Source organism: Embiotoca jacksoni, unplaced genomic scaffold, assembly GCF_022577435.1.
Source record: "Embiotoca jacksoni isolate LCO1_2020_lvr unplaced genomic scaffold, fEmbJac1.0.p SCAF_2, whole genome shotgun sequence".
Taxonomy (NCBI): Eukaryota; Metazoa; Chordata; class Actinopteri; family Embiotocidae; genus Embiotoca; species Embiotoca jacksoni.
In genome coordinates, this window is record NW_027185340.1 from 14,048,333 (window position 1) to 14,170,228 (window position 121,896).

The window sequence follows — 121,896 nt, forward strand, 5'->3', positions numbered from 1 at the left end:
CATTTAAATGTCCTTAATTCTAAAATAGGTTGTGGAGGCCATGCATGTTTTTTATTTTCTTGATGTCACAAAACAAGATCACAATTTAAATTGTTCACATTGCAACTGACAGTAATTATTTGCTTTGTTGTGCTGGAGGTAATCTATTTTTGGAAAATACAAATATTTTGTAAATTTGGACCTGGATGTTTAAACTAAACTGTGCACTCACTCTACAACCAATATAAACTATTCTTTCGTAAATATGCAGAAACTAATTTTTGGCAACTTGGGGGGGGGGGGGGGGGGCGCTAACATGTGAACACACTATTGACATAAAGTATGATTACCTTTTGTTTATAGTGTGAAGTAGTTTCTCATTTACACCTCCAGGAGCGACAATATTATTGAGCCATTTATGTGTCCACCAGGCTTGAAAGTTATTGCTTCCCTCTGCCCTGTAGTTACAGTATTTATTTTTAGCGCTTTTTCAGCTATGTTCATTAGACAGCATGTAGAGTACAGTAGGTTTCAGAGAGGATGTTTGCAGTTAAAAAAAAAAAAAAACCTGCAGTGGTAGAAAATAGTGTTATGAAAAGAATGAGCGTGAATTCAAAATGCAAAATTATAAGTTGAAACTCACTATACAGCTGCAAATATATGATCATAAAATAAATGTAATTCAGTTTGAATATAATCTGCATAGATTTCAGTGAAAACGCAATTTAATATAATACAATGACCTAAAGCAGCTGGTAACGTAAAGACTGTAAAACTATGTGAAAAATTAAATATAATGATCATTTCACAAGGTGCTTTGACACTTTTTCTTGAGTGGTCGTTATTGCTCAACTGATAAGCTTTACAAGAGGCAATCAAAAAGTTCTTCAACATAGTAATGTGCATGGGGGCAGAGGGAAGCAATAACTTTCAGGTGTAAGTAATACTAGCTATGTCTGCGCCCACTCAGTGGATTGAAAACACTTTTCTGACCTACAGCAACACCGTTGTTGCTTCCAACCACCGCTGCCTGCTGGATTGGACTCCCTGTGACTTCTTTCCGTTCTCCAAAAATTTCACACAAACTTTGATGTGCGCTGTCCGCTCAAGCATCAGGTCCACGTTGACATCAGAAGTGCCCACATACCAGCAGTCCCAAAAATGTGTCTGACGCAGGTGATGATGTTGATCGAGTGATGGAACTCGGAATAATTACTCCAAAAAAAAGTTAGTGCTTCCGCCTTCTCCAGGCTCAGTGCAACGGCCTCTGAACTTTTGTATCTTTTGTCAAAAGTCAAGTCACATTTATTGATATGGCTCATTTATAACCAACAACAGTTGAAAGAAGTGCTCCACGACATCAGACGGGATTAGAACAGACTTTGCTTTTTAAGAATGCACCATAATGTATCAATCCCCATCCTGCTCTTATAAGCATCCAATAAATGAAGGAACTTTCACATGCTTGAAAGTAAGTGTGCCATTAATTTTACGCTTGTGTTTTTGATGATCAGTTTTTATATTGAAAGAGTGCTTTACGTGACATTGAAAATAAACTGAACATTAGGAGTCTGCCTCATACAATTTAGGGCACAGTGGAGTAGCTTTTCTTCCTGCTTTTGCAGGCACTTTGTTCTTTCGTTTAGAGATCTGCCCTTTGTGGACTTGAGCATCAAAAACATCTGCTGATCATCAAACAGCTTTGCAGTTCAAAAATGAAGCTACTTCTCTAGAGCTCGCCCTTAAAATACTGCAATCTCAAATGTGTGCCAATCAATCAGCACCTAATTACCAAGAGAATGTTTAACACATTTAGCCTAAAGTATTACATGTATGTGAATTCCTTTTTTAAAATTACTTTTAGAAAGGACCATGCTAAAAAAAAAAAACAGGTGACCACAAAAGTAATAAAGCTCTTCTCCGAGTGGTCCTGCTCTCTGAGTCCAACTGGGCTCATCAGTTTCAGTGGTTCCTCAAAAAGAACAACATTAAAGGGCTGGCTTATTGGATTTTCAAAAAAACTGGACTGGAGAAATATGTTTTAGAATGAAAACAGGGCACAGATAAGCTTACTGCTTTACAATTATGTGGCAGGTAATAATGAGGACAGAGCAATTTAAGCATCAGTTTTGAAGAGTTATTACTTTCTTTGATGATTAGTGATTTAAGAAATGTTTGTGGCACAACCATTTGTCCAGTCTTGTTTTCAAATGAGACACAAAACCTCTGGAAGATAGTTCAACACATTTGGTATGGCTGATAATTGTTTTTGCTAAATTTGTTTCATTAATGACTGGACTGCTGATTAGCAATTACTTCACTGACAGCATTTATAAACTCTTCCATCACTGCGGCTCAAGACAACATGGTGAGACTTTGTGAATATTAAATCCTTTTAGACTCTGTGGGTTTAGCTAAATATGTCGAAATTATTCCCACTGATTTTTTTTTTTTATAAGAAAAAGTATATGCACACTGTTTGGCAGCACCCAGTAAATTATTTATCCAACAATTTGCTCAGATTTTAAGTAATACCATATTTTTTGGTCATCAGTAATCTAAATATCATAAACATGAAATGTTATCCAAGTCAAGTAACTCAAAGAAAGCTAAACTGACCGTCTATTACTGCTCTATGTTGTTGAGGTGGGTTTTTTAAAGGGCTTTGGGAGGTAAGTTGAGAGGAGGTTGGTCCGCATGGAGAAAAAGGATCGTAAGTTGTTTTTATATTGACTTTTACTGTGAGCGCTTCTTGCATTTGTTTGCAAATGCAGAAAAAGCCCAATCAAGAGATGAAAAAGAGTATTTCATCATATTACAGTGCTACAAACAGCCACTCTGACAACACTTAACTGATCTACGTGATGTTCATAAAATGTGACTGTCCCTGAGCAGTATTTTTGTGAAATCCTTCACAGACATTCAGAATTTTTGTGGCTCAGTATATTTTTTTCTTTGGGACGCTCGTCTTTGCTGTGATTGCTGCATTCCCTTGCAGCTGGGGAATTTTCATGTGTTTATTTTGTGAAGACCAGAGAGTGTGGCAACAGTCGCCAACAACCTGCTCTTTGCAAAAAAACAAAACAAAAAAAAAGTCGCTAATTGCAATGAACCAGATATGATGTATCTTTTCTCAGTAACTAAAACAAAAAAAGCAGTTGTAGGACTGTAATTCAGGCAAGCTGTCTGGTCAACAATTGAGCTAAAAGCACGAGCAGTGCAAATATTTTCTGCACAGTCAATTTCTAGTAAAATTGTTCATACAAATATGAGTCTGATTCAGCTTTTTATCCATCAACATGTTTCCTTATGTTGTCCTTTAAGTGCTGTCTATTTTAAAGCTTGCTCACTTTTTTTTTAATGGTAAAAGCCCATTACTGTGCTATTCACATGGTGATAGATGAAGGGTGTAGAAGTACATTCTGATGCCATTAAATTCCACTGAAATACACTGATCGTAAAAACCATGCTGTATGTATTTAGTCTTTGCTCTGCCAAACAGTTCCCTCAAATCCCCGAAAAAGTATTGCATTGTTCAAGAAAAGCATAAAAGATTTATATATTTTGCATTGTGGATTATTTTTCAGTGACATATAGAAATAGCCAAGCTGTTAAAATATTCCAAGGAGACAAAACCGAAGCAAATCAGATTCTGGATGCACAACAAAACAATGAAAAACTAACTATTCACTAGATTTAAAATAACAAAAACACATAATCCAGAAATAATGCGTAGGTAAAAAAAACTCACTTCTTCTGATTTTAAATTAAAGTTTGCATCTGGGATCACACCTGCATCACTGATTGGTGAGGTGAGACATTTTCTCTGATGCACTTGTAATCACACCCTGCAGTGATGTCAGATGTGTCCTTGAACCATTGGCGGTCGGGAAAAACTTAAGTTCTCAGCTTACATAAAGTTACTTTTTAGAAATAAAAGGTTTAATGCTTTCCTTCTTCCTAACTCTCCATTTTGGTTACTAGGCAGGAACAATGGAATCACAGTGGATTATAAATTATGTAATGAACCCCAAGAAGCACTTGGTTCGCAAGATCTTTAAGTACGAGGGGTAATCAACAAATGAAGAGACGGCTCCTGTTGCTCCAATGGGGAGCAGCAGCATGACGTGCACGGAGCAGGTGGAAGATATTAGCTTTGAGAATAAGTATGTAAAGGTATATCGCTTGACTCTACGACCTGAACTACATGCATTTTTGTGACCACTGGCATGTGCGCCATTGCAAATTCCCCATGGATCTCAAACTTGAGCAGAGGAGTCTGACCCTGGGGGCAAATTCACGGTGCACAACCAGCAGAAGCCAAATAAAACCCCCACAGTTGCAATCCTGACCTGATGTTTCCTTACAACTTGTAAGTTATCCAAAGAATTAGGATATAAAAACCACAAGTAACGCTACAGCTTATATTTAACTTCACTGTTGATTAATTTATGGGTTAATTGTTTTAGCAGGAAATAACTAATAAAATCCTTCCAATGTGTCCCAAACATGCATGAAATTGCAGAGAAGCAAGGAACCAACCACATACACAGGAAAAGTCCATGTCGGAGCCTCTTTCCATGCTCGGAGCTAATAGGTTTCAAAATTATTCAATATTAATGAGCTTTTCAACAACAATAAATTTACGTCTCATCAGTGCAACATTTTAAAGTACTTTAAATGTACATCGTCAAAAAAAAAAAGAGCACGTGATCTAATTAGAACAGAATTTACCCTTATTGTAGTGTCAGTAGTGTAGCAGCACATATGACATTCGGCTGCATGAAGGTGATTCAACGTCGATGATAGACTGTCTGCACCATTAAAACGCACGTGTAAGAAGAATGTCATCAGGCCGGGCTGCCAGCACCATTGGAGTTTGGTGAATCTGTGGTAAAGTGCCAGTGCAGTTGTATTGCTTTTTTATTGATTCACTTATCTTTAATTACAGATAATAAGATAGATTTAGGCAAATTGTTGTTGGCTCCAGTGTAGGATTTAAATTACTGTTCAGTGAATCCAGGGCAGGGTACAGCCAGGTTCATGTAGCAATAGTTCCGTACAATTTACACACGCAGCACAGCTTGGCTTTTAAAAGGTCCCATTATTTCCACTTTTCTGGTGTTTCATTCAAAGCTTTGATATCCATAAGAAAATATGCTTGGTTTTAAGTAACAAAAGCCATCTCAACATACAGTGGTGTGAAAAAGTGTTTGCCCCCTTCCTGATTTCTTTTTTTTTTTGCATGTTTTTGTCACACTTAAATGTTTCAGATCATCAAACAAATTTAAATATTAGTCAAAGATAACACAAGTAAACACAAAATGCAGTTTTTAAATGAAGGTTTTTATTATTAAGGGACAAAAAAAAAAATCCAAACCCACATGGCCCTGTGTGAAAAAGTGTTTATAGAGCACCAAGAGTGGCTTTATAAAAAAAAAGAAAAATCGTAAGCAATTACTCAGGTAATATAAAGGTGACTGAGCCTGTGGCCGACCAATGAAAGCCCTCGCATTTGCAATATTAGGAACTAAACAAGCTTGGTGTTAGTGGTGACATTCCCTGGGGAGATCACATGTGCGCTGTTAGTGACACGTGTTGCATCACATTTGGGAAGGTGAGAAGAAAGGATGGTGGAGCTAACGCAACAAGCTGAAGTGCCAAACAAACTGATTTGTTCCAGACAACGCTGTTTGAATCTGTGAAGGGTAATGTCTAAAAACACAGCGGCAATTACCGCTTATTCAAATTCAACAGGTGCCAAAAAAGATTGAAAATAAATTCTTGATTTTAAATTAGAACCAAGCCGTTATCACAGTAATGATTCCAACGGATCGATATAATGCATCACAAAGACTGAAATCGCTTTGGTTTCAGATGACAATGTTTTATGGGCAAAAATGTACTGCAATACAAAAGAATGCCAAGTACAGGAGCTGTGAATGGATCAGAAGTAGGAAGTGGCCAATCTTGCCAAGTGACCGAGAGGAACACACAAGTGTTGACACTTCACGGGATGTGCACATCCAACACAGAAATGAGAACATACTGCAAGAAAATGGTGCACTTTAAGCTAGCCTCCTCCAGCTAACACTAAAAGCATCTTACATGTTAGTACATCTGCGGGATAATACAAAGTACTTGCATGCAATTATTTCTACAGCAAAGCAATTATTCTGGTTTCAGCTGAACCATAATTGCTTAAGGTGGTTATACACATATTTATCTTTGGAGTTATCTTTTTAAACCAGGGTTGCCAGAAGCGTGAGACACCTGCTCCAGATGAAGAGACTTTCTCTGCAGCCAGGACTCAACGTCTGGACATTCAGTTCATAAACACAACAGTCTGTGTAATTTTAATTTACAGTGGCGTGCGCACACACACAAACCTCTTCAAAGTCAAAAAACATCTTTCAAAAAACGCTGAGCTTTGCCTCATTCACTTTGTTCAACAACTTCACATACAATGCAAATACAACGTTCACTGCAATGTGGAAGAGTTCAGCAGTTGTTGTTATGAGGACAACATTAGAATCACTGAGCCATGTACGCATTATTAAAGTCATCAGACCACACTTACAGAGATAAATCCCATATGGTTAAACCCTGAATGCGAAAACAGTTGCCAACGTTAATACTACTGTCATGTTAATGCAAATTGCAGGTCAGAAAGAAATTCAAAAGAAGGAAGGAGTGAAGTCCAAGCCATAATCAGTGAGCATATGTCTGTACATGCATCGGTGCTCATGAGGCGATCAGTGAAATTAAACTTGGAGTCAATAGACATGATCAAATTGTCTCTAATCTGACAGGCTCATTCATCTCCCATTGGCAGATTCCTTCCCATCAGTGCCAGCCCCTCAATCTGTTCTGCTGAGCTGCACTGACTCGAATACCAGAGCAGTGTTTAGTGCAGTTATGGAGACTTTTCAACTGCACCAGAATAAAACAATTGAAAAAGATTCTTAATATTAAAGTTTTCAGCCTAGCCTGAATGTTAACACTTTACGTGAGCTGCTTCTGTCATCGGCTGTGTGTGTAGAAGCTCTGACAAACGCCCAATACAGAATTTATGAACAATTATTACAAACTGTATTTAATTGACATATTATTGGTTATTGGATTATATTTACTTGTGACAATGGTGCATTGGCCGGTCTGGCAGTCTGGCAACTTGTAACAATTACATGGAACAAAATATGTATTAGTAAGCTCAATTGTAAAAGGGCCATCAATTATTGAACAGCCTTAATGGTAATTTCTTCCACTTACTGAAAATTACATTGTCTGCCATCGTGCATCCAGTTTGTGCCGTGGAGATTAATTCCAAACCCAAACCAGGTGATGCACAGCTCCAAATAAACAATAGTTATCAAATAATTTACTTACACCCCTTATATCCTAATTAGGGTTGTTTACTTTCGCAATAATCATTTTCAATTTCACGCCATTTTAACTTGAAGTTAATTAAAACAAGGTTGTTCATTAGCATGGTTCCAGACCCTTCCCCAGCCGCTGCACCTGCACCATAATGCCATGCAAATAGGCAGCAGGGGAAACTTAAGAGCTGTCATATTTCCTTCAAGAAAGTCTCCAATGAAACAGCAAGAACAGAAAAGGGAAAAACAATTCATGTCCTCACAGATGCAAAAATATATTATTCAAATTATGCTTGCTGTTTGTATTTAGAGAAAAACTTGCATGGTAATGTGGTCCTTTCTCTGCTAAAGAAACATGTTGATTTGAACTTTATTAGAGCATAAAAATGTTTTAAAAAATACAAATTCTGATGCTCTAATGCTGCATGTTTCCAGACCCATTGCTCATCACTGCCCTCATGTTATAAGATCATGCAGATGACAGGCACAGAAACAATCAGGTGCTTATCAACATTTTAAATGAAATACTCACCAGAGGGCTGTGTTTGTCCCATGAAAAATAACCTAATTAAAAGAGGCTTGACAAATGACCTTTCTAAAGGTAAAAAAGAAAATGAGTAGAATAGCGGCTCAGTAAATGGTTCCACTGAGAAACACAAAACATGAAGGTTCCATGACTCGAGGCGGGACTTGTGTTAGTTCAGCTCTCGAATAACAAACCATGATTTGAGCTCATTGGAGTTCGTGATGCCTGGAACTTTAAGTGTTTAGAAAGAGACAGCAGCTTCAAAAGTAAAATAATATTTGACGTGCAGTTTACATCTAGTAAAGAAAATCCTTGCGTTTCAGTTAAATGACCAGAGATGACTGACATGATCCTTAAAGTACGGTAAAGTACTTGTGCAAATTAGATTTGTCAGTAATGGTATGAAACCTTATATAACGGTAACTGTGACGCAAAAAAAGTTATTACTTTTTTCCATCAAAATTCAAAAAGGTAAAAACGCTTCTCACAACTCACCAAAGAAAGCCATAATCTCTCCTTTCTATTCAAGCAAAGCCACTTCTAGACAACGAGATTTTTTTTTTTGTTGCTGAGGTGTTGACAACTTCAGAGCCCTAATCATGCCCTCACAGTTTATATTATGCAGTGAGGCATCTTTGAAAAGTAATTAGCTTGTCGCCCTGCCTCTTGTATAGAAGCTAAATGTATTTTCAATGAAGAAAATCTCATTTCAGTACTGCAATGAATTCCAAGTTCACTGCGGGTTTGTTTACTGTAATCTGGACCTATTTGAAATAGTCCTAATGACTCCCGCGTCTGAGATCATGTGTATTGTGGTGAAGCCGAAGAGAACTCCGCAATGATCGCTTCATTGTGACGGCAGCCCGACTCGCACTGGGTTTTCAGGAGCGATAACATAGCACGCGAGTTACACGCACCACGTGAGCGGTGGTCCGGGCGTGTTGGTCAATGTTTTACGCACCTGAAACCTGTGCAGAGAGCACACATCCAAAACTGTGACACATTATTGGAACAGAAAGAAGTATCAGGGAGCCAAATCTGGCGAACAGGGATGGCGGGGATCGACGTTTGTGTTACTGTGGGTGTTTTCACAGTGTCACGCTGGAGAGCCTCAGTGTCACTGCACCACAATTCAGGTCATTTGCACTGAATGTTTTCCCTCTGAATGTTCGGATGGCGACAATCCGCTCATCGGAAACATGAATGTCACTCAAACCGACTCGCCTGGCTCATTGATTCCTTGCAATAGGCTCCACACAAAATGTGGACGTGCGCCCTCATGGCTCTCATGTTCGTGGAGAAATGGCCGTGCACGGACCAGCACTTACAAAAATGGGTGTAATTCAGGTGTTGATTTAGATCAAGCGGCGAAATTAGTAGCAATTACTCATTAGGGTTCTGTGACATCTGTGATAGGCCAACATCTTTTGATATAATCAGCCGGTTGATTGATCTTGTCAGCCTCCAATTCGTTAATTATTAACTTCTGGTCGCACATGTCTGGTTACGTGGTAGCATTAATGTTCCGTTTAAGACACGTTGACGGTGGCTGTGATGAGGCTGACTTCATGGTGTGGTGCAGGTTTGTTTGCAGTTTTTCTGAACAGTCAAGGAGAAGCTCCTGTTTCTACAATGGCACCAGGTTATGCATGTCTTTTGTATGTGGCATCAGTGTGTTCATTAACTGAGCAATATAATCCTACTTCCCTTTGAGGCAAGTCTTGTTCACAGTGTGAAGAGTGGGGGTGGGAGATCTCTGGTGTTTCACAACCTATGGCTTCGCAGACCATGCTCCTTGATTGATGTTTTTATAAGTAAGACCTTGCACTGCTTTCCCCCCCGGGCCGAGCCTATGCTTCCTGGCATCAATCACATATCATTTCCATTCTTGCACCGTCGCCTGACAGAAATACTGTAAAGGTGATCTATGCTTGTGTGTGTTAAGTAATTATTAAGTGTCCGGCTACGCTAATAAATCATTCACATCATACCAACACCTTCCTTTTAACCTCTCTCCCATGCCCCATTCACCACTTGCCGCTTTACATTTTCTGCCCTTCTTTCTGAAACCATATCAAAGCTGCAAAGCAGTAGATGTAGCGTAGTGCATTTCTCTGTCTCTGGAGTACAGCTGGTTTCCAGGGGACTTCTAATTGCAGTGCAACAGCCAGAGTCAGGGAGGATGTGTCTATTGGATGGTAGGAGGCCTTGGACCGCTGTGGCGTTAATGAGATGGCTGCCATCAATCAAGGGCTGCGGGAGATGACTGTAAATAAGGCTGTGATCAAGGGAGGTGTGCGGTGATAGGCGGATTCTTGGCCCACTTTACTCCTTTCCATTTGACTTATGTAAACATGTGTCAAAGAGATAGAGGTCAAGGTTCGGGGAAAAGCTGGAGCTGATAATGTCCACACAACACAACCTGCCCCATCAGCACAGCAGCTCGGGAAGGAGCGCAGAGACATGTTGACCAGCAAGGGTAAGAAAAGAGAGGAAATGCAGGCAGTGGTCATGTTCAAATATGTTCAGCGTATTATATAATTTACTACTTTGTCGTCCTAGTGTGGTAGTTACACATCTTTCGAATACAAGACACTGCCTGTATAGGGGAGGCTTTAGAAGCATTTGTTGCTCGTTTCTTCGGGAAAGGCTAAAGCTGTGGTTGATTTGCTTGACCCAGTTTTAAAGAAAGACAAAAAATTGTATGTCAGTAAAAAAATCTTCAAACTACTCCTGCAGCATAATCAACTTTCATGACCAACTACATGTTCCAGCAGTCACATTTGTGCCAAAATATGGATAAACATAATGTTTCATTTTCAAATCCCACACTTCTTAAACTCAGGAGCAGCCATGAGTGGGTTTGAGCAAACTGATGCTCCCATTTACTGCTCTCCTATTGGTCTGAGGTGGTGAGTGTTTTGTTATTGAAATATTATGGGAGCATCACCAGTTCATCCTGGCTTGTCTTATTCCTCTCTGTAGCCTTCAAAATTTGACAAGCTTTATATTTCCCCAAGATCTAAATCCAGCTGTGGTTCGGTGAGACGATGTCTCGCTCTGTTGGGGTTGTTGAGTCTACAGAGTCACTCAGTCTACTTGGGCTGTAAGTGCAGTGTTATGCAAGTTGCTATCGTCATTAGTGTTCAGTTCAGTTATTTGGATATATGATAGATTTTTTTTTGTTGTTGTTATAAACATACATATGCGGACATATCTTAACATGTTTTTGAAATACTGATTTCAGATCAGTTAATATTGAACTGGTAATGTTTTTTGTTAAAAAGTTGAAGAGACCAGGACATTGCAATCTCCACTAAATAATAGCCTCTTTATTTATTCAAGTCAACCAGTGGCATTTCTGATACTCACTGTCATATGACATTTTACTGACATTATTGTTTAATGGTCTCATTTTTAACACTATTTCAGTGTTCTAATTACAGTTTTGATATCCAGTTTTGATATATGAGAAGATATTTTTTGTGGTTTTAAGTTTCAAAAACTATATGAACGTAGATTTACATCTCCTCTCTTAAGCTTCTGTCTGGAGCTCTACCAAATACATGAAATACATACTGTGTGTCTGTCAATGACCCCTCTCTTCAAATTGGCCAACTCTTCTCTGAATGACACGCGTCCAGGCCAACCACAGGTTTTTCATCAGTCTTGTAACTTGTTATTTCTGCAACAGAATGACTGCTGGGTGTTTTATTCGGTATAAAAGGCTGGACGACTGTGGGCCTTACAGAGACCACACATACGACACAAGTGCAAGCTTGTGACATCAAATATTTAATGCAGTCCAAACAACACATTTAATGAATACAGGCCGTGTGCATTTGAGGATTTTAACGCTTTCAATGTTTCAATAGCACCTGGACCGGCTTTATAATCCAAAAAGAAACAGAAATCAGATTCTGTACAACATGGGGCCTTTAAACAGGAAGCCTTGCAAAGAGAGTGTAAACTGTGTTGGTAAGAGAGGAGTCGTCCTCATTCATATCACCTTTATATACAATTGCTGAATTTTTGGGGCAGAAGCATGTGTCAGAGCCCTCCAACCGCAAATGGGCATTTATATTCATTGTAAATCAGGCTGGAAGTGGTTGAATAGATCCAAAGACACAAAAAAGGCTGTAGCCACTTCTGATGTTTTGCTGACATGCTACATTTTACTATGCAGTTGCTGTAGACAACATTTTATGTTTGTACCACATTTGACAGACAAAGAACAGTTTGTTTGTTTTTTTAAAAAATCTTGAAAGTAGTATCAGAAATAAGGCAGCCTGTGAAGAAAAATTAACTACATGAAAGCTACTCACCAGTCTGACATCGGGCTTCAGAACATGATGCGACTTTTCAGCTTGTGCTGCCAGATTCACAGTGTACACAAAAGTCAGCCAGCCCGCAGAGGAAATCCCACTTCCCCAGATGGCCAGTCCACCCTGCTGTCAGATCATCAGACACTAATTATTTTCTAACAATGGCGCATGTAAAGGTCCAGGTAGAATATATTGGATGTTACATGAAGAGTCGATTCTTATAGGTTTCATTGGGTGCAGTAGAAATGAGCAATAGAAAAAAAATCAGAGCAAATGTAACAAGGGCCGAATCATTATGGACTAAATGTTGGGTCGATGCTTCTCCAAAATGCCGAGGCCCGGTGGGCCACGTGCTCCCAGTCACTAGTGGAAGTCAAGTATTACTGACTGTAATGCTGATAATGTCTTGATGCCAGTTACCAAAGGGCACCTTCAGAGGTCTCATAGAGTACGCCCCTCTGTGGGCAACATTTATTTGGGGCGCTCAAAGGACCCACAGCATATTAAGCAGGGGTGGCTGGCCATAATGTTTTGGCTCATCTGTGTATTATCTTTATTGAGGAACAAACGATGCACAAGTCCAAGGCTGACTGTTCAATTTGTGACAAAATAATACATTTAGTTGTAAAGTTTATGGAATGGCTGATATTGAAATGCTATAAGATAGTTGTGAGTTTGTGTAGATATCTTCGTACATTTTAAGAGCTTCTGCCCCCCCTGACACTTTGCCTGCCCCGCACACCAGGTGGCCTTTTCTTGTTATAAACTGGCTCAGAGAAAGTAAAAAGTAGGAAGTCCATGTAAGAGATTGACAAGTTAAAGTTATGAAAAATAAATTAACACAAACCAAGAAAGGAGCATGAAAATCAGCTATCTGCAATGCGAGCAAGGAATGGATGTGTGTTGTATGTGCTGTGGAGTAATGTAAAGTGCAAACACAAACTAACGTTGATGCTGAAAGGTGGTGAGTAGAGAGACAGTCTGAACACATGGGCCAGCTGTCACATGCTGGAAGGCCCTGGTGAACATCAGCTGACGACTCTCCCATGTCAGCCAATTGCCCTCCAAATTAGGATAGGACTGCCTTCAAGACAGGTGGAGATGTTTTTTTGTTTTTGTTTTGTTTTTTTAAACACAAGCCATATTTGTAAAGCTGCAAACCCACAAAAAGAAAAAATACATAAAACAAAATGGTAACAGGGCTGAAATGAAAGCCACAGAGGCCAAGCTCCCTATCTATTTAACTCCATTCACTAACTAGTATCAACCCTGGTCTTCGGACAGATACTGGTGGTGGGAACTTATGCACAGATTCCACCAGGACCAAAAAAAGGCAACCAATAATTGGCAACCGTCTGGAATCCATGGAAATGCTTCCAAGACACTGTCTTCGCCCACGTTCTCCGCCACACTGAAGTGAAAATAACGTGGTGGGTCTTCTAATGAGATCAGCCACTTCAGCCTAGAAAAGGGATGCATGGCTCATACAAAATGATCCGGTCGAAACAACCTCTTGCATGGTCCGCCCACAAAGCTTGGCCACAACACTAAACACCAAAACCAATTTGAGCTGTTCTCCTTGAAAAGAAGTACAATTCAATTTGCAAATCAAGAAACCTAATTGGTCTTAACAATGACTCCATATGTCACTCCAAAGCCAGCTTTAACTTTAAGAAATGGGTTTGACATCCCGGACGAGCCCCCATTTGTCACAAACAAGTACAAACAAGTATGGACTCCATGCCAGAACGGATGTCGTATGTGCTTTGAAGTTGTAGAAGGTGTAAACACTAAATTAAGTTGGTGCCGAAGGGATGAGGAGAGAGACTGAACATGTGGGTCAGTTGTTCCAGCCTGGGAGGCCCAGGTGAACAGCAGCAGCTGACAACCCTCCCATGTCAGTCATTTGCCCTCAAAACTAGGATAGGACTGCCTTCAAGACAATGGGAAGAGGCATCCAACCACACACACACCAACAGAAGCCTTTGAGAATTGTTTCAGCGAGGTCGTCACCCGCAGCACTGTCTGCACTACTAAACGTTAACAGCTCATTAATCGCTTATTTCTTTATGTGAAACTTAAAGATAAGTGCATTTGTTAGTCCTTCGTTTCAACATGTGAATTATCTCCAAGTCAATTTACTGCTAAATGTTGAAAAACCTGACAACTGGACTTGTTAAGATAATTACACACGTGTAGAAATTGGCTGCTTTCAGAAAAGCCGACTGAGGAGATGAAGTCACCAGAGAAGAGCTATGTAACCTGACTACTAAAAAGCAGCCCTGGACTTCTAAACTCCGTATGCATGCAGTCCGTTTTAAATAAATGTTATGACTTCTTATTACAAATCAACTATCAGCACTTTTCCAGGTAATTCAAAAGTCAATGCAAATAATGCATTTAACCAATTAATCATTATCAATAATTAACATACGGTTGAGGCGTTAATATGAAAACTTATTTAGATTCCATTTAATACATAAGGAGGCGCAGCGTTCAGAGTGAAAAAGTGATTGCGTTAGTTTTAATATTCAGACATTTTTTAAATGTTACTTCATCCAGTATTTGCTAAAACAAAACAAAAACTAAGAAAAAGGAAACAGTGTTGGACAAAGGGAAGTTGTCACTGCCCCCATGGGAGACCGACGGCACAGTAGCAGTCTGTTTAATTCCATATTTACTGGAACGTAGTATTCTGCAGTCATCTGACCATCTCTTGAAAAAAGCTGCTGCATAGATCTCTTCTCGATAAAATCAAAATGTGGGTATTATATCAAAGAAACATGCACACAGGCACTCTTGTGGATCACATGCAATATTTAGAATGATAGCTTTGTTGTTTTGGTCCACAACTTTTCTAAGATTTCAACTTAAAAACAAAAACTGCGAGTATGAAAGCCACTGTAGAGGCCTGTCTCCCCAGTGAGTAAGTGCCATCACTCATGATCTGATGCAGAAAACTATTTCCAGACCATTATTTCTCTTGCTTACTGCCTCTAGTACTAAGACTAGAGTCTCTACTTTCACTCACATAGGAGGCCAGAGCACCAGACCAAGGATATAAATCTAGCTCTGAGCTGGGGCAGACGAGGTGAGCGATGTGATACTAATAACACAAAGGACTGAGAGAACAGTCACGTTGGAAATGTTGTGGGGTTTCAGTTGGGCTCCATCTGTCTCATCTCCTATTTTTGTTCGGAAAATGTCCACTGTTTACAAATGGATGATAAACTTTATCACATACATTAGGGAACCAAGTATCAATGGTGTTGGAGAACCCTGTTGTTTTAGTACTAGTAATAACAGTACTGCTATTACTACTAATAGAACTACTGGTACTATTATTATAACAACAGGGTTCCAACACCATTGGTACTTGGTTCCCTAGTGTATGTTAAAATGTGTCATCCATTGCACCATAAACAGTAGTATTACCAGCCTTAGTACTACTAGTACTGCTAGTACTACCATCAACAAAACCCATGTTGAGGCCTAAACCATCAACAGTGCAAAAGTGAAAATTCAATGGAAGATAATAGGGCCTGAAAAGAAAAGAGGAATGTCAACCATTAGGAGGCGCTACAATTAAGGTTAACACGATATGTTGAATGACATGAACCGCAAGTCAGGCATTTAACTGTATATCCACATATTCCTTCGATGGGACTGCATAGGCTGATTTATGCCATGCCTATTCCCGTCTATAATTGCACAACAAAAATGATAATCTAAGAAAAATTAAGAGAGTTCTACACTTATTTGCTACTATTTAGACAGTTTGTCATAAAGTTTGACGGAAACAAAACAAATAGTGATTTGCTTAATATTAGAAAACATTACAGTACAAAAACAACTTCAGAGCAAGTCACAGAAACAGTATGAACTTTATCTGACATGTGTGGTATTAATGGGGTGTTCTCTCTTTCTTACAGTTCACTGTCCTTTGACACTTGAAGCTGCGCAACCACAAGTCCAGCCAGTCTCACTGATTATAAATCCAATGCGCTCATCCATTTCAGTTGTTTGGGAACTGCCTGTCCCCTCCCATGGCGCCTCCATCCCTGACAGATGTTTTATGGCTTTTTGTTTCAAATTAAGCTATCTCTTTTAAACTTCCACACATGCAGTTCTGACCTGACATCACACTGGAGACCGCTCTTGTGTGCAGTTGTTGCTATTGAAGAACTTTTATTGTTTGTTTGTCTTCATCTGCTTGGTCTTATGATCTGATGTTACGTTAACACTTTGCATGCCACTCTCACAATAGGAATATTTAGCAATTGATAGATATACTGACCAGAATAAGAATAAACATTTTATCTAAAATAGAAAGTCTTTCAGCAACGGGTATAACAAATCTCTGTGCTTGCGCAGTTTGAAACATGGGTTCATTTTTATGCTGTTTTATTTTCTAGACAAATCAGAGGCAGAAAATATTAAACCTTTTATGAAGTAGTCTCCATTTCCTACTTTGGGCTGGTTAGTAGATGTGGACAGGAGGGTGATTTAAACCCACCAACAGGCTCGGTTACTTTTTCCTTTGCCTCGAAGGTCGTAGTTCGGGCTTGGCTCAGCGTGACCCCACTCATGTAACTGTGACGGCACTGGGTAATCTTTATGAGGCATGTGGCTCAATGTGATGGCCGCCCTGTGTGATCATAGTGTATACCATCTCTACATGGTAGACCGTGCTGCTGAAGCCTCGGCTACCTGTAATTGGCTTCTGCTTACTCCCGCTGCCTCCATGACCCCTTCATCTTCATTAGCATGAAGATGATATCCACCCTTTACACACAGACACTATTCCTTCTCCACTCTGCACCCTCCTTGCCTCACCCAATGCACTTCTGTCTGCAGGAGAAAAAAAAACAGAAAAAAAAAAACAAAAAACAGACCAGCATTGATTTTCCAAAGCTGCCATTTGATGTAGAATGATTTAGCGCGCCCCCACGCCCCTCCCTCGGTATGAACTCTACGCTTGAGCCTGTCCAGAGCAGGGCAGGGCTGAATAACTCAGACTTGCTGATGGATTTGGATGAGACCTTGTCCGCCCTCCTGTCTCCATAGCAGCGGTAATGATGGCAGCAGCGCCAGTTATAGTGCACACCATGCAGACGGCCATCCATATAGATAAGAGGAACAAATCACAGCTCGTGTCTATCAGTGTAAATTAATGTCCATCCCCTTGAATTACCGAGCCATCCTGTGCCTTATCTACAATTATCAACACACCGTGACTGCAGAGTCTGGTTCAACTAAAACAAGAGAACACAACAAGCCTATCATCAAGCCAGGAGTGTAATCTGACACCATGTTAGCAGCCATCGGGGGAGGTTTACGCCCCTAATAGAACAGTGGTGTTGCAATTATCCCATCCACACTACAGTTCAACAGTATTTACATAACAGTGCAGATAGCGCGTCCTATTGTAGACTTTGGCTTTGTTGGGAATCTTTTATACTGACCACAAATAATGTGCTTGCTCACAATAGCAACATATTAAATCTCAAGAGGTTATGGAACAAAACATCAACAACAAACACTGCAATAAACAATGTCTTTATACTCAAATCTCATAAATTATTTTTGGACAACGGTGTCGCAAAAAGAAGAAAGGCCTGGAAAATGTCACAATGGGTCTGGATGTTAAAGCTGTTCGGACTTTATCCTTTTAGCTGCTCAACACACAGTTACACATCAACCAAAAGGTGTGTGTGTATGGTGATTTTCCAGTTTAAACACAACGGATGAGAGAGGAAGCCTTAGAAATGGGCTCTATTCTTTAGCACTTTAACATTCTGGGCATGCAGCAGCACAGAGATGAGAGAGAGGAGCTCAAAAGGTTTAGTTTGGGTTGCAGAATGAGACAGCTTCACTGTGTGTGTATATTTATATCGTAATATAAATGTTGAGGTTGCTCTGTAATAATTAGAGAGAAGATGGCTCAGTAGCTTTAATAATATTTTCCAAATCAATTTAGCATGGCTATAAATGAAGCTGACTGCAAGACAGACAATAAGTCATGCAAACCTCATTAGGCTTTCCTTTTGTGAGTGTGCGTCTGTAGTAGTTATTCTATTTAACTATAATGCAGATTATGTGATAGTAGCTTATTAAAATTCTAAGTTCGCTGTGGTCGTGGAAATGATTTTTAAGTGGGGAACATACCTTTGTGTAACATTTAGGTATGTCAGATTCCCTTAATTGACAATGAATGAACTCAGCAGATAAGCTAACATAAAACAAACACACACATTATTCCTTTTTTTTTTTTTTTTTTTTTGCCATCATTTCCAGGGTGGATGCTGAGTGTTGGACAATTAGTTATGTCCACACCACCTCAAGGTCAATAGGTGAACATTGGTTGCAAATGTAACATTCATTCATATTCTGAGCATAACCACTTATTGTAACCAATTTCCTCTTTTACAGAGCTGAAAGTCAAATTAGCTTGAAATGACTGACTCACTTGTTCATGTGGAATAAGGCGCCCGTGTAGTGAATCAGCACGGCATCACAGACTGCAGGCAAATCCGATTTGTTTGTCAAACCAGATCTTTAAGACAGACTGTCGCACTCTTACTCGCAAGTGAGCGGATCGGATTTGGTGTGTCCAAATATCCCCTACCTATCTGCACGGGTTGTCTTGGTAACGACATATGCACTACTACTCTGGTGACCAGGCTTTCCAACATGGAAGCAACCGTGCCAGAAGACAATGTATTTGGGCTTTTGTTCATGGACTGTTGTTCCTGTCGTCTTCCGTGGTGCCAAATTCACTCTTTGATAGCGCTGTGCTAGTGATAGCATCAAATCTGCTCACTCTGTCACTTTGAAAATGACATCACTTTGTCAGTGACACACTAAATCCAATCTGAGCCACCAGAGCATCCACACGGAGATATATCTGCAGAATCCAATTAGAATCGCATTACAAACCACCTCCAAATGTGGTTTTACATTCGGTTTTCAAAAATCACATTTAAGGTGTTTCTTTGCTGTCCAGACTTAAAAAAAAAAAAAAAAATCAACCTGGATATGACACAAACCAGATCTGGGCTGGCAGTCTAAACAAGGTCTATCACACTCATCAGTCCACTGGAGGATACGGTGTCAATGTCACATTTTGTTTCTCCTATGAATGAAAGGTACATGCATGTATCATCAGGGTTGAAAAAGGAAGGCATGTGGCAAAGTGCAAAGAAAGAAAGTCTGTGTAGGGAAGAGGGCGGGGGTGGTGGGAAAGAGCAAATGCAGGACTTCTGGACGACTTTTGGTATTCGAGTCCGTAAGAAACGTAGTGCAAAAGTTCAGAGTCCATGGGGCGAGAGGGAGAGAGGGGAGAGAGAGCCCAGCATCCCGACAGCCAGAAGGTACTTGCATAACGTTTACGTATTTAACTTGCATAACGTACGTTGAGTAACTTGCATGAAATGACTTTTTCTAACCAAAGACCTTTTTTCAAAACCGTGTGTTTTTGAGTGCCTAACCCTAAGCCCTTACTTTCCATGCCGAGGAGAAGCAAAACGTGACACAGACTTGGGATCCTCTAGTGGACTGACAGGTGTATTACACACTAAACTGAAGAAGCCTTCCGGATGAGAGGCAAAACGTCTTCAAGAAATTAAGAAGTCCAGTTGGCTTGGGTAAATATTAGATCGACCATGACCATGACTCAGGAACATTCACAGACACACCCTGGCTTGAACATATTTGAACACATTTCCGGTATATACTTAAAAGATCATCAAATTGTTAGTGAATTGGTCTGGCGAAGGCTGAAACTCTAAACATTGTGTGGCCACTCCTGCTCTATTTACTTTTGCTCACCATCCCTCTATTTACTATTTACCCGGGGGGGTTTTTGTTTGTTTTTTTTTACTTCGCAGAATCTGGCTGAAAACATTAGAAACACTTCAAGGACAGATGATGAGTCACAGTCTTCGCCCTTGGACTTAATGTTCCTCAAAAACAAGGTCAAATTTTGGGGGTAAAATCTATAATCAGCAAGCATTACACATTGCTTTAGGTAAGTGTTGCATGTACCATGAAAGCTGAATCGGGAAAGGACAGAGCAAGCAAGCCTGTTATCATAACTCTTGAAATTGCAGGTTTTATTTTAAAACATGTGTTTGCTGTTGTTTGCAGAAACAAACAACAGCAAACAAGCAGCCTTTGCAGACACCGGCTGCCACACTTGAAAAAAAAAGATGTTTACAGAAGTAAAGATATTGCTGAGCCTTGTTTAGTATGTTAACTTAAGCCCGGACACGGACAGCTGCTGACGGCAAGAAGAGGAGCTCTTTTGTTGATTGAGTTTGCTTCATAAATATGGGAAGAGTAAGATTTAAAAAAAAACAACAAGTAAACTGTGTTTGCAAATGTGAAAGAATAAGGCCAAGGATGTAGAATATCCTAAATAGAGCATGGCATGCATCAAATGCATGAAATAGTGCAGTGTGCAGTGTGCTTCTTCTGACAACAGTCCACACAGTCTCAACTCAGGCTGCATGTAGATGTCCACAGGGGGCGTACAGACTTGGACAGATGACAACATTTATACCACACTCACAATTCTAAACGGGTCAATATCTCAGCAGTTAATAACCATCTCACTCAAATCATGTCGTCCCTCTTGGAGACACATTTAAAGCTCTTATCCTATCTTTAAGTTGCGATCTTTCTCAGACCAGCACTCTTCCTGAGTTTCTGAGTCAGGCCCTAAGAAGCTGAAAGCCTCTTGTGCACTGCCAGGTCTTGCAACTGTACATCTCTCTCCATTAGTTGTGTCAGCCTGTCCCTGTCTGATCACAGCCACACACATGCACAAACACAGAGACACACACACACACACACACACACTGTTGGGAGGTTGCAGATGAGCAATGTCACCTAGCCCTGCTTTGCAAACAAGCTCGGCAGGGCGACATCATGCCAAAACAGCTCATTAAACGCTATTAGCCTGTCATTTCATCTCAGCGAATCCTTTCTCAAATTCCTCTGCTTGGGGTCACAGCTAAAGAATAAAAAAATAAATAAAAAAAAAAAGACAAGCAAATGAACCAGGGCCGCTCACCCTAATGGTGCTTGTGGAACTGACATGGAGGATAACGTGTTGTCAACGATCAAAGAACAGGATTTCAATCTAGTTATAGAAAGAGAAGAGCCATGGATGTTGAAGGGTCTGTTTTGTGCCTTTGAAAACATGCATCTCCAGAGTAAAACAACAAACAAAAAAACTTTACAAATGACTAAATTAGAACATCCAATGAGCTGTGTAACGCAAAACAGTTATTCAAGTTACGCAAATTAACGATGTAGTTACAGGCCAATTGAAAAGTTAATGTTGTGTTGGATGAATATAACAGTTTGAAGAGCATACGAACTCGATGAATACACAGATGAGATGGAAAAAGCACATCACAGACAGAGCGGGAGAACTTATGCATACAGAGCCCACGGCACCAAGATAAGGTCCTTTGAAGCCAAGAGAACTCATTAAGGTCACTACGCTCCAGAGAAACAAAAACAAGTCAATCTAAATATATTAAGTTCAATATTACCAGGCGGGCACCTTGAATGGAAAAATATCTACAGACACACCAATGAACTGGTCAGAAGTACATATTTGCAGCAAAATTGTTTTTCTTTAATGGTACTTTTAGGTTCCAATATTCAAAAGGTCAAGGATTCAAGCAAATCAGTATTAATGTGCATGTCAGCCATAATAAAGGTGGCTCAGTTCATTGTGTTTGTAATGTTCCTCCAAAATCCCAGATGACTGAATCTTTTTCTGAGCTGACAACGTTTTTAAGTGAAGCAATATAAATTTGAACTCCACCAATCTTGTACAACTTAAGAGTGACAAAGCAAAGTCTTCATGGTTAAGTCTATTAAGATGTCACCACTTTGTGGAATCCTAATTTTTCACCCTGCTTTACAGGAAGAAATGACGGCATTCAACTTTATTGAGTTGTTGTCTGGTGCCTCCCTGCAGACAGGTATATACTGTACATAAACATTCACAAAGACACAGCCTAAGTGACGACTAAACAGGTGATTAATATGGCTCAAGGTTTTTATAAAAGGTCAATTTGGTAAAAGTATGCATCGGTTCGAAGCAATTACCACCAGTGATCTGTCCCCACCTGCAGAATTAGAGTTGCCATGGATACTTGCTGAGCAGGAAATGGGGATGCTTACCCTGCATGACAACATTTTAAATGTATTCATTACATCTGTTTACCTGTGGATGAAGTTGGACACATAAATTTCTCCTGAATATGCAACAACAGAAATTTGTTGAATTGCAGAATAATATACCAAACAATATAGTAAATAATAAAAGTCTAATGTGCAGCTGCACATTAGACTTTTATTACATTTTTATCCAGGTAGGGCGAGAATATAGTAAATGCCTTATGTGCATCCATTTACAGCTGCAAGACATTTACTATATTCTAATCCAGGTAGGATAACAATGTATTTTAAAAGTAAAACTAAAGTATATGTAAATCTAGTTTAAATTAGATTTAAATGACAAGTTTCCTAATTATTATCTAATTGTAGGAAGCTAAATTAGCTTAAAGGTCCAGTATTGTATAAATTCTGATTTCCATTGCTTTTTACAAATGAAGCATAAGTACTGTGTGAATGTCCAAACACTCACATAGCCCATATTTAGCAGTTGTGTCATTTGGACTTCTGTAAATTAGCTTTATTGTAGTTCATCTTTCCCCCCCAGCTACTTTATTTCAGAACTTGTTTGTAAGTTGCAACTGTGTCAAATGTGGTACAAACATAAAATGTTTTCTCCAGCAACGGAATAGTGAAACGCAGCAAGTCGTCAGAACACCACCAGTGGCTGCAGCCTTTTCTTAGTGCCTCCTCGATCCTTTCAACCACTCCCAGCCTGATATACAGTGAATGCACATACACATTTGGAGCTGGACGGGTCTGACACATGCTCCTACAAAAAAAAAGAAAAAAAAAATCCACCAAGTGAATCTAGGGATGATGGAAATGAGGACCACTTCTTTCTTACCAACTGAGTTTACTCTCTCCATCTAAGGTTTCCAGTTTATAGGCCCCATGTTGTACAAAATACTTTATAAATACTGTGGACAAGTTCAAATGCACACAGAAAAAGTGCCGTTTGGACTTCCTTAAGTTTTTGGTGTCACAAACTAATGCTCATGTCATATTTTACGACTTTTATTTTTATTCTAACCATGCTGCTGTGAAACAATTTCCCAGAAAACCCAGAACGATCATGTTCAAGCTACAAGACCAAAGAAAACCTTTGATTGGGCTTGGCGTGTGCCACTCAGAAAAGACTCAACCAATCAGAAGAGATGGTCATTGATCTCAATCTCTCTGTATTGCCATCAAGATGTACTTAAAACCACAAAAATATATTCTTTTGGATATTTAGACCAAAAATAAAGCAACAGAATTGTGTTAAATATGAGACAAAGTGTGAGATTAGCAAGACAATATAACATTAAGGAGTTCAAAATCCTGTCCTCTACATTTGGTCTCCCCGGGTGACAAAAATCAACTATCAACAAAGACACAACCATTGATTGCAAAAAGTAAAAGCAAAAAAAGCCAAATGTCTCAAATGGTCTTTAAGGTCACATCTGAAATATAGCTTTTGTTTTCGTGTCAGCCCTAAAATTACTTTTTTTGTGGGCTGTTGTTGATGAGCGATGGTGTTGTCGGTTGGAGTGGGTCATTTTCAGAACGCTTCACCTTCTCTTAGACTTGTTACTACATTTCTTATACTTTCATTATATTTTTTAGTGTACGAAAGAATGTATTTACCATCACATACCACGACCATGTTTGGTCTTCCAATAGCAACACTTCCTGTCTTCAATTTTTACAATGAAACTAGATTTTCTTACAGTAGAAAAACTTTGTACATTGACCTCAAGTAACTTAATACAAAGTAAATCACATTTTCTAGTGTTGCATTTCCTCTGCACACAACCTGAAACTGTGTACCAGGTAATCAGTGACTCATCAGTGACCCGATGTTCACTGGATCTGTGACCCAAACAGTATTTGAAATTAAAGGCTGCAGTGATTCACCGCCCAAGTCAACTCGGGACCAGCGTGACAGATATCATGAAACATGACATCAGCAGATTGCAGACAACAACTTAATGTTAACAAACCTAACCAGTCTCTGATGATGCCCAAAGAGAAAAGGAAGCAAATGTTTGGATGATGCCGAGTTCAGATTTCTCTGAAAAGGCCATTTTGAGTTTTAGGGGAGAAAGTTAGCAGGGAGCCTGTTAGACATAACACAGCAGTTGAAGCAACAATATACGTAAACACACATTAAAGTATCAGGAAATGTTGGTACATGTTAACATGTTATGTCACCAGTCTACAACACCCCACTTTTTCCCAATTCCCAAAACAGCTCCCTGGTATCCACACCTGCTCTCCAGTTCCACTCCTTGCCAGATTGTTTAAAGCACTTTCCTTGCTCAAAGCTGACAACCTGACCACTGTTGCCCACTTGACCGTGATCTCTGCTTTGCCCTTCAGTTTTCTATGCTCGCTAACTAGCCAGGCTGCCGGGATAATTCTGTTTTTTGCATTTGTCAACAAACCACTTAAAATGTTTCTGGCTCCGGAGTTTGTCTGGATTTGGCTCCACCTTCCTGCTTGTCCGACACATTACAGGACATTGGTGTTTACGTGATGGTGTTATTGACATCATATGTTCTCGAGAACTGTTGCTGTTAACCATCAATTAAAAAAAAAAAATGACAACATCATTCAACAAATGATTAGCAGTTACGGGAGGTTAATCCAACGAGGATGACGAGGATGAGCATGATGATGAGTATTATTTGTCTGAGGGATTGATGGACAGACGGCAACTCGCATTAAGAACCTTAAGGTCAATCACACACCAATGGACCACAAGGTCAGAGAAGCAACCTCCCATATATACTTATACATTTGAGCATATGTGTCGAGCAACATGCTCCTTCTTGCCTCAGGGCCACAGAGAAATGTGAATTTTAGAGTAAACCAATCACTTCAAGTTTTCCATCTTGTACTGCCTAAAGGGAGATACATGAGGGCATCAGTGCAAATGTTAGTCTTGGCCATCTGCTACTGTGTTTTGCATCCACATTGTTATCTCAGAGCAGTTCAGTAAGCAAGGAACGCATACAGGTTTTAATAGGACTTCAGTGCGTCTCACTGGCAGAGTATAGTATGTGACTGTCTTTTTTGTTTTTGCTGCAATATTTCTAAGATATGGCTGTCATCAATATGATTTGCCAACACTGTAATTGTCAGTTGAACAGATACCAACATTAGGTTGTGACAAACATGATGATAAAACCTGATCTTTTTGTTTTTTGTGTGGAAGATATCTAGGTGCAGTGACACGTCCTTCTGAGCGAGCAGGGTTTTAATTAAACCTCCAAACGAAGGAGCTATCGACAAAGTTTTCACAATTTAATGCCTTGTGAGTTGCTGCCATGGGTGTGAAGAGTTTGGTGGGGTTATTTACACCATAGGGGCAGAGTTAATCTGCCTTGATGCTCTTAGATCTCTAATCAAATAGAAAGAGATTGTAAATACCGCAGTATAATCCACCCAACGTTTGAGGCGAGGAGTCAGATGATTCCCAGAGTCCCAGAGTTACATACAGAAATAGAACAAAACTATGGTACAATTCCCAATTTTCAAACTGTGTCCACTTGTATCAACAGGTTAAATCATTTTGCTGTACCAAAGTGTAACATTTAAAATTATTACAGCTTTTCCTCTTCGAATTGGGGTACACCGAGTATTCCTACCGAGTGTGAGTTTACAGTGAGTTACCACCCATGCAAGTAGTCTAGTTGTGAGAACTGTTGGCTCAGAGAAAAAGTCAAACCCCACAACAGCTGACAGACTTTTACAGCTTCTCAAGCAATAACTTATAGCTCGTAGCAATATAATGCCTTTTTTTTTTTTTTTTTTTTTTTTAACTAAATCGGCACAACTCCCTTGCACAGTTTCTTGGAGTGGACTATTACTTTTTCTGAGGTTGAGAATTCTCCACCCTACAACAGCCTCCCTTTAATAAACTTACAAATATACAAATCTGCAACTATTTTAAGACACGGGGAACTTTCCAGGCTAAACTGATTCTTAGAGAGTGCATGAACGTACAGAAATCCAGCAGAATGTAAAACGAGCCACATTTAGTATACCTCCCCATCCACATGCACAGCGATCACGAAAATGCAAATGCGTTCAGAAGAAAGGGGCATTTCAGTGATCGCACGCAAGATGTGCCGCAGATGAGAGGCAAACTGCACTCCCAGACTGTTTGATAACCATCATGCATATTTCTCTGCACAGAATGAGAGAAAATCAAAGCACAAAGACCGTCATGAATCGGAACTTTTGTCTTTTACAGTACTTTCAATCACAGTTTTAACACAAGAAATGATGATGCTCTAGAATAAACCACAAGCACATATAAAATGCAGTTTATATGTAGCACGTAGTCAGGTGTGAGAACACTAGCCGAGAATACAATGAATTCAAGCAGAAATTCTACAGTAGATGGACATCAAACAGAAAAAGCTTTTTGCTTTGATGTCTAGTTACTGTCTTCACTGATAAAATAGTTCCCAGTGAGCGTGTCAAAAATTAGGCGATGTGCACATCTTCTATACGGTAAGACAAGTTATATACTGTAGAGGTATATATGCATATATATATATAACTTCACTGTCCATGTCTTATGAAACCAATCACCCTCTGAAACCAGGTAAAAAAATTAGGGGAGAGTCTCTTTGATTCTTCAATACACTCTGGTTTGTATGCATATTTCTTGGTTTATTCATATCTCCCATACAACTGTGAGAGCCTTAAGGCCAAAACCTCTACTGAAAGGATTAAGTTCAAAGGCAAGCGAGAAAATTACTCACAGACTCAAAGTCTTCAGCGGTGCAGTGGGCCTTCTTAAAGCGACAAGACTTCACCATGTCCCACAGGCGGTGAGCTGAACGCTTGTACAGCTTTTTCCAGTCAAACTGGCCACAGAATGGAACCTCTGCTTTGGTCCCATTGAGGTATTTGAAACTTTCCCTATTCATCTCATACATAGGACTTGTGATGTTCTCTGTATGCTCTGCAGGTATATGCCAGATCTCCCTCAGATGTTGTATGTCACAGGCAGTGAGTGTAGACTTTCTAAGAGGATTAATATTACAGAACGTAAAGGCAGGGAAGGTTTTCACAGACGCCACCTTTTCTTCAAGTTTGGTGATATGATGGAATTCAAAGTAGTACACAATCCCACTAATGCTGTGGTACACAAAGAAGCTGAGGCACCCAATGAAAGCAAACATCCAGAGGCACTGGCGTACTCGAGATGATCCCTTGTCGACGACATGAACCAGACCATGCAGAGAGGTCTTTCTGCCAAACTGCTGCAAACATCCTTCCTCTGGACCAGTGTGGGAATAGTCGGTGCAGGGGGTTGACACCGGTTCAGTTTCACCCCGGGCCCCAAACAGCAAATGTGTTGTTGTGCAGCTCATAATCGCCGAACAACACTAAAGTGGAATCTAGTGCTTTTATAGGACAGGGTGGGCGTGGCTCAAAACAAAGAAGAAGGCCATTTCCATCAAATACATTATCTGTATCTATAACAAAACCTTTTTCATCAACTATCCATCACACAAACAGGAAGCCAAGTTCAATTCTAAAGAGCCCATTATGAAACAAATAAAAGCAAAGTTCATGCAAAGTGGACATCAATGGAAACTCCTATTAAAAGCTTTTTTTTTTTTCTCAGAGTGTGAGAAATTTCTAATGCAACTTGCTCTCACTGGTCTTGATAAAGAGGCAAGATAAAGGTTCACTGGACTGACAATCAAGTTTATACTTCCCTGCGACAGTGTCAATAAATTTGAGAGGATACAAAATGTGATTTTAGCTTGAAAGCACTGACGCAAATCAAATTTGTGTTGTAATTGTTTTCTCTAAAAACAATGACAGTAGAACCCCGGCTTAATAGCGCAGAGTACTAAAATGCCTCTGACTGTTTGTGCTTTCTGCATGTTTGTGCTTTAATAATAACTTCCAGGGAAACAGGGCTATAACATTCCTTCCTCAGTGCCTGTACTACTGCACTTAACACAACGAGGTGCATCAAAAAGCTCAGAGACTGTTCCTGTTGCACACAAATGGAACACAAGGCACTAATGTGCGTGCACAATACAAAGATGATGAAACTAAAGCAGGTAAATGGAATTCAGCTATCATCAGTATTTTTTTTTTAATTTGTGTTTTTCCAATGTGACATGTCTTAAGTAAATAAGAAGAAAACTCAACTTTGCAAGTAAAGTGTCTTTTTATCAATGTTTTGGAGCTGCAATAGTGAAGAAGTGTCATATAATGCAGAGTACTCCATGTCAGCAGTTGTAAAAGTGATAGTCTCCCCCAGTATGGTTCATACTATGGCCACATTAAGCATCAGGTAAGGAAAGTTAAATTGTCACAAATGGGAGCAGTAACAGTAACAACAGCCCTGCATCAGACACAAATAACATGATAGGACTGGAACAACAGATGTATAGCAAACGCTATGTATTTTAAATTACAGTAAGTTTCCTCCAAAAATCAGCAGCTAGTAGAGAATAAACCGCTCACTGAGGCAACACGCCAATTTCTGTCCCTTTTCTGCAGACAGAGATCCCTCATTAGCCTGCTGTCAGTTTATCTGGCAAATTGCTTTACTGAAGGGAACATATCTGACCTTGCTGACGAGTTCCTGGATTGTTGGACTACTTCATGATGATGGCTTCTTATTTTGTTGAGAAGCAGGTGGGATGCTACCCAGCCAACTGCCAAACATAAAGAGTATATAGAATATAAAGGATATTTTTCTGACCCTTTGATCCTCGCACAAGTACCAGTGTTCGTACATTGTGAACTGGAGGACGCATTTTCCTCGGGCTAAAAGGCACTGCAGGTCAAACATATACAAAATAATTATGAGAATGAATTTTACTCAAACACAGCAAACGGTATTAAATTTGTCTGTAGGTTACAGCGTAGCAAATTAGGAAATGATTAAAATTAAAACAAAAAAACTTTAAATACTTAGGTTACTGTACCATGCTAGAAGCACAAAAATCATGGAAAAATGAATAAATCAGCAAGTCAAACAGTAGCTGTCCCTTAAATAATCATAATCATTAGGTCATACTGTATTTCTTCTGTACAAAACTCTGCAGTTTTGATCAGCTGACCGTGTGTAACTGACATACGGATCCAGGCCTTCAGGGCGGTCAAATAGTCTGTTGTAAAGCAATCTCTAAAGTCTACCGAATTTATGTGGTTTCACATTATTCAGCACTACTGTAATGAATTTAAGGTTCTGCACAAAAGAAACATTTTACCTTGAAAAAACTTCCAAGTTTAGTCAAGTTCAAATGAACAATTGCAACAGTGAATGATGTTAATATAGTAAAAACATAATATAAACTGATAAAATAACTTCTTTTTTTTAAAATCTATTATTATAATCCCAAAAGTCTTCTATAATAACCTTTTACAGTTTCCTTAAAAAAAAAAAGTCAATACTGCAAAATTCCTCCTTAAATAATTCACATTCAGTCGGAGCAACTTATCTTGGGACGTTGCACTTTCTGCTACACTCATTTCAGCGTTGTTAATTGAGTTTAAAAATGCAGTCTCCATCTAATTGTTCCTGATAAAGCCGCAGGCTATCTTTCAGTGTCATCACTGATTAGGGTTTTAACTCTCTAGCCAAAAACACTAAGAGTCCACTAACATCTAGATGGCATGACTAATCTGTTTTAAGATAAGACTCTCTCTCTCGGACCAAACCAGAGTTTTTAAAATGGTCAAAGTGGCGGTGACCAATAATTCCCTTTAAAACTTTCAATTATCAACATTTTGTTCTTTATTTGTAATTTGGCTGCTGCATTATATCCATGTCATTACTGCTATCAGTTCCTTCACCAACATGATTATCAGTTTTTATCTGAAGCAAGTCGATCACATACACAGCGTGTCTTTGCCACAACAGGACGTGCAGCTTCATTTTTACTTTCCACTGTCATATTTTTTCAATACCGCATCATCAGCATTCCCTGTAGCACAGTCTGTTAGACAAGGAAGCAAAATTGAGAAAAATAATCATCTGTAATCTTCTTAGTCTTTGTTTATTACTTCTACATTGTACACATATTCAATCACAGGACAACAATGGATGTTCATTAAACAGTGATAATGATTTTTTAATCTCACTCAATTTGAGTTTATCCATAATGCTCCAAAATTACCGTGAACTAGCTGCCAAAGCAGCCAGTTTTACCTCTTATAATCCCAAATAGAGTGTGTGTGGGTGGGTGGGGGGGGACATGCTTTTTCAATATAATTAGCTTCACAAAATTACAACACCCAGCTAATTAATATTTTAATGTCCACAGTAATAAAATGATGGATTAGATGAATTACATTGCCCTCCTGCAAGACTCATCTTAAATCACTATAAATATATGCAAAGAGAGGCATATTTTAAGGCCATTTTGGTAGAATACTTTTTTTGGGAAAATGTATATCCATGAATTTGCTTTCTATGTAGTCTCCTGGGAAAGACACTACAGAAACTTAAAAAAAAATTACTGGAAGCACTTGAAATGTGAGGTTACAAGTGCAACGATATCTTTTCGTCCAATGACAGCGCAGAAAGTGCGTTCAAAGATTATGTCGAGTTGCTGTGTTATATGTGGAACTTCAAAAATATTATAGAGGATGGTAAAGGTTTATGTCTCATTACTGAGTGAATCTTTTGTTAATTAGGGGACTGCTAAACACAGTATGTCCTACACCCCACATCTGTATCTTATTTCAGATTACTACACCGTGTGGTGCATGTTGCACTGATGTACTTCATGTGCACCAAATTGCCTCATTTTTTGTTAATGTCTTTTTCAAGCTGGTGCCCAATTTACACACATTTTAACCCTTGCGTTGTCTTTGGGTCAAAATGACCCGCAGCTGTATTCAACCAAGTTCTATTTTATTTCTATATTTTTATATTTTTTTGGGATCATTGGTCATCATTCTTTAAAGAAACCCTCACAGCCTCCTTGTCACCAATGATCCCAAAAAATATGAAAATAAAATAGAACTTGGTTGAACACAGCTGCGGGTCATTTTGACCCAAGGACAACACGAGGGTTAAAACACCAACTTTGGCAGATAAATGCAAGACATTACAAAACAAAGACAACCCATTGAAAAGTGGCATTAAAGCAGTGCAGCGCAAGTGTCTCTATGTAGAATAAATGCTATGACTACTGTCAGAAAGAGATTAACATCACCACCAAGTCAGTATGGGAGTACAGTGTTTTAGCATGGATTCAAGTGGAAGGTCGAACAACTGCAGCACAGGTCATAATGGCATTCTTATATGCTGCGGTATTACCCTCCTGAATTACATCCATTTTCAAGTAAAGCAAATTCTGCACTCAGTTCAATGATCTGAGGGGCTCAAAATGATAAGAACTGCAGTTTGACTGTGGACGTTCGGCACAGTAGTAATACTAATGGTTCAAGATGCCCACAAGGCTGGCAGTGTATTTTTCATTTGGTTATTTAAGAAATTAACTGAAAAACAACATTTCTTATATTACTTGTAAATGCACCAACAGACAAAATACTCTATTTCAGACAGACATTTAGTGAACTTTTGTCCTTTTAGCCACCTGGAAATCTTCCATTATCTGTAAATTAAGTGGGAGGAAAGAATTTCCACTTCTCTGTCAGGATTATAATTGATATAGTCTACTGCAAGTGGTTAATGCAATTTTCCTTAACAGACAGCTTACAGTTTTGAAAGTTCAGTGTATTTGGAGAGGTGCTAGAAGGGTGCAAGACTCGCGCTGTAGTGTTGTATCTGGAACCAAACCATACATTTATGCCATAAGAAAGAAAGAAAAACATATTACTCTACAATATAAACGCTGAACAAATACATTTGTGTGGAGGGGTTTTATTTGTATAGACACCTTAGAGACTGATGTATTTTACACAATTACTATCAGCAGCACCTTAAAGTCCATCTTCTGGGATTAATTAAACCCCGAAAAACAAATCTCTGTTCATCAGAAGTCACGAATTTAGGAGCTTTTTCAAAAAATTGTGTCCGTTTGATTGACGGGCCTGTGCTGCAGCCAGGTTTAGGGTATAGGCAGGCGAGCATAGTGTTCTTGGGTTCTCATTTAGATTGAGCCAGATCCACCGCTCTGCTCGACTTTGTTTAAATATGGTCACTTCTGGCTCCAAAGAACAAAAAAGTCAAAATGCCAGACAAAGACAACAAAACGATCATGCCCAAACCAATGGATGACGTTACAACAGGCTGTTGCTGGGAGTGGATCTATGAATATGCAAATAGACACCTCCTCTATCTCCACCCACCCGTCCGCCGCTCCCCTGAAACTCAAGCTGGCAGCTGGATTATATGAAAAGTCCCATTGGTTCCTTGGGTATGTAATATATTAAACCCTCACTGTCTGAATCACAAAGTGGAAAATCTCATTCATGGCATTGACTGCTTATTTTGCTCATTATCAGTCTTCTATCATATAAAAAAAAAACACCACGGACCTATTAACAAGGTTAAAAACTTGATTTCACTGAAGAGAGTCTTTAACAGCTTGTGAGTAGATGTGTCTCCCCAAAGGGATCTGTCAAAGTGACTATTCTCATAAGTCATTAATATACGTACCAGCACTTACTCACTATTTAACATTCAACAAAAACATCTTGCAAAGACTGTTTGTCAAGCTGTTGGTTAGAAAAGAATCACTCTTCAGACTATTTACTTTCCTCATTCATTCATTCATTCACCAACCCCGCTGGACTCTACTATCCACGATCACTGGGACCTGCAAAGATTGCAATTTTAAAGGAATAACGGTTATACTCAAGAGAAACATCTCTGATGAACAGAGTGTAAGTAATAAAACACCAACATCTCCAAAGGAGACCGACTGATTCTGCTCGACCTTGAAAGCCAGTGGCAGTCTGACATTTCTCAGTGTTGTACCAGAGTGATAATAATGTCGAGATTCATTTTGGGTATCTGGGAAAAATATACATTAAACTCGATAGGTTCACAGTAATGTGTTGATTTAGCCAGTCATTTCCAAGGCTTTATAAAATGCTGAATGTAGAATGTTTTCCTCACTTATTAACAGAACTGGAGCCTCTTGACTCTCCTCAGTTACATTTGTATTCAGGTCGAATGTATATTTTATGATAGGACAGCTTTACTGACTAGTTGCAGCGTGTGGGATTTTTTTTCTTTTTAAAAATTGTCTTTTATGGTCTTGCATGTTTCAGACTATATTACTATCAACCATGCAATACATTTCTGGGTTGAGTTATTTTTCTTATGCAACTGGGACCAAAAAAATAGGTTTAAAAATGTTCACTTGACTTCTTCACAGCTCACTAATTCCATAACTCAAGCAAAAATACTTAAAGTAATAAAAAAAATAATAATAAAAAAAAACAAAAACAATGGCTGGTTGTTAGGGCTGCAGGATTCTGGATAAGATTAGAATCCCAAAATGTTTTCCAATATAAATGTTTATGTTATCTTTATCCAGATATTTTATATAGATGAATCAAAACAATTCTGTCACTAATAACCAAGTTGAGGCGATGAAATAATAATTATGACAGGCCTGTTATGCATCGGGAGACTGAATCTTTTCTGTTTTTAGAAACACTAACGTGCACATTATTTTTTAGAAACTTTTTTTTAACCAATGTTGAACCACCTTAATTACACAACTTAAACCTTAACTTTGCTAAACCTATAAATGAATCTACCAAAATGTTTATTTTTGTAAATGAGTATAGGCTTTATTGTGAAATCAATATATTAGGAACAAGAATTATAGACTTTAAACACATAGCATGAAGTTTAACTACATACCCATTGCTTATTATTGATAATCTTTAAGTTTCAAAAGCGTATAACAGCATTCTTGGAATTTTACCTGCTCCCCTTTGTGCAGTCAGTGTGTTTGCTGTTGACTTAAAACTGATCTAATTAATTATTCAAGGATATTATTTTCTACACTGAATCTATTTCCTGCATCAGCGATGCCAGTAATGGCTCCCCAAGGATTCTGGAGAGCTATACTTTCACCTCCTCTGCTTATAACACGGTGCCTTCATAATAGCTCTGAAAACAAATTCAACACACATGCACACACACACACAAATCGATGTTTCAAGGACTTTGCAGAATTTAGCAAAGTACTACTCAGTGAATTTGTGTTCTTGGCAAAGTGCACTGTTTTTTATCAGTCGCCTCTGTTCAGCTGAAGTCGTTTCAAAGATGTGATTCACATCGTCCAAAAAATGGTTTAACTGTAGATTTGAATTCAAAAAGCCTTTGACTTTAAATTGAGTTTTGTATGACTCTAGAATATTCTTCTAAATCAAGTACGAAGTTAACAACTGTATTTCAATACCGAAGTTCTGCATGGATTTTATCTCATCACACCTGGTTTTTCACACAATGACAAACTTGGGCACAGATGACCTCCACTATACAGACATTAAAACCTGTGGTGAATAGGCTGGAATCACTGATTTAAATGAAATGCGTAGATTTCTATTGAAATAAAGTGTTTTCAGCTGCAAATGCCATTACAATTGAAGAAGGTGGCAAAATGTTAAAAACATGTCTCATTTTTTGGGGTTTTTTCATCGTAATTTTACAAACTAAAATGTTTTGTACCTTTGAGCAATAAAGTTAAAAACATTGTGATCAATGTGTTTGAAGTGGGATTGACTAAAGTTAGAAGCACCAGAACCAGATGTTGAACGTGGGTGCGATGGGGCTTTCTATACTGATCCAGCAGGGCACTTGGGTAACATCAAAAACTAAGAATGATCTGAGAGCACTGAAAAAATAAACTTAAAACAACAAAAACAAAAACAACAAAAAAAAACTTTGCAGCAAAGATTCTTTCTAAAACTGTCCCTCTGCACAGACCTCACTTTCAGTCAATTTTCCACTGAAAGATTTAAAAAAGGCAATGTGACGAGTCAACTAATAATAAAATGTTCCCATTACGTTTATATATTTGACATTCTTTAATGATCAAATGTAAGGGAATCTTCAAAAATGTTACGCAAACAAATTAATCAGCCAATATTATTAGTAATTTATTTTTAACTCTCGAGAATCAATATTGTTATTGACCTAAAAAATCGAGTCATGATTGGGCTCTCAAACTGACATTTCTGCTCCGAGCAAGTGCAAATACAACACTTTTTGTCGCTGCTTCTTGCTTCAGAAGGTAAACGTGTGTGTGTGTGTGTGTGTGTGTGTTTTCTTGAGATGTATGCTGAAGTCAGTATCTGAGCAGAAGTTAGTTTGATGTTAGTCAAGGCTTGAGTCAATGCATTTACAGTGTAAGTCAAGTATATGCAATGAGTCATACAAGCACTTGGAAATTACTAATAAAAGGACAGAAATGAAGAAAAGCTTTAAAGCCGAACCTCAAAATTTGTCAAGTGAAAAGTGTTTCTGCAACATTTTTCCCTCTGTGGTGGTCCACCACAGCCATTTCTTCCCCACCACAGAAATCTTTGCGTACTATAATGTGTTTTATACTGTATATCACTATTTGCAGGTCATTCTCTTGAACAGGAGTTTCACAGCAAATTAATCTGTTGTTTTATCTCCTTTATGTTCATATTTTAACAGCTATTTTACATTCCAGCTACTATTGATATATCAAAAATAAATACTGCAGCATTTCCCATACACAGATTACTTGAGTTGCCCAGTCAGGCAGACACAATCAACTAGTTGAAACATAAGTAAGGCTTACATTCGGTAATTTTATTTTACTCCATTCACACTCACAAAATTTTGAACACAGACCTGTCTGAGTTGTGCTGGCTGCAGCAACTGAGTCTCGTTGTGCAGCCACCACACTGGCACCTAAAGCCTGCACGTGATGCATTTAGGGAACATTGGGAAATTGTAGGGTCTACCAATAGCCTGTAGCTACAGAAAATAACCTAGGTTACACTCTCCTCCTCAAAATGCATGAGTCTCTGCATGCACATCAATCAAAGGCCCTGCCAACCAACACCACAGCATAAACATAAAGCTTTCTGAGCAGTTACAACATCAGCTATTTCCTCATTCCTAAGCGAAGCTACATCACAGATTTCACAGAGGTTCTTGAGAGGACAGCCAGACCAAAAGGCCTCTTTTATTTTGTGAAATTATGTCAAATACAAGTATAGGCTACCATTAACTGTCACCTGCAGCAATGAGTTGGTTGGGAAATTATTGAAAATGCTTTCAGGTGAGTCATCTAATGCCTGGTCAGGCAGGCTGAGCAGCACTTTATCACAATCTGCCACACAGCAGTTGTAATCTGTTCGCCATGACGACTAACAATGCTGAATGTTGCTGAATGCAGAGTCCTGACATGACTGCACCCGCTCTGTTCTCTATATTGCTTTTGATTGAAAACGACACCAAAAATCGTACAATAATGAATCTTTACCAGGTAGAAACAAAAGCTGGGAGGGAGCATGAGGTGACCGAGGGTTTATTTCCCAATTACGGTTAGATCTTACTTGGGTATGTATTGAACCTGGCAAGCCTAAGACACTGAGGCCAGGAGTTGAAAAGCTGAAGGGTAGGAATTGAAAAGACTCACCCACCTCAGTTAACACAGCGAGTGGTTGGAACCGTTTGGAGATTGTTGCTTAAGAATCTCAGGCAGAGCGACTGCTTACAACAGACCAACATATCAAAACTATGTTATTTAGTTAGACGTGAGTTCAGCCTTGATTGTACTACAGTATGGACACTAAAGATCTGCATGTCCTTTTATACAAACAACAATCAGGGGCATGTGGTCATGTTCCACGCTTGCACACTAAAAAAAATATGATGGTGACAGCAAGCAGAAGAGCTCCTTTGTTTATGTGTTTGACTGGACAACATGGCAAAGTCAAAAAAAGAGCAACCGCTTATCAAGAATAGGACCATAGATCAGGACATACACACACAATGCATGGAACAAGTGTATAATTTACTTTTCTGTCATGTGTTAGTGCGCTTGCTATATGGACACTGGCAGATGGCGAACTTTATATATGCGGACCAACCTGTACGATCGTGAACCAAGTGTAGGCGGAAACCACGACTTGGCCTTCAGCAGTGGCCATCGCAAATTCAGGGGAAAAAAAAAACTGTGCCAGCAGAGAAATTTAAAGCCAACTAACCCTGTTCCCAAGTAATGACTTTTTTTTTGCTATAAAATTAAGGCAATCACACATTTGCATACAGTCAGTGATTAAATAATATAGTATAATATAATGTTCTAAACCCACTTAATACTTTCTGTAATATGTACAATAAATAAGCTCTATTGCTACCAATTTAAGGAGCCTGCATATATGAGATAGTCCTAATAGAAAAAAAAAACATAACCTCGTAATATGATGCAAAATAGAGCCAACGTGATGGTTCCTTTTCTTACCAATTATCTGGTACCCAGTTTACAATCTTTCTCCTATAACATACAGAGTAAACAAACTTGTGAAAGCTAATATTTTTTTTCTCTCAAGCCCGACAGTAATTGCAGTAAAGAGGACGATTAATAGCAGTTATTTTGCCACAAATAATGTCTTGCATAGATAAACCCCATTCCATTTAAACAAATGTACCAAGTAAATTCTGTGTCTATTACTGCCTGCTGATAATTCTGAGTGTTTTATAAACAACGTTTTGCAAAGCCAGGAGCATAAGAGATTCCGCATGACAGTCCCCATCAGAGTGACTTTTCTTTATTAATCAACGTTACCTCGGCTAGCGCATTTAATTCAGAGAGCAAACATCAATTTCTGTAAATCACATTAGGGTTACATAAATAGGAAAAGACAGATGAAAAGACTGGAGGGGACACCAATAGTAAAAAAAAAAATAAGTATGTCTGTATTCATGTACAATAGCAGATGAGTCCGGAGTGGTAGAAAGAGAAAGAGTGGGTAAAAAGAAAGATAAAATCAGAAATTACACTACACAAAGGATCCAGAGCATCCATTAATATACCTCTTTCCATTTCTCATTCAAACAGACTGCATTGTAGAGACTGGGTGATGAAAGTGGCAGGGGAGTAGACTCTCACCTGCAAGATTTCAAATCATTCTTCTTCTCTGATGTATCAATTCTCATTTGCATCACAATGGATAGTTATATTATTCATTCAAAATCTTATAAAAATGTTCAAACGGACTTTTACACATCTCGTGTGTGTGTGCGTGTGTGTGTGTGCTCGCATGACAAAACACTGTATGGCCTCCGAAATATGCGGTGGCATGAGTTATGAGATTTAAGGTTTGCATGTCTAAATCAAGATCCCGGTAATATGACTATCGCCATGTGTTCTACCCATGAATATTTTAAAGACTAAAAGATCTACTTTTAAGCTTATGCATGTGTCTGCATCCAGTGGTGGGATTCCAACTTTTTCATCTACGGTAACAGTTTAACAGATCAATAACAAATGCTGTGCAATTTCATTTTGTGTTTTTTGCCGTCCTTACAGATGTAGAGGGAACACTAAAGGTGAAACATATCCTCAAATTCTTACCTGTAGCTTATTTACTGAGTGCCACAAACTCAACCAAATACTAAACAGCTTTGCTCAAACTCTGTAATCACTGGGTGGTCAAACAGCGACAAACAAGACATGCCCGGCCTCAATGAACACCCACAGTGCCCTCTACTGGGGACAGAGAAACTCACCCTTCAACTTCATCTCTGACAAGAGTCATTTTGAACAGGAGTCTCAGTTTAGGAAACAGTTGTTCATATCAATAAATAAAAAAAAGTTGTTCCTACCTGTAATTGTAATGCCCTTTGCCTCAGCAACACTCGGTGTACCTGGGTGTGTAACTCAACTGGAAGGTGAACCTCCGGAGATCTGTGAAGACACAAAACACAGTAAAAATAGATAATCTGAACAGAGTTTAGTTTGCATCTGCAGAAAATATTCTGGTAATATTGTTTTAGTACCAGCAAAGCTCCATTTATGCATGCTTAAGGTTTAAGAGCTTAACACACAACTACCACGAGACCTGTGTTACGAACTGGACTACATGGATTATTATTTTTTTTTTTTTTTGTATTAGTAATAGCATACAAACTCAGCTCAGAAATTAACTAAATATGGGCACATTTGGCTTGTGTGGGTAGCTTGGAGCGAACCAACCTTCAGCTAGAGGTTTCTTTCTTTTACAAATGTGATTCACTGGAAAGACAGTTAAAATGTTTATTTTTGATTATTTAAAAATACTGGTATTTATAGGTTTCCGTGTTTGTTGTAAATGTACTTTAAACATGGCAGATCCAACACCAACAACAACAAACAAAAAAAACGCAGTTGTATCACAAACTGCTATTTGCAGGCAACTGCACTGAGCATTTTATCCCGACTGCACAATGTGTGGTCCATTCTAGATGAGGAACCAGCTCGCTCAGAGGAAGGGAAGCTGATGTGTTAGTGAACATAACTATACTTTGACAAGACATCAATATACATAAGTCTATTTTAATGCAGGAGCTGTCTGACAGCCGCTGCCAGCACAGCAGAAGCAAATACCCCCCACCCCACACACCCCCTCCTCCTCCCCCTCTCTCCCCCCAGGACAGGGTGTTTCTCAGATGCTTTAATCTTAGATGTACAGAATGTGCAAAAATTATGATCTTATGGAAATGATGCAAATAATCACACTGCCATCCTCCATTAGTATGTGACAGCCTTCCATAATGCAATGTTATGCATAGTGTTCTGTCCACCGTTCTGCATTGGGAATGTGGAGTGATGGTGTGCATGTCTAATAAATATTGCAGGAGGATACATTTGGACCATCTACCCAACTGCATAAATCAAGAAGCTTTCCAGCCCCACATTATAAAGGCTTCACTTGGCTGCATGGCTGCTTGGCCCTGCTGCTCTCCAGCAACTGTCAGCGGTTACTCATAAGCATCTTCTCTACCTCCACGTTTGTCTGCTCTTTCCATGGATTGGGTACTACGCCACACTATATAAAGTTTAATGTTTAGTCTGGTGATTTTCTGATTCACCTAAACCTAGTACAAAACACTTAACTCTTCCTTGATCGAGGAAAATCGGTTGAGTTTTTCAAAATAACAAAAAGATGAGAACAAGTCTGCGAACTGGTGATCTCCCAGTCATGAAGTGATATGCCAGACAACAATAATCGGAAACCAAATAGACTAGACTTAGAAAATAATGATAAATCATTTACCTTGAAATTGTCCTGCTTTTTATGCCTTTCTCTTTACAGCTTGTTAAACACAGGTGTGACAAATAACGTTACAACAAAACAATGGTTGCTCTCCAGTTTTGCAGCATGCGCAATATCATTAGGGGTGGAAGAAGCATTCAGGTCCTCCCACCACACTGTGAAAATACTCCACTACAAGTAAAAGTCCTGCATTCAAAACCTTAATTAAGTACAAGTATGCAAGTATTATCAGCAAAGTATCAAAAGTACACACTATGCAGCAAATCCTCCCTGTCTGAGCTTTATTAATATTTGTGATGTTTTTGGATTAATATTACTGTTGAATTAAAGTGCATTTTAGAGCTGTAGTTAGTTAAGGTTGTGCTTATGTTATGTACTATTGGTTAGTTTGATCTACAGTAATGCATCATATTCCATGAGATCATCACATTTGTATCGTTTCGGTTCAGTAAGAATCACGCATCTTTATAAAGTGAACAAGCTCAGAAAAACAAAGCCGTTTCCAACTAATCATTACTGATATTATTTACACCATTTTTTTTTTTTTTTACACCACACAAATTGACACCGAATCGTAGGAGTCTGATTAAACTAGTTAAAAATAACTCCAAATGCAAATATGAAATCAAAACAAAATTTACTGCAGAACAGCTAATTACCTTCAGTGTAGAAAACACCTGTTTACAATAATATTACAGAGGTGAATCAACACCTCACATAGAAAGAGAAGAGATTGTGTGTCGTGATTGAGTCAATGCACCTGTGTTTTATCAGCAGCCTGTTTGTGTGTGTGTGTGTGTGTGTGTGTGTGTGTGTGTGTGTGTGTGTGTGTGTGTGTGTGTGCGTGTGTGTGTGTGTGTGTGGTAGCTTGTTGCCGAGTTACCAGCTGGAATTAGTGCGAGGCTAACGCGACGTCACGGTGCCTATTTAAACTTCAATAAGCGTGTTTGATGTTCAAAATACTTAAATAGTGCAGGACTTTTACATGCAAATAAACGTCCATTTCACAGGATAGAGTTGTCATTTCCGTAGATAACTCCTGTCGACGTTAACATTCCCGCCCTACCAAGACGACGTAACACGCCGCCAACCTGGCCGTCAGGGCCACAACTGCACCGCCGGCCTTCCTCTGGGCAGAGCATGCGCACCAGGGACTTCTGCCAGCCGAGCCAGCTAACTTCCGGTTTACCTCTCTGCTAACTATGTCTTTCTAGACTTCCAAATGACGTGGAACCTAATAAATCAAATTCTGATTGCGATTCAGTCATTTTTAAAGGAGTTGTGACGCCTTTTATTTTATTGATCCAAAATCTATCGATCTACCTGTCTTCGTTTTCTTACTTTGTCACGTCGTCTAGTTTTGCGTGAATGCAATGCACTGAACTCCCTCCAATTTATCAATAAGACAAATGAATCCTTTCATTTTTGTTCACAGAAAGTACATTTTGCCAGCATTACAACATGAGTATTCCACAGATATTAATGACATGTGCCATAGCAGTTCACAAGGAGTTATACCTACCAAGATGAAAGTTGTTTTTTTTTCAAGGGGTGGACAAAATCACAATTGTTTGAATTTTGGTATCTTGCAGAATACCGTCCAACAAAGTCAAAAACAGCACCACTGTGGTAAAACACGTGTCTTCCTTTTTTCTTTTATTAGAAATACAACATCTAAGATAAACTTTTGACTGACCCTTGCAGAGCTGAAATTGAAACGCTGCCACAACCAGGTGGATGTGGACAAAGAAGTTCTTCCAAATTGAGGCAACCAGCCAATCGTGGTGAGGCTGTCAGATAGCAAAGCTGGAAATATGTGCTTTTCACTCATACTCTATGGCCTTAAATCACACAAGAGTAGGATATTACATTTATTATTAATTAAAAGGATTGAAGAATAAGAAAAAAAAATATCAAAGAACTGGAAACATTTACGTCGTGTTTTTCTTTTGGGGAAGATGTCAGCTGAAGCACAACACAAAGCTGTGGTTGCAGACCAGAATTCAGCTGTCATCTACCAGTGTGTGTAGTGTCATTTAATCATGTTTGCCCTGCATCACAGCTTGATTTCATTCTACTTTATAGTCGTAGACTTCAAGTACAAGTGGGTGATTTGAGTGTTTTAAACCTGAGGGCAGGCTCAGACTTTGGTACTCTGTTGGTTTCCCAGAAATTGTACATGCAGCTGTTTCTGTGTGGATTCTGGTTTATTACTGAGATACCTTTCAGAAGTTTCCACTGGCTGATTTGGACCACAAGGGAGCCAATATTAATCTGCACAGGATTTGACCTTTTTATTTTATTTGACCTTTATTTAACCAGGTAATATCAATTGAGAACCAATTCTCATTTACAATGATGACCTGTCAGCACAGTCCTGAGGTGCATGTTTTTTTGATGATGGGAGGAAGCCGGAGAACCCGGAGAGAACCCACGCAAGCACAGGGAGAACATGCAAACTCCTCACAGAAAGGCCCAGGACCGGATTCGAACCCAGAACCTTTTTGCTGTGAGGCGACAGTGCTAACCACTGCACCACTGTGCCGCCCCAGGATCAGTAAACCGTAGATGCAATGCCCTCTTACAAATTAAATTAAATGTTAGGGTTTTTTTTACTTGCTGTCAGTCTTTAATGAGTAATTTTTTTTTTAGCATTTTGTGATTTAAACTACGACGCAATAGATTTAAATACAACATGATTATATTCCTGACAAAAACATGTTTAAATTGTAGCATATACAGCGAGACATAATATAGAAGACAGCAAGATGGCGCGGCACCAGATGAAACTACTCTTTGTGGAAGGTCTCACCCTTGACTGGAGTTTAAATTGAATCTGGACACAGCTGTGATTAAATTTCTCAGATCTGTAACCTGCTAATAAAGGAAAAGCCGTAAGTGAAGTTAACATATGTAGCTACAATACTGCCATGACTGACACTAATAAAGAGTAAAATGAATTTACATGATCAATTTCTACTAATTAAACATGTATACTGACAGAACACACATTGATAAAACAAAAATATCTTCTCAGAGCTGCATGAAATGCCTTTTGACCAGAACAGTGCCCGTAAAATCAACTTCTTAAGTTTTTTGTGCCAAGTATCATTGCTGTTCTGGCATTGATCATTAACCTCCTGTTATAAATATCCCCGAGTAGTTGTTTTCTTTATAATTCTCGATACCAGACTTTTTTGGATCCTCAACAAAAGGATAAGAGATGAAGTAATACGATGTTCGGTGCCTCGCGATCCAAGTTTATCACAGCTTTGTGGATTGCAAGTGAAAAGAAAAGCAATTTGTGTTCACGTAATAGCTCTCCCCTTTTACTGATTTCTTTTCATTTCAGACATTGTTTGTTAAATCCTTTGCTAAGAGGTATTTGACCAGAGAGAGAGAGAGAGAGACAGTCAGCTGAGTTTATGAGAGTTCAGTCTGCTGAGAAGTGGAACTAAGACTGTTTTCATTGTCGGCACTCTGACTTGGCTCAGCTTCTCTGTATTAAAGTTGCCAAAGCATAAAGAGGAAAAAAAGAAATGAAGGCGCAAAATATAAAATAAAAAAAAAATTTGGACAACTTCATGACATTTATGTTTCCAGAGCTGTAACCAAAGTCCAATGAAAATGGTCCCCTCCTGGAGTGTAATAACCACCCCGCCACAGATTTATTTAAATGCTGGTTTTTAATGGTATGAAGGTCTGAATCACTGCAGTCTTAGTCAGACTCTGCATTTGAGCAAAAATATATGAGCTCTGTATTAATCTTGCTAAACCTTGAGTCATTATGCCCTACAGAGGCTGAAATGAACAGATTATGTTTATTTTTTGATGCAGACTAGTTCAAGAACAGTTTTTCCTGCGATATATCATCCTGAAAATAAAGAAATATGAGATGACTTGCGAATTTGTCATTATTGAAGTTACATCTAGTGTTGTTCTTCGTTAACACATATTAAGTGCATTTTTGATACAATAATAAATTGTTTGAGCTGAACACATTCCTCTTTTTTTTTTGCCAACATATTGTGTCGTATTAAAAAATAAAAACAAGTTGTCCCTTTGAAATACTGTCTTTCTCAGTCCAAAGTCTTTCAAGGGAAAAAAAACAACAACAAACTCTTAAAAGAAGCAATGTCACATCAGTGACCTGATGTCAGGTCATTCAGCTGGTCTTTGAAACATATCTTTCTGTACATTGTTCCACAACATGCTGCTATGTTTGTGACATAAACGCAACTTAAAATCCTCCAGGTTGAGAGGAGTTTAGGGTCCGGTTTTGCATTACTTTGCATTTATCAAAGTGAAAATCTCCAAACATTTTACACCTTTTTGGAGAACTGGTAGGCTTTGACGTCTCCCAGTACAGTTTAGCCAAACATTTGGATTCACTGGTGATGCATGACAGCCAAATGCTCTTTCCTTTACCGTATGAATTTGAGCGGCGCGAGATGTCAGTTTCAATTTGACAGCTCATTTGTCAGTCCTTCGGGCTTTTGTTAGGCATCACCCTTTTCAGTGTGTACAGACATGCAAACCCTCCACCTGTCCTCTCAAGCGGAAACATCCCTGGCCCTTCGCCCATAGTCAGTCCGGCCTCCGCTGCTAAACCTTCCACACACACTCACACGGTAGCTGGGAGCAAATGGTGATCACTGGAGCTGATTTTATTTTTGTTTGTTCTTTAATATGAGCAGACATGGGGTGTGTCCACTGAGGTTACAGCCAATCCTCTCAGTTGGTTGCTTTACGTTTTCAAAGCCAAACATTAAAAAGTGTGCGTTCACGGTCTCATGAAGGAACACGTGAGAACGTTGGGAATGCATCCCTGTTGGTGTCTTTCTCAAGGTCGGAAAAACATGAATGTCTGTGGAGATTTGTCTTGCTGTTCATAACACCAGAAACCTAAGGAGGACTCCACACGTTCAGCATTGCAAAGTTCACGTCGTTGGACTGACAAAGAACAGTTAAAAAAAAGAAAAGAATCAAGCATTTTAGATGCAGCAGAACCAGTGCAAGAACTATATATGTATATTTTTTTTGTTTTCTTGTTGGAACCTGAGGCTTACATTACTCATAGTGCAGGTGTTGCACTGCATCTGACACTTAGGTGTTATGTTGGCAGTGGATAATGTGGCCTCAAACTGCTGACCAGCAGAATCTTATTTCCATTTAACCCTGCCAGATTATTTTAAGATAAAACACCGAAAGGTTTTCTAACACTTTTCCATAAAAACTACAAACAGATTTTAATGTGTCAAATTGGCATAATTCCCCTTTAATTGTAGATGATTAACCCACTAATACTACTAGTGCTGCTAGTTGTTTTTTTCATTTTTGAAAGCTTGCAGTTTAGTAACAGCACTGTTTTACTCTTGATACAACATCCACATTAGTTGGTTATTATTCATCATTATTATTCATCATTATCATCATCATTAGTTCAGTTTCCGATCATGAACTTGAGTGTGATGAGGAACAGGGATGTTTGAGCCCTTTTCTCTTACAAGAAAATAGAAAATTTAATTTCCAGATCAGCATCACAACCAAATATAATAATCTCACCATCACCAAATGTTCATTTTAAGAAATCTTTATATTGGAAGAGTTTAGAAGGTTTTGCAAAAGATGCCTCTTGATGGGTAAATGATGGATGGAAAGAAAGACGTGACTAACACAATGTGTATCCCTCCCTTGTATGAAAACTATAACAGCGTTTGATCTCCTGTTCTTGCTGTTTGTCTCCTTTCCCTCATATTTGAGAAAAGACTTCACAGAGCACCTCGGGGAAAGTAGCTGGAGCGAGAGATGTGTGTTGTTTATGCTCAGCAAAGTGGGCTTTTGTTTTTTGTGGCCTTGACAAGAATTTGTTCAGAGAAACTAAAGGAGGCTCCCATCACACTCAAACTCCACAGCCATTTAACGGTGGTAGAGGCATCAGGTGTTAGCTTAATATAGATTTGCACATCTTAAGATGTCAAAGTAAACAGAAAAAGAATACAAACTGCTTCGCACCTCATTTCATACAAACACCAAAACCAATCAACGACATAGTGTGTGGTGTCACGAATCCCCTTTTGAACCCTGGAATTTATGTTTGTGATTGGAGCCAAAAGGGGGAATACATCCCAGTATGCGGTGTGGACAGACAGGTCCTTTAAGGAACTGCAACCCTGAAAAAAAATCGGCTTCAATTCTTACTTTTTTCAGGGGTCACTGGAAATCACACATGGTTGAGCAAAGCTAGGACAGAAAGCCAGAAACTTTCAGCATCTGAAGCCCGAGCTGGACCCGCGTGATCATGGCCTCAAAGCGCCTGGAAGTGAGGCTGCAGAACTAGATGTCAGCAGACAGCAGATCAATGGCTGCTCTCTGGATCTTGACCAGGAGACGAGGACTTCACTGACCTGGCCTCTGACGGAAACAATCCGAGAAAACTTTGTTTGAAACGCTTCATGACTTTATGAAATGCATTTAGCCGCAAAAATAGATTTTTTTTTTTTTTTTTTTAAAGAGTTAATCAAGAAGTTTGCCTTGAAATTTGTCAATAAGTGTGCAGTTGATGGTAACCGATTTATTTAATGTCATCCTTTTAGAGCCTCACAATACTTTGATGGATGCAACTCTGTGAATCATCAATCAAACTTAAAATGATTTCCAGCCGACAGCCATTTCTATATTGCACATCGGGGCAGGATTTGATCTAGCATAGATGCGTATACACTGTCTACAGAGGTCTTAAAATACGAGCATTTCACCTGCATGTTTGGACTTACCTTAAGAGACATGATATGAACACTACATCCGACATCGCCGACAGCTTTAACTCGGCACTGATGCAAAACGTGCACCTTCGCGAGTTTTGTGCCCTCATTTCCCTTTCTAGTTACGGCATGCCTGCAGTGCCGCAGCTTAATGCCCTCTGATCAACTCATAACTACTAACAGCTGTTCTCAGCAGAGATCCCTATTAAAAAGAGAATGCATCCAGCCGCTAGACGCTTTCCACAGGCTAATAGAGACACTTAGGCTTTCGTCATGCTTCGGTTACAGAAGACCTGTTGTAACTGTACTGACGGCTTGCTGTTAAGAATAACCTGTGGCACGATGGTGACTTTGTCAGCTCGTGGGAGCTGTTAGCATGAAGGGTTGCAATGGAAATACGTCTGGAGAATAAAGGGGATAAGCACCTACAACATAATGCAGTCTGATACAGCAGCTACTCAACTGTTTTCAGACGGTCAACGAGGTGTTGATTCAGCTCTGTAACATTATTGTAAAACCCCTGGAGCTTGTACGAGCATTAGAGATCCAGTGTTGTACCTCTCTGGATTGACGGGGCCTCTTTTGTGTTTTATATGGTCACGAGAAATGGACCAGACTAATTTATCATTTGTTTGCCTGTTATTTGAGCATGGAAGTCTTCTCAGATTTTCCTTCTCAAGAGACACAAACAGTTCAACTTTGAACGAGAAGATATTCAATCCAACATTTGGTTGCTGTGTGGAGAAAAAAAATCCACAGGAAGGGATTGAGCTGTATGAAGTATGGATCTTTTACTTGCGTTTGTACCCGCGGTGCGGTGGCTGCTGTGTTGTGTCTCAATAATATCATTTAAAGTACAGTCAGCAAATATCCCCAGTTTACAAATTATAACCAAATTAGAGGCAAGAAATTAGTGAATCTGTTGTATTGTATCGGCAGCACAGGAGGGCTTTGGAATTTGCTTGCTTTGTTTTTTGAATTTTGTTGCATTGCAACACCTCTTGAGCATTTTACTGAATTAATTGTGTCTCATTTTGACATGTTGTCCTCCACTGAAAGGCTACTGGCAGTGTTTCTAATGCAGAGGTGTACCAATCAGTACCGAAGACATTACACAAAAATACAGAAGATATAAAGATATATCAAGACAATTACAGCAAAATTGCGGATTTGAACTGTTGTTACAAGATCCTCTTTGGATTCAGATGTCTTTTTGACATCCTGGACGCGAGAATGATGTTTTTTGTGTTTTAAAAAATGATTGCTTGACTTAAAATTATGCCCAAACTTGAAAAAACAAAAATGCAGGTATTTTATATTGATACTCACTATAATACAGTTGCTGTGTGTATTTTATCTTTTGAACTATTTGCTTTCCTGTTGAGTCCCATCTCTTTTAGATACATTTCACTTACAAGTATACAGTGTTAAACCACCATATGTTATAGTAATAAGATGAATAACAAATACCCATATTTTTCATATCATTGATTTCAAATTAGAATATTAATAATAATATCAGTGCATCTCAGGGTCAAGAGACAACAACGAATGTAACACATGGGCAACCTTTCCATTTGTAAAATGATGAAACTAAGAAATAAATGACAGAAAAGCTGTCATGTAAAATATAGGAGCCAAAATATCTGCTTTCAAAAATCCATGTTGACTGAGACAGGTGAGGACACATACTTTCTGGCAGCTGACATGTCCTCTGACTCACCAAGCTCAAATGCCTTTCATGTAGACGGGACAGGGAGGATTTGAATCCAGCTCTTTTCACATGTCATCTTTGCTGTGTTTCCCTCCTGACGGTTTATGTCACTCTGTATATTTTTGGACTTGCTGTCACCCCCCCCGCCCCCCTTTTTTTCTTTCCCGAGCCTCCTCTGCTGACCGGCTCACAGATGAAGACTGACTCGAAGAAAATAAATCTGTACAAGATTTCAACAACATTTTGTTCTTAGGCCTATAGTAAATAACATTGGAATATATATTTACAAGCTTTTCCCCTGCAGTGAGCAGCGCTCTGCATAAATAAATTGCAAGTTTTACTGTTATGTGAGTGGATTTGATCTAATGAATTTTAGGAATGCCTTTCATGTGAGGAGCATTGAGGTTTTTTTTTTTGCCCAGTTGATGAGGATCCCACCAAGAGGATAAAAACACTGTAATGAGAGCCAGTAGACAGCGATGAGGCAGCTTTTTGAACCTGAAAGGCACCTGCAACAAACTCATCATGAATAAAAATGTACATTAACTTGTTGAGAAGAGTCTTCACTTTTTGCAGCAGTACCAGCGCAACAATTTACATCAGTCCTTAATAGACACTCGCTGCAATGATTGGAACAGAAGTACTGAAGCGATCATGAGTGCTCGAGGGCTTAATAAGTAAATGTTAATGTGCTGTATACATAATTTTGAATAGTTTCTCCAGTGATTGCATATACAAAAATCAAGTATCTCGTGTTGCAGCTTCTATGGTGGAGTCTAGGGGGGCTCCCTGCTAAGTCCACATTTTAAAAGGCAACATTACTTGATTGCAATTTAAATCTCAAGCCTGCTGATTTGTTTTGGTGGAAGTAAATTTTTGAGACTAACAACGAAGCAGCTAAAAGGTTTTACTCAGAGCTCCACACAAACCACCACCTCCAAAAATGAACCACAATTGGTAGCCAGTATTCTTTTTTTTAATTTTCTAATAATTCCTCTTCTCATTGTAACAAGTCAAGTTTGTCAAGGATGTCCTTGAGAAACAGAACATGGTTATCTATAAACATTTTTTTTTACATAATATTACACCCAACTAAATATATTACACTCGTGTCTGCAGTAATTTTACAGTTCGCTAAAGTTGATAAAAAACCAATAAAAAAATCTGTGACGTGACAGCACTTTTCAAGGTGAATCAACATGCATGATTAACCTCTCTCTAATGCTGCTGACAGCCAATGTTGCATAAAGGCTTGAGGACAAATATATAAAAATCTATCTTTCAAAATGATTTAATGAACCCACCCATATATTCATGTTTGACATCTTATATACAGTAACTCAAAGGCAGTGGCAGCCGTCGACCAGCAGCATCCTTCATCGGTGACAGTAAGTGGACAGAAGCGTGAGGAAGATTAACTAGAGGATGATTTGGTTTTTGAAACTGCGGTTCAGGTCTTTATGTGGGAGGACAATCGAGTTCAGTATAATCACCTCGGAGGGGATGGTCACGTTACAACCTGAGGAGACAAAACAGGGCGGTTTTACGCCCGTGTGGAGGAGTACAGTGCAAAGGGCAGACACATGACAGTTTAAACTCTCACTGACACTGCTGACATACAGGTTTGTTTTGAATAAAGAAAAGAAAAAAAAAAAAGAAAAAAAAAAAGAAGTTATCTTTGAAATGCAGTGCGAAATCATCAAAACAAATCAGGAGAAAAATAACAGATCCCTAAAACAAAGTTTCAGTAATGCTTCTTGTAGATTTGTATTTTTTTGCCATGATGGATGCATCCTGCTCAAAAATCTAAAAGATAAATTCCTTAATTAATCAATCAGTCTTTATAAGTATAGCACCTGTTCCACAGTTTGGTGCAATTCAAAATGCTTTACAGCTGACAGACGATCTGATTTATAAACATGTTAAGTGACTATGCTGTACATAATTTCTGTAGCTGATCCCAGCAGGGGCCTGGGAGAAAAGGTCTTGTCGAAACAACCAGCACTTAAAAAGCAAAAGCATTTCCTTCAAACATCCGTTAACTTTTTCATTTCTGAGAACAATCCAAAAAAAAAAAAGAGTTATATCTCTTCATGTCAGAACAGGCTTACCGAGGATAGTAATTGATGGTGTGAGTTTTCCATCTCTGAAGAGTGTCTCGCTGTCGATCTTTGCATACGGGTCATTTGGATTTGGGTCACTTGGGGTTCCTTCTACTCTCGCCCACTTGCCAATGGTGCTATCCCATCCCACAATGCTGTTCAAAACACAGCAGTGATCCTTCAGGAAAAAAACAAACAGTAGGACAAAGATATAAATAGATAATCAGTGCAATGACTGAAACATCGTAGTGTTTCAGGTATCCAGATACGCTCTGATAGTTATTGTTCCGACATGTGAAAAAACAGCGAGCATTACAACAGGGAGTGTTTATTTGGAAGTATGGCTCAACTAACAAATTGCTCTTGCTGGCAATATGCAACCAAAACCAATAAGTCACCAGCAGCATAAAGTCATTTTAAAAGGCCCAGAGTCGTCACTGGAGACGCGGGATTAAATTCTGCCAGCCTCAAAATCGTTAAAAATGACATCTTTGTGAGACGCACTGCCAACAATATTTCTGCTGTGACAGACGAGCATAAATATAAATTTGGGAGGAGCCATTGCTGAAGTGTGGATAATGTTCCTAATAAAATGTAAAGATGTCACAGATAGTGAACGGGCAGATAAATATACCTTCAACTCAGTTAATGTGCGGTCCAGTTTAATTCCAAACTTGGTGTTTTATATCGTGTGGGAGGTTCAGGTTGTTCTTTTGTGACCAGGACCAAAATCGAACCTTCGATTTTAGAGTTGGCAAGACACCGAAGTACCAAACAAGAATGGAAAAGCCCCCATGCAGGTCCAGACGATGTCACTTCATGGGTGCTGCACAAAGACGCATGCAGAGATTTGCAGCCCAGTGTTGCATCAGGTTGTGGCTGATTCGATCTCAGTGATAGAAAACGTTCTTCTTGCACGTTGTGTAAGCTACGGCACATCCAGAGGGGCTCACCTGTAGATTTGCACCATGGAGGATGATTGATTCTCGAACTCTGACCCCGGCACCAATAGTCACTCCAGTGCCAATGGAGACGTTAGGCCCCAACTGCACATAGGGAAGATCAAAATTATATTACACGTCTTCCCCTGGCATTAATTAAAACCCCTAAAAAAAAAAAAAAATCCATCTCTGTCCATCAAAACCAAATATTTACACATTTTTTCCAAGAAAATAATTCTCTAATGCCTTAAAGTGAGAGATGTGCCTTGCCTTCATTCAGTACAAGTAGGTCTATGTATATGCAAATGATCCCTGCCTCTAACTCTACCTAAACCCCTGAGCCGTCTACAGCTCGAGGGTCTGGACAGCCACACCCTGAAAGTTGACAGGACTGGCTGCTTAGGTTTGTGATGTGACTGCTTATTTTGCTCATTATTAGGCCTGTCACAATAATTACATAATCGTCTGATCACAATTCTTTGTACGGACTGCAATCCTTTGCAGAATTGTTCGAATCTGGATGAAACTAACAGAAATGTCATATTTCCATCACCACTCCCACTGCATGAGGTTTGACCGACGTCATCTCGTCGCACTGCCTGCTTTCACTACAGTTTAATGGCACATGAGCTGAGAACTAGCGCCACCTACTGTTTATCTTGAGGCACTCATAGTATTCAACCGGCTGCATTTTAATTGCAGAGCCAAACACCACAATGGTATTATATATGAGCAGGCTTAAATCATTTTTTTTTTTTTTAAATGGCATTAAATTGACAGAAAAAAATCAATGTATGACAACTAATCGTCATCTAAAATTTCATTAACGTTGACAGCCCGACTAAAAATATGTCTCGCAACATATAAAAAAAACACCATATTGACATTTTAACAAGGTTAAGCACTTGAATTTTACTGTAGGGGGTCTTTAAGTGATAACTGCAACTACACAAGTTCAACTGGTAACACTGAATTAAATCCAGCCCTCCATTTAGGAGAGTTACCAGTAACACTATGTAATAACCTCATCTTTATCGTATCTATTAATTTACAAATGTATTTTTTTACATGCGGTGCTGTTAACAGGGCATTATGTTTGTATTAATAGTGTAGAGTGAAACACAGTATGGGGGAAGCCTTACCATAGCAGTGGGATCAATATTGGCTGTAGGATGAATGTAGACGTTTCCTGGACAAAAGGAAAAATCGGCGTGAGTGAACTTGTTTGTGTCAATATGAGGACGGAGCACAAATACAGAAGTAAAATGAATTGTACCGCTTATTTTGGGTCCTCCCTCGCTATTTGAGGCCAGTCTCTCAGGGTGCGTTGTGTGATACTGGTTGAGGTACAATCGACTCGCATAAATTGCAGACCTGTGAAAATTTGCAGAAAGAAAACACCGTCAACAAACAAGAACAACACAGAGGAAGTCATTTTCAGTTGAGGCTGTGATGTATATTTTGCATGATCATGGGCTGAAAGGGAACACAAACGCGCCTGTCCGGGGTCCGTTTACACATTAAAAAAAAAACTATCGAAAGGTCAAACTTTCTGCATCAGAGGACTTTAATGTCTCTCTCTAAACAATTTTAAACCCTACATAAACTACATTATGGATCCTGTTTGGACGCTCGTCCGTTGTCTCCCATCTCCTCCGACATACTGCGCGGTCATCTGTACCGAATTTATGTCGTGTTGAATCTGACAGCATTTATGACGTAGTCACTCACCCTGCAGATTTAATTTGGCTCCAGAAGCTGAGCGTTTTATATACGTAGAGTTTGCTCTGTCCTGCCAGGGCAGTGAAAATGTCCTGCTCCAGCCTGATGGCCTCCGCTCGGTGCCAGCCGTTGGTTGGCTCCTCTCTGCAAGAGACAGACCATCAATTTGTGGCGCGGAGTGATACAATTTCATCCAATAAATTCAAGTTTTGTGCACAAAATTAAGAGATTAGAAATAAATCCAAGACCGAGTAATATTTATACAAAAACATAAAGAAAATTGCATTTGCTTTAGTTACGTTTCCACTGGAATATCCAAACTAAACTTGTCGGGTGAAAAAGTCAAAGCGGAACAATTCAACTCGCGACAAAAATAAAAGTGCAACAAAAGCCCAAATTTTATTTACTAATAAACGTTTTTAGGGCCATATTGCCCACCCCGAGTGCCAAGTTTTCCAAAAGTCAAACCCTAAAAGTTAATGTAATACATGTACATGCGCGAATAATTAAATGGTGATGAGACACTGCAGCCAAAGGTTGTCCCTCCACAGCCATAAAAACGAACCCTACCAGAAAACCTACGCTGCAGCTGCGTCCAGATAACCATTTAGAAGGTTAACGACCAGGTAAACATTCTCTCCCACCGCCGACTCAACAACTAAAATGTACAAAACATGATGTATTATTGTTTGTTTGTTTTTTTTTAAACTAAAAATTGTACTACTAATGACAAAAGAGAATATTTTAAGAACTGAAAATTGTTTTCCACGGATTTCTCTTCACCCCCTCTTGCTCTTTTAGTAGCTTTTAAGATTGATCAAATGTGTAAAATAAAACCACCAAAAAAAAACCGTGGCTGCATAAGTCTCTTAAGAAAAACATGAATTTATTGCCCTACTGCCCTGCCCCCAGAATGAAATGAGAGCACAGAGTTAAAATGCATCACTGATACCAACTTTGATGGTGTCAGTGGTGGGTTGAAACCAAAGCTGATTACCTAGTAGCGATCAAAAACTTAAGTACAAGAGTCTACGTGTTCCATATTAATCAGGGTCTCTGGCGTGGTGTATTGTGAGAGCCCCAAGATGAAACAGACTGTCAAATATTGATGAAAAGAATATTTTAAAGGATTGCGCCCATAATCGAAGTTTTACCAAAAAGGAGGGGATGTGGTTAGAGGCAAAGTAGTCCCTGAGAGACTGCAGTAAAAGCATTCTCATTTCTATCGAGTATCTCTGATGTGTTCAACAATTTTGCTGATTCAGTGCCCGGCTCGATTTAACTGCTATTGATGTTAGCAGGTGAATTGTGCACAGCATGCTTTGACCTTTCTGTAATATATTTGGAGTGTCCTCGGTGTGCTAATTGTTAGGTCAGTGACTGTTGAGTGCATGCAAAAACACCAAAAAGTGCAAAGTGTCAAAAATAATTTAAAGACAAAATCCATATATTGATCCCATGTGGTATTTTAGCCTCTGTGAGAAATCAGAGTGCACTCTGTCCACATGCTCCTTTTTCTTATGTTCAGAACAAAAGCCCATCTGACAGTGGAGCAAAACTTATAAAGCAAGAATATGAGACATATGTGGCCATGAAATATTCCCCAGCAACCAACTCTGAGCTTTCTCATTAGTTTTTGCTCACACACTTAGAATAGGCACGAGGACTCAGTAAATGCAGACCGTTCAGAAACGCAGGCTGCAGGTGTTTGACACTCAGAAGAGCAATTTACAAGAGGCTTGATCTTTGTGGACAAAGATTAAACCTGATATCAGGCTATGAATTTTTTATTATCCACAGATATAAATATCAAAAGCATTTTGTCTTCACTTTGGAACCTGAAGCAAAGTTTGACATCTTGGGAAATGTGTATTTACCATTTTTCTTTGTATATGTGTGCAAGAGCTGAAGCGAATGAGCTCAGGCTTATCTGCACCCTCGTACCCCCCGTTGTTGGATTAGGCCATCGGACCAGCAGCTTTCAGTAGTTCCACTGCAGATCAACTGGGCTTTCTCGGTGGAAGCCTCTCTATACAGATCAGGGCGTCAGCCTTCACTAGTAGTATTCAAATTTTAATTGAAAAAAACAATTTGTTCTCACTGGTATTTCCGGATTGGGCCAAAATTCTATTCAAATTTTTTTTTCAGTAAAAGTTGATTGTGTATTGTTTTGACTAAAAATGTTGTTTTTAAATGTATTTTAATTTTGTTTTATTGTGTATTTGACTCATTTATTTAAAACGTACTAAAACTAAAAGGGTAAAATTGTGCGTGTCTGACGGTTTCTTAGTTCGGATCAGTTGCCAGGCAACAACAAAAAAAGTCCAACAAAAAAACCTACCGTCAAATAGCAAGTTGTCGCATTTACACAATTTTTTTTTTTTACAAATTAAACAAATGAGTTAAAGACCCAGTTTTGTGCTATTGTATGTAAATTAAACTGATGGTGCTAAAATTGGATCAGCCAGAGGGACACTGGCTCTAAATTCTACACTGCTGTGATTGGTTGTTTAACTGTCAATCAACTGGTCTCTCGCCATAATCTTAATCCTCCAACAACTAAACAACCAATCACAAACAGGCTTTTCCTCCCGCTGATCCAATCTCGCACCCCAAAGGGACCACTGGCTGTAGCTTTCTGTTGACCAAACAGATATGAAATATCATCTCATCTACATCACAGGAGGAAAATGTGTATGCATATTACCCAAAATGTCAAACGGTGAAATTTCCCAAAAATAAAATTTTAAAAAACTAAAAAAATAGGTAAAAGAAAAATATTTTAAAAAATAGAGGGAGGCCAGAGTTAAAGAAAATGTGCACAGAAAAGGGGCCCTGTTAAGATTCACAAAGAATCCTATTCAATCCTAGCTTCATCACGGGTTTCTATGGCTACAGCTCACACCAAACTCTAAGTGCTCTATGACCACACCATGCAGCTGAATGTACCGACTTACCCATCATACGGATATCTGATGATTGTATGAGGAAATGGAAAACATGGTAGGAAGGAGAAGGAAAGGAAAAAAAAAAAGAAAAAAGAAAAAAAAAAAGACAAATGAAGAGAAACACAGGAATGGACTAAATGGTATTCACGTGCATTCCCACGCACAGATATCCCCAACAGGGGAGCGCTCCAACTCACAGCAGCATATCCTGCTGATTCTTCTGAAAGACAGCGCCGATGTGCTGGAAGATCTCCGGGTTGAAGAGGTAGATACCGCAGTTGATGATGTCACTCACAAACGTGCTCGGCTTTTCTACGTAGTGCAAGACCTGCATATAAACAAGGGGGACGATCCATGACTTCAAGTTTCAACAGAAACGAGTGAAAATCTCAGACAACAAGACAGAAATGGCAAAATACCTCATTCGTTCCTTCGTTTTCAACAATACAGCCATAATTCATGGACTGCTTTCTGTTCGCCTGATAAGAGAAGAATGTGATTTAAGATAAATCATAATCTTTGTTTGGACATCCGAGAGCCAAGATCTCACATACACTATTTGACTCATATTCAAGAGGCCGAACAAAACCATAAAGTACAACTCTGCAAAGTTTTACTTTCGCAAAATATCACAAGTGGGCAAAAAAACATTAAACCTCACCGTTGTCCCAAGGATAACAAAGCTGTTGGGTTCGCCGTGTTCTTTCTGGAAGCTCAGCATCTCTGCGAGAGGAAACGCTGAACAAACATCAGCATTCAGTACAAAGAAAGCCTCCGGACTGCCGGAGACGATCTGATCTCTGAAGTGATAGATGCCCCCTCCAGTGCCCAGAGCAGCGTACTCCTGTAAGTACCTGCGGTGCAGAGCCAAGAAGAGCAACACAACTGCAGTCACTCAGGACTGATGGTGCACAACAGCAAGAAATGTACTTCTACTGGCAGAAGGGGGAAAAAAAAAGGAACTTAAAAAGAACCAACAATCAACATGTTAAGTATTTTTCTTAGTGATACAACCAAAATATATTTATGAATTTTGACACCTTAGTAGTGCATTCTCATCAAGAAAATGCATGTCAGTTCTACGAATATGCCACAGAAATCAAAGCAACCAGTAGTCAATTAATTGATGAGTACATTGACAGAAAATAAACTGCCAGCAATTGTGATAATCGTTTCAACGCTTTGAGTTATTCTTTGATGAAAAAAAACCAAACACTAAAACTGTCTGATTATGTAAATATTTCTTGGTTGCTTTAATCCTCACATGATAATACACTGAATGTATTTTGGAGGGGGATTGTTGGTCTGGACCTAACAGGATGTTTTAGAGTCCATCTTTGGCTTTTGGAAAACACTGGTTGACATTTCTCGCAATCTTCTGACATTTTAAAGACCAAACAAACCGATTAATCAAAGAAATAATGAATTGATCGTGAAAATAATCATTAGTGGTAGAAAAGGTTTAATGCGATAGCCAAGAGCTCTTTTGTTTACCTGTTTCTGAGCTCTGTTGTTTACCTGATGGAAATTTTGAACTCCTGCTGCGCATTAAACAGGAACCTGGTCAGTTCTTCGTTTGGCTGATAAAAGCCGATGAGCAAAATCTCCTTCATGTTCGGAACCTGTAAGAAAATTATCAACACCAACCAGTAAATGGGAGCAAATTATTTTGCTGTTGTAACTGCCGGTTAGACTATCACACACTGATTCAACCTAAGGACACATAAAACACAAGCAGAGAATCATTTGCAAACAAAGGATGATAAATTACTTGAAGAGGACTGCAAAGCAACATGGAGACAGTTGAAATTGGTATTTAAAAAAAATAAATAAATAAATAAAGATTTAGTATAATCACAGTGTGACCTTTATACAATCTACGTTGTAAAACACAAACCAGGGAGCCCTGCGAAACAGATTTGCAAAGCAAGACGGTGAGACTCACCTTGGCACATGCTTCAATGTGGTGCTGTAGCATGGGAACACCGGCTACTGGAAACAAGGGTTTGGGAACTTCAAATGACAAAGGCCTGAATCTTGTGCCTGAAAAAAAAATGGAGATCGAATTACAACGTTGGTCACATTTCTCTAGTTTCTGGCGCCTGCGTCAAATTTGAACAAACCCTTTAGCTAGATTGTATGCGATGTCCTCGACTCTTTCAAATAAGAAAGTTTGTTTCAAAAAGTCCTTAGAAAACCGGGCATCTGTACAGACATGCAAGTCTTCATCAAAGCATCAGGGGTCGGCAGTAAATTAGATACAGAAGTGATCAGATTTGTGTTAAGTCGGCACTCGGTTTCCGCGATTTTCCCTGAAGCATTCATTAAAAATAAAAAAGACAGCTGATAGTTTAGATTCGCCTTTCATTTATGAGAGTGCGGAGGACTTAATGCGTGCCGAACTATATCAGCATCATTACGCCACCGTAACACTTGTTCATTAACCGAGTCCGATTGCAATCTTTGAAAATCCTAAATAAGTAGTCTTAGATTAGATTTGCTGATAATAACCTTGGTGTCGGTAATAAGGTACAACGTCGTGATTATATTATATCATATTGCAGAACAACTGGCCGATAATGATAATATTCATAGACAATTTTATGTGATTCATGCAGAATCAAACATTCTCTCATATAAATTTGGGATGTGCGCAGAAAGAGGAAACACCTTTCTGTTTAAAGCACATTGGACATTGTTTACGCTGCACATGTAGGCAAACCACACAAAAGGGGCTTACAAAGACTTCAAGTAGCTTATAATGATGCCATAAGAGTATTACTGAAGAGACCAAGGCGGTGCGGTGTGAGTGAAATCTGTGTGGCTGCAGGAGTCAACACTTTGCTATGCTATGAAATCTCAAGTATAAATGTATCTGTCAGCTAAATGACTGATTTAATCCAACATGCGGTTTAATACCACACGCTACCGATCTAATCTGTGAAGACACTGACGCAGCCGTGTCTTACTAGGACACCAATATATCTTTTTGTTTTATGTGACGTCTCTGTCCTTCATCTGGACCTTAAATCTGTAATAAAGCTTTAAATTGAATTGAATTGGAATCTTTTTGAAAACAGGAATATGTTATGTTTGCTAATACAGGCAGTGGTGGAAGAAGCAGCCAGAACCTTTACTTGAGTAAAAGTACCGACGCAGCAAAGAAGAAAATCCACCATTACAAGTAAAAAGTCCTGCATGAAAAAAAATCTCACTTAAGTAAAAATACAGAAGTATAAGCAGACAAATATAGTTAAAGCAATTAAAAGTACTGTTTTTGCCCCGCTGACTGATATATTATTAAATATAACATCATTAGATTACTAATAGTGAAGCATAGGTGTGTAAGCAGCATGTTGCAGCTGGAGCTAATTCAAACTACTTCATACAGTTTTACATCCAGGTACACTAGAAACGTGTGAGCGGTTGAGATTATTATTGGGAGAGAAAAGTAGAAAAAAAAAAAAAAAAAAAAAAAAAAAAAAAAACAGCTTTGATTCAAAATTTGTGTTTTCAGACTTTTTCTAAAATATTTGATTTTTCGTGAGATTTTGGATAAATTTGAATATTTACTGAAATTAAACTCTGAGAACAGCTGGAATCTGACACACCGAAGATCCACCGTAAGAAGCCAAAAGAGGTTGAAAACCACTGGATTCATCTTTAACAACGTGTTGAAAAGCTCCTTATATCATTTATTGTGTTAAATCTTCATCTTAAAAAAAACAACAACAACAAAAAAAAAACAGCTAAAACTGTCAAGATAAATCTAGTTGAGTACAAAGTAAAATATCCCTCTGAAACGTGGTGGTGTGAAAGTACAAAGCAGAATTAAAAATAGAAATACAGACGTAAAGTATCTTAAACTTGTGTTTGAATAGAGTACTTGAGTAAATGTACTTCGTTACTTTACACCTCTGGATACGGAAGAGAATAACAATACATTACAAGCCAGCAGCGCTTTTAAATAGATTACAAAGTGTTCAGTACGTGGGTGCTGTTGTTCTTTCTGAGATACCAGCCGGTGTCGTGGTCGCACGACGCGACACGAGGCTGTGAAGACGTGACTGGTGTCGGGCTCCGTGCGGACTACTCGTACCGCCGTTACGCCACGTCAGTGAATCTGTTAGCATTAGCAGCCTAGCTCTGGTTCAACCACACACAGCTGACTCTGAGGAACACGACACGTGGTGGGGGGGTGCGAGGGGGTGAGCTTCATCCTCACCTTTCTGAGGGCCTCCGATTAAAATGACCGCCTTCAACATCTTGACTGAAGAAGCTGTTTTGGGACAAGACGAGACTCGCCAAAAAAACAAACAAACTGTGCAGCAGCTGAGTGGGGACCGTTTCCGCCTCCACTTCCTTGCTTGTGACGTAAGGTCGACGGGATTCCCGTGAAACCACGGAGCAGAGCGCTCGAACAGAAACGTGGAGCGGAACAGTGTAAATACCATTTGGAAAACATCCGACTGATATATTTCTGCAGACTAAAAGACGCTTGCAAATGTTACAAGGACATTCATTGAGGGATATTAAAGTGATACATATTCTACTTGTATTTAACGGTCAATAAAACAGACATATAAGGGGCCAAAATAAAATATCAAAATATGAATTAGTTTTATAAGAAAACAGAACAATGTATCCAAGTACACGTACTACTTTTTTTTTTTTTACTTAAGTTCAAATTTAAAGTAGCCTACTTGTACCTCACTCGAGTATTTCCATTTTATGCGACTCCATACTTCGACTTCACATCTCTGAGGCAAATATTTGACCTTGATCTCTGCTAGGCTTGTCTGACAGCTTTAGTTACTGTAGTTACTGTTCAGATTACAATTGTTCATACACTTCCTGTCAAGTAAAAAAACATGTACTATCTTACAAATTTGCTGATCATGAATTTACATTTTTCCGATAAAAGGAATGATTTCGTGTGTTTTATAGGTTGAGAAAATGCTCCTGCTTCTTAAGATGTGTTGTCACAAAACTGAAAACAGGTTTGTACTTGTTTCTGAACTGGTTGTCATTTTAGAGACATATGGTTCTCACAGTATCAGCAACTCTACAAACATATGACAATATTATTTAAAATGATGCGTTACTGTGGAGTACACTAACCTACTGTCAGCAGTAAAAGCACATTAATGCCACAAAAATATGAATACAAAAACATCATATACAATAATAAAACTCAGAGCTTTCACTTTTGATACTTTGAGTAACTTTTTTCTGATAATACTTTAGTAAAGTTTTGAAGGCTGGACTGTTACTTGTAGTGAAGTATTTTCACCGTGGTATTTGTATTTTTACTACTGGGTGTAGAAAAGATAAACTGTAAAGATTCTAAGTCATCCAGGTATTTTAAATATTATTATAGATATTTATTTATATATAGATATTTTTTTTAATTGTTGTCCAAATACAACTGAATTTGCTTGAGGTTCTTAAAGATGTTTCACACCTCACCAGAAAGGATGCTTCGGTACTTATTGACAAGTGAGAGGTGTTAACACCACGACAGGCGTTAAAGATACATGTGAGTTGTTGACGCATCATACAACCACGAGTCGCCCACACGAGTCGTGGTGTGAAAGTGTCATGGGTTGTTGACCTGCCCAAAACAGTAGTTTTTGCATGACATTATGCTGCAGTAAATATATAATTTTCCCAGGTTCCAGATTACACAAAGATTGTTCAACCACATGCAAAATCTACCTTTTTTTTTTTATTTGGCTAAGGAATCTAATTCAGGGAGGAGAGTCATGACAATAGTTATTGATACATATGTCTTATAAAAGTGGAGAGAAGGGGAATATTGCATTTATACATCTCGAGTTCTATAAGAAATCAATGTTTAAAGGGACAGAAGATCTTTATGTGATGAGACATCAGATTTAATGCCTTTAATGTGACCATAGAAAACAAAAAAAAACAGTATTTTAAATGATATAAATTCCCAAATCTGTCTTTATTTTGTAAATAAAATGAAAGAAGACATCAAATTTGGCCAAAATCCTACGCTTTATAAAGTAAAAATTCAGTTCACCTTTTCCCTTCTTTTCAATCTGCCTAAAGTAGGTTATGCTCTTATTTGAGTTGAGGGAGAGTTATAGCAGTGGGAAAAATAACTTAGCTGTCAGTTTTGAACACGTATCAAAACAACAAATAACACACAGAGTCCTAATGGAGGAGTTTACTTTCAGATTTCCTCATTAAAACATAACCTGAAGTAAAACTGTCTCCCATGTGGTGGAATCCATAACTCAAACATATGCAAATAAGGTGCGAGTCTGCATCAAACAAACAACATAACATTTTAGTCAACAATCACCGGGGGACGAGATGCTGTGGTGCCTGCTCCTCTGAAGGAGCTGTGGAGGAATCTGGAGGTCTTTCACACCTCCTCAAAAGTTTGAATATTTATGTCTTTTTGTATTTTGGCCCTTTGCCGCCTAAACAGAGGTTAAATTAGACTTTCTTTACAACAACAACAAAAAGACACAAAAATGTAAACGAAAGAGAGGAGGCCCTCATTTTTCTCCACTGTGTTATCACAGGTAGGGTTCAAAATCATTTTTACCATAAAACGCTATCAAATCTTCAAAAATTCACATCCCTCATCGAATCTCAAGTTGAACTTTCAACTACTGGAAGTCAAAGATTTGGTTTAGCCATGATCAGATGTTGTTGGGTGAAAAGCGAAAAAATACTACAGTGTTTAAGCTCATTCATTTCCACAACCAACCTGGAAACAAGTAGAAGAAGATAAGTGTTTATCACTGACTGACTGTTCTGACATTGAAATAACAGCCGGAACATAGTGGAGGCTCTGATTCATAAATTTGAGCTGAGTGACCTCCAAATATTGAGTCCCTACGGAGAGGAGCTGGTAAAACAAAGTTTATGGTGGTCATAGAGTGATGGGACTCTTCACTCACAAACAATGACTGTTACGAGTTAACATTAACCTGCCGGGTGAAAGATCATTTTAACTCGAGTGAGCGATGGCTATTAAAAAAAAAAAAAAAAGCAGCCTGATAATGTTTCCAGCATGTATTTAATAATTGGACCAAAGTAAAAGTGGTAGATTAAAGACTAATTAATTAATTTAATAGAGATTAAATAATTAATAAATCTGGATATTTTCCGCTAACCTGGAAGTGCATCCAAAATGCAGCTCGCTATCAGAGGCCACTCTCAGTCACACTACAATGAATCCTTTAATATATAAAAAGAAAATGTGTACAGTTTTGTTTTCCAAAGGGTTTAAATTTGTCATGAAACATTCAAAGTGAGAGCCACAGTCAAAGCCACATCGTACTCTCATATTTGAAAGAAAAAGAGAAGGCTCCATCATCTCACCGTCTTTTTAAACATCAGTCAAAAGGGACTGTAGTTCATCGTTTCAGCATCACCCCGTTAGCTAATTATCATCATTACAGTATTAATGCAGTCGTGATTCTACAGGCTGACACACACAATCTTCCCTTCAACAACAATTCAGTCCTGTTTCACACATCACAGTAGAGCACCTGTCAAATCCTTCACATCATGTTGCAGTTCACATTCATGTAGTGAAACAATACATTAAAAATACAGATTTAAATGTGGAACAGTTAGTTCAGCAAAAATCATTTGTTGTGAGGCACAAAAAGAGTCTTTACTAGAAAAATATGTGTTTTCCACATCTGGCCCACTTCCCTGTAGTGAATTATAAAATAAAAATGCTGAAAAAACAAACAAACAAAAAAAAAACAGCAAAAAGCTCAATTAAACCCAATAACGTTGGTCACATAAATTCTGTCAGCATCGATGATTGTTTCAGCATTTTATAACCTAATGAGGCCGATTGTACAGACTTTGTTTCATACTGTGCTCACTGGAACATAAAGTACCTACAGCGAAAGTGTCTTTGTGATTTCATAAATTAATGGTACCTTTAGAGTTAAAAAATAATATTGCAAATAATAAAGACAAAAAAATTACAAATCCTAAAAATGTACTTTGGCATAAACAATTTAGTACCCGACATGCCGAATTCTTTTTAATGTAGTACCCGTTATCACTATGTTTCTCAAACCAGAATCAGAAATAAGGTTGTGCCTACTAAAATAACCAAACACGTGCAAATCTACATTATCATTTATATTGCTATGTTGAAACGGCAACTAAATCCTACCTGACCAGAAACATGAAATTACCATAATTCAAAATATGCGGGGAGGTAATAGGACTGTTAGTGATAGTATGATGTCGTAATGAAGCAGTGACTATCTTCATAATGGTAAGTGATTAAGGTCGATTGAGGTCAAAAATGATGAAATGCCCCTTTACATTTATAGAACTTTTGTACAGTACCTCAGAGGTCAGTTATCATTAACCGCATATCACTGCTTTCGTTCCGCTGTCCCGTGCAGGTGAGCCCCCTCCTCTGTCCCCTGCTGCGTAGTGGACTTCACTCGCTCGTACTATCTCCGGTTGTAGAGGTCTTTGCGTTTGCGCAGCTCCTCCAGCACACGTGCCCTGAACTCGGTCCAGTCTTCGTCCTGGAACTGCTGGACTCCCAGAGCCAGATGGAGCTCAGCAGAGTGGCTGCGCAGGAAAGGATTGTACTGCTTTTCTTCCCCGATCGTGGAAGGACTCTGAAAATGACAAGCGCATGTGTAAAAAAAAAAAAAAAAAAAAAAAAAAAAGCCGCCCTGCTCAGGACTTATGCGATTCACATGCCATCCATGTATTTTGGGAAAGGTATTATGGGTAATGAGTGACTCCAGCCAACTTAAATAAACACAGCTTTGCACTTATGCATCTCTGATTTTACTGCAGCAGAACTTCTCCTCAGCGATGATAAAGTCCCCTTTAACCATTTTATGCATTTTGTTATTTAGCTGAGAATATTCCACAGTGAGTGAAAATACAGGAGATGAAACTCTGGATCGCAAAAGCTAAAACAAGGTGTTCAAGTGTAAAGGAGGATTTCTCCAAGTCCCCTTCCCTTCGCCAACACAGATAAACCACTTCAGTTTATCAGCATGTTAACAATCAGGACGAGAAGTCTTTACACAGACAAATGTCGAAGTAGAAAAATCACGTGTAGAAAACAATTCTGTATCCCATTCAGCTGCTTTAGTTTCAGGGTCCTGGTACTGGTGCGTGCTGACCTACTGGGACATTTAAATCAAAAAGAAGTGTCTCTGACATCAGCTTTAATGGGAGAGAATATCATTTTTTGCTCATGACCTGGTCACCCCGAATAATGGTGCATTAGATCAAATAGAATTACAGTATTTAAGAGGTTTTTTGTTTTTTTTTGTAATCTCACAATAATTGATCTTGCAGGTAGCTCTGCTGTTTCTATGAATATTTTCTATCTTTGCAACCGATTTGCTCTTCGCATTCATTCCCGTTCAAAAATATAAAAATCTGTCAAAAACCTTTTCTGAGAAATGACAGCAGCCGCATTTCATTTCCCAAAACATACACACTGTGCAAAGAAAACATTACGGTCATTTAAAAAGTCTTGGAAATGGAAGTTGTCAAAATTCCGGGAGGTGCAAACTTGTGAAAGTGCCTCTGGTGCCGTGCTGGTATTGATAACGGATAAAAACTCATTTAAATTCTGGACGGGCGCTGCACCGAACACAGAACCTTTGCTCTGCTGCAGACTGTATCATAGATGAGAATCGAGCCTGGGAGAGGAGGGAGTGAGAGGAACGTGTGCACTCGGAGCACAGACTGCTGTACGCAGGTGATAAGCCCTTCTTCCCCGGTGTTGGACAACATGAATCCTTTCTGCGATGGCGCACTTGAGAGGCATAACAATGGTTATATGTCATTCTCACCGTGCACAGCTTCTGGCCTCGCTGCTGCAGCACCCACTGATATTTGTTTTCCCTGGCAGCGTTGTGTGGCTCGACCTCAGCAGCAAACAGCAGGTTGTCCTCTGCATACTCATGACCTGTGGGATAGCCAGTGGAGAGACACACACACACACACACACACACACACACACACACACACACACACACACACACACACACACACAAAATCATGCCCACATGTACAACAATACTTGAAAGCATGAACTCCAGAGGTCGCTTCTTATGCAGCAAACTCTCAAGGTAAAGGAAATGTAGACAAAACACATTCAAACCACATCCGCAACACAAGAGACACAGACGCGCTGGTTTGAAAGTGAATCTCTGACAACAGAAAAGATTTTCCTACCAGGCCATAACAGAATATCATCACTTAAAGAGACGACGGTGTCCAGAGACGAGAGCATCGTTGTGGCGGTGCCTTCAAACATCCTCCCTGAAAGCAAGAGCAGGTTAAAATGTCAATACAGGGCACATGCAGGTTTTAGATGGTACTCTATCTGCACTTAGAGGAATCTTCACACTTTCTGGGATTTTTTTCATTGCTTAAAACTTGGAAAAAAATAAAAAAAGATTTTTAATCCCTAAATCTAGTCGCTGAAAATAATCTATTTCCGATTCAATGGCAGTGAGGAGAGTCATTAATCCTGTGGAAATGGGATGTGAAAGAAAGGACACATTAGCAGACACAAAGCTGTTTGTACACCACAATATAAGCTCTAATCTCTTCAACACAAAGAGCACAAAAGACACCGGCATTTCATGGTGACCAAAAAAAAAAAAAAGCGGCTACTGACTATTTTCGAGAGACTTTAAATTGAGATAATTCTGTAGTCTTTATGATTTTTAAAATCCTACGAATTTCCTGTAATTAAATTCTTAACAACAGTAACCACATCAGTAACAATGGGATTCAAATAACAACCAAGAACAAAAGAGCAAGAGTTGGCAAAGAAAAAGTAATTTCTATTCTTGGATAAAAAGCGGAAAAAGGTGAATTTGCATGTCCATGCAGTTTTCAGCAGAGATGGCATTAATAGAGGGCATCAAAGGAAACCTCTCTGCCTTTGTGTGCTTGTGAATACCTTTTCACTCTGATGTATTTTAGCTCAGCATTAGCTAACATCCAATTAATTATCTCTTTGTACTCATCAAAATGGACATGTAGAATGAGTCCACATCAAACAAAAACACTGCTGGTCTGTATTTTCCACAACTGAATAAATCATCTGGATCCACGTTCGGTATAAAACTCACCGCATCCCGAGAGGAACACCAGGTCGCCAGAGAAGAGGCTGGAGGGAGCGCCAACCGCCTGGCCGTCCAGGAGGTAGATCATGTGGCCCACTGTGTGTCCAGGAGTGAAGAGGGCTTTAAAGTGCATACGGCCTACCGTCATCGAGTCCTTGTGTGAGAGAGGGCTGCGAAAAGAGACCAAAACACGCACCACTGATTTCACTTCTGCCATTTGCAGCAACTCTTATATAAAACTGGAATAGTGCACATCAATATATATATATATTTTTTTTTTTTAAATGCCAGTTATCAAGAAAGTGGGATAAAGAAGTGGACTACTAAAACATACAGCTACTGGTTTTATTCTGTAAAGAATAATTATGAAGTGAAAATTATGTCTCTTACATAAAATAGAAAAGATACCCTCCACTTTTAAGAAAATCTTGATTTTAACATGTTTTGTTTCAATTAAACGAGGCAACAACTGGTTCTCTGACTTATGCAGTCAAGTGAGTCAACATCATTTGAAAAAAAAAAACCAAAAGCACTCCTCAGTCCGGTGGTTTGGACGTCCCACATTTTTCGGCCACAACCGCCCGAGACAGAAGGGAAACAGCTTATCGTAACCGTGATAATTCACCGTGAAGTCAGCTGCTACGAGTGCTGACGGAGGGAACAGATCAGGACTCAGTACAGTAAGAGTGATTGTGTGAGAAGCAGTCAGTGTTACACGGCGCAGGCAGGGGACTTACTGCGTGAGGCCGGGAATGTTATCGGCTGCGTGACCATAAACTCGACATGAGCCGTGCAGCCTTTTCAGCCCTTTGTTTCCCCCACTGTGGTCCCTGGAAATAGAAAGCAGAGCAGTGCCGTGGCGACTTACTCACATAACCACAGACGCATTCGAAAATGAAGTATTTGTTTTGGCCTCCGACTTACACAAAATGTTTTCAGCCTCTCGATGGTGAAACTCAAAAACACAGGGTGTAGAAAATCCATAAAACTCACCAGTGCTTGTGTGTACACAAAATTGCTTCTAACATGACTCCCTCCTGCTCCAGGACTGCCTGAAAAGATATAAAGAGGGTTGTTAAAACCTACGACGGCCTCATTAAATCAACACTTTAAAAAGGCAAAAGGCAAAACGCTTCAGGTGCGACGACGCAATATCATTACTAGTTCCTGCTGGACGATGCTACGAACGCACGCAACGCTCATTCACGATAACTGCAGCTACCGACGATACAACTCGCTGCCTGGTCAAACTGCGCAACACGCCCGTCGGTCCACGAGAAGATACCGCGCCAAGTGCCGCGTTTTGCCTCGCCTCCGCATCAAACGCATGTAATGGCCACGGGTCGAAGAGGGAGGTCACGCGACGGACGTCACGTGACAAAGATCCTTTGAAGGAGTACAGAAGGAGACCAGGGTTCGATTCCGTGAGAGGCGGGATGTGAATTCTTACCCGTAAACCTCACCAAGTAGGTTCTGTTTAACTCAAAATGGGACACAGTAAACTTTGGTGGACTTACGGGCGTATTAAACGCTTTGGCATAATACCCGGTTGAATCAACATCTGGAGTAAAACACATGTGATTGTGAGGCAACAACAAAAAAAACCAATTAAAGTGCACTGAAAGTGACGCTGAAGTACCTGACAAAGAGATAATTGCCAAGGTGGTCAAGAATTAAAATCACGCACGTGTACCTAAATACCAGGCTTCCTGCTGTATCTCTCTATTTGCACTAAGTGATAAGTTATTTTCAAAAAAGTCATGTTCTTTATTATAACTACGATGTTAAGCGTCCATTAGATCCCTCCATAGATCATCTTACACGGCCTCATTTAATCATGGCTCTCGGTTCACGTTTGGTCTCTTACAAGTTTGCTTTTTTGGATCCAACTCCTTGGCAGCACTTCAGAGGTGTCCTACATCGACAAAAAGTTACCGAAATAGATGCAATGCCAGCATTCTTTTTTTTTTTTTTAACCCAGATGATGTTGCAATGAGATCTGGTAAATAATTGCCAGGTCTCAACTTTTCACCAGCAGCACACTGTGCAGAAAACCAACCTTCTCGTGTAACTCCTAAGTCGAACAACTGCCGTGACTGAAAGTGACCTAAATCTGAAACCGGCTAAAAAGACATCAAAAGGTTGATAATTATAGGTGACATCTACAGGTCACAAACAAAACTGACAGCAAAGGCACTCACCTGAACTGTTTGCGGGTCTGCGGGGTCGACAACTACTGCAACGCTGGAGGCCGTGTCGATTACAAGGTAGCTGTAATTGTCAGAGAGCACCGAGATGGGAATTATCTTAATACCTGCGGGCAGACGAAAAAATCACAGATAAAGTATTCAGTGCAATGTCAATATTTTTATTTTTTTAGAATAAACATGTAGGCCAGTACTGGATTGCACCAGTTGAATAGTAAATACTTGTTGCATACCGTTGAACTCCATAGGATAAGAGGTGGAGTGTCCTGCAGGGTAATTTTCACGGGCTCTCCTCATCTGCCTCTTGTAGTACATGTAGCCCAGTCTGGTCCTGGTGTAGAGCGTGTACCTGGGAAGCAAATCGCGAGGCTGTGAAACACTGCGTCTCGGTAGTAAAGGTTGATAACGTTAACCACACCAAGCAGTTCACCATTTTTTTTTTATTTTTATTTTTTTTTTTTAAACGCCCGCACACGGGACATATTTGGAGCACCGCCAGAGCACCAAGTTGTACCCCCTCAGGCAAAATACCACGAAAAGATCAACAACGTCTCCTAAAATGTGGTGTGTATATATGCCGAATAAAACCGTCAACAAAACCGGTCAAGGCAACGCCATCTCCCAGGCGGTTACTTTTGTCGACTGGCATCGTAACTTTAAATTGTTAAATATTTGACTTGACTTTGGTGTGACGGCCCTCCCTCACGAAAATGGCCAAGATGCCGCTAAACTGCGTTAAACGAGAAACACCCGTGACAACAACATCTTCTGCTGAGCGGGAAGAAATAAAAAAAACATGCGACACTCACGCAATTCGGAACAGCGGCTTCTCTGTGCGGGCCATAATCCGGCTCGGCAATTTCCTTACAAACACTTGTCCTGAACGTCTGTAGCGAAAACATAAACAGAAGAGACAGAATAAAGATGCGGTGGCAGACAGCGTTACCATCCAGTCCGGAAGCGCCATAGCCTCTGAACGGGCACGTAATGTGACGTTTACAGTGACACGCCAATCCCGGAAGCTAGAAGATATTTATGACGTCAAAGAGTAATTTGTCCCCCCCCCCAAAAAAAAATAACTTCGAAATTAAAAACAAATTACAACATATTTTTTTTTTTAAGAATTCTCGTCATGACCCTTAAGGGGTTCCGTACATAATATATTAATTAATTGAAATACATGTTGAGTTGTTTTGTCCAGTATTTGCGTCCAATCTGCTTGAAGACACTCACAAAATAACATTTTCTTTCATGAATTCAATTTGATTTGTGACGTTGTGTTAAGGTGACTGCCTTTCTATAATTGTAACTCGTATTTGGTTTTCACGTTCGTTGTACTAAGCGTAAACTTTAAAGTTAACTTTGATTAATTCATATTTCAGAAATTTTTGTAACATGATCATAGCGGATCACATTTAAGGTGTTTTTGAAACATTTGTTTCATGAACGAATTATTTCCACCTTAATTAAGTCCTCAGATGTGGCGTCGTGATGGAATTGAGCCAGGTTTTGGTCCACTTTAAATAATTTGGCGACGCCTATCGTTCCTTTTGAGACATCAGTAGTTCATGGGACAAAAGTGTTTGATAGTATTTGGGGTCCACTTTAAGGCACATTTGAATAGAATTTTAGAGAAAAATATTTTCAGGATGATTGCCTCAGAAAAGCGTTTTTGGAGGAGTGTTAACATTTAATTAATTGTGGACCTGCACTCAGCAGGTTGTGTTTTTGTAATTCGATTTTTTTTTTTTTTTTTTACATTTTTTTAACCATTTTGTACAGGAGCAACCCGTCTCCATGCTTTCTCCGAAACAACAGCGACAGTGTGAGTTTCAGTGAACCTATCCAGTTACAAAGATGACATTCTCCCGTGGTGCAAGGCTGCAAACCTCCCACGAGAGAGACGACTGAAGGCACAGTGCTCCCATCTTTGGCTAAAGCCACAAGGTATGTAACCCTTTTTTCCTATTTCTGTTCGTGTTGAAAGTATTTATTCAGATTAGTTTATAATGTGCATTTAGATGTTCATTTGTGCCCTTGTTCTTGTAATAACTTGTTTGCTTTATGTGCTATTAGAAGTCCACAGACATGTTTTTTTATTTTTTTTTTATGAGATATTAAAATGCTGAACTTCATTTTTAGCAACGTAGTTTTAAATTGTGTGAAAGTTTTCCTTCTATAATGTGATAACAAAATGTTATTCTATAACTGTAACAGTAGAAAGTCCACCATAATTATAGAATGCTGACAAAATGTTTGCAGTAAACATATTCTCTTGTAAATATGTGTTATATCACCACTAGAAAATGACATGTACAGTCTGATGTCTGATGTGTTTACCACTTATCCTCTCTTCAAGGTGGTTCAGCAAAAATAATGACTTCTAAAATTGACAGTCCTCCACCCTATGAGGACGCCGTGCACCATCCCAAGTCTGGCGGTAACTACCCCTACCAGCCGCAGCATGGCTTGCCTCTTCCCCCACCTCCATCTTACAGCCCCAGCCCGGGCATGTTCCTCGGCCCGCCTGGCTACTGGAGCCGGGGGGCCGCCTACCCACAGGCCGGCATGTGTGCAGGCCCTGGCTTCTCTCCATCTGGGATGCCCACCACAATACAGACTCTGTCTGCTGGACTGCCGGCATCCAACCAAGGTTCTGAGGAAGTGACATGGATTTTAATCGATCGCACCCTGCATTGTATTTAGATCAGCGACCCAGTTGTGTAAAAGTATAACATACTACATCACTATTCCCAAATCTGCAGGAGACATGGAGGATTATCTCAGCGCCCAGTGGGAAAGCACATCTATTCGGCATGGTTTCATCAGGAAGGTGAGGATTTTTAACCATTCATCAGGCTTAAACTGTGATGTCTTGTTGCTCAGACTGCCAATTACAATCCTGTCATTAATCTACATCCACTGCAATCTTTGTGTTTTGGTGTTTGTGGACAGGTCTACTTAATTCTAACAGCCCAGCTTGCCGTCACCTTTTCAGTCGTCGCTGTCTTTACTTTTGTGTAAGTGTCCCCTGTTAGTTCCAGTACAATATTCCACCTTACTGCTTCAAGTATCTGATGAAGAGTAGGGAACAGTGTGCTCCCCACTGATCCCTTATATCTGTGCTTTCACAGTGACCCAGTGAGGCTGTTTGTCATCAGATACCCTGGAATCTACTGGGCATCTTTGTGAGTTACTTTCCGGGCACCAAACAAAAACACACTTTCACTGCTCTCAAATAATACAAAATATATTAAGAGAAGAGCTGACTATCTATCTATCTATCTATCTATCTATCTATCTATCTATCTATCTATCTATCTATCTATCTATCTATCTACCTATCTATCTATCTATCTATCTATCTATCTATCCATCTATCCATCTATCTATCTATCTATCTATCTATCCATCCATCTATCCGTTTTACATATGCAGTATAAAATAACATTCCTCGTGATTTTTCTGTCCACAGTGTCGTTTATTTTGTGGTGTACTGCATCCTCATCTGCTGCAAAGAGCCGAGGTAAGCGAGGCCTGGGCCTGAATAAGTTGGAAAATTGTTTTATTACTAACATATTATATTGTTTTATTTATTAAGTATTCATGACCACTGATACTTCTGTTTTTATGCTTTTTAAAATATTCATCCTAATTGTTTTTTAGGCGGCGTTTCCCGTTGAATCTGGTGCTCCTGGGAGTGTTCGTAAGTACTGTTTGTTAGATTATGGGTATAAGACGCTGATAATGCCGACGGCCCAGCAGATGCATGTGGCAAAACAAAGAAACATTATGAGAAATATTATGAGGAGTTGGGGGGATATTTGAGAGTTGAAGACAGAAAACAAAAGGAAGGCAGTATCAGAGAGAAATATCCCTGCAAAAGGTTAGACCATACTCTGACATTGAAGACGTTGTTTTCATGTTTCATCTTGCAGACTCTCGCCTTGTCTTACTTGTCTGGAACAATTTCAAGGTTTGTTTTTGGCTCCAATTTGAGTTATGCACCACAATACCCTAATACAGAACATCTGGTAATGATTTCGAACACCATGACATATATGTATGTGTGTGTTTTCTTTTTGTTTTAATCCCTGTATGTGTCTTTTACAGCTATTACGAAACAAAAGCGGTGCTTCTCGCCATGGGAATAACAGCGTTAGTTTGTATAGCTGTCACAATCTTCTGCTTCCAGACCAAGGTAGATGGAGATGTAAAGTGTCTCTGCAGCTCAGTAGCCTGTGGCTTGTCAGAGGATGTCTTTGTTGTCCGTGTAAAAGAACTCCTTTGTCTCGCATTACAATGGTGCACTGAGTTCCTTTAAATATTTATAACATTTTGGGATAAGATGTGAATCCAACTTCTCTGTCTGATGCAACTCAAGATACACAAGTTACATTTTTGGCTGCGACATGACACATCCAACGGCCGTCTTTCTTTTCAACCTCATTCTGATGCTCTTGCCAAATGGCTCTCGCTGCTCTTTCATGTGCTTTGAAGCATGTTAACTTCACTTTCATCCCGTTAACGGCTCGTTTCTCATCGCAGGTGGACTTCACTTCCTGCGGGGGACTCCTCTGTACTGCCGGGGTTTTGCTCATGATCATCGGGATCGTTACGGCCGTCGTGCTCTCCTTCCAATATGTGAGGGACTCCGACCGAATCCTTTAATTTATTCTCTCTACTCGTGTTTCTTGGTATGAGGAGCAGCAGCTCAGACGGGTGTATCTGTGTGACTGATTTCACATTCAGAGGCCTTTCTTATGTCACTCAACAGGTCCCCTGGCTGCATATGCTCTACGCTGCAATTGGAGCCGTCGTTTACACTCTGGTGAGTCCGACACTGACGTGAATTTAAGGAGGGCAATTTCAGCTTGGTATTACACGGCTGTGGTTGAATAACAAGAGACATAATAGTCAGAAAAAAACACCAATACTTGGCTATGTGGAGGACGTAAATAATATGCTGAGAGATGCCATTTCTAAAGCCTTCCATCCATCAGGTTCGTCTTGGATCCGTTCAATTAAATCTGCTTATCACCCAATACTTTGGTATAGTATAGAATACCTCAACAACCATTAGAGGGATTACCATATGATTTTAAATGGGCCTTTATGGTTGCTGGTCAGTGTTAACCCAGCCATGAGGTTGATATAGTCTGGATTGGGTGAAAAGTTACAGTATCTGTTTTGTGGATTTTTTTGTTTATTTTTTTTTGTGCACGTGTGCCCATTTTTATATACTTCCAAAGGTGGTTTCCAATAACTCTGGTGATCGTCTGACTTTTTCTCTTAAACCATCAGATCAAAAACAGAATTTATCCAAAGTTTTGTTTATGATTTGTCCTTCAAACTAATTCCTACCATTCTTAGCTGCACTTTGCGTTTAATCCTCTCTATGGTGTTGTAAGGACAATGTTAAGTGCCTTGATGTGACTTTATGTTGTGATTTGGCGCTATATAAGAAAACTGAATTGGTAAATATTGTTTTGGTGACAGTGCTGTGCTGCATCACAGAGCTGCTAGCACAGCGCGAGACTCACGAGTGGAAACTTTTGTTGGTATTTTTACTCGGTGAAATGTCACAAACATAACGATTTGTTAATATGGTCACAAACATGAGCATCAATATCAAATGTTATGGCAGTCTAGCCTTCTAAACCAAATTGCTTAAAGACAGAGTGAGTGACCAGCAATGTTTGGAATTTAGTACTAGAATTTCTGGACGACATCAAAATTTGCATTTTTAATAAATATGTTACTTCTGTAATTTCTTTATGTACTTTCTTGTATTGTCTTGTGTTGTACTGAAGTGCTTGCTGAAGCTTTTATTTTACATTTTTAGTCTGTAACAACCTGTCTAGGAACTATGAATGCAAATGAGCTCATTAACTAACTCTCGCACATCTACATTGATGTGGAAACTAAAATGTTGATAAATGTGTATTTTACAAAGGATAGTATTTTGGTAGCATCTCAGTTTTTCCAGAATTTGTCAAATCTTTGCTGGTTTGTACCGCCGTCCTGCACTTAACACAACCCAAGAAGTTTTTTTCTTCTTCTTCTTTCTGCGTTTTAGTTTTTAGTGTACAACACCCAGCTACTTATTGGAAATCGAGAGTTGGCCATCAGCCCGGAAGAATACATCTACGGAGCGCTCTCTCTCTACGTTGACATCGTTCACATCTTCCTCTTCATCCTACAAATCAGCGGAGCTGCGACTGAATAAGCCCGTTGGCTTATGTCAGAGGACATTTTGTCATCTAAGCAGTTTGGATTTACAGTGTATTGTGTTCGTTGATAGACATAATCCTACGCATGTACACGAGTGTGTAAATCAGGATCCGTCATTAGTATGTTGACATTTCCAACTGTTAATTTAACTATACTGTATATAATATTATTTTTATTTCAGTAATACTTGAGCACTTTGATTTATTGTCGCGCTGCATGGAGCAGGACAGTAGATTTGAGGCTTTCACTGACCTGAGTGTAAATGAAGAGAGACATTTATATGCTTTGGATTCTGTATAGTTGTAATTTAATATTGATCTTTTTTTCCTCTTACAAAAAAAACACATGATAAACAATGTAGCAGCCTGAGCTGTTACTTCTATCAAACCTAATTATTAATTAATTCAATTACATCATGATCCTTAGTAAGGAAAACGCGACATCTTTGCCGCACCAAAAATAGAAACAACAATTTATAAGACTTTTTTTTTAATTATTATTATTATTATTATCAGTGTTTATTCCTATTAATTACTTACAAAACCCCCGTAGTTACAGGCATACTGCTGGACACCACAATCATTAGTCCGACGTCTGTGCTGGTATTAGGAGGGACTCAGATCTATATTCCTGTTGTTGTTGTTTTTTTACTTTGCCATACAAAACAAAAACGGAGACAAACACTGGCTCGTTGATTAAAAGCTGAATTAAACGTGTGCAGCTTTCCAGTAACTTATAACGACCGGCCATTTCCTCTTTCCCTTTAATGTATCTGTTGTTTATTGTTGTTGAGAAACTATGCAAACCAATCAATAAAATACACCCTTCTGCTACAGCGGTTTTTATTCCTCCATCTTAATGGTTAATTATCGTGGCACGTTAAGAGTCGTAGGGTGGCACTAGCTCCTCTGCTCTCTCCCTGTCCTGATCGTGGGTTAGTATTGTTTCCCATCACCAGCCTCTTGTGTGTGTTAGTCCTGTGGTGATTGGGTCCGTCCACACGGTGGAAGGGTTCAGGGCGTCAGGCGCTTCGGGTCACGTGGGAACATGGAGGTCTGACGCACGTTGTGGAGACCCAGGTACAGCATGCAGACTCTCTCCAGGCCTTTGAAGGACGGCAGATCAGTCACTCAAAAGATCTTCTTTATATTTAGTCATTCTAATAAATACTTTTTAATAAAAGAAAATGCTTGTTATCGGTAATTCTTACCGATGCCTCCGCCACCGTGTGGGGGAGCTCCGTAGCGGAAGGAGTCAATGTAGGACTTGATCTTCTCCAGATCTACATCATCAGAAAAGTAGGTGTAAAGTTGTGAAAAACTTTGTAAGCGTGTTGTTAGCACCACAGGGCACAAATAGAGAGAGATGAATCCCTCGCAGTTCACTTGATGCCCCTTTAACTGCACCGTCTGTAAATTCCTACTTACCGATCTGATGATGGACGGCCCTGTCAGTCAGCAGCTGAGCGTCGTGGATTCTCTGAGCTCCAGACAGGATCTCCTCTCCCCTCATGAACATGTCATAAGAGTTGGAGCATTTCTGGACAAAAAACCCAAAAAGAAACAAGCTGAAGAACTCAGGTTTATCCTCACATCTGTAAAAAAAAAAAAAAAAGACTTGGAAGGACTGCGAGTTGGCAGCGCTGCAGTCTGGATCGACACAGGACCACACTGGTACGAAACTTGAGACGATAAATGAAAGAAAGAAAGAAAAGAGCAGAAAAGGCAAAAATATTCAACACTCGAGCTGAAACTCGTCTACATAAACTGGCCAAAAAACACGTGCTAGGAGCCAAAACATCAATATAACAATATATTCAACACAGATTTCACAAAGACACTGAGCATATAGTAATTAAAGAGCATGTTTGATATTGAAGTGGCACTTCTGGTACACAGCTTGCAGCTTTCTCAGGACAAATTAAATTCTTCATGACTCCACTACAGGGAATATTCTTGCCACGATCTTGCCAGGTTTTACAAAACTAATCTGTAAAAGTTTATATTACTTGTTAAATGTGTTACTAAACAGTTTTATCTAATAAGTGTATTGTGTTGTGTTGTGTTGTGTTGTGTTGTGTTGTGTTGTGTTGTGTTGTGTTGTGTTGTGTTGTGTTGTGTGTTGTGTGCAAGAGACTTACAGGGTTGTTTGGATCAGGCATGGTGTAAAAGGGCCTCACAGCCAGCGGGTATTTATCCAGCACATAGAAGTCAGTATCATACTGAGGAAAATTTTAAAAAATAAAGCAGAGGGTTAATACAGACAGTCACCAGCTGCATGAAGATGGAGGAAGAAACTGGTGTCTCTCTTCTTCTTATTTTGGGATTGAATAATAAACTACTTGAGATGATGGTTTCTCTGTTCAGCATTATGACTGCAGCTCAGGTTAAATGATGATGATGATGTTTCTGTCACTTATGAAAGACTTCAAATTTAAATCTTTGCCAACATGCACCATTTTCTACAGTCCCTGTCTGATCAAACATTGTTTATACTCTTACAGTGTGATATTAAATGACTGACACACATTCGAACTTACCTTTTCCTTAACTAGACGGCCAAGCAGCTTTTCATTGGGCGTGCTACGGGACAACAACAAACAAAATAAGGCATTTAAATACTGATAACTGAATATCAGAACGTTATTTCATTCACTGCTGCTGTTTTAGACTAACATCTTGTTCTCTGGATGTGGCGGCTGCGCTTTAAATAGTTAAACAGAAGAGCTTTGATCACATGAATTCCTTAAATGCTGAGTTATTGATGTGATATTTTCACATCTTCTCTTCAAAACTCGTGTTCAAATTTACTTCTGCTTTTATCGAGTAGAAATCATCTGACGAGACGAGCGGGATGTGGGGCGCGGGGTGTGTGAGGCAGTCTGACCTGAGGTCTTCCTCGTCACCCATCTCCACCCCAGCCTGGTGCAGCATGGCCAAGGCCTCGGTGTACTCCAGCCTCAGCGTGGGCTCCAGGAATTTGAAAGGCTCACTCGGAAACTGCTTGTTCACCGTCTGAATCTCCGTCTGGAAGCTGGCACACACACGCGCGCACACACACACACACACACACACACACACACACACACACACACACACACACACACACACAGTCGTTATTATTTTGCGAGGACATTACATTGACTTGTATTCATTTCCCTGCAGGCTTACTAAAACCATACTTACCAAATTTTTACCAAACCATAAACCAAGTGTTAACCTTAAAATTGAGTAATTTCTGTTATGAGGACTTCCCCACAACATGAGTAATACAAGTACACTAACATACGCGCACGCACGCACGCGCGCGCACACACACACACACACACACACACACTACTGCCTCCTAATCAAGGTCTCTAAATTTCTACCCATACACAGACCAGTGCCAGACAAAGTTAGTTGTTCACCTAATTGCGGTTACAGCCCAGATTGAATATTGAAGGACTTAGAATTTTGTACAATATAAAAATAATTTCTCCCTAAAAGTAGTCATTTGTTCTTTTTACTGGCTGGACTAGCCCAAAGCGTCTCTACTCTTTTCACTGGCCAAAAGCCGCTGATAATATCTGGTACTATTTTTTTGTCTTACCTTCCAATCTGGTACTAAAAGATGATGTGAAAACACTGCAGGCTCCAGGTTGGTCAGAGAGGATAGTCACAATCACTGCTCGACATGCGACACCCTGCACAAACCTGTCATTGCTGACTAGACAAGCTACCATCGAGGCAGATATGTATTTATTTTTTTTATTCACTGAACTACTCTCCTGTTTTTACAGCAATCTTTTGTTTTGCTGCCTTCAGCTTCTTCTGAAACAAACATTCTCTTCTTGCTGGGAGAGGGAGAATTAAAAACAGCTTTCCAAGTGTGTGTTGTGTTGCTTTAGTAATGATGCCTCGTCGAAGGCGTATTATCTGCAGTGAAAAATGAAATCGAGAAATGTATCCGATAACAAAAGCTTCGTAGAGCCAAGTTTGTTGTACCAGTCGTGGAAGAAGAGGAGGTTGAATCACAGTTAGAAACATTATTATAACAGAGAGTACTTACACCACTTCAAGTTTTCAAAAACACATTAGCAACATTTCTGTTGTCAAAGCAACAAGAAATGAGGAACAGAGCTTCAAAGAGGCCGAGTCATTCGTGCCTGAAGTGACGGAACATCCGTCAACAGCACAATCAAAATAATTCAATACGTCAAGAGGAACTGTCTGGAAAGTCAAGAGAACAAAAGTAACAGTTAAACCGCCCTGGGAAAGAGGAACAATGTAAAAGGGACAGTCAGCTGCACCTCGACATGACCTCATATGTTCCACTGATTCAACGGTGCTTCCCAAAGACATCAATTTAACGTTCACATGAAGAGGAAGGTACTTGTCAAATGTAAAGTCTCTTCTTGTTTACTGGAATACATTTTAAAAACACTGCCATACACAAATATGTGAAGCCAGAAAGGCTGCAGGTTTCACACATGAAAACATCTTGACCTGATACTCCTCTTTAATTCAGTCATCTGCTGCTGACGCTCTTTATGCCTGCTGCACGGATTTACACCACCAGGAGGCACTAAAGCCACGTCACTACATTTCCTTGTTGGCAGTTCACAAGAGTGAGTGGAAATTACTGACCTTCATCAGAACAGACAGCTGGCAGCTGGAGTCAACAATTTAAACTGCTTTACTTTCGACACAATCAGCTTGAGTTTTTGCAATCCACAAAATGTCTGCAGCAGAAACTGATCCTTTAAAAAAATATTCTGTCCACGCGTTGAATATGAGGACAAAAACCTGAGCCTCACAGGTGTGTAATTTCTACCAATTTAACTCAACAAAAAGTTTGAGTATAACAAACAACCCAGTGATTCTGTCATGTCTAAACAAAAAATGTCAGCCTCTTAGTTTTGAGCGTATAAACCTTGATCTTACTTGTCTCTCAGGCCCTTGAAGATCTGCACCATGGTGTCAGTGATGGAGTCGATCACTTCGTGGTAATGGTAGCTGAAGGCCATCTCAATATCCAGACCCACAAACTCAGTCAGGTGACGGTGGGTGTTGGAGTCCTCCGCCCTGAAAACTGAAGCGGTGCAGATTCAAAATCAGTCTCAAGACAAGAAACGTTTCAACACATCTCATGCTGAAACAGACATTTAATGCAGTGTCATTGAATGCTGAGTATTCTGGACTCGTACATGTGCACCGGACCATATTAGGCAGAGGTCCATGTCAAGGGTCATCAAATTTCAACTCTGGCTTCTGAATTATCCCAGAAAATCAAGTGTGTTCACCTGCAAATTAGTGTTTGTAAAGTTTTTAGAGATCAGGACGGCTAATGCTAATCGAATGCTAATGTTATTGCAAAGAGTAACTGTAGGAACTTTCCTTTTATCTTTCATTTCATTGTATCCTTGATTGTGAAGCACTTTGTATTTATATTAATCTGAAGTTTGATGATGATTAAAATACCACTTCGGAGGTGAGTTAATGACATATGAGTTTTATTGGATGTACATAAGGATGGCTGCTCTGTCTCTGTCAGGGGGAACAAACTCCATATTGTGTAACTGATCTTTTGTTTTCTGCCTGTTGTTTTGGTTTAAACCTCCACAGACTGGTGAAAGAGTCTTTACACATACACGGAAAGGAGAAATTAAATGTGCGTGTTCATACGGGGTGAACTGTATGGAAATCAGGCATGTGCACATGCACACAATTTCCCAATGATTGAGACCCAACCATGCATATAAATGGCTTTGTCCAGGTATGCCAGAGACAAAAGAGGATACATATGCAAATGTCTGCTTTGGTATGCACACAAAGTTTTATTCTGGAACCCACAAAACCTTATGACCCCTGCATACATTTCAGCAGACAGGCAAAAAAATAAATAAATCCAATGACATTTGCTCCTCATTGCAGAACACCTGCCTCGTGTTTTCATCTGTTCGTCCCCCCGCCGGACCTTTTTCGGATGATTTCATATCGTGGCCCGGTCGCCGCGGAAGCTAAATTTAAACACAGTTGTGCTTCTTGTCCACTGGGATTTTTGAGGAGAGTTGATCTCAGTTCTCCCTCCACGCTGAATCAGTGAGACTGTAACTAAGGCAACAGTGGTGAGCACATTTTTGCCTTAGAAGCAGTAATGACCCGAAACCCTTTGATTTCTCTGGTGGAGCTAAGAGGAAGCAAACAAAAAAAACCTGAGTCCAGTCGGTAGAATATTTCACACGCTTCCTTCTCACAGATGTTTTATTCCGTCTTTGGGGAGAATCCTGCGTCGACTAAAAATCATCTTGTAATCTACAAATAATAGCTGTGTATAGGACAAACACTGGATGTATACAAGCAGGGGAGGGCGGTGTTTGCTTAGCTAATCAGATGGTGGCACTGTTTGCTTATCTAAAGAGCTGCCGGCTCCCTCAAACTCGGTACTATAAAGTATTTTACGAGTCCCGTTGTGTCACTAACACACTGAGCTCTGCAGCAGCTCCGACCACAGTGAAAGCAGCCGAGGGAGGTCTGTTAAAATTTCACAATCTAACTGCATTTTGGAGCCATTTTAAAGCTGTCATTTCCGTTAATAGGGTCTGCGTTTTTCATTACACTCTCGCTGCTCATTTTGCTGTTTGCCATAAGTAGTTCGCCGGCGTAGGAGGCAGCAGATGGGACGCAGGTCTTACCTGGACCCACACAGAACACCTTGTCAAAGTCAGCACAGATGCACATCTGCTTGTAGAGCTGGGGGGACTGGGCCAAGTAGGCGCTGGTTTTGAAGTAAGACACCGTGAAGACATTTGCTCCACCTTCACTGGCAGCTGTGGACAAAGACAAGTTTTAGAAATGAGACTTTTACAGGCCCAAAGCACCAAATGACCATTAACTGAAGATGATCGAGTTTTTAAGTGAGGAAATTTCTCACTTCAAAACCTTTCCCACCTCATTTAATAATCTAATATATCACCTGTTCATTATTTATTTCAGTTGAAAGTCTGCCCTCATTTGACCAGCTTTCAGTACTTTTTCAGTTTTTAGGAGAATACTTCCATGAGAGCTTTAAGCCAATAGAAACGGTACCAGAGACCTTTTTCGACTGCAACTTGTTGGATGCTGACAAAAGTCATCAAAATCAATTGAGCTGAAATCTTCATCGAACATAAACAACTATCTGGCATGTTTTTCAAAACAACCAAAAATAGGTCTGCATTATATAAAATAGGTCAGTTGCATAACAGATGCCTATTTGCCACACACACGTCACGAGACACTATCTGATATTCTTGGGGCGTCAGAAGTAGGGTGGGGCTTCACATGCGCTGAACAAACTGTTCATTGCGGTTGCTATGGGTGGTGGTACGCAGGAAGATGCGGTTTTTGTTGATTCACAGGTGCCGCCAAAATAAAAGAGCGGCAGTTTTTGAATTTTCGAAGCGCTAGGCAGTCACGGTCATTGGCTCTTGAAGAAAAGAGGAAGTGAGAGTGCTACAGGTTTCGCCACAGTTCAATTTCAAATCTTGAGAGGCGTGTGGAAAGACACGGGACTAAAGTGGAGTTCAAGACTACGCTGCTTTGTTGCGAGAATAAAAGACCATGTGTATCTGTTTTGGCTTACAGTGGCTGTAAATTGCTCTTTGATTTAAGTGCAACCATTTATCCATCAACAATATCTACCTTTGTGAGGGGTTTTTTTCTAAGCTTTAAAAGACGATTTTAGCTGAAGATTGTTTTTTACAAGCATGTAGATTCTCCTCTTACACCTGATGTTTGGAAAATAATGCCACGATGAGAGACACAATTGAAGGGCAATTACTGTGTCTTCTGAATATTGCTGAGAAGATATCTGAATTTCGAGTTATTCTTTTTATTCCATCTTCCTTTCCTTCGGTAAAGTGATAAGAGGTCTTGTGGATGTTGTGTGGAAATGTGAAAGTAGAGGGGCTGATGTGAGAGTTGGTCGATGCATCAAACCCCCAGTGAGCTGGATTAAAATCCTTGTTGGTCTGAAACAATAAAATTCACTCTAATACCTTGTTGTCTTGTCGTTTGCTCGGGCATCGATATGCATGAGTCTGTTTTTGGTTCTAAAACTCTAAAACCGTTTGTGAGCTTCAACGGAACTTTTCCAACAACTGTCATCTAGAAGAGTAGAGGAAGTCGCCCCAACAACTGTCACACCATGACTCACAGGAGACCTGTGGGTGGTGATAGGGCAACAAGTGTGCCTCAACTGAAACAGCTTATCGAAAATGATTCAATGCCTGTTAATCTCAGTTTTCTCATGAGGGAATATGACGAGAGAAGATGTTTTCACCTGATATTATTTTAGGGGTCTGGATCTCCACAAAGCCCTTGTTGGTGAGGGTGTCTCTGAAGAGCTGGCACACTCCGGACTGCAGGCGAAAGATGGCCTGGCTCGTGGTCGTCTTTGGGAGGATACATGCACATAAAACAAAATAAGCACAAGCAGAGGGGCCATTACACACACCTGGCGTGATTCATTTGATTTATTACACAATCATAACAGCTGTACAAGGCTGCCAGTTTCTTCTCATGCACCTCCAGTCTGCATGAAGGGTGAAACATTTATTTTCTGGCAAGGGTAAGTAAGGCATGCATTCAAACCCAGCGAGAGCCTCAGGAACTTTAAACCCATCATTATGTAAATACTGAAACCAAGGCAGGGAGTATGACTGCTCAAAAAGAATCAGGAAATTACTGTAAAAGCCTAAGCCCCACAAAAAAAACCCACCAAAAGTGCAACAGTTAGGCGACAGAGCGTCGAAGATGTAAGAGAACCGTCCCTAAACTCCACTGACTCATCTGAAATGACCACAAGACTTCTCCAACTGAGCTTTACTGCCTTTCACCGACAGTTATTATACGTCATCATGAAGACAGAATAATAAGGAGCGCTCAGGTCTGCATTAATTAAAAGGTTTCATTTCCCATCTCTCCCGTCTCTACTGCCTGTCCAGTCCTGAATAGGCTTTGTCTGACTAACACTTGGCAGAATGGGAAGGTGATAATGTCTAAATACTGGGAAGCTCATTAATCTGCAGACAATGCTTCAGGGCTGTCTCGATGAAACTTTCCCTTCACTTACAATCTAGATACTTAGCCAAAAAGAAAAAAGAAAAAAAAGAAGAAGTAAAGAAAAATACAAATCTTTCCTGTTTGATAAAAAAAACTTTTTCCGACCTCTTTAAAAAGCAGTGAAGCAGATAAACTAATCTACACCTATGAGTCATTTGTGTCATGTGCTATGACACATGGGGCTTGCGCCCCCCCCCCCCCCCCCCCCAGCCCTCTCCCACACACACACACACACACATCAAACCTGGGAAAACCGACCTAAAACCAGTCCGTGCAAGACCGCACTCACAAATTAGAAAGCACTTCCTGTTTACAGCCTGCCTGCAGTGTACAGATGGGATGGTGGGTGGGTAGCTGTGAGTATCCTGAAACTGGCTGTTCTTTTGATGGTGTGGGGCCTCATGAAATATACCCGAGTTTGACATACCTCTCGGTGGCAAACAGGGCTGGTTTGAAACACTCCTGTGGTCCCAATCGACCACAGTTGGGTTTCAAAGCCCAAAACGAAGGTTTATATCGTTGCCAGGGCTAGGTCAAGGGATCACTGTCATACTTATAGGCAGATCATATACGTCCTTTTCATAAAACGCATACACGTAAAACCACTGATTAGTGAAGCATAAAGCACAATACAAAACAACCCAGAAATTAATCCTTCTTCATGAGGATCATAATGTTCAGTTGTTATTTAATTTTGATTGCGAGGTGTTGATATATTTAATTGGTCATTTTGGAAGCTGTAATTTGTGGTGCCGTTTTAACTGTGCTGAGTTTTATTGAAAGGGGTTCCTCACATTTCGTTCCCTCCAATTTTAACGAGTTGAGTTGACAAAAACATTAAGAAAACCTCTCGCTGTAACCCAACACGGTTCAACAGCACCACAAATTACAGTTTTCAATATCACAACTAAATCAACACCTCTAAATCAAGTGAAATAATGACTAAGCATCATAACACTCATGAAGGAAGGATTTATACCGGGGCTATCGTAGTGTACTTTATGCTTTACCTGTCAGTGGCTTTACTGTTACGGCTGATCGGTGTACTTTCTTGCGTACTTTGTGTGTAGCTAGAGTACTGACTAGAGGGCAGATCTGTGTTTTCACGACCTAAACAAAAAACATGGTGTTACAGTTTTGTGTATGTTGACATCAGAGATCAGAGAAGACGGCAGAAGCGACGTTGTAAACGGTTTATCAAGCACTGTAAGTTTGACTCTCTGCCCTTCAACAGTGGTATGCTGAATTGTGTTTTGCGAAGGAGCACCGTCCATTTCTGAGGAATCGCTCTGCCAGCCCTCCCTACGAATACAGGACACTGGCGTTCGCTAGGAAACCCACGCATACACAGTTATATGCACCATTGTTCAGCTGTGTACATGTCCTTTGGCTGTATACATGTCTGTTTATGTCCGTTTTTGTGACAGCAAGTTACAAACCGGAGTCAAATTTCCTTGTTTGTGTAAACCTGGCCGATAAACCCAACTCTGAAACAAGTGGGTATTTTAATCATCAGGTGGACAATGAGATCCTCTGACTCTGGAATTGTATATGGTGACATTTTCTTGTTGGTATCGAGCTTCTCTGTGTTTGTCTGATGAACTTCAAGTCATTAACACCACAGTGAGGGTCAAATTAGTTCCAGGCAAAACCTGATTAATCAATCAACAGAAAATGGATCAGCAACTTCTTTAGTAATTGATTGGTCTATGATGTCATTTTTTTCCTCATCAAAAACGTTCTCTGATAACAGCCTATCAAAGGTTTTGTTGATTTTCTTTGCCGTATGTAATCCTAAAGTGCACTGTTGAGAAGTGAGAATTGCGATTTGTTTTTTACAATTCTGACCTTTAATAGACCAATTCAATAAATAATTAATCAAAAAATGCCCATTAGTTGCAGCCTAATACACTTAGCAGCACCAATGTTAGATGAACACCAACTAAGTGGTCATTATTACGGTCAAATTGCCTGTAAGTCCAGCTGTCTTTTGTAAACTACCTAAACGGAAGTAAACTTCACTGTGTTTTTGTGGGAAACAGCTCATGTTAAAGAATGGTCAAGTTACAGAGGGAGTTTCATTGGGACTAAATTATTATTGGGGGAGTTTTATAGTTCCCTTTCGGAGTGTCTGTCTTCTGCTGTGGGAACCGCTTTATAGCTTCACCGGGCTCTTAAGTGCAAAACTGATGACAGCCCCTCGTCCAGGAGCTCAAAGTGCACCGTGTTACAGAAACAGGTGTTGTTGTGAGGCTCGTGAGCTACGTGTCTCGGAGCAGCGGGTGCTGGTGCCTTCCTGCCAGCCGCATCATCCACGTGGGAGGCACACATCAAAACAATGAGACACTTTGTGGCTTGGCTTCTTTTGCTGCTCGCACGGGTTTCGCACATCTCCCACACTGCACAAGATTCACGGCATCAGCACACTAAATGACAGACTCTCTTTTACTTCGGAGGTGTAGAGGTTTGCTCTGTAATTTCAAGTACTTCACTTTCCTCCTCCAACTGTTGCAACTTTTCCTTTGAATTTGAAGCACCTTCAAATGCCCTGCATAAAATGGGGGTGCAAACGTTTCCTACAATACTGGATAAAATGTAAGAAACTAAGTGAGCAGCTGGTTTTGTGAAGAGTACCTTAAAGAAACATTACTTCAAATATCTGAAGGCAACAGCTTTTTTTTGTATTCCAAGATTTGTTATTTCGAGGCAAATGCAGACTTTGCCTTTGTGTTCATCTTGCTTTTCCACTTGGTTTATCTCAGCTCTGGTAGCAACTTACCCTGAGATCAATCACCCTGTTGTCCAGCTTGGTGTCCTGGTTCACTGTGGCTCTGCCTTCCTGAGGGAAAACAAAAAAAAAGACATGATCACATCACCAAAGACTCTCTGACTATTAAATACTGTTCAGATCCTCCTGTTCTTTGCACAGGCGTGTTTGTAGGTGGTCAGTGGTGTGTAAATAATTTTAATGATTTTTTCCAACCTCATGAGGGAAGAGAATATAAAGGAAAATTCATTAGTTGCAATATTCGGCATTAAAAGGCAACTGGCAGCTCGAAAAACAAGGCAATTAGGCTGCAAAAGTGCACCTTATCTTCACTAATGAAACAACAAACATGGAGTACTGCACAACTGCCGTGAGTAAACACCTACAACTAAAAGAAAAAACATTTACTTTGTCTCATGCAATTACTATTACGGGGTCAACTGCAATAAAAGACATCTGCAATGTGAGAAAACAGAGCAAGAACAGAAGAAGAAAAGGAAAAGAAAAAAAAAAACAAATGAAAAAATAAATATTTCATCACAGGAGGAACCACTGCTTCCAGGGTCATGGATGTCAGGCTTCCTCACGGGGCCCGCTGGGCTTTGAGCTAATAGCCTGTGTAGCCACATCCTGCTCCTAACAGCCCCACGCAGAGGGACAAAATGTTCTACGGGCTGACAGTTGGACAGACAGGGCTGTAGAGGCCAGTGTCTCCGGGGAAGGCAGGTGCTGCTACGAGTGTGAGTGACACCCTGAATCCCCACAGAAAACACCTGGGATGCTGCTGCAGCTGCACAGATTGTCTTACTGGATAAACATGAAGGGGCTCCCAGCTGTCTTCGGTATGATCCGAAGACCCAGATTTGAATTTGCTCACAACTAATATGGGAATATGTAATTTCATATGGGACGTGATGGATATATAGCTAATGAAAAACAATGGCAAACAATGGAGCTGTATTAAAGCAACGACACGGCAACAGTTAGTCCTGTTTCCCAAGTTTTCTGCTGTAGCTTTTTAAAGATCTATCCGACCGTATGTGAGCAACACAATTTACAAAACAGAAGTCAACAGAATCTTTCTTGAATTGAATAAACAATCACATCTGCACTGAAGTGAACTGCTGTTAATGAGTGATTTAAACTCCTCAAAGTTTAACAACCATTAATAACCACCAAAAGTGCAGCTCGGAAAAAAAAGAATGGCTTTAAAAAAGCATTACGAGTCTCTCAAATGAATTAGCATCGATGCACGATTCCTTAATTGGAATTCAGACAACTCCCCAAACACGGGCTGCAGGCTCTTACAAACACTGTGATTAAAGCACCATTTGCATGGAGAGGGCTGAGTCAAACGAGGTGTTCAGGTTTAATTACCACATCCTCTACGCTGCCAAAAACACAAAACTCCATTCTTTTTCTTGAAAACAACTTCAGTCTGAAGAGCAAAGTTAGTTCGCAGCGTGGAGATATTTCCATTTTGTTTCTGATATGATGAATTCAGGACTGTTAATTATCTTGTTGCCTTTGCATAGTTGGATCAAACATATCCAAGCATGAGACTTAAGTCAATGGACTCAGTCCCTATTTCTTACACTGACAGTCTCCACAGTGTTTCATAGTGGATCGTTATACAAACCTTAATTAACTATCTACTGCAATTTACATAACTACAATCACTTCCAACCACTGTGCGCTGCTTCATTGGGGGGAAAAAAATGAATAAGCCAATACGTCACAGCAGTAGGCAGAGAAGATGGACCTGGAGTGTCCCTATGTAGTGAGGATTTAGGGTGAAAGATGCTGCTTGCCCCCCACCCCCCGATCCCTCCCCACCCCACCCACCCATCCTCACCTCCTCGCCGTCTCCATCGGGCCTGACAGCATCCTCCAGCTGCAGAGGGAGACGAGGCTCTGCCTGGCTGACGACAAAAATCTGAGAGGGGAAAGAAACAGTAAGCAGTGAGCGTGTGACAACCCAACAATGTTTCCATTAGAGGCTCACACAATGAAAAATGCATAGTTTCATCTGTTCACAGCTCATCTATATGTGACAGAGTGACCACGTGTTAAATCTGTTGACTTCCTGTGCAGCTGCATACTGTCGCGTACAGTCGTTATTGTTTATGTTGCAAGGTCATTTTTGTCAATCAAATGGACACGCCCCCCAAAACCATGGCTTTTTGAGGCCCAATATCTAATTAATGATGGGATTATTTTCCGATAGACCAACTAATAAGAGCGAGTGACTTTGGATAACCACACCATAAGAACTTCAGGAAAAAATGTATTGACTTTGTATTTCATGAGAGAAGCTGAATAGAAAACTATGGCGCAGCGGCTTTTTGGAGTATTATATGAATGTGCTTTTCTTCTGATTGGCTGACTTTTTTTGAGTGAACCCTGCCAGCACCAATCGCAGGTTTTCTTTAATCTTTTAGCTGCTGAAGGTGGACATATAAAATGAGTTGAGTTTGTGACATCACAAACTTAGAGAATGGCTTGTCGTTTTGACACTTTCAGAGCATTTATGTGTACAGTTCTTCAAACTGCTTTATGAACAAAAAAGACATTGAAATCGAAATTTATGGAAAAGCAGGACTATTATAGGGTCGGATTCAGCATAAATACATGTAAAGTTTTGGAGCACTAAATGGTCATGTACTGTGTTGAGAGTTGAGAGCATTTCTTTCAGGACGTATACATACACTTGCATTGAAAGCGATGTTTTATCAGCTCTGTGTACATATGTGTGTCTTAAGACGTGTCTGTGTGTGTGTTTGAGGACTGGGGTGAAAGAACGCTCACCCTCTCGATGTGGAGCTCCACGTCCTGCTGGGAACAGCTCTCGATCTTCTGCTCCACTTTCCTAACCGACGCCTCCACGTCGACAATGCTCTCCTTGGTGATGCTGGTGAAGACATTTGAGAGGGCGTAAACAGTATAAACAACGCATAGCACTTAAAAGAAGAAGAAAAAAAAAAAAAAAAAAAAAAAACTCAAGGACAACTGCAGGAAAAACACTTTTCTGTTAAACTATGAGCGATATTTTCTGACAAACTTTTACATTTTTCATGATGTAATATACAGACAGGGCTGACTGAGGGATCAGGGCTAGGGTCTTTTTTTTTCTTTTTTTTTTATCATCCTGAAAAACACAACTGCTACTTGGCTCAAATTAATATTAAAAAAAATGTACACACATCTTGATTTTAGACCAATAGCTGTCTGCTATGGATTGGATCCACAATTTTAACTCTTAAAACAGATTCTCAAACCTCCAAAAGGATTCCGATAACCACATTATTTCTTCAGTTTTTACTTTCAGAAAAATCTCATCTGGTGCCGTCAAACTGTCATTTTATAAGTATATAGGTCCTATTTGACCCTAACGATTGAGCAATTAAACCAGTACAAGCTAATTTCAAGGCAGGTAAGAGGATAAATTATAGTAATATGCACTCCCAAATTTCAGATTGCCTTTTTAACTTTAGATCAGACATGAAATATAAAACATGAGGCGTAAATAGAGTAAACAGAGGCAGTCGGGCTCAGGAGGGAATTGTTGCTTTTGAGAAAACTTGCATCACGCTGCAGATCTCTGAAGTACCCAACTCAACAAAAACAAAAAAAACTGTTTGATATTGAGAGGGGGGGCAAGAATTTCCTCATTAGACATTTAAGCCAAAGTAAACTACAACACATTAAGGGGAACACGTTTTTGTTTTTTTGTTTTTTTTTTGTCACCGGGTTTTCAAAACAATGCACCATCTTCCTACACAGGCTCCGCGATGAAACCCAGCATATCGTCTGAGACATGAGGAACATCTCCCACTGTCAAACAGTGCAATGCCAGATGGGAAACCTGCTGTAATCCCTCACTCCTCCTCATTAAAAAGCAGTAATGAGGGACTGAACACTGGGGTACTGCCGTCCCTTCAGCCCCACGACAGCTGCCACCACAGTCCTTCCCTGCTAGTAGGAGATTAGTTGGATAAATAAATCCCCACATTAATAACCTCCGCTGCAGGGCCCGCTGGCTGGTGACGACATATTGAGCACACACCGAGGGAAACAGACTGATTAATTCAAGACTGAGATTTGACAATATCACATGGAGATACGAGTCAGAAAGGAAAAAGGAAGATCGAAGGCTTTCGCACTGAATCAGCAACCCAGGGAAAAACAAGATGGTCGGTTAGAATTACGAGAATTACTCTTTAGGCATTACGCTTCCGATTTATTGGGAATATGTTAACGTAAAAGTGTTTTTGAGAGCCCATGTTCTACATTTTTAACATCAATAGCATTAAATAACATGTAAAGGATGTTTTGTCACCCATCCTGTCACTTTTGAGGTCTACAAACATGAATTACAAGGAACAGAACAATCCACAAAAACGAGTCTAAACCACCCTCAGAACCTGAAATCATAAACTCACACCATGCGGCAAGGCTTCTGACCGGTTGTTCCCTCAACAGAAAAAACAAAAAGGTCCCGAACGAAAGGCTAGTTTGTAGAACAAAATGGAAGAAACCTGTCTCATCCAGGACACCTGCCGCGGTTTGATGCTGTGCAAGATCAGCATGAACTGTTCTACAAGATCTGACATACCATTCATTACTTTTATTATGAAAGGGTAATATTATGAAGCAACTAAAAGGGTCCGTTCGCTCATGTAAAAGTTTGTTCAGTGGTAGAGCAGAATCTGATATCTCAGTGATGGGCGACTAAAATGTGGGCAAACTAACCCAATATGATTTGTATGGCTACATGCCACGAGAAAATAAGTAAAACAGTAGCGTTTTAAATCGGCTTTTTAAGCTACATGCTGTGATTATTTCCGAGGTACCAGAGACTCTGATTCCTCTGAGACGCGAGTTTGAAGAGGTCACAGTTCTCTTCTGCTTTACATTCAGCCCTTCTGAGGCACTTGAGCAGAGTAAAGGTTGCACAGGATCACGGAACGATCACATAATTAAAGCGTGTGAGTGAGACGGGATGACTTGGACATACAATACACGGAAAGCAGACTTCCCTTACAATCTCTGCCCATGGCATGATTACGAGAGGATTTTCTTGTAATCCAGGGTCTCACTCAGCTTGTCAATCATCGCACCAAAGTGTGTGAAACTATATGTGTTCCAGAAAGCCACAAGAACTGACAGTCCCACCTGTTTCTAAAGATAAATATTAAAAAGCACAAAATATTTTGATGGCAGTACCCTCTTGTTGAGCCGCTCGACTGCAGCGCTACTTCGCCATTTTTAGGTGTTGCTGAGACACCATTGTATTGGCAACTGTCATCACTTTCACTTGTTGTTATGAGGTTAAATGATGCAATCGATTCTAACGGCCTCAACCAAATATTGCAGAACCAGATTGAAGAACCGTTACACATTAAAGAAATCATTGGTTACAAAAATACATTTGTCATACATCTTGTGAAATATAGAAAACTTTTTCAACAGTGACCTACATCTCCAAACTGAATCTCAACGACAGCGGGGAGCAGGTCAGCTGAGCGACTACCAAGAGGAACTGTGGCCCGGTCAGGGGTTCGTGACACTCGTTGCAAAGTGGGGTCAGTGTGTTCAAGCAGCTGAGGTCAAGACTCGGCTCTGAGCAGCAGTGAACTCGCCCTCATTACAAAAAACTTTGTTGTGTTAAGTTTCCTGGAAGCACCCACATACGGCAGCAACCTGCCAACGAGGCTCCGAGGGTCTCCTTTATGAAATATGAATATAATGAGTGCGTGTAAAATGGTAATTTATGCACATGTAGGTAATGGGTAAACATTTAGCACCTCTCACTTGTTTACATATGACTCAAGCAGGCGTGTACATTAAAACCCTCGTTCATTACTTCTTACGTGAAGCATTCTGTTTCCCAATAAATCTGAACGGATAACAAGTAACAAAGGAAATCAATATTCAGTTTGCTGTTTATTGTATATTCTCTCTGATATAATGCTCGTGCTGATATTGACAGACTGTTTAGCTGCTCAGTCCAAAATGATCAGGAGAAGAGAGAAACTGTAGCGAGAGTCCACCAGACACAATGCGGCGCGTTAAGAAGGGTCCTCTCTCTGCCAAATACACTTCTAGTCAAGTTTTGAAGAAACTGCTACAAGCTACATGGAGGAGCTGGGCAGGAAGTCAGGTACATGAACATGAATTTTCACAATAAAAATAGCTTGTAGACTTCACAGCTTTAAATCCAATCAATGCATGTAAACTTTTAATATGATTCTCGAGAACAATTAAACAGCACATATGCAGCGTGTGTGAGCCTGTAAGGCCGCCACACTTCTACTAGTGTAGTAATAGTAATTGTAGTATTTAAACAGCAATCATTTCTGCAATCTCTCCATTGCTTCAGTTCAGTCTTATCCAGTGTTATAACTGCCATGTTGGTCTGGCAGATTACAGTTGTGGGTGTTCCCCTGCGCCTACTTTAGCAATATCTAAGGTGATGCCATTCAAATAATACAAGATGCAGGTGTTCCCCTGAAATTCATCTAACACTGGCCCCGTGCAATGAATGTGTGTTTAAATAGATTACATGAGTTGCATCGGAAATGTTTTTCTATGTAATTTGAAGTCCCAATATCAGAGTTATTTTACAAATGCTGCAAACAAGCCCCCTTCTTGAACCTCTAATGTCCGCGTAAAGCAGCGTTATTTTCGGGCCTACCTCCCTTATTTAGTTTGATAAAGCGTATATCCGTTAATAGTGCAACGACCAGTAATGGGCTGCAACTTGGCTGCTAACATGACTAATGGCGCTTGGCTCCTGAGTATGTCTTCCTCCTCTGATCCGAGTGGCTGTATCTGCCATCTCGACAGGAACTGCTCCATTAAAACACTGCTGTATTCCGCCCTGCTAAAAGGCAGCTTTTGCTGTCAAGTGAAAAATGATTGATTTCCCCACCTCGTTCAGAATGTGTGAAAATGGATCAGTGGACGATTAGGGCCCGGGCTTTTCCCACCATTGTTTTTTGCCCTCTCAGACAGGAAGAGCAGTCTCGGTACTCACTTTGCAGCAAACTTGACCATCTGCTTGCTGGCACGATCTCCCACTGCGACCAGTGCCTGCACATTGAACTGCTGCTGACGCAAGACCAAGAAGCATTGCTTCCCTGCAAGCAAAAACAACAACAAAAGACAGTGTCAGGATGTTAAGATGCAAAGTGAACAGGCTTGTCACAAAAAAAAAAAAAAAAAAAAAGCACTCTGTCTGAAGTACGTGTGCTCAGTCGAAGAGGGTTTGAGAGACTCGAGATGAAGAAGGTATGCCCCAGCTGTGAGAAGCAGGTAAAGTGTCAAATATTTGTAAACAAAGGCTTGAAGAGCACTGTGTGGGGAAAGGATGATTGCTACCTTCCCATCAAACATACACACACACACACACACACACCTAGGAGGAGTGTAAACAACTTAGCCAACAAAAACTCAGTGCAGTAGATAGCCAGGCCACCCAGGTACTTTGATGTGTGCTGCCTGTGAGAAGAGGGCGGGTGGTGGGGATAACTGCAACAGAAAAATCCCACCAACAGATGCACCTCATCCCACACCAAATCAGGATGTTGTTCTGCTCACAGGGACATCCTACAGCCAGCACAGAGAATGAAGACAGTGGAGTGGAGAGGAAGTGACTCTTGACTCTGGAAGTTATCTTGAGAGGAAATGGCTAAAAGACCACCACCATCATCATCATTATCATTATTATGATCGAGGCCTCGAGTATATTTGTAATCACAGTTTTAGCACAAAAATAAAAGACAGAGGTGTAATAAGCAGATAAAGCTCATTGTATTCAAATAGAGCTGCTCCATGACTGCCAGTAGCTGGAACCCAGGACAGGTTATCTGATCTTGCTGTTGGCAGTGACATGCTCTTCTGACATTGGTATTAAAAACACCCTCAGGTTGTCAAAGTGCTAAACATGGGAAGAATGAAAAAAAAAAAAAAAAAAAAAAAAAAAAAAAAAAAAAAAAAAAAAAAAAAAAAAAAAAAAAAACCTGCTATGTGCGCCACATGATGACAACTTAATTTTAAGAGTCAGACTAAGCAGATCTTATGCTACTGCTGGCAGAGCGCTATGAGAAATTATAGATTTTGACGCTGTAGTTGACAAGGAAAACAACAGAAACCTTTGTAGGTTCACTAACCTAAACAGGAAAAATATCTAAAAGAGAAGTCATATCAAAGGCCTGTTTTGTGTGAATTTTCCCAATAACAGCAGCCCGTTTCTTTGTTTTTAGTTGCGGGCCTTTAGTGACAAACCTCAGCAGAGTGATGTCAGCCATTTAGGTCATCTGCAATCTAACAACAGCAACTCCAAGCCAGCTGGTTTTGATGTTTGATGTTGAAGAGAAAGGAGTGGAGACCTGTCCCTGGGGCAGATGTTTGAGGCCTTTCTGTTGAGCGCACTGCAGATTAGCACATCCAATCTTGGCTGGTTGTATCTCTCATACAAAAGAAAGTCACTCTAAGCCAAAAAAAAAAAAAAAAAAAAAAAAATAAAAAAAGTGAACAAAGAGGGGGGCAGGGGGAGGAGTGTCTCACCTTTGGCTCGGCTGGTGTGAACTCGGGCACGCAGCCAGATCAGCTGGTCAGCTCTCTCAGGAGTAAGATCTTGGATCCGCACCAATGCCCTGTCTGGCTCACACAGACACACAGACACAGACACAGGCAAATATTTTATTACTTCAAAAGGAATTTTCCTTTATTTCCATTTCCCCATCTCCGTGCAAGGAATCTCACACCACTCCTTATCTTCCTTATCTCCTAAAGGCAGAAAGAAAGGTGAACAAGCATGCATGTGCATGTGCAGAAGTACGCACAATAAAATGCTCAGATTACAGGCATGCGTAATAAATAAGACACACTAGGAGGCCTGCTGAAAGCTGTCTCGCTCACCTATTCTCTCTGGGCTTTATGACAAATTGACTCCAGTTTCACCTCTATCACTCAGAGGCATGCTCGTGCCTTATTATCATCGGGCAGAAAAGGCAGACACTGAGGCTACACCTGAGAAAAACAGAGCCGCCCTTTTGGCTGAGAACTCTGCCTCAACCCACATGAAAAGCCCTAAATTTACCCACCCCCCTCCCCCCAATCTCTGTCCCCACAGCTGAGCTTGGCATGCAGGTGAGGGAGGCCCCACTTTGTTTGCTGCCACTGAAGCTGAAAGAGCATCCAGACAGATGGACTACGTTCGGCAGGTCCGCCTGCTGCCTCAGTCGTCTGGGAGTCATCAAACACTATTAGTTGCAGCAACAATCACAAACACTGCCGAAGGCGTGACGGCGGGTGACACCAACAGCATTTTTATGATGTTAATCACTTCTGATCGCTTTGCATCAGTACTTCTGACAGCCAGATGATGGTCATCTGAGAGGTTCTAGATTGGGCTGTGTATCGTTAAAAAAAAAAAATTCAATACAAGTAGAGACACCAATACTTTGACTTTGATACCCGTTACTGAATGATTCATTGTTCAGTGCAAGTTTTTATTAAATCCATTTTAATCAAATAAAAATTACAGTACAAATTGTTAAGTTTTCATGCAGTTTAGAGGGGGAGAGTGTAGAGCGGGTTCTTTTCTGCAGCTACAATTTGCAGACGTACCATAAATGCCTCGCATGCTATCGCGTATGCTCACAACTATGAATTAAGGTGTTCTTATTTACGATTTGCCCGAAGGTGAAACTGAGTGATTTTATCTATGTACACCTCCCAAGTAGAGCTCATGTATGCTAAACGCTGGTTTGGCTCACTAATGCCGATGAGATTTACTCCGGCGTAAAGTTATGAATATTAAAACGACAATGTTTTGGTGTGAATGCATCCTATAGCAATTGTAATTTGGTACAGAATGACAAAACATTTTTTAATACTAGATGGTATTAAAGCAACAAGTATCAAAGTGCAGTATGCAACCCTAGTTATGTACCAAAACATGCTGCACAGTCAAATATGACATTTAACTTTTGTACAAATGTATTCATGCTCAACACGTGTTTCCCAACAAGTGCATGACTGGTGTGTGGTTATTACCTGCCTGCAATGTCATGGTGCAATGCAACAAAAAGGTTGTGTGCAATTCACTCACCAGCGATGACCTTAAACAGCCTTTGTTACACCACTAATCTTTTTCTTAAAATTTCCCAAATTTTAAATGAATACCTTAACAAATCCATTTCTAAATGAACTACCACCAAGAAACAACCAGATAAAAATAAAAAAAAGACAAAGTGGTTTGTGACTCCATGTTTTTTTTGGAGGTGGGATACTTCCACTTCTTGTTAAATGATTGACAGGAGACTGAATATAATGCAGCACACAGATAAGAAAAAAACATGTCACTTGAAATATTAGAACCCTTTTGATCAAATCAAAGTATTTGTGTTGACTGCATGCACGGTATCGTCTTACTCCGTTAATCTGTTTTTCACACTTTATGACAAGGAATAAATGAATTTTTATGAAAAGCGCTTTCTTTCTATCGCCGTGTCAACATCGTGCAAAAAGAGAGCAACTAGGAGGCACATAATGAAATATACTTGTTTGATTGTCATCAGTCTATTGTGAGCAAAATGACACTTCTTACCAACCATTTTCACATTTTCTGGAAAACCCAAATAGATGAGGAAAAATGGCCAATTTCAATGTGTATATTAATATATAAAGACAGGTTTATCCCTTCACAATTTCTTTCAATTCCAATCTTTTTTTATAGGAGAAAAAAAACACATAAAATCAGTTTCCATTGCCCTTCTTTTATTTTGTCAGCTATTAGTGAGCGTTTAGGTGGTCTGATGAGTTGGAAGAAGGAAGCAGCCTCCATACTCACCCAGTTTTTGTTGGGACTGGACCATAGCCGGCACGCCATATCGGTCCTTGGCAAAGTCCTTAAAGAATAAAAGCACAACATTTTAGCAGTTGAGATCATTTCCTTGAACCGTTAAATAAAACATCACACTTCTTTTAGGATATGCACATCGACTTTATTGTTCTCAGAGACAGTTCTGCCTTTTTGATTTCATAAGCGTTGTCTGTCTGTCTGTCTGTTTGTCTGTCTCCAACATCAGAAAGATAACAGACAGCCAGAACAGATAATGGGGCTTATCATGAGAAAACTGAGGAGCAGAACACGGAAACACGTGCTTAAATGTGCAGGTATTTGCATACAAATTTTTGCAAAGGTGTGAAAGCGGAGGGAAAATCAAAGTCAGACAGGAAGTCAAAAGTGTTAAGAGGACGAGTGCTGTGTTCTCCTGGGGACACTTACATCTTCCTCCGCGCTTTGTTGTTCTGCAGTCTGCAACACAAAGAAGCGACAGAGATTTAAAGAGCGTTGCCAACAGCCAGGAAATAACAACAAGAGGGCTATCTATTACGTTCAAAAATGTTCACAAAAAACATTCCACTTCAAATGGAGCAACTTAAAACGTTTTGCAACAACAGTCATGCAAATGGTTTTTCATCTTGTGCTATCAGGGATTTGAATAAAATTAATAAATCATAGCTCAGTCCAAGAGCTTCAGATCCCGCAGCTCTTCCGCACATTGCTCTAACACATCATAGACAATGAGTAATGACAGCAGAAGACATTCCCTTGTAATAGAAACAGCATAAGTGGACAGATATTCTTTATCTCTGCGCTGACTTCGAGGGAAATGACTCCCAGAGTGCGATGAGATCGAGTCTGGGCAAAGTTACAGTTCCATTTTCTATGCAAATTGATATTGGTGTATGAAAATGGCTGGTGGCGGCGAAGTGAATTGGAATCACCCATCCCTGATATGATAATCCCGTCACATGATGGATGATATTGCAGCTTATGATCAAGTGAATATAGACCTGCTGTGGCCACGAAGCAAACCGAGCCACATCGGTCCCGTAGAAGTGACAAGTGTAAGCAGAAAAAGAGCACAGCAGAAAATAACACTGTGAACACTCGCTCAATAAACCTTCAACTCAGCTTTCAGGTCTTCCCTGAGGCAACGCTCAGGATGCCACACTGATATAAGCAGCAATAGCCGGTGGGTTAAACAGTGACAGCACCTGCTTCTTCGGGGGAAACATGCTGACTGGAGGAATTCAGCTGGATGACAAGATTCTTTGCAGCTTTCAGCCATTAAAGCCACCTGAGTCATGACACAGTGAAGCAGGGTGCCAAACTCGATGACACATTTTCTAAGGATTTCCTTTGAAGGAATGCCAAAGGAAAAGTGGAGAGACGCACCTGACAGTGTTCGGTGAGTTGGAAAAACTATCAGGCGAAATTCTACCAAACCACATTTTTAATACTTATGTTCAGACTGTCAGCCCAAATCCAATTTTTGTCATATCCAGATTAAATCCACATTGATTTTTGAAAGTCTGAACAAAAAAACAAACAAAAAAACACATTAAATGCAATTTTTGCAATCTGAATCCAAACCACATCTGGAGTTGGTTTGAAATGTGATTCTGATCAAATTTCTACAGATGCTGATTTCTTGCGCCACATGATGACAACTTAATTTTAAGAGAGTCAGACTAAGCAGATCTTATGCTACTGCTAGCAGAGCGCTACGAGAAATTATAGATTTTGACGCTGTAGTTGACAACGAAAACAACAGAAGCCGGTAGCTTCTTTGTAGGAAAGCCTTGCCACTAGGGTAGCTTCACGTACATGGTTACCACAGCAACCCATGCAGATAGGTGGTGTCTGGACACACCAAATTAGTTCACTTGCAAATAACAGTGCGGACACTCTGTCCTAAAGATCTAATTTGAGAAACAGATTTGAGTCTGAACGAACCCAAAATTACAACTGTTACTCATCACTTTCAGCATGGGCTCCAGAAAAACATGACATTTGAATGTTAAAGCAGTGGCAGACTGTTGAAACAGGATGTGTTGATGAATTGGTACCCCGAGTATGGGAATTAGTATTGATATTTGGAGAAATTGCAGCCCAAAAGTTTATAAAAGTTCATGAATGTCCAAACCAAATAGAATCTATGGCAATAAAATACCCAAATCTGCAGTGCTGTCACATAAATGAGGCTTGTGAGACACAAAGAAATGTGGTACCTTCATTAGTTACTGTGGAACTACACAACTCTGCTGGTAGTGAAGTCTGTCAGGTATGATGGGGGCCATTGGGGATTTGGGGAAGAAAATGTAACATTAAAAATAAAATAAAATGAACAAATAACAGTATGAGGACCAAAATATTGTGAATATAGTGAGTAGAAGTGATCAGGATGTCTTGGTCTTTCTCTTTATGATCTAATAGACCTCTCCACATGACTGTCCTGAGTGCAGAGCCGTTGTAATCAGTGTGTCCTTTTACTGTGTTAAAATGGCTTTAACTGGAGGTTAAGGGGGAGCTATGCAGTCGGTGTGGAAGAAAATAGCACTTTGTTTGGGTGGACATAAACACAACTAAAATGACAGGAATACTTAAACAATGGACACCCTCTCCCCCCCCGTCGGCTACCCGACCCTGCCGGACCCACAATGCCCAGCAGAACCGCACGTCACAACTTTACCAGCTGTAAAAAAAAAAAAATTTAAAAAAAAAAAAAAAAGGGGAGGGGGGCGGATGTGAAACAACACAACAGAAAGAAAAAGAAAAAAAAGCACAACACTGACCAGCTTGGCCTGTTTCTCAGCCTTCTTCGCAGCTTTCTCCGCTTCCTTCTGCTGTTTCTTCAGGCCTTTCTTTGACTGAGCCTGCTGCTCCTCCTCCGTCACCCTGAAACAGGAAGAAACACACTACATAAACATTTAAGTCGACTTCCACCTACTATTTCTCCCTGCGTCCCACGAGGAAGTAGTTGACCGCCTGGGAAAATTAATTCTGAGCCATCACCACCTCCAGCTTTTAAGTCGGTGCTCACTTTAATCCCATTGTTATTTCAAACAAACCAGCTGTAGCCCGAGTGAATGGAGGGATGGGAGTTTAGAGAGCCGCTAAAAGCAGAGATGTCAGAAACTAAGATTAGCTCGATAAACACTGGCTTTAAGAAGATGGTAGTCTCACCAACACTTTCTAGTCTGTTATAAAAAATTTGAGAAGAATACAGATTATCCGATTATGATAACATTTAGTCTTATCTCAATTTAAAGTGTCTTTATTTGCTAAATAAAAAAAAGCCTCACTACACAAAACAACACAATGTCAGGGCTGATAAGCATCTGACATTTAGGACAGCAGTCAAATACAACACGACACTCTTATCTGGATGTAACAATTAGGTCACAATACAACACAGGAGACAGCAGAGATGACCATGAGCGCACTTAAGTTCCATTTTTGTTCTTGATTTTAAAAAGAAATTATATATTACAGGATTCTGCTTTCATATTTAGTTCATTAGATGTACTGCCTTTGAAACTGAGCGACTCATGCTGACGCACATCACTTCAACACCAGTGCAGTGTGTATAAATTACCGAGATAAGAATATAGTTTTGGTCAAAGACTAAAAAGCTGCAAAAGATGAATCAGCAATAAACCAGCAGATCATGGATGTATAAACAGTCTGACCTTCGCACTTATTAACTGTTATAAAAGTGTTTTAAAGGTTGCAAGTGAATGAATGGGTGCCGTTTGATTTTCCAGGTGTCTCGACCTGTAGGAAGCCTACGAGCGATGTGGAAGCAGCTCCTGTTTGGTCACAGGAAATAACAACGACCAGAGGCCGACTATGAATAGCAATAAAGCCTAAACAAGACACAAAAATCCCAACATATTATGACTTCCAAGGAAGGACTTCAGACCAAGCTTGTACTTCCCCTCTTGCCAAATTTAATACTGACACCACTGTTCAGAAAACCTGGAGCCAAATCATTTAGGATTTAGTTTGACTTCATGAGACCAAATCTAATTCTTAACTAAAATTAAAACAATATATTTCAAGTCCAAAACAACTAAATTGAATGGTTCTGATTCACTACTGTTGAAAAAGCTCACAATCTCTGCATGTATGGAATAAACCACCTGCGACAAAAGAGTGGCCTCCTGGTACATCGTGTCACAGCTCTGTTTTGAACCTGAATTACACCAAGACAGAAGATGAGGTGGATGAAATCCAGCTCGATTATTTACATTCAAACAACCAATTGAATTAATTGAACTGGATCAAAAATCTTTTTTTTGGACCTCCAGGACAGTGAGATCAGCCAGTGGTGCAAATAAAACATCTGCAGCCTGCTGTCAAAACCACTGAACAAACCAACTCAGCGGTTCTCCTTTCTTTAAACAGCTAATTTAATATGACGCAGACAAATAATTGTACGTTATATTGTTAAACATTATCAGCTGGTCGCACCTGTCAGTTAAACAGTCGCATGACATTCGGCATGATGACACATACCCAACAGGTGCATCCCAACCCAGGCCCTGTCACGACAGCTGTTACACTTTCACAGACGTAATTGTTATACTGTTAACATTTCTGATATCACATCATAAAGGGACAATAAACCGACCAGAATAGTTAAACATAAAACTAATTGTTATCAGTTACTGTATGACGCACATCAATGCTAAGTACACAAAGTCACCAGCACAACTGTAAGTTCTCGTGTTCAATGCAACTGTACATTTTACACACGTAAAACAAACAATTCTTTTATTTATTTATTGTTAAAGCTGTTGTTTGCAGCGTTCTTGTTTTGTGCCATCTTTTGAATAGTTGCGTTCCTTCCTATTTGTAGACAAAACACTACACTTGTGTGCTCCACAGTTCACGTGCAGACAGGGCAGCAAGACACAAATTGGTAGTCACTTAATTTATTTTCCACAATAAGTTATGGTAAGTTTTTTTTTGCCACACCAAACCATCCTTCCTGTCCAACTCCACTTTAAACTACGGACGTGGCTCCTGACTGGGCCGGTCGCAGTTATTACACAATCGCCCAATTGAAATCATTTGAGCTGATCTGTACAAAAACAACTAGATTAAACCAAAAGAAACATCATATCTCCATTACTATGCCCCCCCCCCTCCCATTTGAATGATGTCATCTTGTTTGCGACCCCCTTCTTCTTCTGCTGTGGTTTAAAGGTACATAAGTTAGTCCCTCTATGGTACTTTGTTTACGTGGTTTATTGGCACCTGTCATTGTCAGTACTTTAGAAACAGGCTTTGTATATTTAAGTTGTTATTTATGTTATAGATGGTCTTCCCAATATTTGTTTACAAAGCCAACAGAAGCGTAATTTTTGTTTATACGTTTCAGTTTCCGATGCCTAGTGGATGGAGAGCCATTTAGTAATGGCTCTCCATCTTCATAAGGTGCATGTATATTACTGTTATAATTACGACTGGGCAGATACTTTTTGGAGACATAAAATGAAGCAGTAACATTTGCACATAAAGGTCGGGACGTTCAAACTCGTTCTGTAAAACAGACGGTTTAATAATATTGTTACATGTCGCAAAAAAAAATATGTGGCATGACATAACTAAAGATCAAAGAGTTCAAGTCGTCATCTGTGCAATCAGGCTGAACAACATCTGGCTTGACAAGTGTTTATTCCAGTGTCATTGTAAAGAACTTCTAATATCGACTTATCAATTGTAATTCGATGAAGCCACGTAAGTTCCAAAAAGCGTAATTTAGTTTTACAATGCTTTGTATTCATCGTTTACGTTTTTGTTTTTTTTATTCCCAGACGCAGAACTTCATGAAGTCTTTAGTTAAAGTTGTCAGATGATGCAATCCACTGCATGTTAAGGCACCGTTAGCCAGCTGCTATCCGTGTCAGCGCTGTCGCGCAGCAGTCAAACGCGCTCCGAGCTCGAAACGTTCACAGCTCTCTTACCCCTGGGCTTCTTCTTTCGTCATGTCTTGCTAATTCTTGGAAAGTTAGAAGAAAATAAGTCGCGACTGTGTGACAGGAAAGAAGCACCGCATCAGCTGTTCACAAGCATGGACGGGTACAGGAAGGAAGGACCTGTTTTGACGGAGCACAAAATACCGGATGCCGGGGTATCCGGGTAGAAACTAATTACAATGTATAGTTCCGTCTGACTTGTTAAGCGCGACCGGTTACACGGTGTGTAGACGAAATAGGTATTATTATGTAAACACGAGTTACCTTAACTCAGTAGTAATTTGCTCATAAGTATGTGTGTTGCTGTAAAATTGGGCCACACTGTGCCAATTCACAGCATTTAGAAATCTACACAAAATAAGTTCTGGAAATAATAGGCAACACTTTCTGGAGTTGAACTTTCTAAAAAAAAAAAAAAAAAAAAAACAGGACAATTGAAGTAGCTCCAGAAAGGCCAACTCGTATATGTCCATACAGCATGTAAACTGGATAAAAGTGGAAATTGTGATGTAAAAAGTGGTACTGATAAATATGAAATACTGCTGAATGGCATGCAAACCATGGAATAATGCATAAGAAGTATTTTTTTTTAAGCTTAAGGTTTTTGTTGATATTTCATCAGTTCTAAAAACAACATCTATTTGGACAAATTACAGGCTGTGGTGTCAAGACACACAAGATCAAGATCTGTATAAAGTGTGCTGTAATAACTGGTGCTGACTGGCATGCAACCTGTGGCATGGTGTAGAGGGATTTTTTTTTTCTTTTCTTTTCTGTTTTAATTTTATACATATTTTTGTGGGTCTTTCAGTGTTTCTAACAACAACATACAGATTCCACAAATTTGAAACATTTTAGGCGCTGGTGTTTTGATGTGATGGTCCTTTATTGTTAAAAAAAAAAAAAAAAAAAAAAAAAAAAAAAAAAGTTTAAAATCTGTTCTCTACTCATAACTATTACATGGCTCAGTAAATACAGCATAAAACATTTCAGTAGATTAACATAGTTCGCAGAATGCACACAGATACATGAGCGTGAATGACCACAATGTGTGGGGCTGTTTTCCACCTCCACATGAACACTAAAAGTGACGCTCCGTGAAATTACTTTCACGGCTTTGGTTGGGTGCTTCAAGCACATTGAGGTGTCCAGTGACCTTTGCAGGAATGGCCACTCACAGCGAGTGATGGTGGTTTGCATACAGTGGGGGTGTCATCAAAGCTTTTTCTCAGGTTGTCAGCCACAGCGGCTTTTGACGCAGGAAGCAGCTTTCCTGCTGCTCACTTTCCAACAAAAACAAAGTAACCTTTAACGGAGCATGTCGCTGTCCAAAAAGCTTGCCTGTGATATTTGTGTTCCTTTCATCTTTAGTTTGCAATGTTAGTTTGAAGATGATCTTTGCACTTACTGGTCCCACCACTGATGTTTTAATATATTTTTAACAGAAAGACTCCAGTGACTCCCTGAACAGACTGGACAGCGGTCTGAAGCCCCAGTTTGAAATTGAGCACTGCGATGCGCAGAGCTAATGAATCACCAGTTGAAACAATGTCCTGCTTATTTCAACAGCTTTGGCCTTTAACCCAAAAACTCCTCACCGTTGGAACAGATATGCATGAGTTTTGTTTTATCTAACATTTCAGTTGTCAGAAAGATTGGATCTTTGTACCATTACACAAGAGGATATGTATGTTTTGCAAGAGATGCTGGATCCAGTATCATAATAATGAGAGAGGCTTAGGTCTGGTAAAATAAACACTTTTAGAAACTCACAGTACAGAAGCGGCAGTACATTTTTTTATTATCACTCAGAAAGAACAACGACTTCAGTAAAAATTGAAAGGGCACCTTCTTGCACCTACAGTAAATTCTAGGAGTACTTAGAGCACTTGAAATTTATGCACTTAAAAAAGACACTTTAGTCTGTCCGGAAAAGAGCGGCATCCATGTTTTGTTTTGTTTTGTTAGTTTTTTATGCTAATGATGCTTTGTATTTTGAAAAGATCTTAAAAACATACTGACATACTGTATAATCAGTAAATTCAGAAAGTGTTGGATTCCAGATCACTTATGTGTGCTCCCTCTGCAGGAACTGTATGAAAAGAATATTCATCTCTTTGTGTACTTGTGAAGTGTGTTCTTGACTGTTGCATTCATCGGTGTTCTTCCTGAGGTCTTTAAGCTAATGGAGATCTGATATCACACCACCTTTACACCATGTGACCTTGGTATGTACACGGCAAGTACTTGTACAATCCTTTGGATGGAAGTCAATATGGTCACAGCTGATGAAGACGATTTATCCAAGCACAGTGAAGGCTTAATTCAACATCTCCCTTCTCTCTCGCAACACAAGCTGAGGCTACCAAGCTGTTATGCTAATTCTGGATCATTTGGGTACATTTCCAACTGAAAAAGCCGCTCATGTTTTGTCATTGAGAGAGCAGAGCACCAAAACACCCATTAACCTTGCAGCTTGGTGGCAGAATTTAACACCTTTCATTTTACATGTAAAGACATGGAAATGTATCTCAGTTGGAGTTTTTGAATGAATGCCAGCGCTGCTTCGCACAGGAGCCATTTGATGGCTCCATTCTCCTTTGACAACTATCATTGCCTGCTTCTTCTGGTCTCCAACTTGAACATCACTCCATCACCAGCCCACCCAGATTAAATCTCTAGTTTGTGCAGTGGATAAAGGAGCCAACAGAAAAGATTGATGAGAGTGTGTGTTTGAAACTTGTCCTCTTTATGTCTTGTCTTGTCACTATGAAATTCCCGCAGATTTATTGCCAGTGATATATCACATGAATCCTCCGTAAGACAAAGCCTGCCTATTTGCATCTTCATACTATATGACCCGGGCTCCAAATACCATTATTTTTGTTTAGTGAGTCAGGAAATGGCCATGTTGACCCATTGACCTATTCTATGAGGTGAACGAGGATTACACTTGTTTACAAGGCATGCATAGTGAAAGCAGTATATCTTGCAAACTGGAAAAGAAAGAAATTAAGTCAAAGGAGGGCATAACATGCCGTTTTATTTTGTTAAGGAGCCATATGGGAGCTAATTATAACTGAAGATTTTGCCTGTTGTGTCACGGCTGCTTAAGATATAAAAGTGCACAGATGTTCCTACAATTACAGGGCCTGTCTACTCAGTCCTCTGGCTTTTCAGCCAGTTCAGGTGGTGACATTTGTGTCAGGAGACACACACACACACACGCAAACACACACCCTGAGGGAAAGGGGTGCTGGTAAAAAGGTACACCACACAATTATTGTCAGAAGCAAGATTTTTTATTTTCACTTTAAAAGAACACATTTCAAATTGTAAAAAAAAAAGCAGCTTACAGTTTCTTTAATTTCACAAACTTCCAGTGTGAATGACAGCAATAAATAACAGCTTTCAGATAATCACACAACTTAAGTGCGAACACGCAAATGCTACAAACTATGTACAGGTTTTCAAAAGCAGCTACCAATCCTGAAAACAGAATAGGGCATTGTATGCCTGAGCTTTGATATGGCTTCACAGACTGTAAAGATGAAAACTTGAATAATGGATTGTAAAGCTGAATGAATGTAAATGAGGCACTGCCTGAGGACACAATCTGCTTTGAGGAGCCAAGAATCATTAAAAAAAACCCACACAAAAACAACTCACACGGCACACAACTGCCTTTAACAAAGCAAACAAATCCAAAAGTATAAAAATTCTTCTTTTTACATCTGTACAAAATGTAGTAAGTTCTTGGAAATTACAGCTTAACTTTTTTCTTTCCTGAGAGAATCAAGTCACGGAGGTTGGACATCAGTTAACTTGACAAAACACTTGAAGACTCGGACTCAGTTGACACGGATGAAATTGGCCCTCGCTTTTTTGTCATGAGAGTCACTTTCTGACTCGATCGGCTGCTCACTGTCAGTGCACTCCTGGCTGATTTCTTGAACTTAACTCCCAGGAAAGCATAGAGGATGGGGTTTAGGCAGCAGTGGAAATAGGCCAGTGCCTCTGTGATAGAAATCCACTTCTCCACCGCTTGCTGCAGCTCACAAGAGGGGGAGATCACATTCAGCGACATGAGGGTGTCTAAAAAGATGCCGATGCAGTAGGGCAGCCAGCAGGTGAAAAAACACAGTATGAGGATGACTGTGGTCTTCAGCGCTTTCTTCTTCAGCACCTGGCCTTTGGTGCCTTGTGACAGCTTGTTGATGATGATGCAATAGCAGATGAGGATGACCAGACCGGGCAGGATGAAGCCCACCAGGATGTGCTGGAAGCGGAACACAACTGTCCATATGAGACTGGTTTTCACTGGGTAGATGCGTTGGCAGATAGTCCTGGAGTCTGCTGTCTCCTCGCTGTCTTCATTGAGGAGGATATTTGAGGACCTCACATTCTGCACTCTGGCGAACACCAGGTCGGGTACAGTCAGGATGGCTGCAGGCAGCCACACACCCACATAGATCACTTTGTTCGCAAGCAGCTTCCTTGTGGCTTGGCTGTTCGTTGCCCGTACAACCGCCAAGTATCTGTCGAGACTAATGAAGGCCAGGATCAAAACGCTGCTGTACAGGTTGACTGTGTAGATCATGTGCACAGACACACACAGGAAACTTCCAAAGTACCAGGTTTTGGCTGCGTCTACGGCCCAGAAAGGCAGCGTGAGCACGAACCAGAGGTCAGCAACGGAGAGATGGAGCCGGTACTTGTCCGTCATGGTTTTGACCTTTTTCTGACAGCCCATGACAACAACGACTAATCCATTGCCAATTACCCCCAGAATAAATATTATTCCATAAACCACAGGCAGGAAGACCTTGTTGAAGTTGCTGCTGAGTGCTCTGCCACAGTGTTCTTGGAACTCCAGATCATCGAAGTCTCCAGACTCCTCTGAGATGTTGAAAGTACTGTTGTCTAAAAAGTCGTATGCAATATCAAACTGAAAGAAAAGAGGATTTGTGTTAGGAAAGATATAAGTAATTATTTCCAAGCACATTTCTGCAAACTTTTTTTGTTTTTAATTGGAAAAAAACCTTCTCTTTTCTCCAAGTTTTTAATTTTATATTTAAATGTCTTTCTTTTAAGGTTAACAGTAAAGTTATAAACACGAGTGTAAACATATCAAATATATTTGCATTAAACGTCCAAAAGCAAAAAGCAGACACAACTTTCCCAGGTCAGGTTAGAAAAAGAACGCGAGAGAAACTCACCTCCTCCATGTTTACAGCTCGTTGATAATGTTCGGAGCAGTGAGTGTGTGGTGTCGTGTGAGTCAGGGTGATCAGTTGGTTGTCTGTGAGGGACCAACTCATTAAATACCACCGGTGCTTCCGACCCCTCCCCCCCGCCTCCCTCAGAGAGGAGGAGCAGTAGGATGAGCACGTCGTCTCCAAAACGGGTTGACTATAAAACCAACTATGGTAAGGGCGTCAGTTTGTGAAACTGTTTGTCCAAAAAACGGCGTCTGTTACCTCATTGCCTTTAAAAAAAAAAAAAAAAAAAAGACGGAAAAAAAACGCGGACTTGAACAAAGCCTTTTGGGTATAAGGACTGGCGTTAGAGAGTGTGTCCTCTTTATGTGACCTGTGTGAAAAACACGGAGTGTTAGGAGGCTTAATTTTCATAATGGAGTTTAATTTATGTTGATTTTAATCATGAAATAAGAAGTTAAGAGCTTTCAAATCAATAACTATATAAAATCGGTGCTGCATGTTTTGACCACTGTCACATGCAAACAATATAACATGCAAACATTGAAACCTAATTCTACAAGAGGTATTATAGAGACTCTGTAGGAGACAAAAGGTCCCCTCAGATGCCTCTCCAGGAAAGCTTTTTGAAAATTAGAGTAATTTTCGGATTACACTGGTAATATATCATCAACCTGCATAGTGAGGACTGACGTTTTGATTGGTCGTTCAGGGTCTCCTCCCAGCTTTATATTTCTCCCTACAAATCACTATAACTGTGTCTGATGACATTTTTTCCAACAGCGGAGGCCTGGATCTGTCTTCACCTTTACACACACTCTGTCACTTCTCAAGTGCTGTTATGTCTGCGCTCCCAAGTGCTAAATGACCCCCAGTGGATTTGAAAAAGAGCCACACACCGTATAATGTGTGGTTTTCTATCAAACAGCTTTCGAGCCTCGGTATGTCGAACATTCACTCTCTCACGGCTTTGCCAGCCCCTCTCTCATTTCAGTTAAGGCAGTGATGACAGGGCCAGGCCACACGAAACTCCCCGCCCCTCCTTTCAGACAGAGCTGACGGTTGTTTGAAACTGAATATCCTCCATGTGGCATGCAAATACTGTTTTATGTCTGTGATATCTGAGAGCACTGATAGATTCAATGAGCTGTGCTGCACCATTGATTCCACTGATTTCTCTTTCTTGTGCTAAAGAGGGATTGTGAGTGTTTACAGGCGTCTGTTTTGCGTTAGCAGTTTTGAAAGATGGGTTTATAGCAGACAGACGAATTTGTGAACTGAAAATATTCATCCAGTGGTTATTCCTGCCATTTTAGAGGATGTGTGAAGGTATGACTAAGATTTAACAACTAAAATCAGTCTGTTAAAGGTACAGCAGCCTGAGAAACGATCCACAATTCATATTTGAGTTGCAAAACCACCAGCAGTGAACTGAAACAAATACTTAGTATGAGCTGCTCATCAAAATGGATAGGTTTTGGGAAAGATCCTAGTCACATCCGAATCATAAATTTGCCTCCTGCTATTAAAAGATGAAATAAAACTGTCGGCATTCATGTGGTGACTTTGTTATTTAACTTCCTTAGTAACAATGACGAGGATTAAGTCCCCGTCCCCCCCCACATTTTAACGGTGACCTGAATGAACTGAAAGAGAAACGCTTCGACTTCTCTTCCATGTTGAATTTCTGTTTTGTATTTCTGAAATCCCCTTGTGTGAGAGAAGCGATGTATTTTCATTTTCTTCAGAATAAAGATTCTTACCTCATGATTTATTGGTAAACAGTTGACAATGCAGTGCTGAATCTCAGCATGAGAAAGTGCTGAGTAGAAAATAACCTGCAGGCAAAACCACTTTAATATACTATCACAGCATCCATGAAATAATAATCTAATAATGAGCAACTGCAGACATACTGTATTAATCACACATGACTGTGTATAAATTAAATTGATAAGTATGTGTTGAGGCTTATCAAAGTAGCTGTAGATTAATCCTGTGTGTGTTGTCCTCAGATCGCCCTGCAGCAGGACTCCTGAGGAGTGGAAAACAGGGGGAATCTGCAGCTCAGAGAGGCCACTGTATGTATGTATGGTATGATGCTCTTATCAACGCCATTCAGACGCAGACAGTTTTCTTTGTTATCTGTCTGCCAGCAGACTCCAGGATTTCATATGTTCACTGAATTACACAAAACACTTAATTTTTTACATTCCCCCAAATCACTTTCAGGACAGAGGGGAATTCCACTGACTCACTTTTTGATGTTGCTTTTCTTCTGAAGTGTTTGTATGTTTTTAAAAACCTACAGAAATTTTTTGAAATTCTCGGTGGAGGGTTTTAAATGTAATGTTCTGTGTTGTGAGGTCTTTGAAATGATTCCACTGTGTAGCAGGTGTCCTTACTTGAAGCATAATTGACGCCCCTTTGTGAGCAAAATGTTTCACAGAGTTAAACTCATAAAATAATACAATAGCCACCAAAAAAAAAATCTTGTATTTTTTTTCAATAAGAGAATATTACTATCAATTCAGTGCTATTATTTCTTTTTTGAAGTTGTTTAAAGGAGGTCGCCTGAGGATATGAATCCAAACTCAGTCAATGTTTGGAGAGTTTAGCAAAATGTTGAAATGATGTAGTACAAATGGAAGCTGGTGCCTTATAAAATCGTCTTCACTATACTGTAACTTTGCTGCAGATCCATTTATGGATTTTTCTCCATGACATTTTGATTCATTTCCTCCTCATGCCTTTGAAAGTATGGAGTACCTACCATGTGAAAAACTCAGAACTTCATACCTGCATTTTGTCTTCTTGTACCTTTGAGAAATAAAATTAGACATAATCAGTGTGCCGCAATCAATCCACTTTTGCAATTTTGTCTTTCATCATTTGTGGAGTCTGTGTGTACATGGAGCTTATCGTTTTGTAAGATTTCAACAAAAGAGATTTCACTCCTGATGATAAATAAGACCTTTTTTGGGGGCTCTGCAGCCTCCCATGTCAGCGTCAGGATTCAGATTGCCATCGGCCCAGAATACAAAAGATCTGTGAGCTACTTAGAATACAAATTGCAAGAAGTGTGAACAGCAGTGAAGGAGGCCTTTCGGTGAAGAATGGCTATTGAAATGAGGCAGAAGAATGCCGGTGAGATAAAGAGAAGAATGAGCAGTGCTGTAGTCAACACCAGCCCTCCAGTTCCAACTCATCCCGGCTCCCCTCTGCAAGTCGGCACGGGGATCATTTTTCATAATGATAGCTCAGCTCTAATATCTCTGTCACGTTTTTTAGAATCACCGCATAGAAAATATCATCGCGGCTTGTTTACTGAGCTGATTCTGGGTGTCGCCCGTAAACGCTCAGAGGGTTTTTGGTTAACTCAAATACCTTTAATCTCTTGTCTGAGCACTGAAAAGTTGTCTATGTGTATTTTTCAGTCCATGCAAGAGTGTGTGTGCTTACAAACGCACTTTAGACTCAGATAGTTGTGGGCGTGCTGCAGTAAGAGAAGAAAATTTTATTTTTGGAGACATTTGTCGAGCTCGTTTTCAATAGCAGTTTGATATGCATCAAAAACGTGCTCTCCTCATAAGAGAGCTCTTGTTCCATCAGATATTGTTACACTCAAGTCATTATTCACACTCTCAGAGTCCTATAAATAATCTGTAGTACGTAATAAATCTATTGTGGTGCATAAATTGTGTGTTTCTGCCTCCTAATGAAGGCTGCGGCCTCTGTGATGTTAGTACAAGGACTGAAGTGTGAACTATTCTGTTTTGAAATGACTTAAGATCATCTGAATGCATCCCCACATGTTTGTGCATACTTATGTTCATTATTCACCTCGGAATGCATAACTCCTTTATCTATCTATCAGCCAATGCTCTATCAGGGTGCTCTTGTTTTTGTGCCCCTCTGTTGGAAGGAGAGGGTTTGCTGCGGGGGCTGGGGTGGTCGTCGGCCCTCAGCCAAGATGTGAGATCCATCCTTCATGCTCCCCGCACCGTTGTTTGGGTTGTGTCTCGTGTCAAGACAAGACAGATCAAGCCTCGGTGCGTAAAAACCTGACAGCAGAAAAACGATACTCTGAGTGCACAACTTATTGCAAGACTTTAATCATGAATGCAGATGCTGTGCAGAAGTGACTGTAACTCCTCAAAGAGTCCTTTCCTTTATTTGACTGACATGTGAGAGCTGTCACTACCAGGGGTTGTTTTTTTTTGTGGTTTTGGCACAAAGAAATATTAATGATTATATTTCCACATAAGAAAATATTTGTAAAAGCATCCGGCTTGCTTTCCTTCTGTATTTGTGTTGTGAAGAAAGAGCTTGAATTTGAACAATAGAGCCACTTTAAAGACAAAGCTTGCTCCTTATCTTTGGAGGGCACCCACTTAAACTTCCTACTGTGCCGTGGGTTTGCATGTGTTGTTGGCCATTTTTAAAAAGAAACTCTTTCCTTGACCTCAATCAAGGTCACAATACCTTGGTGAATTCAGTGCGACATGCAAGGGATTGCAGAAGTTCAGCCTGTGTGATTTAATGAAAATTACTTTAGTGTGATGTTATTATAGACACAATCAGCTCCTTTTTTCTAATGAGTTTCTATTTAACAAATTTGTTTCTTTATTAACAAGTTGGATAATTGAAGGAATTGTATTACCCTGCAGGGAATACGACCTTAAAGTGTCATGACCTGTCACTCTATACTGAACAAAAATGTTTTGGAGTCTCTGCACACAATTTAGGAGAGAGTTTTGGAGTATCCATCTCAGCGGATTTTAATGGAGACCATAAATATCTGTTTCAGAATAAGTTGGAAATATATTCATCTTTCTGACTCCCGTGGTAATATTTATTTGGGGTCACAGCAGGACAGCAATACACAAGGGTCCTGCCTTCAACGCGGAGGCCTGGTGATTTATTTTCATTTTTCCCTACTTGATACTAACAAGCTTACTCCTCAGCCACTAGTCTGACAACGTTGGTGGGCGACAACTGGAAGGAGGCAATTTTTAACTCCAGAACATTTTCACGCTGATTACCCTGAATCCTGCTGCTGCCTGTCCTGACATGGAGTCCCTGCAGAATTAGACGTAGGGCATGAACCAATAAAAACTGAAATGGGTGACACTGCCCTCGAGCAGTCAGGGGAGAAATGTATCCACATGTGGCACAGATCCAAAGCGAGTCACAAGGCTGCTTGAGAAATGTGGTGGGTTGTTGCATAGGAAGGGTGTTTTCTGAGTCCATGATAAATGCAACCAGGGTTCCCTTTCCTTTTTCACCAACGTCTCCACTGTGGTTTTTGCCTTGCAACAGCATTATAACACTGGCAAAACAGCCTCCAGTGCTTCGTGGAGTTTAGGTCATTAATATACAGTACATTGTATAAAAGCAATGCAAATTCTCCTGTTTGGATGGTTTGAATATTTTAATTTGCACAAGAATTTAGATGCCTAATTAAAAGCCTGATTTTAGATTTTTTTTTTTCAAAGAAACAATGTTAAACGGCTGCCACTGTGTCAGCGCATCACACAGACCTGCCGTAGTAGAAAAGATAGTTTTCTGAAAGAGTCCCTGAGTTACTGTTTACTGCAGACTGTGGGAGATCCCTCTGCTGCATTTGTATACGACAGAAGATCACAGCGAGAGTTCATTCAGGCTCTCTGCAGGTGGAAGTCCTCCATCTGGCCAGTGAGGATGGTGGAGGAGACTCAAATGTGAACAGAGGCTCAGCTGATCACCTGATCACCTCAGATAACAGGAACAATAGGCCAGATGACAATAGATAAGAGTTGAGTGACCACAGAAGGGGAAAAAGGGAATAAACCTGCTGCCGGGCCAGACTGTCTCTGTAACGAATACTACTACTAACATTGAGTGTTGAAGGAAAATCTGTTTGAATCACATGTCAGTTTATTTATGAAACAATAGCCAGCACAAAGTTGTATTTTTTTTGGCCTTGTAAACATTTAATTCATTAATAGTGTATACTTTGTTTTTAGATTAATATGACTGGTTTAACTGTCGAAGAACCGACTTGTTTATAACTTTAAACCAAATTGGTTGCCTTGATAACAAGAAAAAAGGGATTTTTTTTTTATTTTGTTTGTTTGCATAACATGTTTTCTTTCAGACTACTGTACAAAAATGTCAAAAAAAATATAAATTGGAAAGTTTGGTGGGTGTAAGTGCCACCGGAGTGGAGATTTCTCATTCAGACTATGAGAAGAAAACAATTTTTTTTAAAAGTCATTAAAGATGTATTGTAAAATTTAACGTGTTATTTAAAATTAAAGGCTGAACCTTGCTTTATTTCTGGTTTCTGTTTTAATGTATGCAAATTACTGCATATTTAATCAGGGAATGACTCACTTGTATATTTAAACTTAAAATTTCAGAAAACTTGCAAAACAAAGAAATACTTGTCTTTATATAAGTCATCAAACAGGGAAGTTTCATGGTTATATTGTATCTGTGAGTCCAGATTTCCCCCCTCTTCACCTGCAGTATCTACCTTGACTTTCAAGGCTTGATGCCAACATTATTTTGAAAAAGTGTTTCTGAAAAAGGTGAAGCAGCTGTTTTTATTCCATTAGTCATCACATTTTGCTGCACCAGACTACACATACCTCGCAGTCTCAGATTATCCAAGTAAACACATCGTTTTAACCTTTCCGGAGAGGCTATATAGGTAAAACTGTTGCCTGTGGCAGTTTGTTTTTAGTGCTGATTTATAGTACCACTCAGCACAAAAAAAAATTGGCTTCATTCATTATTCAAACACAGTGATGGAAAACTGACAACCTGGATTTGTACAGATGAGCATCCTTGCAGATGGACAGAGGTTCCTATGACGAGTGACATTAGGCTCTGGTTTGAAGCAAGTGTCCAGCACCCGACCACAACAAAGCACCCGCACAGGAACATATATCAGCCTTGGCCAGAGGGATGCTTCGTGTGGTGCCTCCTTGTCTGAAAAATGACACCGTCTGCACAGACTGCCTGGAGCTAACACAAAACAAATAGTTGTTTTATTTTCATCTTCCTACAGTCTCCAGGAAAATGGCAGCGGGTAGTAAAACACAAAATAATTTTTGTTTTTCTGTTGCCACTCTCAGTACATGAGTCACATGATTTAATCACAGTCTGCTGATTGAGCTGGAGCCTCTCGTGAAGCAATTCATATGACGTGCCAAATTTCTATTTTACCTGGAGTAAATACCGGTACACTCATTGTTTTGCTCACCAATGCTCGTGATGTCAGTGCTTTTCAGCAAACGCCAAGGATGCGGAAACAAAGGAGGCTCTTAGTCTGAAATGTGTATTATTTCAGAAAGAAGAGCAGCATAATACCACTGAAAGGAGTCACGCACTATTTCTGCTCATGTTTGTATCGAAGCAGACAGGTAGCGCCCCTCGTGAATAAAAAAAATACCAATATTTACAGCCAAACAAACCAACCCTCAGAACTCCTTTCGCCTTATGATAGCACTTCTTCCTCAAACCAAGTATTGGGTTGGATCTTAAAGGCGCTCGCTGGGGACCCGGGGCCCTTTGTACTCGGCTGCCTTTGGGTTTATTTTCGAAGCACAATTGAATTCTTCTCTTTTCTAAAGACTGCGAAGACTGTAGATCCCTGCGCTGATACAGAGTGCTGCCTTTCCTACCTCCCGCTGCCCCAAATCTGTGAGGATTATTGTGTTTTTGTGTAAACAAAGATGAGGAGTAAATAATACATCTGGATTCGCTGTGCCCACCCTAGCATCCGGCCTTTGGACTTTGATTATTTAGCAGGCCCCTGCTTTAGAGATGTTTATGACAGGATGTAGGATGGGCAATGGTCACCTTGTCAGCCTAATAACAGGATTGCATTCCCAGAAGAAGGCAATTGATCAGGATATGACAGGTGCTGCTTTTTTTGCTGCTTGTTTTGAGTCTTATTTATGCTGTTTGTTCTGTTTTTTGCTTCTTAAAATCATAATGCGTTATCGCCTCAGTCTTAGCAGGCCCATTTGGTCAAAGCACGCTCCCTTCTGACAACCAAAGAAACAAGGAAATTTCCATTCATGAATTATTAGCAGTAGGTCAACAGTGTGAGCCTGAAGAGCAGCATGTGATGAAGTGGTGCATTTGTGGAGATAGACAAAGGTTTTTTCAGGCCCCAGGTGGGAACAAGCTCCCTCTGAACTCATATTGTTTGGACGGATTATTATCTGTCAAGCAGCGAGACACTTAGATATTTGCTCTGAGCTGTGGTGGCCAGAGAGGAAAGGCGCCAGGCAGGTGGCAGAAAGTGTCATTATCAGCAGTGTCAACAAATTTTCTGGGTTATCATCAATAACATCTTTATGACAGCCAGACCAGGGGGTGTGTTTTCAGTTAGCGCCATGCCTCGGTGTGATTCACTGTTTACTTTTGTCTTGTACTGAGATAAACTTTGTGTATTTTGAAGTGTTTATTGCAAACCAACTGGTAACCTCCACACCCTTCCTCGTCCATGTGCTGCTCCTTGAAGTCCTTGTTTGTATTTTGTCTCCATCTTTCGTAGCTAAGCATTCTTTGATAGCTGGCTCTGCGCCAGCTCTCACCTGCCAATCACGCTGTGAGGACGGTGCCGGAAGGATTCTTGATTCTGATCTTCCTGTGGGAAACTTTTAGTTTTTTCTTTTTTGTCTTTGCTGTTTGTTTCAGACAAATTGCAGGTGCAAAGCGCAGCAGTTCTCGGGCATCACAGGGGGTTTCCTGAAGTGCTTCCGACAGTAAATGTAAAAAGATTTTGTTAACTGGTTGTAGGCTGAATCATTGTTTTGGCAACTGACAGAAACAATGAAGTGAGCTTCAGAAACCAAACACATCATGTAAGTTATACACAGCCAGAAGTGGATTTTAAATTCACTCAACTGCTGTACTGAAGTACATTTTTGTAGAATCAGAGTATTTCCATTTTGCTTCCACTTGCTACATTGAAGTATTTTTCTACTTCGCTACATGTCAGAGGCAATTTTCACTTTTTAGTCACACATTTTTGAGTGTTTTACTTTTCAAAACATCTGATCCTCTCTTAAAATATGATGGTAAACAATCTGACACTTCAATATATTTGGCAGATACTTAAATAAAATGTGTAAAGAAGTGTTTTTATCGTGTTTTGTTCATACAATTCACAAGAAAATGATCTAAATTCCTCTTCTATGACAGTAAACAACCGTTTATCAATGTTGTTTGTCTGTATAGTGCTTCATGTGAAAATGTAGGAAATAGACAAAAGAGGCAGCAGCTCTTACTGTTTTTTTTTAAACTCTTCATCGCTGTTTCTGGAAGACAGATTTGGATTTGACACTGTGATTCATCACAGTGAGTGGGCGGAGAAGATTTCAGACAAGTAATCCAGCCAGTACAAGAATTTTATTATCGTTAAACAGCAGAGTCTCAGGTAGGGCTGGGACAAACTGCCTGTATGTGATCCAACTCTTAAAAGGACTGTATGTTTAATACCTACTGTGGAAAGATAGTAAAACTATGTCTAATATGTGTTGTGTGTGTGTGCCCAAGAACAACTCAGAAATAGTGTGACAAAACAACAACAAAAAAATGCTGGCAGCTGGGATTCACTCTTTTTTTTTTTTTTTTTGCACTCAGTGAATCAACAATTCATTTCCAGCCTATTTGTACAAAAGGTGATTGTTAGCAGCAGGTCCAGCCTGTCCACTTACAGTTTTCTGAGTGAACCCTCTGGACAGCTATTGCTCAATCATGGCTCACCTCTCTGGCAGAGGGCATGGACGGCGGCTTTCACACTCACTTCAAATCAAATCAATGTGTGATCCATCATGGGCCTCTTGCCTCCGGGGCAGCTCCGGATCTGTAAGAGGTACTCTCTGTGGTAACCACTAGCTGCTCATGTCTTGGACTGATGCATGTGTTTGTGTATGTGTGTGTGTGTGTGTGTGTGTGTGTGTGTGTGTGTGTGTGTGCAGAGTAATAGAATTAAAGAGCGCCCCCGCCCCTCTTGGGAGTTTTCCATCTGGTTTTATATGTTTTCTGACAATTAGGTGACTTCGAAATATATATTAGCAGATGTTGAGACAGAGAAAGAGTGGAAAAGAGGCTGTTGAACATCCTGAGTCTCTTACAGTAGCATCAAGAGCATTGTCATCTTTAGGTACTGAGAGAAGTAACTTCCTCAGAAGACATTGTTTTGGGAATACCCCATACGTCCTGCAAATGTTTGTGTTCTTTTGTTGGAAAAAAACTGCAGTCATGGCACTTCAGACACACTCAGCTCTGAAACATTTGATCTGAATAAAAACAAACTTTAGTTCCTGTTTCCTTTCAAAATCACTTTTCCATATCTGTTCTGGAGAATGTCACAAGATAAAACAACATGTGACATTAATATTTGACGTCACTCTTTTTTTATATTAATACATCAGTTTCATAGTCCTTAAGAAAATATTTTCTCGCCATAAACCAATCACACATTATATCGGCAAAGAAAACTACAAATAAAGTCATTTTAGGTCACAAAGCAAATGATTTAGAAAGTGTTCAGTTCTAATGAATGTGTATATTGTGTATATTCACTTCACAAAGTTTACAGGCAACTAACAACAATTCTTGTTATCGTCAAAACCAAAATCTTTGAAACTTCACATGATAATTCAGCTGATCGGGAACACCTGCTCTACTGGTGTTTGGTGTTCGCCCAAGGATTTCTAGGAGGGCAGTATCCTATTCACTATCATGAAGGAGGATTTTTATGTGTCCTTGGCTGAAAGAGATAAAAAGAGAAGTGTTAAAGCTCCTATCTTTGGTGTCTTTGGTTTGGAGCGGCCGCACAAGTCACGAAAAAAGGAAGCACTCACTTACAGAACACTTGCATGTGTCTCCTACTGTACTGTGTTATATTCTCATGCCTCTGCACTGGGACAGTCCTGGTATTAGGATTTTGGGTTTTCCTTTCATCCCTGACTCATGAGCTCAATATCTCAAGAACTCATTAAAGGAATTTCTTCAAATTTCTTCAAAAGGATTCACTTGGTTCCAAAGATAAACTGATTACATGTTTGGGATCAAAGGGCAAAGTCACTGTGACCTTACATTGTGCCATTATTGTGAAGCAACGCCTTGAGAAAAATTCTTCAAATTTGGCACATGCGTTCATTTGGACTGAAGGATGAACTGTTTGGAATTTGGTGGTCAAAGGTCAAAGGTCATGGTCACTGTGACCTCATCTCCATCTTATCAGTCTTTCACACTCTCATGAATGCGATATCTTGGGGATACCTCGGAAGACTCTCTTTAAATTTGGCACAAACGTTCACTTGGACTAAAAAAATAACTGTTTTTGAATTTGGTGGTCAAAGGTCACTGTGACCTCTCATTCATTCCCATCTTTCCATCCTACTCTCATGAGCACGATGTTAACTTTTGGGATTCTCTTCAAATTTGGTGCAAACGTTTAGGCCAACTCCTTTTTGCTGGTCAAAAGTCAAGGTCACTGTGACCTCATGTCCCATGCCTGTTAACGTGATATCTGAGTAACAACTTGAGTTTGGACAAATGTGGATGTGAGATGCAACTTCACTGGTTGGAC

The 121,896-nt window shown here is 39.8% G+C and overlaps 5 protein-coding genes across 6 annotated transcripts; 1 reads left to right on the plus strand and 4 right to left on the minus strand.

The window, feature by feature from the left end:
• Window positions 1-49,996: 49,996 nt before the first annotated feature.
• Window positions 49,997-61,151, minus strand: gmppaa (GDP-mannose pyrophosphorylase Aa). Of its 2 annotated transcripts, XM_069154698.1 has the most exons (13): window positions 61,027-61,151; window positions 58,747-58,844; window positions 58,320-58,423; window positions 57,463-57,655; window positions 57,221-57,280; window positions 56,999-57,129; window positions 56,811-56,825; window positions 53,863-53,997; window positions 53,408-53,505; window positions 53,274-53,320; window positions 52,144-52,236; window positions 51,200-51,368; window positions 49,997-50,607 (listed from the first exon to the last, which is right to left on the minus strand). In XM_069154698.1, the coding sequence occupies exons 1-13, from the start codon at window positions 61,064-61,066 to the stop codon at window positions 50,507-50,509; spliced, it is 1,284 nt and encodes a 427-aa protein (XP_069010799.1). In that variant the 5' UTR covers window positions 61,067-61,151; the 3' UTR covers window positions 49,997-50,506. The 2 variants fall into 2 exon arrangements, with proteins under 2 accessions (XP_069010799.1, XP_069010800.1); XM_069154699.1 differs by lacking the exon at window positions 56,811-56,825 and having other exon boundaries at window positions 49,998-50,607.
• A 1,541-nt stretch (window positions 61,152-62,692) lies between these two features.
• Window positions 62,693-71,107, minus strand: pnkd (PNKD metallo-beta-lactamase domain containing). The gene is made up of 9 exons (XM_069154693.1): window positions 70,950-71,107; window positions 70,374-70,489; window positions 70,135-70,247; window positions 68,927-68,985; window positions 68,671-68,763; window positions 67,940-68,103; window positions 67,032-67,118; window positions 66,647-66,762; window positions 62,693-65,446 (listed from the first exon to the last, which is right to left on the minus strand). Exons 1-9 carry the CDS (start codon window positions 71,105-71,107, stop codon window positions 65,273-65,275), a joined length of 1,080 nt encoding a protein of 359 aa, XP_069010794.1. The 3' UTR covers window positions 62,693-65,272.
• A 600-nt stretch (window positions 71,108-71,707) lies between these two features.
• LOC138201316 (protein lifeguard 3-like) lies at window positions 71,708-77,207 on the plus strand. The gene is made up of 12 exons (XM_069154700.1): window positions 71,708-72,087; window positions 72,500-72,793; window positions 72,906-72,973; window positions 73,096-73,160; window positions 73,275-73,328; window positions 73,616-73,666; window positions 73,807-73,846; window positions 74,079-74,116; window positions 74,254-74,341; window positions 74,689-74,784; window positions 74,918-74,971; window positions 76,220-77,207. Exons 2-12 carry the CDS (start codon window positions 72,517-72,519, stop codon window positions 76,367-76,369), a joined length of 981 nt encoding a protein of 326 aa, XP_069010801.1. The 5' UTR covers window positions 71,708-72,087; window positions 72,500-72,516; the 3' UTR covers window positions 76,370-77,207.
• On the minus strand, window positions 76,665-105,196 carry dars1 (aspartyl-tRNA synthetase 1). The gene is made up of 18 exons (XM_069154697.1): window positions 105,064-105,196; window positions 101,884-101,986; window positions 99,527-99,556; window positions 99,089-99,146; window positions 96,799-96,891; window positions 95,267-95,369; window positions 91,036-91,138; window positions 90,083-90,163; window positions 88,240-88,299; window positions 84,679-84,790; window positions 83,051-83,185; window positions 81,300-81,447; window positions 79,261-79,407; window positions 78,914-78,956; window positions 78,515-78,595; window positions 77,802-77,913; window positions 77,585-77,656; window positions 76,665-77,479 (listed from the first exon to the last, which is right to left on the minus strand). Exons 1-18 carry the CDS (start codon window positions 105,084-105,086, stop codon window positions 77,388-77,390), a joined length of 1,596 nt encoding a protein of 531 aa, XP_069010798.1. The 5' UTR covers window positions 105,087-105,196; the 3' UTR covers window positions 76,665-77,387.
• Window positions 105,197-108,361: 3,165 nt separating this feature from the next.
• On the minus strand, window positions 108,362-110,355 carry cxcr4b (chemokine (C-X-C motif), receptor 4b). The gene is made up of 2 exons (XM_069153626.1): window positions 110,295-110,355; window positions 108,362-110,023 (listed from the first exon to the last, which is right to left on the minus strand). Exons 1-2 carry the CDS (start codon window positions 110,301-110,303, stop codon window positions 108,896-108,898), a joined length of 1,137 nt encoding a protein of 378 aa, XP_069009727.1. The 5' UTR covers window positions 110,304-110,355; the 3' UTR covers window positions 108,362-108,895.
• Window positions 110,356-121,896: the final 11,541 nt, after the last annotated feature.

What these genes read in the sequence shown, in the direction of transcription:
- gmppaa (XM_069154698.1), bottom strand. Translation starts at nt 61,066, where the DNA reads ATGTTGAAGGCGGTCATTTTAATCGGAGGCCCTCAGAAAG. An exon ending in GAGTTCAAAATTTCCATCAG is followed by an intron (nt 57,656 to 58,319) that starts GTAAACAACAGA and finishes TCTGCACCGCAG; the next exon opens with GTACTTACAGGAGTACGCTG. An exon ending in ACCATCAATTACTATCCTCG is followed by an intron (nt 50,608 to 51,199) that starts GTAAGCCTGTTC and finishes TTGTCTCCTCAG; the next exon opens with GTTGTAACGTGACCATCCCC.
- pnkd (XM_069154693.1), bottom strand. Translation starts at nt 71,107, where the DNA reads ATGGCGCTTCCGGACTGGATGGTAACGCTGTCTGCCACCGCATCTTTA. An exon ending in TTATCCTATGGAGTTCAACG is followed by an intron (nt 70,248 to 70,373) that starts GTATGCAACAAG and finishes GTCTGCCCGCAG; the next exon opens with GTATTAAGATAATTCCCATC. An exon ending in AACATTCCCGGCCTCACGCA is followed by an intron (nt 68,104 to 68,670) that starts GTAAGTCCCCTG and finishes CTCTTTTCGCAG; the next exon opens with CCCTCTCTCACACAAGGACT.
- LOC138201316 (XM_069154700.1), top strand. Translation starts at nt 72,517, where the DNA reads ATGACTTCTAAAATTGACAGTCCTCCACCCTATGAGGACGCCGTGCAC. An exon ending in ATCTGCTGCAAAGAGCCGAG is followed by an intron (nt 73,667 to 73,806) that starts GTAAGCGAGGCC and finishes ATTGTTTTTTAG; the next exon opens with GCGGCGTTTCCCGTTGAATC. An exon ending in TGGTGCTCCTGGGAGTGTTC is followed by an intron (nt 73,847 to 74,078) that starts GTAAGTACTGTT and finishes TTCATCTTGCAG; the next exon opens with ACTCTCGCCTTGTCTTACTT.
- dars1 (XM_069154697.1), bottom strand. Translation starts at nt 105,086, where the DNA reads ATGACGAAAGAAGAAGCCCAGGG. An exon ending in GACCCCTAAAATAATATCAG is followed by an intron (nt 83,186 to 84,678) that starts GTGAAAACATCT and finishes CTTTGTCCACAG; the next exon opens with CTGCCAGTGAAGGTGGAGCA. An exon ending in TGCCTGATCCAAACAACCCT is followed by an intron (nt 77,914 to 78,514) that starts GTAAGTCTCTTG and finishes TTTTTTGTCCAG; the next exon opens with AAATGCTCCAACTCTTATGA.